Source organism: Aegilops tauschii, chromosome 3 (assembly GCF_002575655.3).
Source record: "Aegilops tauschii subsp. strangulata cultivar AL8/78 chromosome 3, Aet v6.0, whole genome shotgun sequence".
Taxonomy (NCBI): Eukaryota; Viridiplantae; Streptophyta; class Magnoliopsida; order Poales; family Poaceae; genus Aegilops; species Aegilops tauschii.
In genome coordinates this window covers 395,300,559-395,444,737 of record NC_053037.3, presented here as the reverse complement: position 1 = coordinate 395,444,737, position 144,179 = coordinate 395,300,559, and positions in this window count along the sequence as shown.

Genomic DNA, 144,179 nt, shown 5'->3' with positions numbered 1-144,179 from the left:
CCCTTGTCGTCACCATCGCCTGGAGGACCACCTCGCCGGCCTGCTTCCTCCTCCCCGCCGGCCTGCCTCCACTCCATCCGCGTCGTCCCCGACGACCTCCTCGCCCCCCGCTGCCCCGTACCCCTACAACTCCCACCGTGAGCTCCCCCCTCTCCTCCTCCGCTCTCTCTCTCGCACCTGCCCGTGCGACCACGTCGCCGCGCCCCGGCTCCTGGCCGTGCCGAAGCGCGCGCGCGAACCGTGCCTGTGGCGACCCCCATCGCGCCCTTGGGGCACGCTGATGTCGCCTCCCCACTCCGTCGCTCCGGCCATCCTCACCTTCTCGCACCACCACCGCGGCAATCTACGCGCGTGCGCGTCCGGCGCCCGCACTCACGGCGCCCCGCCCGCGCGGCCTTGCGCCTTGCTGCCGCTTGTGCGGTGGCCGCCGGTGCCTACCGCGCTCCCCCGCACCTGCCAAAGGCCGCCACTGCTCGTCTCGCCGGCATGTGTGCCCCGCAGCTCCCCGCACCCGGCGCTGCTCCTGTCGTCGCCGGCCACCGAGGCCCCCAGGCGCGCTCGCCCTCGCCTCTCCTGGCGTCGGGTGCGAGCACCCGCACCAGTTCGCCCGTCGCCCGCTTTCCCCTCGCCCGTTCGGGCGGCGCCCGTTGGCCGACCCGCTATGTCCCCTAGGGCCTATGACAGATGGGCCCCACGCCCAGAACGTTTTTATATAAAATAGTTAAATAAAATAATAATTAAAAAATCAAAAATAATAATAAATAAAATATCAATTAATTAATTAAATAATTAAATAATTAACTTAATTAATTTTTTAATTAACTAATTAAGATTAATTAACCTAATAACTAGTTAACCTAATTAACTACTATTAATTAGCTAAGCAGTCCCTAACAGGTGGGACCCACCTGTCAGGTTGACCAGGTCAACGGTCAACGTTGACTGCTGACATCATGTTGACGTCATAATTACCTTTTTCTAATTAAATTAATTCTGTTAATTCTAGAAAAAGATAAAATCCTTTTTAAATTAATATAAAATGAACCGTAGCTCGGATGGAAAAACTTTGTAAATGAAAGTTGCTCAGAATGACGAGACGAATCCGGATACGCAGCCCGTTCGTCCGCCACACATCCCTAGCATAGCACACACGCAACTTTCCCATTCCGGTTCATCTGTCCAAAAACGCGAAACACCGGGAATACTTTCCCGGATGTTTCCCCCCTTCGCCGGTACCACCTCCTACCGCGTTAGGGCACACCTAGCCCCGCACATTGACATGTCTTCCATTGTCATGCTTATGTTTCCATTATATTTATTGTTTCTTCCCCCTCTTCTCTCGTTAGATACCGAGACCGACGCCGCTGCTACCCAGTACGACTACGGTGTTGACGACCCCTCCTTCTTGCCAAAGCAACCAGGCAAGCCCCCCCTTGATCACCAGATATCGCCTATTCTTCTCTATACTGCTTGCATTAGAGTAGTGTAGCATGTTACTGCTTTCCGTTAATCCTATCCTGATGCATAGCCTGTCATTGTTGCTACAGTTGTTACCCTTACCTGCTATCCTACTGCTTAGTATAGGATGCTAGTGTTCCATCAATGGCCCTACATTCTTGTCCGTCGGCCACGCTATACTACTGGGCCGTGATCACTGCGGGAGGTGATCACGGGTATATACTATATACTTTATACATGATACATGTGGTGACTAAAGTCGGGTCGGCTCGAGGAGTACACGCAAGTGATTCTAATGAGGGGCTGAAAGGACAGGTGGCTCCATCCCGGTAGAGGTGGGCCTGGGTTCCTGACGGCCCCCGACTGTTACCTTGTGGCGGAGCGACAGGGCAGGTTCAGACCACCTAGGAGAGAGGTGGGCCTGGCCCTGGTCGGCGTTCGCGGATACTTAACACGCTTAACGAGATCTTGGTATTTGATCTGAGTCTGGCCATTTGGTCTATACGCACTAACCAACTACGCGGGAACAGTTATGGGCACTCGACGTCGTGGTATCAGCCGAAGCTCTTCTTGACGTCAGCGACGGAGCGGCGCGCACCGGATTGGACTGGAACGCCTGCTAGGCTAGGTCTGCTTCCGGCCGCCCTCGCAATGTGCAGGTGTGCAATGGGCGATGGGCCCAGACCCCTGCGCGCATAGGATTTAGACCGGCGTGCTGACCTCTCTGTTGAGCCTAGGTGGGGCTGCGACGTGTTGATCTTCCGAGGCCGGGCATGACCCAGGAAAGTGTGTCCGGCCAAATGGGATCAAGTGTGTTGGGTTATGTGGTGCACCCCTGCAGGGAAGTTTATCTATTCGAATAGCCGTGTCCCTCGGTAAAAGGACGACCCGGAGTTGTACCTTGACCTTATGACAACTAGAACTTGATACTTAATAAAACACACCCTTCCAAGTGCCAGATATAACCCGGTGATCGCTCTCTAACAGGACGACGAGGAGGGGATCGCCGGGTAGGATTATGCTATACGATGCTACTTGGAGGACTTCAATCTACTCTCTTCTACATGCTGCAAGATGGAGGCTGCCAGAAGCGTAGTCTTCGACAGTATTAGCTATCCCCCTCTTATTCTGGCATTCTGCAGTTCAGTCCACCGATATGGCCCTTTACACATATACCCATGCATATGTAGTGTAGCTCCTTGCTTGCGAGTACTTTGGATGAGTACTCACGGTTGCTTTTCTCCCTCTTTTCCCCTTTCTATACCTAGTTGTCACAACCAGATGCTGGAGTCCAGGAGCTAGAGATCCTGAGGATGATTCTACATGGAGTTCAGCTTCGAGGAGTAGTTAGGAGGTCCCAGGCAGGAGGCCTTGCCTTTTCGATCGTTGCTACTTTTGTGCTAGCCTTCTTAAGGCAATCTTGTCTAACTTATGTCTGTACTCAGATATTGTTGCTTCCGCTGACTCGTCTATGATCGAGCACTTGTATTCGAGCCCTCGAGGCCCCTGGCTTGTATTATGATGCTTGTATGACTTATTTATGTTGTAGAGTTGTGTTATGATATCTTCCCGTGAGTCCCTGATCTTGATCGTAAACATTTGCGTGCATGATTAGTGTACGATTGAATCGGGGGCGTCACATGTTCCATCAGTGGCCCTACACTCTTGTCCGTCTGCCATGCTATACTACTGGGCCGTGGTCACTTCGGGAGGTGATCACGGGTATATTCTATATACTTTATATACATGACACATGTGGTGACTAAAGTCGGGTCAGCTCGTTGAGTACACGCAAGTGGTTCTGATGAGGGGGCTGAAAGGACAGGTGGCTCCATCCCGGTAGAGGTGGGCCTGGGTTCCTGACGGCCCCCGACTGTTACTTTGTGGCGGAGCGACATGGCAGGTTGAGACCACCTAGGAGAGAGGTGGGCCTGGCCCTGGTCGGCGTCCGCGGATACTTAAAAATAACACGCTTAACAAGTTCTTGGTATTTGATCTGAGTCTGGCCATTTGGTCTATACGCACTAACCAACTACGCGGGAACAGTTATGGGCACTCGACGTCGAGGTATCAGCCGAAGCCTTCGTGACGTCAGCGACTGAGCGGCGCGCGCCGCATTGGACCATAAGCTCGCACTTGTATTAAGGGGGCTAGGTCTGCTTCCGGCCGCGTACGCAACGTGCAGGTGTGTAATGGGCGATGGGCCCAGACCCCTGCGCGCATAGGATTTAGACCGGCGTGCTGACCTTCCGCGGCCGGGCATGACCCAGAAAAGTGTGTCCGGCCAAATGGGATCGAGCGTGTTGGGTTATGTGGTGCACCCCTGCAGGGAAGTTTATCTATTCGAATAGCCGTGTCCCTCGGTAAAAGGACGACCCGGAGTTGTACCTTGACCTTATGACAACTAGAACCGGATACTTAATAAAACACACCCTTCCAAGTGCCAGATACAACCCAGTGACCATTCTCTAACAGGGCGACGAGGAGGGGATCGCCGGGTAGGATTATGCTATGCGATGCTACTTGGTGAACTTACCATCTACTCTCTTCCACATGCTGCAAGATGGAGGTGGCCTGAAGCGTAGTCTTCGACAGGATTAGCTATCCCCCTCTTATTCTGGCATCATGCAGTTCAGTCCACCGATATGGCCCTTTACACATATACCCATGCATATGTAGTGTAGCTCCTTGCTTGCGAGTACTTTGGATGAGTACTCATGGTTGCTTTTCTCCTTCTTTTCCCCCTTTCCCTTCTACCTGGTTATCGCAACCAGATGCTGGAGCCCCGGAGCCAGACGCCACTTTCGATCTGTATCCCAGTTTGTGCTAGCCATCTTATGGCAACTTGTTTAACTTATGTCTGTACTCAGATATTGTTGCTTCCGCTGACTCGTCTATGATCGAGCACTTGTATTCGAGCCCTCGAGGCCCCTGGCTTGTATTATGATGCTTGTATGACTTATTTTATTTTTAGAGTTGTGTTGTGATATCTTCCCGTGAGTCCCTGATCTTGATCGTACACGTTTGCGTGTATGATTAGTGTACGATTGAATCGGGGGCGTCACAGATTTCCTGCGATGTAAAAAACATGAAAAAAACAGCAACTGGCATTTGGCACTATGTCAATAGGTTAGTACCAAAAAATGATATAAAATGACTATAAAATGATTATAAAACATCCAAGATTGATAATAAAACAGCATGGAACAATAAAAAATTATAGATACGTTGGAGACGTATCAGTACACACCAAAAGGGAGAATTCCGGCAGCTGGAAATCTGGACCTGGAAAAGCTACGTCAGGCCACCTATTCTGCACAACTCCAAACAAGCTGAAACTTCACGGAGATTTTTATGGAATATTTAAGAATTATTGGAGCAAATACTACCAGAGGGGGCCCACCAGGTGGGCACAACCCACTTGGGCGCGCCAGGGAGCCCAGGCGCGCCCTGGTGGGTTGTGCCCTCCTCGGCCCACCTCCGGTGCCCATCTTCTGGTATATAAGTCATTTTGACCTAGAAAAAAATAAAGAGAAGGCTTTCGTACGGAGCGCCACCGTCTCGAGGCGGAACTTGGGGCAGGAGCACTTTTGCCCTCCGGCGGAGTGATTCAGCCGGGGGAACTTCCCTCCCGGAGGGGGAAATCATCGTCATCATCATCACCAACAATGCTCCTATCTTGGGGTGGGCAATCTCCATCAACATCTTCAACAGCACCATCTCATCTAAAACCCTAGTTCATCTCTTGTATTCAATCTTGTTACCGGAACTATAGATTGGTGCTTGTGGGTGACTAGTAGTGTTGATTACATCTTGTAGTTGATTATATGTTCAGATCGAATATGCTATTTAATACTCCTCTGATCATGAGCATGTTTATCATTTGTGAGTAGGTACTTTTGTTCTTGAGGTCACGGGAGAAATAATGTTGCAAGTAATCATGTGAACTTTATATGTGTTCGACATTTTGATAGTATGTATGTTGTGATTCCCTTAGTGGTGTCATGTGAACATCGACTACATGACACTTCACCATATTTGGGCCTAAGGGAATGCATTGTGGAGTAGCAATTAGATGATGGGTTGCGAGAGTGACAGAAGCTTAAACCCCAGTTTATGCGCTATTCCGCAAGGGACCGATTGGATCCAAAAGTTTAATGCTATGGTTAGAATTTATTCTTAATATTTTTCTCGTAGTTGTAGATGCTTGCGGGAGGGTTAATCATAAGTAGGAGGTTTGTTCAAGTAAGAAAAGCACCTAAGCACCGGTCCACCCACATATCAAATTATCAAAGTAGCGAACACAAATCAAACCAACATGATGAAAGTGACTAGATGAAATTCCCGCGTACCCTCAAGAATGCTTTGCTTATCATAAGAGACCGTTTTGGCCTGTCCTTTGCCTCAAAAGGATTGGGCTACCTTGCTGCACACTTGCTACTATTATCGTTACTTGCTCGTTACAAATTATCTTGCTATCAAACTACCCGCTACTTACAATTTCAGCACTTGCAGACATTACCTTACTGAAAACTACTTGTCATTTCCTTCTGCTCCTTGTTGGGTTCGACACTTACTTATCGAAAAGAGCTACAATTGAGCCCCTATACTTATGGGTCATCAAGGCTATTTTCTGGCGCCATTGCCGAGGAGTGAAGCGCCTTTGGTAAGGAAACATTTATATAGTGTGCTGAATCTTTTTGTCACTTGTTACTATGGAAAACAATCCTTTGAGGGGTTTGTTCAGGGTATCTTCACCTCGTCTGGAACCACAATTAGCTACCCCTCAACCTACTGCACCTACTAAAAATATTGAATATGAAATTCCTTCGGGTATGATAGAACAAATGCTAGCTAATCCTTATGCAGGAGATGGAACAGAACATCCTGATATGCACTTGATATATGTAGAACAAATTTGTGGATTGTTTAAGCTTGCAGGTTTACCCGGAGATGAGGTGATGAAAAATGTTTTCCCTTTATCTTTGAAGGGAAAAGCACTGGCATGGTCTAGTTTTGACATAATAATTTAGATACTCAAGCATATCAACAAGCAACCATGCACTACTGCAGGATGCTGCTAATGCGACACTACGATTAGAGACCCTTCGATGAAACTGTGTGCGATGCCATAATCGCAAACGGTGGTGTAAAAAACCCATCAAAAAGGTGCAAAATGTTTGCGATGGCGGAGCCATCAAACACGGTTCAGATTTTAGTTCCGTGTGCGATGCATGGCATACGGTTCAGTTCAAGTAACTGTTTGTGATGAGGAGGAACAAAAGAAACGGGCAGCCAGATGGAGGTGTGTGCGATATACAGCATACGGTTCACTCGGATGAACTGTTTGTAATTAGGCAACACAAAAGAAACAGTCAGTCAGATGAAGGTGTGTGCGATATACGGCATGCGGTTCACTCGGATGAACTGTTTGCGTTGAGACATGAGAACATAAACGGTTCAACTTAACAAGATGTGTGTGATACGCGGCAAACAGGTCTGTAATCAGAAATGTGTGTGAAGACCGATAATAACATAGACGGTTACGGCTAATAAGACGTGTGTGTTGTGCGATGGGATTGCATACACTACAAAAAAATACACTTCCGTGATGATACGTGTTTGTCACACTAGGTCATGTTTTCTGTCATGCATGTACATCCATGATGATTTTATGACAGAATCAAGATAGTCATACCTGTGCTGTCGTAGAAGTGTTCCATGACATTACCAAAATTATCATCACAGAAGTGTTCACTTCCATGATGATAAATGCCGCGTCATGGAAGTGCTTTCGTCAAGGGTGACCGACACGTGACATCCACCGTAACGGGTCACCGTTAAGCTATCAGGTCTGGTTTTGGATCCGATAACCCGTTAACAGCCCAGACCAATGAGGATTTTCCACGTGTAAAATTCTCATTGGCTGGAGGAAACACGTGTTCGCTCACCGTTGGGACAGATGTCATCCATTCATTGGACAGGAGGCGCCTATGATAGGTCGACACGTGGCACGGCTCAACAAAGGCCCATTCTGGTGAAAAGGCTGGCCTGTTTGACTTGGTCAAAAGGTAACGGCCGGCCCACGGAAAGCCTGTTCCTATATAGCCCATTTATGGCCCGCTAACTCACGACCCGTTATGGCCTATCGGAATTAAGCCCAGTAGCTTCATCTGGGTTATCCAATATGATTCCAGCCAATTGTAACTTCCGGACCATGTATGGCCCATGATGTCTTTCGGCCCATATGAGGCCATTTGTAACTCTTGGCCCATTAACGGCCTGTAGTGAAGCTGGTCCGCAATGAACAGTGTATCACTTCATACCCACTAACGGCCCATTATTTCATTGTGCCGTTTCCAACCCGTGTTATCTTTCGGCCTTCTCAGGGCCCATTTATTCTTGGGCTTATTTCCAGCATTCGGTTACTTACGGCCTGTTACTGGCCTTTTCTGCTTGTGGGCCAAATTCAGCCCGTGGTAACAATCGACCCGTTTGTGGCCCATTAATCCGTTGGGCCGTTTTCATAGCGTCATCAAATACGGCCGATTAACGACGGCCCGTTATTGTCGGCCCATGAACGGCCGATTCCAAATCTAGCCCGTTACGGCCCATAAAGCAGCATGTTATTGGCCCATGTTTGGCCGATCGATCATACGGCCCGTAGAAGGCCCATTGATGCTATGGCCCATAGAAGGCCCATTGTTTCTACGGCCCTTACAAGGCCCATTATTTCTATGGCCCTTACAAGGCCCATTGTTTCTACGGCCCGTAGGAGGCCCATGGTAACTACAGTAAATATGTAGCCATGGTTATTGTGGCCTAGTTTTAAAAAATAGGTTATTGCGGCCAAACCGCAGAAAAAGAACTGCACTGACTACAAGCAAACAAATAAACAAGACAACAAGGAAATAAATAAGCAAGCAACTTATGCTAGGCTATCACGGCTATTACACATATTACATCCACTGGGCATCAAAGTTTGCCACCAGTGCAAATATAGGGAACAAAGCAGCATATCATATACACTCGTTGTCAAAGTTGGCGACCAGTGCAAATAAACGCCGCAGCAAAACAAGTCCAGAACTGAAACCACTTCAGAATATCTCAAAAAACAATATCCTAGGTACCCATAATGCTGGCAAGATGCTTAGCAAGTGATACGTCTCCAACGTATCTATAATTTTTGATTGTTCCATGCTATATTATATTCTGTTTTGGATGTTTAATGGGCTTTATTATACACTTTATATTATTTTTGGGACTAACCTATTAACCGGAGGCCCAGCCCGAATTGCCGTTTTTTTGCCTATTTCAGTGTTTCGAAGGAAAATGATATCAAACAAAGTCCAAACGGAATGAAACATTCAGGAACGTGATTTTCGGAACAAACGTGATCCAGAGGACTTGGAGTCTACGTAAAGCAATCAACGAGGAGAGCACGAGGCAGGGGGCGCGCCTACCCCCCAGGCGCGCCCTCCACCCTCGTGGGGCCCATGTTGCTCCACCGACGTACTTCTTCCTCCTATATATACCCATATACCCTGGAAACATCAGAGAGAGAGAGAGAGAGCTGAAACCCTATTTCCACCGCCGCAACCTTCTGTACCCGTGAGATCCCATCTTGGGGCCTTTTCCGGCGCTCCGCCGGAGGGGGCATTGATCACGGAGGGCTTCTACATCAACACCATAGCCTCTCCGATGATGTGTGAGTAGTTTACCTCAGACCTTTGGGTCCATAGTTATTAGCTAGATGGCTTCTTCTCTCTATTTGGATCTCAATACAAAGTTCTCCTCGATCTCTTGGAGATCTATTCGATGTAATCTTCTTTTGCGGTGTGTTTGTCGAGACCGATGAATTGTGGGTTTATGATCAAGATTATCTATGAACAATATTTGAATCTCCTATGAATTCTTTTATGTATGATTGGTTATCTTTGCAAGTCTCTTCGAATTATCAGTTTGGTTTGGCCTACTAGATTGATCTTTCTTGCAATGGGAGAAGTGCTTAGCTTTGGGTTCAATCCTGCGGTGTCCTTTCCCAGTGACAGCAGGGGCAGCAAGGCACCTATTGTATTGTTGCCATTGAGGATAAAAAGATGGGGTTTATATCATATTGCATGATTTTATCCCTCTACATCATGTCATCTTACTTAAAGCATTACTCTGTTCTTATGAACTTAATACTCTAGATGCATGCTGGATAGCGGTCGATGTGTGGAGTAATAGTAGTAGATGCAGAATCGTTTCGGTCTACTTGTCACGGACGTGATGCCTATATACATGATCATACCTAGATAATCTCATAACTATGCTCAATTCTATCAATTGCTTGCCAGTAATTCGTTTACCCATCGTAATACTTATGCTATCTTGAGAGAAGCCACTAGTGAAACCTATGGCCCCCGGGTCTATTCTCCATCATATTAATATTCCAACACTTTGCTATTTTTATTGCCGTTTATTTTACTTTGCATCTTTATCATAAAAATACAAAAAATATTATCTTATCATATCTATCAGATCTCACTCTCGTAAGTGACCGTGAAGGGATTGAGAACCCCTTTATCGCGTTGGTTGCGAGGTTCTTATTTGTTTGTGTAGGTGCGTGGGACTCGCGCGTGGTCTCCTACTGGATTGATACCTTGGTTCTCAAAACTGAGGGAAATACTTACGCTACTTTACTGCATCACCCTTTCCTCTTCAAGGGAAAACCAACACAGTGCTCAAGAGGTAGCAAGAAGGATTTTTGGCGCCGTTGCCGGGGAGGCTTACACGAAGTCAAGTCAAGATTTGATCTCCCGACAACGAGCCATTTCTGGCACCGTTGCCGGGGAGTCTACGCACAAGTCAAGACATACCAAGTACCCATCACAAACTCTTATCCCTCGCATTACATTATTTGCCATTTGCCTCTCGTTTTCCTCTCCCCCACTTCACCCTTGCCGTTTTATTCGCCCTTCTTCCATTCGATCTTTTGTTCGCTTGTGTTACCATGTGCCTTCTTTTTGCTTGCGTCTTCGCTTGCTAAAAGTTTATGGATCCTCATCCACTGGCTAATCTCTTTAAGAGATCCAATTATGATGAACCTATTGCTAGTGAGTTGAGTGCACTAGATTATCTTTATGAGGTTTTGCTTGAAATTCGTGAATCTAAAAATTGTGATGAAGTACTTTATGAAGCGATTCACGATAGCTCCTTGAATAAAAAGCATGATTGCAATGATTTTACTATGAATTCTCTTGATGTCAATTGTGCTAATAATATGCAAAACCCTAAGCTTGGGGATGCTAAGTTTGCTATGTCTACTACTTGTTGTAATGATCATGATTGGGGTGATTTTTCTTATGATCTTGAAAATTTATTTAAGCCCCATGATGACTATGAGATTGATAATAATGTTTGCAATATTATTGAAAGTGGGTTTGGAAGAGTGTCAGCTTTAGATCCCACATATTTGGATTTTGATCAATCTTATGAAGTTTTTGGTAAAAGTGGGTTTGGAGAGGTCATGACTTTAGCTAATGTTAATCCCACTATTTTGGAAGAGTGTCAACTTTGCATACATGTGGATCGTGTTAAGCATATGTTTTGTGATAGCTATATTGTTGAATTTGCTTATGATCCTACGTGTAATTATTATGAGAGAGGAAAATATGGTTTTAGAAATTTTCATGTTGCTAAATTACCTCTCGTTATGTTGAGATTGCTATTGTTTCTTTCCGCTTCCTTGCATATGCTAGATTTTGCTTGCCTTGATAATTTGTTTGCCTATAAGATGCCTATGCATAGGAAGTATGTTAGACTTAGATGTGTTTGTCACGTGTTTTATGATGCTCTCTTTGCGCTTCAATTCTTGTCTTTCATGTGAGCATCATTAAAATTACCAATGCCTAGCTAAAAGGCTTTAAAAAAGCGCTTTTTGGGAGACAACCCAATATTTTTACTTGCTGTTTAGTAATAAATCTTTGATCTAGCCTCTGATTAGATGTGTTTTTATGTTTGAATTAGTGTTTGTGCCAAGTGAAACCTATAGGATCTTCTTGGATGATAGTTATTTGATCTTGCTGAAAATTCCAGAAACTTTCTGTTCACGAAAACAATTGTTAAAAATCACCAGAACGTGTTAAAATACTGATTCCAATTGCAGTAGATCAATAAACAAATTATCTAGTTCTTCCTATTTTTTTAGATTTTTCTGAGTTCCAAAAGTTTGCGTTAGTTACAGATTACTACAGACTGTTCTGTTTTTGACAGATTCTGTTTTTCGCGTGTTGTTTGCTTATTTTGATGAATCTATGGCTAGTAAAATAGTTTATAAACCATAGAGAAGTTGAAATACAGTAGTTTTAACACCAATATAAATAAAGAATGAGTTCATTACAGTACCTTGAAGTGGTGTTTTGTTTTCTTTCGCTAACGGAGCTCACGAGATTTTCTGTTAAGTTTTGTGTTGTGAAGTTTTCAAGTTTTGGGTAAAAGATTTGATGGATTATGGAACAAGGAGTGGCAAGAGCCTAAGCTTGGGGATGCCCATGGCACCCCAAGATAATCTAAGGACACCAAAAAGCCAAAGCTTGGGGATGCCCCGGAAGGCATCCCCTCTTTCGTCTTCGTCCATCGGTAACTTTACTTGGAGCTATATTTTTATTCACCACATGATATGTGTTTTGCTTGGAGCGTCTTGTATGATTTGAGTCTTTGCTTTTTAGTTTACCACAATAATCCTTGATGTACACACCTTTTGAGAGAGACACACATGATTCGGAATTTATTAGAATACTCTATGTGCTTCACTTATATCTTTTGAGCTATATAGTTGTTGCTCTAGTGCTTCACTTATATCTTTTAGAGCACGGTGGTGGATTTGTTTTATAGAAACTATTGTTCTATCATGCTTCACTTATATTATTTTGAGAGTCCTACAAAACAGCATGGTAATTTGCTTTAATTATGATAGGCATCCGAGATTAGTAAAAACTTTCTTATAAGTGTGTTGAATACTATGAGAAGTTTGATGCTTGATAATTGTTTTGAGATATGAAGATGGTGATATTAGAGTCATGCTAGTTGAGTGGTTATGAATTTGAGAAATACTTGTTTTAAAGTTTGTGATTCCCGTAGCATGCACGTATGGTGAACCGTTATGTGAAGAAGTCGGAGCATGATTTATTTATTGATTGTCTTCCTTATGAGTGGCGGTCGGGGACGAGCGATGGTCTTTTCCTACCAATCTATCCCCCTAGGAGCATGTGCGTAATACTATGCTTTGATAACTTGTAGTATATGAGTTCTTTATGACTAATGTTGAGTCCATGGATTATACACACTCTCATCCTTCCACCATTGCTAGCCTCTCTAATACCGCGCACTTTTCGCCGGTATCATACACCCACCATATACCTTCCTCAAAACAGCCACCATACCTACCTATCATGGCATTTCCATAGCCATTCCGAGATATATTGCCATGCAACTTACCACCGTTCCGTTTACTATGACACGCTTCACCATTGTCATAATTGCTTTGCATGATCATGTAGTTGACATCGTATTTGTGGCAAAGCCACCGTTCATAATTCTTTCATACATGTCACTCTTGATTCATTGCATATCCCGGTACACCGCCGGAGGCATCCACATAGAGTCATATTTTGTTCTAAGTATTGAGTTGTAATTCTTGAGTTGTAAGTAAATAAAAGTGTGATGATCATCGTTATTAGAGCATTGTCCCAAGTGAGGAAAGGATGATGGAGACTATGATTCCCCCACAAGTCGGGATGAGACTCCGGACGAGAAAAAGTCCATAAAAAAGAGAGAAAAGGCCCAAAGAAAAAAAATGAATGAGAGAAAAAGAGAGAAGGGACAATGCTACTATCCTTTTTCCACACTTGTGCTTCAAAGTAGCACCATGATCTTCATGATAGAGAGTCTCCTATGATATCACTTTCATATACTAGTGGGAATTTTTCATTATAGAACTTGGCTTGTATATTCCAATGATGGGATTCCTCAAAATGCCCTAGGTCTTCGTGAGCAAGCGAGTTGGATGCACACCCACTTAGTTTCTTTTGTTGAGCTTTCATATACTTATAGCTCTAGTGCATCCGTTGCATGGCAATCCCTACTCACTCACATTGATATCTATTGATGGGCATCTCCATAGCCCGTTGATACGCCTAGTTGATGTGAGACTATCTTCTCTTTTTTTTGTCTTCTCCACAACCACCATTCTATTCCACATATAGTGCTATGTCCATGGCTCACGCTCATGTATTGCGTGAAGATTGAAAAAGTTTGAGAACACCAAAAGTATGAAACAATTGCTTGGCTTGTCATCGGGGTTGTGCATGATTAAATACTTTGTGTGATGAAGATAGAGCATAGCCAGACTATATGATTTTGTAGAGATAACTTTCTTTGGCCATGTTATTTTGAGGAGACATAATTGCTTAGTTAGTATGCTTGAAGTATTATTATTTTTATGTCAATATTAAACTTTTATCTTGAATCTTTCAGATCTGAATATTCATACCACAAATAAGAGAATTACATTGAAAATTATGCTAAGTAGCATTCCACATCAAAAAATTCTATTTTTATCATTTACCTACTCGAGGATGAGCAGGAATTAAGCTTGGGGATGCTTGATACGTCTCCAACGTATCTATAATTTTTGATTGTTCCATGCTATATTATATTCTGTTTTGGATGTTTAATGGGCTTTATTATACACTTTATATTATTTTTGGGACTAACCTATTAACCGGAGGCCCAACCCGAATTGCCGTTTTTTTTGCCTATTTCAGTGTTTCGAAGGAAAATGATATCAAACAAAGTCCAAACGGAATGAAACATTCAGGAACGTGATTTTCGGAACAAACGTGATCCAGAGGACTTGGAGTCTACGTAAAGCAATCAACGAGGAGAGCACGAGGCAGGGGGCGTGCCTACCCCCCAGGCGCGCCCTCCACCCTCGTGGGGCCCATGTTGCTCCACCGACGTACTTCTTCCTCCTATATATACCCATATACCCTGGAAACATCAGAGAGAGAGAGAGAGCTGAAACCCTATTTCCACCGCCGCAACCTTCTGTACCCGTGAGATCCCATCTTGGGGCCTTTTCCGGCGCTCCGCCGGAGGGGGCATTGATCACGGAGGGCTTCTACATCAACACCATAGCCTCTCCGATGATGTGTGAGTAGTTTACCTCAGACCTTTGGGTCCATAGTTATTAGCTAGATGGCTTCTTCTCTCTATTTGGATCTCAATACAAAGTTCTCCTCGATCTCTTGGAGATCTATTCGATGTAATCTTCTTTTGCAGTGTGTTTGTCGAGACCGATGAATTGTGGGTTTATGATCAAGATTATCTATGAACAATATTTGAATCTCCTATGAATTCTTTTATGTATGATTGGTTATCTTTGCAAGTCTCTTCGAATTATCAGTTTGGTTTGGCCTACTAGATTGATCTTTCTTGCAATGGGAGAAGTGCTTAGCTTTGGGTTCAATCCTGCGGTGTCCTTTCCCAGTGACAGCAGGGGCAGCAAGGCACCTATTGTATTGTTGCCATTGAGGATAAAAAGATGGGGTTTATATCATATTGCATGATTTTATCCCTCTACATCATGTCATCTTACTTAAAGCATTACTCTGTTCTTATGAACTTAATACTCTAGATGCATGCTGGATAGCGGTCGATGTGTGGAGTAATAGTAGTAGATGCAGAATCGTTTCGGTCTACTTGTCACGGACGTGATGCCTATATACATGATCATACCTAGATAATCTCATAACTATGCTCAATTCTATCAATTGCTTGCCAGTAATTCGTTTACCCATCGTAATACTTATGCTATCTTGAGAGAAGCCACTAGTGAAACCTATGGCCCCCGGGTCTATTCTCCATCATATTAATATTCCAACACTTTGCTATTTTTATTGCCGTTTATTTTACTTTGCATCTTTATCATAAAAATACAAAAAATATTATCTTATCATATCTATCAGATCTCACTCTCGTAAGTGACCGTGAAGGGATTGAGAACCCCTTTATCGCGTTGGTTGCGAGGTTCTTATTTGTTTGTGTAGGTGCGTGGGACTCGCGCGTGGTCTCCTACTGGATTGATACCTTGGTTCTCAAAACTGAGGGAAATACTTACGCTACTTTACTGCATCACCCTTTCCTCTTCAAGGGAAAACCAACACAGTGCTCAAGAGGTAGCAAGAAGGATTTTTGGCGCCGTTGCCGGGGAGGCTTACACGAAGTCAAGTCAAGATTTGATCTCCCGACAACGAGCCATTTCTGGCACCGTTGCCGGGGAGTCTACGCACAAGTCAAGACATACCAAGTACCCATCACAAACTCTTATCCCTCGCATTACATTATTTGCCATTTGCCTCTCGTTTTCCTCTCCCCCACTTCACCCTTGCCGTTTTATTCGCCCTTCTTCCATTCGATCTTTTGTTCGCTTGTGTTACCATGTGCCTTCTTTTTGCTTGCGTCTTCGCTTGCTAAAAGTTTATGGATCCTCATCCACTGGCTAATCTCTTTAAGAGATCCAATTATGATGAACCTATTGCTAGTGAGTTGAGTGCACTAGATTATCTTTATGAGGTTTTGCTTGAAATTCGTGAATCTAAAAATTGTGATGAAGTACTTTATGAAGCGATTCACGATAGCTCCTTGAATAAAAAGCATGATTGCAATGATTTTACTATGAATTCTCTTGATGTCAATTGTGCTAATAATATGCAAAACCCTAAGCTTGGGGATGCTAAGTTTGCTATGTCTACTACTTGTTGTAATGATCATGATTGGGGTGATTTTTCTTATGATCTTGAAAATTTATTTAAGCCCCATGATGACTATGAGATTGATAATAATGTTTGCAATATTATTGAAAGTGGGTTTGGAAGAGTGTCAGCTTTAGATCCCACATATTTGGATTTTGATCAATCTTATGAAGTTTTTGGTAAAAGTGGGTTTGGAGAGGTCATGACTTTAGCTAATGTTAATCCCACTATTTTGGAAGAGTGTCAACTTTGCATACATGTGGATCGTGTTAAGCATATGTTTTGTGATAGCTATATTGTTGAATTTGCTTATGATCCTACGTGTAATTATTATGAGAGAGGAAAATATGGTTTTAGAAATTTTCATGTTGCTAAATTACCTCTCGTTATGTTGAGATTGCTATTGTTTCTTTCCGCTTCCTTGCATATGCTAGATTTTGCTTGCCTTGATAATTTGTTTGCCTATAAGATGCCTATGCATAGGAAGTATGTTAGACTTAGATGTGTTTGTCACGTGTTTTATGATGCTCTCTTTGCGCTTCAATTCTTGTCTTTCATGTGAGCATCATTAAAATTACCAATGCCTAGCTAAAAGGCTTTAAAAAAGCGCTTTTTGGGAGACAACCCAATATTTTTACTTGCTGTTTAGTAATAAATCTTTGATCTAGCCTCTGATTAGATGTGTTTTTATGTTTGAATTAGTGTTTGTGCCAAGTGAAACCTATAGGATCTTCTTGGATGATAGTTATTTGATCTTGCTGAAAATTCCAGAAACTTTCTGTTCACGAAAACAATTGTTAAAAATCACCAGAACGTGTTAAAATACTGATTCCAATTGCAGTAGATCAATAAACAAATTATCTAGTTCTTCCTATTTTTTTAGATTTTTCTGAGTTCCAAAAGTTTGCGTTAGTTACAGATTACTACAGACTGTTCTGTTTTTGACAGATTCTGTTTTTCGCGTGTTGTTTGCTTATTTTGATGAATCTATGGCTAGTAAAATAGTTTATAAACCATAGAGAAGTTGAAATACAGTAGTTTTAACACCAATATAAATAAATAATGAGTTCATTACATTACCTTGAAGTGGTGTTTTGTTTTCTTTCGCTAACGGAGCTCACGAGATTTTCTGTTAAGTTTTGTGTTGTGAAGTTTTCAAGTTTTGGGTAAAAGATTTGATGGATTATGGAACAAGGAGTGGCAAGAGCCTAAGCTTGGGGATGCCCATGGCACCCCAAGATAATCTAAGGACACCAAAAAGCCAAAGCTTGGGGATGCCCCGGAAGGCATCCCCTCTTTCGTCTTCGTCCATCGGTAACTTTACTTGGAGCTATATTTTTATTCACCACATGATATGTGTTTTGCTTGGAGCGTCTTGTATGATTTGAGTCTTTGCTTTTTAGTTTACCACAATAATCCTTGATGTACACACCTTTTGAGAGAGACACACATGATTCGGAATTTATTAGAATACTCTATGTGCTTCACTTATATCTTTTGAGCTATATAGTTGTTGCTCTAGTGCTTCACTTATATCTTTTAGAGCACGGTGGTGGATTTGTTTTATAGAAACTATTGTTCTATCATGCTTCACTTATATTATTTTGAGAGTCCTACAAAACAGCATGGTAATTTGCTTTAATTATGATAGGCATCCGAGATTAGTAAAAACTTTCTTATAAGTGTGTTGAATACTATGAGAAGTTTGATGCTTGATAATTGTTTTGAGATATGAAGATGGTGATATTAGAGTCATGCTAGTTGAGTGGTTATGAATTTGAGAAATACTTGTTTTAAAGTTTGTGATTCCCGTAGCATGCACGTATGGTGAACCGTTATGTGAAGAAGTCGGAGCATGATTTATTTATTGATTGTCTTCCTTATGAGTGGCGGTCGGGGACGAGCGATGGTCTTTTCCAACCAATCTATCCCCCTAGGAGCATGTGCGTAATACTATGCTTTGATAACTTGTAGTATATGAGTTCTTTATGACTAATGTTGAGTCCATGGATTATACACACTCTCATCCTTCCACCATTGCTAGCCTCTCTAATACCGCGCACTTTTCGCCGGTATCATACACCCACCATATACCTTCCTCAAAACAGCCACCATACCTACCTATCATGGCATTTCCATAGCCATTCCGAGATATATTGCCATGCAACTTACCACCGTTCCGTTTACTATGACACGCTTCACCATTGTCATAATTGCTTTGCATGATCATGTAGTTGACATCGTATTTGTGGCAAAGCCACCGTTCATAATTCTTTCATACATGTCACTCTTGATTCATTGCATATCCCGGTACACCGCCGGAGGCATCCACATAGAGTCATATTTTGTTCTAAGTATTGAGTTGTAATTCTTGAGTTGTAAGTAAATAAAAGTGTGATGATCATCGTTATTAGAGCATTGTCCCAAGTGAGGAAAGGATGATGGAGACTATGATTCCCCCACAAGTCGGGATGAGACTCCGGACGAGAAAAAGTCCATAAAAAAAGAGAGAAAAGGCCCAAAGAAAAAAAATGAATGAGAGAAAAAGAGAGAAGGGACAATGCTACTATCCTTTTTCCACACTTGTGCTTCAAAGTAGCACCATGATCTTCATGATAGAGAGTCTCCTATGATATCACTTTCATATACTAGTGGGAATTTTTCATTATAGAACTTGGCTTGTATATTCCAATGATGGGATTCCTCAAAATGCCCTAGGTCTTCGTGAGCAAGCGAGTTGGATGCACACCCACTTAGTTTCTTTTGTTGAGCTTTCATATACTTATAGCTCTAGTGCATCCGTTGCATGGCAATCCCTACTCACTCACATTGATATCTATTGATGGGCATCTCCATAGCCCGTTGATACGCCTAGTTGATGTGAGACTACCTTTTTTTTTGTCTTCTCCACAACCACCATTCTATTCCACATATAGTGCTATGTCCATGGCTCACGCTCATGTATTGCGTGAAGATTGAAAAAGTTTGAGAACACCAAAAGTATGAAACAATTGCTTGGCTTGTCATCGGGGTTGTGCATGATTAAATACTTTGTGTGATGAAGATAGAGCATAGCCAGACTATATGATTTTGTAGAGATAACTTTCTTTGGCCATGTTATTTTGAGAAGACATAATTGCTTAGTTAGTATGCTTGAAGTATTATTATTTTATGTCAATATTAAACTTTTATCTTGAATCTTTCAGATCTGAATATTCATACCACAAATAAGAGAATTACATTGAAAATTATGCTAAGTAGCATTCCACATCAAAAAATTCTGCTTTTATCATTTACCTACTCGAGGATGAGCAGGAATTAAGCTTGGGGATGCTTGATACGTCTCCAACGTATCTATAATTTTTGATTGTTCCATGCTATATTATATTCTGTTTTGGATGTTTAATGGGCTTTATTATACACTTTATATTATTTTTGGGACTAACCTATTAACCGGAGGCCCAGCCTGAATTGCCGTTTTTTTGCCTATTTCAGTGTTCCGAAGGAAAATGATATCAAACAAAGTCCAAACGGAATGAAACATTCAGGAACGTGATTTTCGGAACAAACGTGATCCAGAGGACTTGGAGTCTACGTAAAGCAATCAACGAGGAGAGCACGAGGCAGGGGGCGCGCCTACCCCCCAGGCGCGCCCTCCACCCTCGTGGGGCCCATGTTGCTCCACCGACGTACTTCTTCCTCCTATATATACCCATATACCCTGGAAACATCAGAGAGAGAGAGAGAGAGAGCTGAAACCCTATTTCCACCGCCGCAACCTTCTGTACCCGTGAGATCCCATCTTGGGGCCTTTTCCGGCGCTCCGCCGGAGGGGGCATTGATCATGGAGGGCTTCTACATCAACACCATAGCCTCTCCGATGATGTGTGAGTAGTTTACCTCAGACCTTTGGGTCCATAGTTATTAGCTAGATGGCTTCTTCTCTCTATTTGGATCTCAATACAAAGTTCTCCTCGATCTCTTGGAGATCTATTCGATGTAATCTTCTTTTGCGGTGTGTTTGTCGAGACCGATGAATTGTGGGTTTATGATCAAGATTATCTATGAACAATATTTGAATCTCCTATGAATTCTTTTATGTATGATTGGTTATCTTTGCAAGTCTCTTCGAATTATCAGTTTGGTTTGGCCTACTAGATTGATCTTTCTTGCAATGGGAGAAGTGCTTAGCTTTGGGTTCAATCCTGCGGTGTCCTTTCCCAGTGACAGCAGGGGCAGCAAGGCACCTATTGTATTGTTGCCATTGAGGATAAAAAGATGGGGTTTATATCATATTGCATGATTTTATCCCTCTACATCATGTCATCTTACTTAAAGCATTACTCTGTTCTTATGAACTTAATACTCTAGATGCATGCTGGATAGCGGTCGATGTGTGGAGTAATAGTAGTAGATGCAGAATCGTTTCGGTCTACTTGTCACGGACGTGATGCCTATATACATGATCATACCTAGATAATCTCATAACTATGCTCAATTCTATCAATTGCTTGCCAGTAATTCGTTTACCCATCGTAATACTTATGCTATCTTGAGAGAAGCCACTAGTGAAACCTATGGCCCCCGGGTCTATTCTCCATCATATTAATATTCCAACACTTTGCTATTTTTATTGCCGTTTATTTTACTTTGCATCTTTATCATAAAAATACAAAAAATATTATCTTATCATATCTATCAGATCTCACTCTCGTAAGTGACCGTGAAGGGATTGAGAACCCCTTTATCGCGTTGGTTGCGAGGTTCTTATTTGTTTGTGTAGGTGCGTGGGACTCGCGCGTGGTCTCCTACTGGATTGATACCTTGGTTCTCAAAACTGAGGGAAATACTTACGCTACTTTACTGCATCACCCTTTCCTCTTCAAGGGAAAACCAACACAGTGCTCAAGAGGTAGCAAGAAGGATTTTTGGCGCCGTTGCCGGGGAGGCTTACACGAAGTCAAGTCAAGATTTGATCTCCCGACAACGAGCCATTTCTGGCACCGTTGCCGGGGAGTCTACGCACAAGTCAAGACATACCAAGTACCCATCACAAACTCTTATCCCTCGCATTACATTATTTGCCATTTGCCTCTCGTTTTCCTCTCCCCCACTTCACCCTTGCCGTTTTATTCGCCCTTCTTCCATTCGATCTTTTGTTCGCTTGTGTTACCATGTGCCTTCTTTTTGCTTGCGTCTTCGCTTGCTAAAAGTTTATGGATCCTCATCCACTGGCTAATCTCTTTAAGAGATCCAATTATGATGAACCTATTGCTAGTGAGTTGAGTGCACTAGATTATCTTTATGAGGTTTTGCTTGAAATTCGTGAATCTAAAAATTGTGATGAAGTACTTTATGAAGCGATTCACGATAGCTCCTTGAATAAAAAGCATGATTGCAATGATTTTACTATGAATTCTCTTGATGTCAATTGTGCTAATAATATGCAAAACCCTAAGCTTGGGGATGCTAAGTTTGCTATGTCTACTACTTGTTGTAATGATCATGATTGGGGTGATTTTTCTTATGATCTTGAAAATTTATTTAAGCCCCATGATGACTATGAGATTGATAATAATGTTTGCAATATTATTGAAAGTGGGTTTGGAAGAGTGTCAGCTTTAGATCCCACATATTTGGATTTTGATCAATCTTATGAAGTTTTTGGTAAAAGTGGGTTTGGAGAGGTCATGACTTTAGCTAATGTTAATCCCACTATTTTGGAAGAGTGTCAACTTTGCATACATGTGGATCGTGTTAAGCATATGTTTTGTGATAGCTATATTGTTGAATTTGCTTATGATCCTACGTGTAATTATTATGAGAGAGGAAAATATGGTTTTAGAAATTTTCATGTTGCTAAATTACCTCTCGTTATGTTGAGATTGCTATTGTTTCTTTCCGCTTCCTTGCATATGCTAGATTTTGCTTGCCTTGATAATTTGTTTGCCTATAAGATGCCTATGCATAGGAAGTATGTTAGACTTAGATGTGTTTGTCACGTGTTTTATGATGCTCTCTTTGCGCTTCAATTCTTGTCTTTCATGTGAGCATCATTAAAATTACCAATGCCTAGCTAAAAGGCTTTAAAAAAGCGCTTTTTGGGAGACAACCCAATATTTTTACTTGCTGTTTAGTAATAAATCTTTGATCTAGCCTCTGATTAGATGTGTTTTTATGTTTGAATTAGTGTTTGTGCCAAGTGAAACCTATAGGATCTTCTTGGATGATAGTTATTTGATCTTGCTGAAAATTCCAGAAACTTTCTGTTCACGAAAACAATTGTTAAAAATCACCAGAACGTGTTAAAATACTGATTCCAATTGCAGTAGATCAATAAACAAATTATCTAGTTCTTCCTATTTTTTTAGATTTTTCTGAGTTCCAAAAGTTTGCGTTAGTTACAGATTACTACAGACTGTTCTGTTTTTGACAGATTCTGTTTTTCGCGTGTTGTTTGCTTATTTTGATGAATCTATGGCTAGTAAAATAGTTTATAAACCATAGAGAAGTTGAAATACAGTAGTTTTAACACCAATATAAATAAATAATGAGTTCATTACATTACCTTGAAGTGGTGTTTTGTTTTCTTTCGCTAACGGAGCTCACGAGATTTTCTGTTAAGTTTTGTGTTGTGAAGTTTTCAAGTTTTGGGTAAAAGATTTGATGGATTATGGAACAAGGAGTGGCAAGAGCCTAAGCTTGGGGATGCCCATGGCACCCCAAGATAATCTAAGGACACCAAAAAGCCAAAGCTTGGGGATGCCCCGGAAGGCATCCCCTCTTTCGTCTTCGTCCATCGGTAACTTTACTTGGAGCTATATTTTTATTCACCACATGATATGTGTTTTGCTTGGAGCGTCTTGTATGATTTGAGTCTTTGCTTTTTAGTTTACCACAATAATCCTTGATGTACACACCTTTTGAGAGAGACACACATGATTCGGAATTTATTAGAATACTCTATGTGCTTCACTTATATCTTTTGAGCTATATAGTTGTTGCTCTAGTGCTTCACTTATATCTTTTAGAGCACGGTGGTGGATTTGTTTTATAGAAACTATTGTTCTATCATGCTTCACTTATATTATTTTGAGAGTCCTACAAAACAGCATGGTAATTTGCTTTAATTATGATAGGCATCCGAGATTAGTAAAAACTTTCTTATAAGTGTGTTGAATACTATGAGAAGTTTGATGCTTGATAATTGTTTTGAGATATGAAGATGGTGATATTAGAGTCATGCTAGTTGAGTGGTTATGAATTTGAGAAATACTTGTTTTAAAGTTTGTGATTCCCGTAGCATGCACGTATGGTGAACCGTTATGTGAAGAAGTCGGAGCATGATTTATTTATTGATTGTCTTCCTTATGAGTGGCGGTCGGGGACGAGCGATGGTCTTTTCCTACCAATCTATCCCCCTAGGAGCATGTGCGTAATACTATGCTTTGATAACTTGTAGTATATGAGTTCTTTATGACTAATGTTGAGTCCATGGATTATACACACTCTCATCCTTCCACCATTGCTAGCCTCTCTAATACCGCGCACTTTTCGCCGGTATCATACACCCACCATATACCTTCCTCAAAACAGCCACCATACCTACCTATCATGGCATTTCCATAGCCATTCCGAGATATATTGCCATGCAACTTACCACCGTTCCGTTTACTATGACACGCTTCACCATTGTCATAATTGCTTTGCATGATCATGTAGTTGACATCGTATTTGTGGCAAAGCCACCGTTCATAATTCTTTCATACATGTCACTCTTGATTCATTGCATATCCCGGTACACCGCCGGAGGCATCCACATAGAGTCATATTTTGTTCTAAGTATTGAGTTGTAATTCTTGAGTTGTAAGTAAATAAAAGTGTGATGATCATCGTTATTAGAGCATTGTCCCAAGTGAGGAAAGGATGATGGAGACTATGATTCCCCCACAAGTCGGGATGAGACTCCGGACGAGAAAAAGTCCATAAAAAAAGAGAGAAAAGGCCCAAAGAAAAAAAATGAATGAGAGAAAAAGAGAGAAGGGACAATGCTACTATCCTTTTTCCACACTTGTGCTTCAAAGTAGCACCATGATCTTCATGATAGAGAGTCTCCTATGATATCACTTTCATATACTAGTGGGAATTTTTCATTATAGAACTTGGCTTGTATATTCCAATGATGGGATTCCTCAAAATGCCCTAGGTCTTCGTGAGCAAGCGAGTTGGATGCACACCCACTTAGTTTCTTTTGTTGAGCTTTCATATACTTATAGCTCTAGTGCATCCGTTGCATGGCAATCCCTACTCACTCACATTGATATCTATTGATGGGCATCTCCATAGCCCCTTCTCCATACGCCTAGTTGATGTGAGACTATCTTCTCTTTTTTTTGTCTTCTCCATAAACAAACAGGTTTAAAACATACCTGTTGCGCCATTGGAGTTTCAATTCCATCCTTCAAATTTGAAAATAGTTGGTAAGTGTAAATACAGTGATGCAAGAGCAAAGGAGTATGAACCATAGCTACAGAACCTGACCTGAGAACAATTCTTCTTCTCCTTTAAGCGTTGAGTTGGGATTCAGAGTGGTGGTCCTCGTGCTTTGGGCACTGCAGTTCCCTTACTAATTGATCGTGTTTGGGTGCTCTGTGGTGGAGACGGTGCTGTGTCAACTGGAACTGGGTTACTATCTGTTGGGGTTGGGGTTAGAAGGGGTGTAGCTGGTTCTCTGTCCAACTGGGTAAGGGTACAATCTGCGAGAGTCTGGGTTATGTGTGGTGGGGCTGGTTCTTGGGCAAGTACAACCGTGGTTCTATCTGCATCAACTGGCAACACTATCTTTTCTGAAGACCGTGTTGTTACTCCCTTAGATACTGCCATCACCCTCTCCAATTCAAATGGCTGATAAACAAGAAAAGTAATTGAATGTACAGACATTGTATGATAAGACAGGTGCAATGGATAGTGGCGAATAAAAGAGGGCATGAAATAATTCACATTTATGTTGTCTAACCAAATAGGATAGCATGACACAATTTCACATATATGATGGCTAACTAAACAGGATAGCATGACACAATTTCACATTATGATGGCTAACTAAAAAAGATGGAAAGACATAGTTCAAAATATGATGACTATGTAAACAGGATGACATGATATAACTATATAATGTGTTTATTAAATAGGTTGGCATGCCATAATTCACATACATGCCGCCTATGGAAACATGATAGCATGATATAATTCATGGATAGAATGACATAATTCAAAATATGATGACTGTAAACACTAAACATGATGAGATGATATAACTATATGATGTCTTTATTAAATGGGTTGCCATGCCATAATTCAGATAGATGCTGTGTATGTAAACATGATGGCATGATATAATTCAAATATATGATTTATATAGTAAGCAAGTAAGCAAATGGCAATGCAATTATGATGTAAAAACTAAGCAATGCAACACAACATGCATGACATGGGTAATATAACCCTGCCAAGTTTGAGCATAGACCTCAGGGGGGAAATAGGACTGCTCATCAGTCTCTGAATCCTCCTCTAAGGAGCTCTCTGTAACCAGCAAGATGTCTGCTTCAGCAGGTAGCGTTGTCTGCTCTGAATACCTTGTTTTCACTCCAGATACTTCCATCACCGCTTCAAATGGCTGATGCACAGGAAGAGTAGTTGAATATACAAATGTTGTCGACAAATGGAACACGTAATACAAAAAAAATGATAGCATGATATAATTCACATACATGATGAATGGCTAAACAACATGGCATTGGATAATTCACATATATAATGCCTTTGCAACAAGATATCATTGCATAATTCACATATATAATGTCTTGCAACAAGATGGCAATGCATAATTCACATATATGGTAATTAGACACTAAACAGGTGGCATTCACACAAAGCATGTCTAAACTAATCAAATGACATAGGAATGCAAGACACCATACGCACGATATGAGCAACATAACGCTGCCAAGTTAGAGCATACACCTTGGGGGGGAATAGAACTGGTCATCTGTCTCTGAATCCTCCTCTCAGGAGCTATCCGTAACCAGCGAGATATGCGCTTCGTCAGATAGCATAGTCTGCTCTGAAGACCTTGTTTTCACTCCAGAATTTTCCATCACAGTGTCAAATGGCTGATGCACACGAAGAGTAGTTGAATGTACTAACATTGTTGATAAATGTAATACGTAACAAAAAAAAGGATGGCCTAGTATAATTCACATATAAGATGACTGGATAAGCAGGATGGCGTTGCAAAATTCACATATATGATGCCTGGCTAAACAAGATGGCATTGCATAATTCACATAAACGATGAATAAACTAAACAGATGGCATTCACACAAAGCATGTCTAAACTAAGCAGATGACATATTTGATGTATAAAGTAAGCAATGCAAGGCACCATATGCATGATATAACCAACATCAGCATGCCAAGTTATAGCAAAGACCTCATGGGGGTAAATAGGAGTGGTCTTCTCCTTCTGAATCCCCCCCAGAACAAATATCTTCCTCTCGATTACAATCCGAAATGGGTGGAGGGGGGCTGCCTTTGCGCCTACCATGGAGCGACGTCTGCATGAAATTTTATTGCCACGCAAGGCTCGTCTCTTTTGCTCTACATGTTCAGTTCCATTGTGTACAATAACTGACATGCATAGGAATAAAACATAGTGAGATTATGTAAGGAGTGCATGCAGAAATCCAGAGTGATGGTAGCAACCTGTGGATAGACCTAAAACCAATGATAGCAGGCAGATAATGGCTTTAGTTAAAAAATACAGATAATGGCTTCTTTACTGTTTGTTTCCCACCCAACATGAAAATCATAGTAGACACCAGAGATTAACCAGATAGTAGATAGATACTATTGATTGTGGCCTCGATATGTACCCCACAACCATTTAAAAACTCAAGTTTGACCATTAGTTTGGAGCTGACTCAGAGTCTAATCGGTGAACAGGACGATAAAGTAGCATGTAATATTAAGCGATGCATAACATAAGCAGACACGAAAGAGTGCGACCTCTATTGCAGACCCGTGTAGTCCTCGAGGTCATCTGCTTGGTTGATGATGGTAATGCAGTTGTCATGGCTGCCAGTGGCGGGGAAGAAGATCTGGGGCGGCGAAAGACAGTCTGGAGGCCGGATCCCTGCTGTGCTGGACCCTTCTGTCGTTCGAGCAGCTGAGCTGGGGTGGACGATGGCGTAGCAGGAGCGGGACAAACCACACAAGGTTTTCTTTGGCAACTATCTGTAAGAGAAGTAATTCTGTAAGGGCTCGTTTGAATTGGAGGATTCTAACAACGCAGGGATAGGAAATACACAGTAATAGGATAGGAATGCACGTGCAAAACGGAGAATTTAAAAACACATGATTTTTGCCAATCTGGGTGTTTGGTTCACAAGAATTGGAAGATCACAAGATGCAAAGAAGCATGGTCAGATTAAGTCAAACCACAAGAAAATGTATGGTTATAATGCTATTATGCTACTATCTCTTAGTCTTGTGCTACATGAATAGGAATTTGAAAAGGAGGACAAGTGGATATTAAAATTCCTATGGTTTTTCTTTCAAGGAGACACTAAAGGAACAAATCCTACAGTTTTCCTTTGCTCCATTCCTTTGAACCAAATGCATGAATAGTAGTACCATAGGAAACTTTCCAATTCCTATGGTTTTCCTTCACTTTTCCTTTCAAGCACTGGCGATTCTAGCAGGCAGGCTTGAGCAAGGAAAAGCCTACACTCAAAAAAAGTTTTTGTGCTACTTCTACTACTTTGGACCCATGCCACTGCCCTACTAGCTCAACTCCCAGGCCCATCGACAAATGCACAACTCAAACACGCAGAGATAAATAATGATGGCGTTCAAGAGAGTCCATCACGGATAGCTAAGTTGCCTGGTACCTCACTGCTTGTCATATAGTAGGAGAAACTAATCGTATTTCACGTTATTGCGTGTGCTCAGTGGACAATATATATAACATGTAGAGTAAAAAAGAGATGCAACAAGTGTACAACCTCTTTGGCGAAGCCATGTTGATCTCAACGTGATTGGGTTGGTTGGTGAGGATGATCCGGCTGACTTGGCTGTCGGAGGAGGGGAAGATCTTAGGCATCTTGAGATGGAGCCCGGGGTACTGCTCCACTGTGATGGAGGGTTTCGTCGTTGGAGCAGCTCCGGTGAGTTGTACGACGCCGAGGCTGAAGCAGGACAGGAGAGACAACATTAACCTGAGTGGAAGTCTAATAGCATCTCCAATAGATGACGTAAAATACATAACCAAAAAGTGCTAGATGTAAAATACATCAGCCGCTCATCTCTGAACTTAACTGTCAAAACTGAATTTAACTGTCGAAACTGAACTTAACTGTTGAAACTGAATTTTGCCGTCGAAACTGAACGCACTAGTAGCAGAAAAGCAGTAGCAGCAGCGGCGCGTGCGAGAGCCGGGGCAGCTGGTCATGTAGCACCATCGGGTGAGGCTACACGTCAGTCGACTGACTTTTTCATCTCTGGTCAGTCGATTTTCTAGCCGTTGGATACGAAATCAAGGGCCTGTAGTTCATCTTCAACCTCCACCCCCCTGAGCCGCCAGCCACCACCGGCGAAACAGCCGCCCCCCGCCGCCTGCGGCCGGCGGTGCGCCGCTCCGCCCGCCCAGATACCACTCCCCACCGCCGGTTCGCCACCGCCCCGGCCAACCATCTAGCCCCCCGTGCCGAGCTTTTTCTCCGGCGATCCCCACGCCACCGCCCCACCACCGCCAGTGACCACCGCCCCCACCCTAAACCCTAAGATAGATAGTGGGGTACCTCTCCGGCGAGCCCCCCTCCCCGCTGCGGCTAGTTCTTCCTTAACTCCGGCGAGCCCCCCCACCCCCTGAAAATCGACTGACCCGAAAGTCGATCCAGTCGACTGAAGTGTAGCTAAATCGGAGCAGCATCGCAAGCAAGAGCAAGAGCGAGAGTAGCAGCGCGAGCAAGAGCAAGAGCAAGAGCAATAGCAAGAGCAGACCAAGCAGGGAACCGAGAGCAAGGCAGAGCAGCAGCGCGAGCGAGAGCTAAAGCAGCAGCACTCCTTATGATGTGGACGTCGCCGCCAAGGGAGCGACGTCGTGGAGGAAGTGGCCGGCGACGCTGCCATGGATGGAGCCGTGCCGTGTCGGCTCAGGACCGAGCGCCAGCAACACCATGAGATCGAATCAAGAAGAAAATGCGGCGATTAGTGTACAACCTCTTTGGTGGCGCCGATTAGGCCTCAGCTTCATCCGAGGAAATGGTGATGATGATGCTCTTCCAGTGGTGCACGTGAAGACGGTGGTGTGGGAATGGAGGTGCCACAAAAGACGAGGGGAACATCGGGGCAGCTCCTTGGAGGTGGAGGACGGGGTGGCTGAACCGGCGGGACGACGAGATCGACGACGGATCCTCATCTGGTACGGTGGATGAGGGACGTCGAGGTGTTGCTCTGGACGACGTCGTCGGGGAAGAGGCTCCGGCTGGGTGGCGGACGTAGGAGGGTGTGGGGCTTCACGGGTTTTCGCGGCCTCGGTGTACGAATGGGTGGGCGGATGGGATGGGAGTGGGAAACCATGGCTTAGGGACGCGCTTGTCCGAAATGTGGGGTAAGTTACAAAAGTATCCCCACCGATTTGAGCTAGGCGGTTCTTTCGGTTCAGGGGTATCACGGGCATTTTGCGTGTCTGGATTTCACAGGAGGTGGGAGTTTTTGCGCGCGTTGTAATTTTGGAATAGCAAGGCGCGGGTTGAGATGGAGGGAGTTGTCGGAGCACAACGAGACAAAGATATATCTTAAATATTTCGGGAAAACAAGGCGCGGGTTGAAATTTCCGGACAAGCCTAACGTGTACTGTACCAAATCAATTCGCACTTCCGTCGACGAAAAACCAAAAAGAAATCAATTCGCGGCACACAAGAGAGTCTAGTCCCGTGTACTGTACCAAATCAATTCACACTACAAATGTCATTCAAAACTTTGAATTCATGTTATGTTCAATTAAAATATTTCGCTACGTGTATAATGCATGAACGTTTTAGTGCATTCCAAACGTATATACTACCGCTTCAATATGAACTAAATTTGAATTCGTTTCTCTATTTGAATAAGATCTACAATAATGATTGTTGTGAAGTCAAACCATTTCAATTCGTTTCTCTATTTTAATAAGATCTATAATCACCATTATTGTCAAGTTAAACCATCGTTTGTGTATTATCTTCACGGCACACCACATGATTACTCTCGACTTAGATATGAACTATTTGTACTATATGAACTCGAACTCGATTTTTTGAATCCACTTTATGTTGTTTTCAAATCACAGTACATTTCGAGATCTAGCTAGATCTTCATAATCTAAACCATGTCTCATATGTATAATGTGTTTATCACATAATGTATGGTGCCCCGCCCCCTATGCCTAAGTATTTAGATGTGAGTTGCAAACACCACACATTACCACAAATTCAAATAAAATGTGAGATTGTTCGATATATAGTATTGTTTAGATTGTTTGATATTTAGTTGTAAGCTGCAAACGCCACACATTATCACAAATTCAAATAAAACGTGAGATTGTTCGATGTATAGTATGGTTTAGATTGTTCGACATTTAGCTGTGAGTTGCAAACGCCATGCATTATCACATTATGGTATAACATGTGCGAAACCACAGCACGCGTATCACCGCTATATTCATGCATGCATATATGTTTGGGACATTTACATCTATGCCCTTAACTCGAACCCACTACTCAGTTTTGCCCCTAATTTTTAGGTATGCTCATTTTTGCCCTCCGCTGTTAGTTTCACTTATAGAAATGCCTTTCTTTGTCGTTACCGTCCGGTCAAAGGTCTTTGACCGTCCTGAAAAAATAGCAAAAAAATCAAAAAAAATTGAAACTTTGTGGGATCGAAGATACTCATGTCTGCAAGGTGTGTACAAATTTTCATGCCGTTCGGACACCCTGGGAGCTTGTGGCAAAGGAAAACATAAATTTTGTATGCATGTGAACAGTAAATTCAAAAAGAAAAGAAAAAAAATCAAAATAATATAAAATTTTGTGGGACTGAAGATACTCAGGTGCACAAGATGTGTGCACATTTTTGCTGTGTTTGGACATCGTAGGAGCTCGTGGAGAAAAAAAACAAATTTTAGCTCAAAATAACTTTGAAAAAATGCACTATTTTGTTTTTTTCTCTAGAGCGCCTCGTACGTCATTTGATCACCAAAACTTGCAAGCACCTTGTGCACTCAAGCCTCTTTGACGCCAAATAAATTCAATATTTTTTGATTTTTTTTGCTAATTTTTTTGAATTTACTGTTCATAGGCATAAATTATTTTTGTTTTCCTTTGCCACGAGCTCCCAAAGTGTCCAACCAACACAAAAATTTGCACGCGCCTTGCGGACATGACTATCTTTGATCCCACAAAATTTCAGAATTTTTTGATTTTTTTGCTATTTTTTCTAGATGGTCAAAGTACTTTGACCGAACGGTAATGGTGCAAAAGGGCATTTCTATAACTGACACTAACGGCGGAGGGGCAAAACTGAGCATACCTGAAAATTAGGGGCAAAACTGAGTAGTGGGTTCGAGTTAGGGGCAGAACTGGAATTGGCCCTATATGTTTATAACACTATGATCTCCTATTCAAATATATGAATCCACTTTCATATCAAATTATGATCTTTGTTATTCTCTTACACCCACGCAATCCTCTAACCTTTGTAGCTAGCACTAACTTTCTCTCGTGCACGCACACACCCTCCTTGCCCTCCCCCTCCCTCAGCATTCTATCCGTCGCGCACATTCATTTTTTCTTTAGGTTGTTCTCCCACAGTCTCCACAACTCCTTTCCGACACACAATTATCGATAAACCTCTCCAGCAATGTCTGCCTACAACATACACATGCACCTTCCATCTCCTCCTTTCTGTGTCCATGCCTCGTGTCTCTCATACAGTCCCACACACGTGTAAACTCTCGCCCCTCATCTCACAACCGCACACTCCTCCCCCTATCTAGCTAGTAGCTCAGCCTCTCGTACCACCTCCTATAGCTCCATTCTCTCTGTCTATCCGTCTCACTGGGCCTTATTTGCCTCTAACAAATGGATGTACCCCGACCGATCTCCCGCTATACATATAGCTAGCTAGGTCCTTATAACTTGTTTTTTCCCACGCGTTGATCGATCTACCTCATTAGTTATGTCTCTCCCTTCCTCCGACAAACAACAATTGATCTACCGATCTAGTTAGGTTTTCTTACCAAACACATGGTTCCCCTTCATCATCCTCCCGACAGATCTATCACGCACAGGCACACACAGAAACACATCGCCACTCTTATTGATAATATTGCAGTTCTACCCTCAGTTTGTCTAGTAGGCCTCTCCCACCATCTTCGAGAAGCAACTCCATCACCCATCCAGCACTCTACCCCTCTCCCTCCCTCCCTCTCTCTCTCTCTCCTCTCTCCCTCTCTTTGTCCCAACCTATTTCCCATCCTTCAGTTATGTATGGATGTCGACCGCTCTCCCTCAAGACATAGTTGGGTCTCTCCTTCTCAACACATATACGAGTCGTTCTACCTCTCTAGTTAGGCCTTTGCCTCCCCCTCCCCCCACACACACCGATACATCGAGTGCTCTAGTCATGTCTCCCTGCCACACACAAACTTGCCCTGTGCCCTCTGACGTTCCGGTAGGCTAGTCGCCCCATATCTTTGACTTGCACATACACAATTTCGATGGCTCTCTTCATCGATCTCGCACCCACCCACTTGATCCTCTCTTTGACTCTATCGAGATATATGACCCCTCCCTCTCTTCTTGTGGATCGCCCCCTCTATATATGATATGGATAGGCCTCTATTTCACACACATTGCATGCAAAATTTTGTTTGAGATGTCATCAACACATATTCCCACAGATACATTCACGAAATCACCCCCCAAACAAAAAACACTCACGAACGCACACGCCATCTTTCTAGGTTTGTATATCTCACACACACCCACGTAGGTGCGGGACGTGCACGAAGAGAAGAGGTGCACACACGACGCACGTACTCCTGTCTCTTTCCCAACCACACCCGCGCGGGTACGCGGTGGAGCTCATTTCTGTACGAAAAGGCAGCCCACGTGGTAATTTGACACGTGTACTGGTTGTCCACTTGATGGAGGATCGTCTACCACGGGTGGACAAACAAATTGTGACTTGACGCGTTATGTTAAAAAAGAGGCAAACCATGTGGGGCCTACCTTAGAGGCAAGGTTCTATACACTTGAGATGCTCTGTACGTATTACTTTTGATGTGTCCTGTCAACTCGTAGAACGAGGAGAAGCTTGCTTACTACACCATCTCCCCCGCCGACGGGCGCGGTGGCTCGCAGGACGAGGTGAAGCTTGCTTACTACTACTCATTGTATATTGGTTTATTGGTCCCCGTTGTATATTGTGTCAAATTTTGACTATAGATTGAACTAACAAAACGTTCGTGCATGTTACCAAAAATTATATCATTGAAAACTATGTTCAAATACGAATCCAACGATATAATTTTTGTTGACATGCATTAACATTTTGATAGCTAAATATTTGGTAAAAATTTGGCACGAACTACAAAGGTGACCTATAAACCAGGACGGAGGTAGTAGTACTACGCCTTATGCCCGCTCCCTCGCCCACGCGCGCGGTGGCTCGCAAGACGAGGAGAAAATTTTACTACTCCCTCCGTTTACTCCTCGTCCCTACCTTGGTTAGAGAGATAATCATATTGTTTGGAATATATGTCCTTAGATTTCAATATGAACTACTAGTACATACTCCAAACACTTATGCATATAGACGTATTTTAGAGTGTAGATTCACTCATTTTGCTCCGTATGTAGTCCATATTGAAACACACGTAATAGTATGCACTCTCCCTCGCCCCTCGACCCTCGCCCATGTGGTGGACGTGCAGCAATTCATTCGTCTCATATAGCCAGAACGATATTTACTACAGTACTATTATTGCTCGACTTCCCGAAGAGGCGAAGAGCCAATCGCAAGGTTAATATTTTGGAGATGCCAAGCGCAAGGTTTATAGGAGAACGAGTAGTAGGTGCCGCATCATTTATAAATAAAGATTTTTTTCTTCAGTGGCACGTACGTAATATAAATAGGTTCATATGGAGAGAAAAGGAAACCGCTCCACTATATACATAGGCAGGACGAGCCTACACGGTTGCTTGCTGGGGTTGCTCTCTTCACACTCTCTCACACAAAACGACTGTGGCCACATCTCTAACATCCCGGCGGACGTGGTGGATGCTTAATGTAGATGCGGTCGCCGTCGCCGACGGCGAAAACCCACTGTCGGCACGTCCCGATCAGGGGTCCCCGCCGTTCTCTCTCACAAGGCCAGTGAGGTTGCCTTCGTCCCTTGCTCACTGCCACGACGTGGGCAGTTGCTGCCTCCCGCCGCCCTCCTCTAGGTTGAGCTACGCCCTGACATCCCTCAGGTACAACTCCCTTCACAGCCGGCTTGCACCACTGCTCCAGCTGCTCACATCACTCCATGTGGATATTTCTCTACTTCTTTGCCCCGCACATACCTCTACTGGCTTCTACGTACTGTATTTGTGATGAGTTTATGTCTCATCAACTAGCCCCAGTAATCTTATTCTAATCACACTTCTTCAATTTCTTTGCCAGAGGGATGCTCATCTCGATTTTGGTGAAACTGCACAAAATGATCCGATGGTCAAAGGGTTGCAAACTTCATTTCTTCGGGAACTCCAACGTTGCCAACAAAGCCTGGTTAGGGTTTACGGTTCAAGGGCCAGGGACTGCATGGATCGTTTTTTTCTTTAGCTGTCTCTGTTCCAAAATAAGTGTCAACTTTAGTAGTAGTACAACTTTGTACTAAAGTTTGCATAAAGTTGAGACACTTATTTTGGAACGGAGGGAGTACATATTGGCTATGATATGTCAATCATTGATATGCAATAGCATGCATGTTAGTATCCTTTGTATTTGATAAAATGTTGCAACGGGCAACCTTGGATGCAAGATACATGAAACAGAAGCTGGAAGCTTCATAGCATTGTACAAATTTATCTCGCTGATAAATTACAGTACGTACTATACTAGTAGTACTATGTAAAGAGTTAGGTGTCGCACGGTGTCCAGAAAATATGGTGATAATGTGAGGTGGGCCATGTAATCACTGAGCCTGCGTGTTTTCACTGCTCTCGCACTCCTCCGCTGTAAGAATGGACAAAATTGTAATCTAGTAGTACCTCCTTTCGCCGAACGCGTGGGACATCCAGCAGTCCTACCACCTCAGTAATAATGACCAATGAGCCGTCAAATCACATAGACCCAGCAGTAAGTTGGACGGACGAAGCAACCATCACTCTTGAATCCGCTTCTCTCTTCAACGCAAGTGCCAGTGAGAGGTTGTGTCCGCTCTGCCCGGGCATGAATGCGGCACCGATTCTTTGGAGCGGCGCTGACCGTTTCGGGCGGGAAGCGCGCGCGGGCGATGGAGGGGCTTTGGGTGGGCCAGGCTGGTCAGGAGAGGGTGTGGCAGCGGTCCGCCTGTCCCGGCCGGACGCCCGGAAGAGGATGCATCGACTCTCGCGGCTAAATCATACACTACACACCATCTCTCTGTAGGAGTAGGTCGATGTGTCGCTCTCTCTAACACACACATGCTGTTAAACACACACGCACACGCACACACATGTTCATTGAATAGGAATATCGTGCATGTTACTAGTCCAAGTTACTCACCACTATGACCAGCCTAAGCAATGTAACCAAATGCTCCTTACTCTGCCTTGTTATCTCCCCTGGAAACCCAATGCATGGAGTGCAACTACGCGTTGATCAGTCAAGAAATCAAAGTCGGCTTGCATGCAAGTTAATACGTGGCCCTGCATGGTAGCTAAAATAACATCTCTTAGTTGTTGGGATTAATTGTTGCATTTAGAGACAGAAATCAGGGCTTTGATTGGACGAAGGACCGGTCAAGTTTCTCCTTCTCCTCCAATCTGCTTGCACCTTGGTCCCGCTGCACCTTCTAATGTGACTTATTACACCTAGATGGAGGGAGTAGTACGAGATACGATGGCACACTGACTTAGGTCGAATACAAGTGCCCAAAATTGTGTGCATGTTATAATAAGGATTCACTTAAAATAGTACGTGAGCGAACAGAGGGATCAATTGGACAGTGTTCACGAGCAGTAGCGAGATGTGTGAGGTAAGATACACTGCTGGCGCTTTTAATTTTTCTTATTAATTTGTTTGTTTCACCCTCTGACTGGTGGGACCCAACGTACTATGTGGAGAGAGGTAAGGTGACTAAGGCTGCATTATTTCTGTACTAACAACACTGCTTTAAATCCCAAAAGACCTTACCACCAAAGCCACATGACGCGATTATGATTTAAATCCGAATGACTCGCACGCAAAAAAACACGGCATGCTTGTCACACGAATGCAGGAATGTATAAAAGGTTATTTTCCTCTCATTGAACATAACGGGAGGGTGGTGTAGCTGGTTAGCCTGTTCGCTCATCAAACTTGAGGTCTCGGGTTGGATAACTACACTTGAGCATAATTTTGTTTTTGTTTGACTTCTTTCTTCCACCCAATGACAGGTAGGCCCCACATGACAGAGAGAGAAAGTGATCTGGGGCGGTGCCAGGAGGATTCTTTGACTGGTCAAAATGGATGGATACAGAGCTATACGATCTCGTAGTGACCGTATAATCACCTCATCACGTATACGCTGCAGCCTCGGCGCTTGTTTTCTAGGGTTTGCACTCTCCACACTCTCTCTCCAGTATATATATACACGTTGGAGCCTCAACACTTGTAGTTGCTCTCTTCACACTCTCTCACCCTCTCCAGATCTAAACAAGCCTTCGTTGGCCTCTCTCTCTCCCCTCACTGCTGGTCAAAGAGCCGGCAGGATCCGTCCACTGGGAAGGGAAGGAGGCTTAACGTTGTCACCGTCGACGAGGGAGGGAATCCACCACCGGCGCAGTTGTTCTCTTTCACCCAGCGGCGGCGCGGGAGGGCCTCCGACCCCTTCTTCCTCGTCGCCGTATGTAGTGTGGGCCAAATGGCCTCCGGTTGCCCACCGAACCACACCTCAAGAACCTTAAGGTATAATTTACTTATTCCACATGCATTGCTCTAGCTGCATGTGGGCTTTTTCCGCTTCTACACTCAAATCTAGGTGTTGGATCAAACAGGGAAGTAGTGGGGAAAGTTGTATAGCATGAATCTAGGATGTGGTTCAAAGAGGAAAGGAATGGGGGAAAGTGGTGGGGAAAGTTGTATAGCATGAATCTAGGACGTGGTTCAAAAAGGAAAGGAAGGGGGAAAGTAGTGGGTAAAGTTACATAGCATGAATTTAAGACGTGGTTCAAAGAGGAAAGGAATGGGGGAACGTAGTGGGGAAAGTTGTATAGCATGAATCTAGGACGTGGTTCAAAGAGGAAAGGAAGGGGGAAAGTACTAGTACAGACTGGCTATCCAGCACCTACGTTGGTCGAAAAGGGAAAACAATGACGAACGCAGTACGCACATCTGTAATGAACTGATCTTTTTGTTTCGGGGGACAAGGCTGTAGAGTTTGAGCATGACTAGATTTGTTGCGCTCACATAGGGAAAGGAGTCTAAAGATAACAAAACTGGGACCAACACAAATATGCTCCTTGGTTGTTTGTTCTTTGTTGCAACAGACTGTGCATCACCCCTTCATACATCGGTAGATGCACATGGTGCTGGTGCGTCCACTATCCCATGCAACTCTTTAGCTGTTGTTAATCTAAGGCCCTGTTTGGTTAAAAAGTCCCTAGTCCCTACCTGCTTGGTTCCAGGGACTAAACATGGACTAGAGGTTAATAATAACATGCTAAAAGACCATGTTACCCCTAGTAATGAACTAATAGAGACAAGGTGCGATGCGGGGCAGGGGCAACTGTTGGAAAAAGTCCCCAAAAGACTCTCCCTCGGGGTGTTCTTTCTTTAGTCCCAAATGCCCACTTTTAGACCCTAAAAGTCCCTCCTGTTTGGTTTAGATGGGACTGACACGGACTTTTTTTAGTCCCTACACCAAAAAGTCCCTATAAACAGACACCCTCTAATAATGCGGCTGGAAAATTGATGCAATGCCACAGTTAAAAGCAAATTACATGTTTAACGAATTTTATTGTTAATATAATCTCTCTGTTAATATTAAGCAATGCCACCGTTTGAGAAATGCTACCATCTTGCTTTCTTTCCCATTTAGATAAGTTAGGTGCTTCTTTTTGTTGGCTTCTGTGTCATCCACCATTATTGACCACTAGTTGTTTCCTTTGCACCTCTGTGTAAACAGGGTTATCTACTTCACCTGGTTGCTATTGTGACCTTTTGTTGCACTGCACAAAACAATTTTGTTTTAAGAGTGTTTTGTGCAGTTCAACCAAAATGTCACACCGACAATGTTGCTTGATTGCTTGATCTTAGTGGAACTGCACAAGAGGAGATCTTACTTCCTATCCGTGTTGGCAAATTTGGTTCAGATCTTCTTCTTGTGAGTTGTTTGAATTCCGCATCATGAGAGGTCAGTACTAGCTTTCTTTCACATGATTGTGCAGTGTGCTTTCATATGTTGTGCTACTTGTACGGTAATGTTGCTTGATTTTAGTGAACTGCACAAATGGAGACAAGACTTCCAATCTGTATGTGCACCGTAATATCCCATTGAGGTAAGATAAGGATATTTCATAACTGTTGGCCTGTATTTTGCCACTTTCATCAGAAAATTAATGTCGTTGTTTAGTGTTATACTTGTGCTCCCTAATTAACATGCCAAATCTTACATTGAAGGCGAAGCTTGTCTGTTATTGAACCAAGTGATGAAGGGAAGACCAAGTGAAAGAAAAACAAAAATCAACTCCCGGTGCTGTAATGAAGCACTGGAACTGTGATGACACAAGTAATGATATAGTTATGCATCTTAATTTATTGCTATGGCTGGAACGAGCAATTGTTTTGCCACTAATTTGATGCCACTCTTAATGTAATATGTAATTATCTCTACTTGTGCAAACAGGGATCTTCTTTGAAGATACCATATATTTTAGTGGAACTGCACAAGCAGATGTTGGAAACAATAAACTAATCGAGGAGTATATAGTAAGCATGGCAACCACAGTAGATAACAACAAATGGTTCCGGAGAAGTGCTTTATCTGTATGCTCTACACAATAAGCCTCCTGACAAAGGTTGGTACTCGCCCACGGATTTAATCCATATTATTGAGCTTTGTCATCTCTATTGGTGTTGTGCTACTGATGACCCACAAGTGTAGGGGATCTACAATAGTCCTTTCGATAAGTGAGAGTGTCGAACCCAACGAGGAGCAGAAGGAAATGACAAGCGGTTTTCAGTAAGGTATTCTCTGCAAGCACTAAAATTATCGGTAACAGATAGTTTTGTGATAAGGTAATTTGTAACGGGTGACAAGTAAAGAAAGTAAATAAGGTGTAGCAAGATGGCCCAATACTTTTTGTAGCAAAGGACAAGCCTGGACAAACTCTTATATAGAGAAAAGCACTCCCGAGGACACATGGGAATTATCGTCAAGCTAGTTTTCATCACGCTCATATGATTCGCGTTCATTACTTTGATAATTTGATATGTGGGTGGACCGGTGCTTGGGTACTGCCTTCCTTGGAAAAGCATCCCACTTATGATTAACCCCCATTGCAAGCATCCGCAACTACAAAAGAAGTATTAAGGTCAACCTAACCATAGCATGAAACATGTGGATCCAAATCAGCCCCTTACGAAGCAACGCATAAACTAGGGTTTAAGCTTCTGTCACTCTAGCAATCCATCATCTACTAATTACTTCCCAATGACTTCCTCTAGGCCGAAATAATGGTGAAGTGTCATGTAGTCGACGTTCACATAACACCACTAGATGAAATACAAAATACATCTTATCAAAATATCGAACGAATACCAAATTCACATGACTACTTATAGCAAGACTTCTCCCATGTCCTCAGGAACAAACGTAACTACTCACAAATCATATTCATGTTCATAATCAGAGGGGTATTAATATGCATAAAGGATCTGAACATACGATCTTCCACCAAATAACCAACTAGCATCAACTACAAGGAGTAATCAACACTACTAGCAACCCACATGTACCAATCTAAGGTTTGGGGACAAAGATTGGATACAAGAGATGAACTAGGGTTTTAGAGGAGATGGTGCTGGTGAAGATGTTGATGGAGATTGACCCCCTCCCGCCGAGAGGATCGATCGTGATGACGATGGTGATGATTTCCCCCTCCCGGAGGGATGTTTCCTCGGCAGAACAGCTCTGCCGGAGCCCTAGATTGGTTCCGCCAAGGTTCCGCCTCGTGGCGGCGGTGTTTTGTCCCGAAAGCTTACTTCTAATTTTTTCCAGGGTGAAAGACTTCATATAGCAGAAGATGAGCACCGGAGGCCTGCCAGGGGGCCCACGAGGAAGGGGCGCGCATAGGGGGGTAGGGCGCGCCCCACCCTCGTGGCCAGGGTGTGGGCCCCCTCTGGAGTTGTGCAGAATATGTCTCTAATATTTGCTCCTTTTCCAGCCCAGAATTCCAGCTACCGGCATTCTCCCTCTTCATGTAAACCTTGTAAAATGAGAGAGAATAGGCATAAGTATTGTGACATAATGTGTAATAACAGCCCATAATGCAATAAATATCGATATAAAAGCATGATGCAAAATGGACGTATCAACTCCCCCAAGCTTAGACCTCGCTTGTCCTCAAGCGGAAGCCGATAACGAAAAATATGTCCACATGTTTAGAGATGGAGGTGTCGATAAAATAAAATACAGACATGAGGGCATCATGATCATTCTTATAACAGCAACAAACATATAAATATTGTCATATGATTCCTTATGCTCAAGTAATAATCTATTCACAATGTCAAGTATGAATCAGAAACTTCATTGAGAACCAACAAACTATAATCTCAGTCATTGAAGCAATTGCAATTTATCATAACATAGGAAAGAGTCAATATAAGAGCTTTTCAGCAAGTCCACATACTCAACTATCATTTAGTCTTTCACAATTGCTAACACTCACGCAATACTTATGGTTATGGAGTTTTAATCGGACACAGAGAAAGATAGGGGCTTATAGTGTTGCCTCCCAGCCTTTTACCTCAAGGGTAATGTCAACAATAATAGTTCATGCTAACTTACATCCAATTGGATATATATATCAAGATCTTTCCAACACAATGTGCTTACCAAAAGATAAAATGTAAAAAGGAAAGGTGAAGATCACCATGACTCTTGTATAAGGTATAAGACAAAAGTAAAAGATAGGCCCTTCGCAGAGGGAAGCAGAGGTTGTTATGTGTTTTTGTGGTTGGATGCACAAAATCTTAATGCGAAAGAACGTCACTTTATATTGCCACTTGTGATATGGACCTTTATTATGCAGTCCATCACTTTTATTGCTTCCACATCACAAGATCGTATAAATCTTATTTTCTCCACACTAATAAATCATACATATTTAGAGAGCAATTTTTATTGCATGCAACAATGACAACTTACTTGAAGGATCTTACTCAATCCATAGGTAGATATGGTGGACTCTCACAGCAAAACTGGGTTTCAGGATATTCGGAAGCACAAGTAATATCTCTACTTGGGGCAAAGAATTTGGCTAGCATGAGGGGGAAAGGCAAGCTCAACATGTTGGATGATCCATGACAATATACTTTATTTCGGATATAAGAAAACATAACCCATTACGTTGTCTTCCTTGTTCAACATCAACTCTTTAGCATGTCATATTTTAATGAGTGCTCACAATCATAAAAGATGTCCAAGATAGTATATTTATATGTGAAAACCTCTCTTTCTTTATTATTTCCTATTAATTGCAACAATGAGCAAAACTATGTTTGTCAACACTCAACAACTTTTATTCATCATACTCTTTATATGTGAAGTCATTACTCTCTATAAGATCAATATGATCTCTTTAATTCTTTTTATTCTTTCTTTTTCTTTTATTCCCTCACGATCATAGCAAGATAATCAAACCCTTGACTCAAAATTAATCTTTCTTATATAGCTCACGGACTCGATTACATAGAGGGATCATAAAGCAAAACTCAAAACTGAATCATATCAAAACTTTATTCTACTAGATCAAGATATTACTAAAAGGATCGAACTAAGAAAAACGGTAAAGATAGGAGTGTGATGGTGATACGATACCGGGGCACCTCCCCCATGCTTGGCAGTTGCCAAGGGGAGTGCCCATACCCATGTAATTATGTCTCCTTCTTCGGAGGTGGTGATGATGGGGTTGTTGACGATGACAATTGTGCCTTCAGCTTCTTCATATTGTATCTGAGAAGAGCAATTTCCTCCTTTAAATCATCGACCTCCGATTCCAGCTTCAAGATCTTGTCACATAAATCTCCTTTGCTTTTCTGCCGAAAACGAGAAGGAATAGATCGGTTGTTAAATAGTTTACCCCTCTTAGGAAGACTAGACTTCTTGAACTTCATGTGCATATCCCCAGGTTGAGGTAGAGGGACATCCTCCTCCTCCGAACTTGAATCATTGATCCTCATCAAATGAGCATCCTCCTCATCATCCGTAGTTCAACCACAAGGAGATAGATCCCCATAGGTCTTTGGGTCAGCAATGAGATGTGAGACATAGCTCTCTCCGTCGGAATCCTGAGATGACATCTTGCTCCAAACCTGCTATAGAAACAACTCAAAACAAACACATAGGATATTTGCGTGGTACGATGGTCAAAACCTTCGGGAGATTATATAATGAATTTTTACTGACCAAAAGAAGCATCGTGCAAGAAAACGGAGTCCGGAGAGCACACGAGGTGCCCACGAGGCAGGGGGCGCTCGCAGGGGGGTAGGGCGCACCCTCCACCCTCGTGGACGCCTCGTATCCTTCCCGGACTACTTCTTATTTTCCTATTTTCTTAAATATTCCAAAACGGAGAAAATCTGCCATTAGAACTGTTTTGGAGTCGGTTTACTTACCGTACCACGTACCTATTCCTTTCCGGAGCCTCAAACGTTCTGGAAAGTGTCCCTTATGTATTCCTCCGGGGTTACGATTTCAATAACATTAGTTTCAACATTTATAGGATTACCTGAGATATAATATTTGATTCTTTGACCGTTCACCACCTTCGGATTTGTGCCTTCAAAGTTGTTGATTTTTATGGCACCAGAACGATAGACCTCCTTGATAACGTAAGGCCCTTCCCATTTAGAGAGAAGTTTTCCTGCAAAAAATCATAAACGAGAGTTGAATAGCAACACATAATCACCTACATTAAACTCACGCTTTTGTATCCATTTGTCATGCCATCTTTTAACTTTTTCTTTAAACAGTTTGGCATTCTCATAGGCCTGGGTTCTCCATTCATCAAGTGAGATTATGTCAAATAACCTCTTCTCACCGGCATGTTTGAAATCATAATTGAGATCTTTAATGGACCAATATGCCTTATGTTCTAGTTCGAAAGGTAAGTGACAAGCTTTTCCATAAACCATTTTATACGGAGACATACCCATAGGATTTTTATATGCAGTTCTATAGGCCCATAAAGCATCATCGAGTTTCTTGGACCAATTCTTTCTAGATCTATTAAAAGTCTTTTGCAAAATTAATTTGAGCTCTCTATTACTTAGTTCTACTTGACCACTAGACTGCGGGTGATATGGGGATGCAATTATATGATTAACATCATACTTAGCAAGCATTTTACGAAAAGCACCATGAATAAAATGTGAACCACCATCACTCATTAAGTATCTAGGGACTCCAAACTCGAAAAAATAACTTCTTTAAGCATCTTCATAGAGGTGTTATGATCAGCACTACTAGTTCGAATAGCTTCTACCCACTTAGTAACGTAATCAACAGCAACTAAAATATGTGTATACCCATTATAGGAAGGAAACGGTCCCATATAATCAAAGCCCCAAACATCAAATGGTTCAATAACAAGTGAATAGTTCATATGCATTTCTTGACGTCTGCTAATATTACCAATTCTTTGACATTCATCACAAGACAAGACAAACTTACGGGCATCCTTGAAGAGAGTAGGCCAATAAAACCGGATTGCAATACCTTATGCGCAGTTCTATCTCCAGCGTGGTGTCCTCCATAAGCCTCGGAGTGACACTTGCGTAGGATCTGCTCATGTTCATGCTCAGGTACACAATGTCTAATAAGACCATCTACTCCTTCTTTATAAAGGTGTGGGTCATCCCAAAAGTAATGTCTCAAATCATAGAAAAACCTTTTCTTTTGCTGGTATGTGAAGCTAGGTGGTATAAATTTAGCAACAATGTAATTTGCATAATCAGCATACCAAGGAGCAGTACGAGAAGCATTTATGACAGCTAATTGTTCATCAGGAAAGCTATCATCAATAGGTAGTGGTTCATCAAGAACATTCTCTAACCTAGACAAATTGTCTGCAACGGGGTTCTCAGCTCCCTTTCTATCAATAATATGCAAATCAAATTCTTGCAGCAAGAGAACCCATCAAATAAGTCTAGGTTTAGCATCTTTCTTTTCCATAAGATATTTAATAGCAGCATGATCAGTGTGAACAGTTACTTTAGAATCGACAATATAAGGTCTGAACTTATCACAAGCAAATACAACTGCTAAAAATTCTTTTTCAGTACTAGCATAATTTCTCTGGGCACTGTCTAGAGTTTTACTAGCATATTGGATAACATTTAATTTCTTATCAACTATTTGTCCTAGAACAGCACCTACAGCATAATCACTATCATCACACATAATTTCAAAGGGCAAATTCCAATCAGGTGGCTGAACAATAGGTGTAGAAATCAAGGCTTTCTTAATTATTTCAAATGCTTCTACACAATCATCATCAAAAACAAAAGGAACATCTTTTTGTAAGAGATTAGTCAGAGGCCTAGAAATTTGAGAGAAGTCCTTAATGAACCTCCTATAGAAACCGGCATGACCAAGGACACTTCTTATAACTTTAATGTCCTTAGGACACGACATCTTTTCAATAGCATCAACTTTAGCTTTATCAACTTCAATACCTCTTTCAGAAATTTTATGCCCCAAGACAATACCTTCATTAACCATAAAGTGGCACTTCTCCCAGTTCAAGACAAGATTAGTTTCTTCACATCTCTGCAAAACTCGATCAAGGTTGCTCAAGCAATCATCAAAAGAAGTTCCATATACGGAGAAATCATCCATGAAAACCTCAACAATCTTTTCACAAAAATCAGATAATATAGCCATCATGCATCTTTGAAAGGTAGCAGGTGCATTGCATAAACCAAAAGGCATACGTCTATAAGCAAAGGTACCGAAAGGACAAGTAAAATTGGTCTTTTCTTGGTCCTCTTTTGACACAGGTATTTGAGAGAAACCAGAATAACCATCTGGAGAGCAAAAATATGTATGTTTGGATAATCTTTCTAGCATTTGATCAATAAAAGGTAAAGGGTAATGATCCTTTTTAGTAGCTTTATTTAGTTTACGGAAATCAATTACCATTCTATAACCTGTAACAATTCTTTGTGGGATCAATTCATCTTTATCATTAGGAACAACAATAATACATCCCTTCTTAGGGACACAATGGACATGACTTACCCACTGACTATCAGCAACGGGATAAATTATACCTGCCTCCAGAAGCTTTAGTATTTCTTTTCTTACCACTTCTTTCATCTTAGGATTTAACCGTCGTTGGTGATCAACAACCGGTTTAGCGTCTTTCTCCAATTTTATTTTGTGCTGGCATAGAGTGGGACTAATGCCCTTAAGATCAACAAGAGTATATCCAATAGCAGCACGGTGCTTCTTCAGAGTTTTCAATAATTTCTTTTCTTCATGATCTGAAAGGTTAGCACTAATAATAACAGGATATATCTTTTTCTCATCAAGATAAGCATATTTAAGAGTATCAGGTAATGGTTTAAGCTCAAACACGGGATCACCCTTGGGTGGAGGCGGATGTCGGTGTCAAAACCGGCGGATCTCGGGTAGGGGGTCCCGAACTGTGCGTCTAAGGTTGATGGTAACAGGAGACGGGGGACACAATGTTTACCCAGGTTCGGGCCGTCTCTATGGAGGTAATACCCTACTTCCTCCTTGATTGATCTTGATGAATATGAGTATTACAAGAGTTGATCTACCACGAGATCGTAATGGCTAAAACCCTAGGTGTCTAGCCTTTCTGACTATATCTGTCCTTCAGACTAAGCCCTCCGGTTTATATAGACATCGGAGGGGACTAGGGTTGTACAAAGTCAGTTACAGAGAAAGGAATCTTCATATTTGGACGCCAAGCTTGCCTTCCACGCGAAGGAGAGTCCCATCCGGATACGGGAGAGAGTCTTCGGTCTTGTATCTTCACAACCCACTAGTCCGGCCCATGTCCAACAGGCCGGACACCTGAGGACCCCTTAGTCCAGGACTCCCTCAGTAGCCCCTGAACCAGGCTTCAATGACGAGGTGTCCGGCGCATAGATTGTCTTCGGCATTGCAAGGTGGGTTCCCCTTTCCGAATACTCCAGGATAGTCTTCGGACGCAAAAAACGTGTCCGCATCTGCCACACAAGTACCGCACACACAACCGCAGAGAGTATAATATTTCACGAGTCCAATCTGTTGACAACTTTTTGCAATATGAAATCACGTCTGACCGGTCATTTCTTCGAACCATTTTTATCTGCCGTTCCACATTTTGAAATGCGGTTTTCATTGGCACGTCTTGTCAAAGCAGAGATCGGGTCCCCTTATTGCGGGATTCTCATCAATACAGACGTGGGTAATCTAATCATGCCGTTTGGACAGCCCTTGGGAACAGGCGAGTTTTAAGGCGAGTGGGGAGGCACTTGATATTCACGGCCTTTATAAGGGGATAAGGATTCCCTTCTTTCACCCACGCCTTCTCTCTTCCTCTGCCCTTCCATTCTTGAGCTCCAGCACCCAAGTCCTCATCTTTTCCTCCTCAAGCAAGCACTCAACCATGTCTGGATCTGGAGGACAAGGCAAGTGGATGGCCTCCTCCGTCAAGGAGAAGGACATCACCGAGCTTCGGGAGGCCGGGTATCTGGCGAAAGAAATCGCTCACCAGCTTCCGGCCAAGGGGCAAGTCATCCCCACCCCAAAGCCCAACGAGAGGGTGGTGTTCATCCCCCATTCCGTCCGCGGGTTAGGGTTCACACTCCACCCTTTCGTCCGCGGACTGATGTTCTATTACGGGCTAGATTTCCATGATCTAGCCCTGAACTCCTTCCTCAACATCTCGGCATTTATTGTCGTGTGCGAGGCCTTCCTCCGCATTCCTCCCCACTTCGGACTATGGCTCAAGATATTCAACGTGAAGCCGAAGGTGGTGGATGGCCAACACGTGGAGTGTGGGGATGCAATGGTGAGCAAGATGCCCAATGTCACATGTCCCAAAGGAACGTTTGTGGAGACCATCAAGGAGTGGCAGAAACTGTGGTTCTATATCACAGAGCCTCGCGATGCCACTTGGGCCGCGGTCCCCGAATTCAAGTCCGGAGCTCCAATGCGGCTCACCTCCTGGATAGAGAAGGGCCCAAGTTGGTCTTTGTTGGACGAACTGATAGCGCTGCAAACGCGCATCCAAATCATGGTGGATAAAAACATCAAGCTCATGAACGTGATCCAGGTGATGCTAGTTCACCGGATCCTTCCGTGCCAGAGCCAAGCCTGCCCTTTATGGGAATTCGATTCGGAGAAGCACCAGACCTTGGAAAGGCTCTTCGGAACCACTCACGAAGATTTCTGGAAGTTGCTCTTTAAGGGCAATAAGACGCCGCCGGCCATAGACTCGGACCGCGGGCATGATCTTGCCCATCCTGCCAGTGCGGTAAGTCATTCACATCAAGGTGCATCCTCTACTTGCTTGTTCAAGGAAGATATCTAAAACTTCACTATCTATTTTTTCAGGTATGGATAGAGAAAGGGGAGCGGATTCGGTGTCTGGCTCCGCTGCCTAAGGAACTAGTCATCCCGCTCTTGGCGAAGATGCTGGTTCCGGCGCCCTACAAGGCGCCAGAGAAGAAGGCCAAGAAGAAGGCCAAGGGGGCCAAGAGTGGCCCTCGCCGCAAGGGCACTTCGGACAGGACGTCCGAAGACAACGAGGCTCCCTCCTCTGCCGCCGAAGACGAGGAGGAGGAGGAGGGGGAAGAAAGTAGCTCTCCCCCTGAGGGGGGAGGAAGAAGAGGGCAGCCTCCACAAATCTGGAGGCGGAGGCGCCCAAGAGGGGGAAGGGCCCCCTCACGGATAATTCTGCGTGGGACGTCGACAACAGCCCAGAGCAACGCCCTCGAAGCAAGCCCCTGGCCGCATCGTAAGTACTACAAACCTATATACATCCATGTATTCGGCCTCTCCTCTTTATGGTATTAATATGTTTAATTATGCTATTGCAGTCCGGCCCACGACAGCTCCCAGCGATCCTCATCAAGAGGTTTGTTGGATTCAAAGGCGATGGCCAGCGAGTCACCACCGGCCGCTTACTCTCCCACGGCCAAGGGCGACGCCGAGGTGCTGTCCCGAAGGACCTTCCCAGGCCAGGGAGAGTCTCAGGAGGCCGTCAGGGTGGTGCCAGAGGGCGAAACCTTGGCCGCCGGACACATGGGGGAGCAGATCCCCATGGAGATTGGAGATGGGGGCCGTGTTCAGTTCGGCCCCCAACCGGATACGGTTCCGGAGACCTATACGACTCCGGAATCCGGCGTGCAGCCTCCTTCAAGAGAAGAAGGTGTGCCTATCCCGCCGGTCACCTCTCTCCAACCGGAGGCACCGGATAATCTGCTGGAAGCGCTACGAGGCGCTTCCATTGTGAGGAACACCGTATCCTTATGGGTATGGTGATTGAGAGGGTTCAGTCCGTCAAGAGCGAACTGACCGAAGCCTGTGGCAGCCTGCTAACAGGCTTTGAGGTAAGCGACGCAAAAGGAAAAGTCCTAGTATAGATAGTAGCCCCTGAGACACTGTCCGGTGTCCGGAAAGAAAAGCCGGACAGAGGATCAATTTATTTTCACAAGGAACTAACTAAAGATGTCTTATATGCAAAAGCAGGTGCCGTTGCTAGCCGCAACCTCTCATGCTACGGAGGTCTCCGGACTAAAGCAGAGTCTGGAGCGGGCCGAAGAAGAGCTCGGCCTTGTAAAAAGGCAGCTGGAGGACAAGCAAGGTATGTTGCGACTTGCTGTATATTCGGAAAGAATGAATGATGTGTATGGACCGTAGTGCCATAATGTTTGTAGGAGCGGCGACCGAGGTCGAGGTCCTTAAAAAGGCCCAGGCCGAAGCCGAGGAGAAAGCTGCCAAGGAACAAGCCGCTCGTAAGAAGCTCAAGGCCAGGCTTAATTAGGTCCAGCAAGAGCTACAGGATGCCGTGAAAAATGCGAGACCTTGGAGTGCGATGTTTCGGCTCGAGAGACCGAACTCGCCAAGGCTCGCCAAAGCACGAAAGAGGCTCGGGTTGAAGCCCAGGGCGCCCTCCAGGAGATCTAGGAGGCCAAGAAAATCGCGACGGGTAAGGCGTTTAGTATGCAAAGCAAGTATGTGAAGAAGAAGTATTTCTTACTAACCCGGATTTGGAGTTCCCCAGGGGCGTTTGCGGATCTGCCGTGTAGTGTTTCTGATGCTGCGGAATTCTTCCGAGCCGGAGAAGGGGACTCAACGGAGAAGCTGTTCTGGTCGCAATACCTTGCGCCTGAACATCCAGTGCCCTTTAGTGATCAGCTAAAACAGCTGGTCGAGCTGCATAGGGTGGCCGAACTGGCCATGAAGGATTTAATAATTTGGCTGTGGCCTGCCGAAGCTATACCCAGTAGCTAATTCGGCCTCGTGAAGCGGTTGGTGAATGCCTGCCCTCGGCTGGACGTCGTCAAGCGGTCGGTCTGCATCGAGGGCGCGCGCATGGCCTTCGCCTGCGTCAAGGTGTGGTGGGTGAAGATGGACGCCGTCAAGCTTGTGACCGAGGGACCGCCTGAGGGCAAGGAGCACCGCACGCCCCAGTGGTATTTTGAAGACGTCCTGGAGGGGTCTCGTATTGTGGCAACACAATGTGTGCAAGACATTATTTTTGAATGAGTACATTCATGTTGTCTCTGCCTTGTATGAAGAAACAAAGTCGTTATGTAATATGATGTTTTTTTTAAAAATCACCTCCTGTGCGGCCGTGTTGTGTGAAATCTGAGAGTTGGCCAGTCGTCGGCTTCTGCCCCCTCGTAGGTAGTACGGGGGTGTTCGGGATGTAATCTAAACACTCTTGACCCAATTGTTTGGTCCTTGAAGGAGGTGTTTAGCGCAACGAATCAGGCAATCGGACTATGCGGCTTTAGCACCCTCACTTAGCCATAGGAGTTTCACAACAAAAATATAGGCGCAACCCCTAGTATCCGAACTAGGATGCTGTAAACACCTGATCGGGTAAGTACTGATCCCTCGTGTAATGCGGAGAAAATCTCTAAGGATTTGAGACCTCCGAAGAGCTGACCGGCTCTCGCCGCATCATGACAGTCAGTTTTCGGCTTTCTCTACTGAGGTGCTCATCCGGGTAAACCAGGGCACAATCATAGTAGTTCTCCCTTTACTACCCTAGCCGACATAACAGAACGTAAGGTAGCAAGCACAGGAGCCGGGCAGCCCAACTATTGACCAAAGACATGATTCGGAGCCAATGCATATAGTGCTAAATTCGGGGTGCCGAACTATACTGTAAAAAGTGTTCGGACTTTGTTGCCGTATTGCGGGGCGCTATGAAGCCCATGGCAAATTGAAACATACCAAAGTTTACGGGTGCTATTTGATAAAATTATCAAAAAAGAAAAGAAGAAAGAAGGGAGGGTAGTAAGCTAGAGCTGCAGAATTCGGGCCGCAAACTATTTCCATTATAATTTGATTAATACGTCGAAGCGCATTTGTACAAGTAGTGCAATAAGCAAAAGGCTATTTAACATGCCATAACCAAGGGAGAGCTACGTGTGGGTCCTGCAAACAGGTAGAGTGATCGTTAAAGAGACCACCTAAAAATTCCCCTATACGTCCATGCTTACTGCCGTCTTGGTGTATTTATCCTTCCAAAGGACCTGTGATTAGGCCATCAAGGAAGGCCTGTGGAGAAGGAACCTGAAAAGGAGAAAAAGGAAACATTGAAATTATGTGTGTCCGGGGGCGGTCGAGCCGTATTGTGGATCACAAGCTAGTTATGCCTCCGTCTATGCCCATGGTATTGTGAGTGCATAGTTATGTACGCGCGATACGAATGCCGCCAGTTGATCGGGACTGGGACTCTCTTGACAGTGTCCGGGAGCTCGGCCGCCGAATTAAGGTTTTGCTTGAACATGCCGCTCTGTACTTCTACTACTAAGGCAGCGGTGTGCTCCTCAGTGCGGAGGGAGCGTTCCGTGTTTCCATTAACTGTTATGACGCCGCGTGGTCCGGGCATCTTGAGCTTGAGATAAGCATAGTGTGGCACCGCATTGAATCGAGCAAATGCGGTTCGTCCAAGCAGTGCGTGATAGCTGCTGCGAAATGGGACGATATCAAAGATTAACTCTTTGCTTTGGAAGTTGTCCGGAGATCCGAAGAAAACCTCTAGTGTGATTGAGCCCGTACTGCGGGCCTCTACACCTGGTATGACTCCTTTAAAGGTAGTCTTTGTGGGCTTGATCCGTGATTGATTAATGCCCATTTTCCGCACTGTATCCCGATAGAGCAGGTTGAGGCTGCTGCCACCATCCATTAGGAGTCGCGTTAGGTGGAATCCATCGATTATTGGGTCAAGGACCAGTGCGGCTGAACCGCCGTGACGGATACTGGTCGGATGATCCCGACGATCGAAGGTAATCGGGCATGACGACCACGGATTAAATTTTGGGGCGACTGGCTCTATCGCATAGACGTCCCTGAGCGCGCGCTTGCGCTCCCTCTTGGGGATGTGGGTATCGTATATCATGTTCACCGTTTTGACCTGAGGGGGAAACTTCTTCTGTCCCCCTGTGTTCGGTGGCTGGGGCTCCTCGTCATCGTCCTCGCTTTGCGATCCCTTCTCCTTGTTTTCGGAATTTAACTTGCCGGCCTGTTTAAAAACCCAACAATCCCTGTTGGTATGGTTGGCTGGTTTTTCTGGGGTGCCATGGATCTGGCACGAACGATCGAGTATGCGGTCCAAACTGGATGGTCCCGATTTGTTTCTTTTATATGGCTTCTTCCGCTGACCGGACTTGGAGCCACTGAATCCGGCGTTGACTGTAGTGTCATCGGTGTTATCACCATTGATTCGACGTTTGTGCCTGTTGCGTCGGAGCTTGCCGTTGCTGTTTTTGCCCTCGGAGGTGCCCGCTTTGCTTGCTGTGTATTTGCTACGGGCCAGCCAACTATCCTCACGCGCACAAAAGGGGGTCATGAGTGTCGTGAGGGCTGCCATGGACTTTGGCTTTTCTTGGCCGAGGTGGCGGGCGAGCCATTCGTCGCGGATGCTGTGTTTAAAGGCTGCTAGGGCTTCGGCATCCGGACAGTCGACGATCTGGTTCTTTTTAGTTAAGAACCTAGTCCAGAATTTCCTGGCTGACTCTCCGGGCTGTTGAACTATGTGGCTTAAGTCATCGGCATCTGATGGCCGGACATATGTACCTTGGAAGTTGTCGCGGAAGGCGTCTTCCAAATCCTCCCAGCTGCCAATAGAATTTTCAGGCAGACTGTTTAACCAGTGCCGAACTGGCCCTTTGAGTTTTAACGGGAGGTATTTGATGGCGTGGAGGTCATCTGCACGGGCCATATGGATATGGAGAAGAAAATCCTCGATCCACACCGCGGGATCAGTTGTTCCATCGTATGATTCAATATTCACGGGTTTAAACCCTTCTGGGAATTCATGCTCCATTACTTCATCAATGAAGCAAAGAGGGTGTGCGGCGCCTTTATATCGGGCCACATCGCGACGTAGCTCCGATGGAGTCCGTCTGCGGTTTTCGGCCCGGGCGTGACTAGGCTTGTCACGTCCGAATAGATAGCCGTCGTCACGTGTCGGGGCATGTCCTCGCAATCCGTAGATCGATCTGGTATGTCCTGCTCTATTGTCCAGTTCCTGCCGAAGATCATGTGTATAACCACGAGCTGTTTTATCTCTGCCTTTACGATGAAGCGGGGCGGGCTGGTGTTCAGCTTGGGTTGCCGCTTTATCCTGGCCGCGTGGTGGTCGGTCAGCCGCATTGCGCGATGATGGTATGGGCTTCGGTGCCTCATCATTGAACTAAGGTAGCAATTTGCGCTTCGGTAGATTTTGGCTGGGCGCGTGAGGCCGTATTCTTCGGCTGCTAGGACATCAGTCCATCTATCGTTGAGCAATCTTGGTCAGCTTGTAGCCGCTGCTGCTTCTTTTTCAGGCTCCTTGCAGTGGCTATTAGCCGGCGCTTAAAGCGCTCCTGCTTGAGAGGTTCCTCAGGCATGATAAAATCCCCGTTGCCGAGGCTCACCTCATCCTCGGAGAGTGGAAGATAATTACTGTCCTTCAAGTCGTCGTTTATGGCCTGTTCATCAGGGCTAACTTGCCCGTTTTCCCGTTCCTCCTGTTCGGAAGTTATCTCAATGGGGTCTTCATTATCTTTGGCATCGTCCGGAGTATTGTTTTCTTCCATGCCGGTATTGCTGTCATTTCCACGACATGACTTAGAGCGGCGTCGCTAACGCCGGCGCTTTGGTTGTATCTCAGGAGGTTTATCCTCGACTGGATCTTCTTTGTCATCATCGTTAGTTCTTTTAGGTGTATCCACCATGTACACGTTGTAAGAGGAGGTGGTCGTCCATCATCCGATAAACGGCGGGTTTTGGCCCTGCTCCTCATTGGCACCGTCGTCTATACCGTCGATGTCTTCGGAGCCGTAATCGAGCATGTCGGTTAATTCTTCGACAGTGGCTATAAAGTGGGCGGTGGGTGGGAAACGAAATTCTCCGTCATCAGCCTCCAGTTCGAACCAGATATAATTCGGCTGTGAGCCCCCCGCTAAGGATAGTGCCTTTAACGAGTTTAACACGTCGCCCAAAGGCGAGTGCCGAAAAATGTCCGCGGAGCTGAATTCAACGATCGATGACTGATCGAGCTCGACGCACGTGGACGCACATGGTTCGGAGCCTGTAGCCGGAAACGAGTCCGAGGCTCTGGTGACACAGATTCCACTCGAGGTTGGGTCTGTGTGCGGCTCTGACGCTGCTGGGACTGCGGCATCCATGGCGGGGTCGAGCTTCCCGTCTTCGGATGGCGCGATCTGCTCCAGATCTAAGGCTAGAGCAGTTACAGGTGCTATCTCCTGGGTATGATCCGATGACAGATTTAAGTCATGTTCATCGTGGTGAAGGGGAGCGGCTGCCGTGGTGTCGAATCCATCGAATATCAAGTCTCCGTGCATGTCCACGACATAGTTCAAGCTCCCGAATCTGACCTGACGGCCAGGGGCGTAGCTATCGATCTGCTCCAGATGGCCAAGCGAGTTGGCCCGCAGTGCGAAGCCACCGAACACGAAGATCTGTCCGGGGAGGAAGACTTCTCCTTGGACAGCATCGTTGTAGATGACTGAAGGGGCCATCAAACCTTTTGAGGATGGCACAGTGGAACTCTCAATGAAAGCACCAATGTCGGTGTCAAAACCGGCGGATCTCGGGTAGGGGGTCCCGAACTGTGCGTCTAAGGTTGATGGTAACAGGAGACGGAGGACACAATGTTTACCCAGGTTCAGGCCCTCTCTATGGAGGTAATACCCTACTTCCTGCTTGATTGATCTTGATGAATATGAGTATTACAAGAGTTGATCTACCACGAGATCGTAATGGCTAAAACCCTAGGAGACTAGCCTGTCTGACTATATCTGTCCTTCGGACTAAGCCCTCCAGTTTATATAGACAGCGGAGGGGACTAGGGTTGTACAAAGTCGGTTACAGAGAAAGGAATCTTCATATTTGGACGCCAAGCTTGCCTTCCACACGAAGGAGAGTCAAATCCGGACACGGGAGAGAGTCTTCGGTCTTGTATCTTCACAGCCCACTAGTCCAGCCCATGTCCAACAGGCCGGACACCCGAGGACCCCTTAGTCCAGGACTCCCTCAGAGGATCCCCTAGGATTTCAACAGGTAAGTTGTGTTTCAAAATAGGTCCCTGTTTAAAGAATACTTCATCTATTTCCCTTCTTTCATTCATAAACATATCATTTTCATGGTCGAGCAAATATTGTTCTAAAGGATCATTAGGAGGCACGGCAATAGAAGCAAGACCAATAATTTCATCTTTACTAGGCAATACTTCATCATGGGGTTGTCTACGAAATTCAGCGAAATTAAACTCATGAGACATATCCCCCAAACCAATAGTAACAACATCCTTTTTGCAGTCTATCCTAGCATTAACAGTATTCAAGAAGGGTCTACCAAATATAATGGGACAAAAGTTATCTTGTGGGGAACCAAGAACAAGAAAATCAGCAGGATATTTAACTTTCCCACACAAGACTTCAACATCTCTAACAATCCCCACTGGTGAAATAGTGTCTCTATTGGCAAGCTTAATTGTAACATTAATTTCCTCTATCTCAGCAGATGCAATATCATGCATTTCTTTGTATAAGGAATGAGGTATTGCACTTGCACTAGCACCCATATCACATAAGCCATGATAGCAATGATCTCCTATTTTAACAGAAATAACAGGCATGCCTACAATAGGTCTATGTTTATTTTTAGTATCAGGACTAGCAATTCTAGCAGCTTCATCACAGAAGTAAATAACATGCCCATCAATATTATCGGCCAAGAGATCTTTAACCATAGCAATACTAGGATCAACTTTAATTTGCTCAGGGGTGTAGGTGTTCTAGTATTACTCTTATGAACTACAGTTGAAGCTTTAGTATGATCCTTTATTCTAACAGGGAAAGGTGGTTTCTCAATATAAGCAGTAGGAACAACAGGGTCAACATTATAAGTGATAGTCTTTTCTTCAACTTTAATAGGTGCAACTACTTTTACTTCAATGGGAAGATTATATTTAAACCACTTCTCCTTAGGGAGATCAACATGAGTAGCAAAGGATTCACAGAAAGAAGCTACTATCTCAGAGTCAAGTCCATATTTAGTGCTAAATTCACGGAAAACATCGGTATCCATACAAGATTTAACACAATCAAACTTAGGTGTTATACCTGACTCCTTACCTTTGTCGAGATCCCAATCTTCAGAGTTTCATTTAATTCGTTCCAATAAATCCCATTTGAATTCAATAGTCTTCATCATAAAAGAGCCAATACAAGAAGTATCGCGCATGGAGCGATTATTGAGAGAAAGCCGGGCATAAAATTTTTGAATAATAATTTATCTTGTGAGCTCATGATTGGGGCATGAATATAACATTGACTTAAGCCTCCCCCAAGCTTGAGCGATGCTTTCTCCTTCGTGAGGCCAAAAATTATATATATAATTATGATCACGATGAACAAGATGCATAGGATAAAACTTCTGATGAAATTCCAATTTCAATCGGTTGTAGTTCCATGATCCCATATCATCACATAGCCTAAACCATGTCAATGCCTTTCCCTTCAAAGATAAAGGGAAGACCTTCTTCTTGATAACATCCTTGGGCATACCTGCAAGCTTAAATAATCCACAAACTTCATCGACATAGATTAGGTGCAAATCGGGATGTAATGTTCCATCACCCGTGAAAGGATTAGCTAGCAGTTTCTCTATCATACCCAAAAAAATTCAAAGTAAACATTTTCAGTAGGTTCAGTAGGTTGAGGAGCAACTCTTTGCTCTACTGGTCTGGGTGAAGATACCCCAAACAAGCCCCTCAAAGGATTACTTTCCATAGTAACAAGTGACAGTGAATTTCAGCACACTGAATAAATTTTCCTTACCAAATTCCACCTACCAAGGGCGCTTCACTCCTCGGCAACGGCGCCAGAAAAGAGTCTTGATGACCCACAAGTGTAGGGGATCTATCGTAGTCCTTTCGATAAGTGAGAGTGTCAAACACAACGAGGAGCAGAAGGAAATGACAAGCGGTTTTCAGTAAGGTATTCTCTGCAAGCACTGAAATTATCGGTAACAGATAGTTTTGTGATAAGGTAATTTGTAATAGGTGACAAGTAAAGAAAGTAAATAATGTGCAGCAAGATGGCCCAATCCTTTTTGTAGCAAAGGACAATCCTGGACAAACTCTTATATAGAGAAAAGCGCTCCTGAGGACACATGGGAATTATCGTCAAGCTAGTTTTCATCACGCTCATATGATTCACATTCTTTACTTTGATAATTTGATATGTGGGTGGACCGGTGCTTGGGTACTGCCCTTCCTTGGACAAGCATCCCACTTATGATTAACCCCTATTGCAAGCATCCGCAACTACAAAATAAGTATTAAGGTAAACCTAACCATAGCATGAAACATGTGGATCCAAATCAGCCCCTTACGAAGCAATGCATAAACTAGGGTTTAAGCTTCTGTCACTCTAGCCACCCATCATCTACTTATTACTTCCCAACGCCTTCCTCTAGGCTCAAACAATGGTGAAGTGTCATGTAGTCGACGTTCACATAACACCACTAGAGGAAAGACAACATACATCTCATCAAAATATCGAATGAATACCAAATTCACATGACTACTTATAGCAAGACTTCTCCCATGTCCTCAGGAACAAACGTAACTACTCACAAATCATATTCATGTTCATAATCAGAGGGGTATTAATATGCATAAAGGATCTGAACATATGATCTTCCACCAAATAACCAACTAGCATCAACTACAAGGAGTAATCAACACTACTAGCAACCCACAGGTACCAATCCGAGGTTTTGGGAGAAAGATTGGATACAAGAGATGAACTAGGGTTTTAGAGGAGATGGTGCTGGTGAAGACGTTGATGGAGATTGAACCCCTCCCGCTGAGAGGATCGATTGTGATGACGATGGTGATGATTTCCCCCTCCCGGAGGGATGTTTCCCCGGCAGAATAGCTCCGCCGGAGCCCTAGATTGGTTCCGCCAAGGTTCCGCCTCGTGGCGGCGGTGTTTCGTCCCGAAAGCTTCCTTCTGATTTTTTCCAGGGTGAAAGACTTCATATAGCAGAAGATGAGCACCGGAGGCCTGCCAGGGGGCCTACGAGGCAGGGGGCACGCCCAGGGGGGTAGGGCGTGCCCCCCACCCTCGTGGCCAGGGGGTGGGCCCCCTCTGGTTGATTCTTTCTCCAGTGTTTTTTATATATTCCAAAACATGCCTCCGTGAAGTTTCAGGACTTTTGGAGTTGTGCAGAATAGGTCTCTAATATTTGTTCCTTTTCTAGCCCAGAATTTCAGCTGCCGGCATTCTCCCTCTTCATGTAAACCTTGTAAAATGAGAGAGAATAGGCATAAGTATTGTGACATAATGTGTAATGACAGCCCATAATGCAATAAATATCGATATAAAAGCATGATGCAAAATGGACGTATCAGCTACTGTTTAGATACTGTCATGAGAAAGTGGTATTGTCCTTGAGAAGTGCTTCATCTGTGCTGTTTTAAATATTTCCTTTCCTTTTTTCGGAGCAAACAGAGATGCTAGCATTTAGTTGTCCTCTTGTCTTTGCACAACAGGACCATCTTCCTCTGAAGAAGAATACATAGTACGTGAAGTGACTAGTTCCAATTATGCCAGGATGAAGAAGCCCTGTCTATCTTCTCATCAGAAGGAGCAGTTGAAGGATGGTTACATTACTCCCCACAAGACCAAACTAACTTCAGCTCAGAAGGACTGACATATCTCCATCTTTTTGCTGTGATGCGCAACTACAATGTTGTTCTAGGATTCTTTCCGGTGAGTCCCATTTTTTTAAAAGTGTGCTCTACATGGACCATGTAGGTGCATGTTTAAACTGTCAATCCATAGTACAGTTTGATTTATACTAATCACTTTTTTTGTATTTGTGCAAACAGGGGTGCTCAGCTTGATTTCAATGGGAACTGCACAAAATGTTTATGAATACATCAAATCATTCATTTCCACCACAAGAAAGGTGGTGTCGATATGTTCAAGGTGTTGCAACATATAAGGGCGAAATCATACAAGCTACGTGCGAATTTGGTTTATTTTGGTGGAACTGCACAAAAAGAACAGCTGGTTTATTTAGCACGAGGTGCCATGTCAATGTCCGAACTGATGGCAAACCCTGCCCATTCCACAATCGTAGACATTTGATATTTTGGAATGGGAAAACCTTGTCAAAGTTTGCTCATTGATGCACAAAAACAACAAGCATTTGACATTTTGGAATGGGGCAACCTTGTCAAATTTTGCTCATTGATGTTAGCAAGAAGACATGCGTTTGATATTTTCGAATGGGACGCCCTTTCCTGTCAGTAGCGTCGATCTATTTTTCTTTATTCTTTAGTTGTGAAGTAATATTGGCTCTGACATGTGAATCGCTTAGATGCATAATCAGCGATTGTTTTGAATGTTCTCTATGAATTGCCAGGCCTGTGTGTTTGATTGCAATGTGCAGGAACGCTAAAAAGCTGCTCAAACTCTTTGTACTCCGGTCAAAGTAGATATACTTTGACTGCAGACAAAACTTGTATGCAGACTAAAAAGGACCGGAGGGAGTACATGTGAAACTGCTGCAAGCGAGGTGATCACCCTGGGAATAATGCTAGTATGTTTTGTTTTGCATGTTCATCCAATGCCAGTGATACAAGAATTCGAACTAATCGAACTAAATTCATTCATGCTCGGTCAGATTTCATATAAACATGCCGGATTTCATTACATTTCATGCATTCTTCAACTAAAAAGGGGTGCGCTGGAGGTATAATTAATTAACCGAAGCTACCCACCTCTGTCCGGCTGAGCCGAACAGAAGCTTCTTATCCAGCGGACTGAGCTTCAGTGACTTAACTGCAGGTGCAGCTGCAGGTGCAGTTGCGTAACTGACATGTGGCCCAGATGCTTGTTGGGCCCACGTGTCAGTGAGCCAACTGCACAAGTAGAAGCAGCGTCCTTCTCCAACATAGCTCTCCGACTCCACGTCGCCGCCAAGAAGCTAATTGGCCGTCAATGGTCAACCCGCCTAGCTTGCCTTCAACCGGAGGGTAGCAGCGGTGGCCTTACTTGGACCCGAGCGGTGGTGACCTACCATGTTCTACTCGTCCTCGTTCTCTATGTGGCGCGACCTCGTTGGCAGCGGGGCGGCGCCTCGACGGAGCTGGCGCTGTCCTCTGTCTCGTTGTCGGCGGGGCGGCACCTCGGCGGAGCAGGGGAAATCCTCCCCCTCGTTGCCGGCAGGGTGGGGCCTCAGGTGAGCCGGCAATGCCCTCTGGCTCGTTGTTGGCGGGGCGGGGTCTCGATGGAGTAGGGCCTCCGCCTCGGTGCCGGCGGGGCAGGGCCTCGGCGGTGTCCTCTGCCTCGTTGTTGGCGCCGTAGAGCCTCGGCGGAGCAGGGCCTCGTCGACGCCAGCGGAGTGGGGACTCGTCGGAGCCGGCATTGTCCTCTGCCTCGTTGTTGGCGGGGCGGGGTCTCGGCGGAGTAGGGCCTCCGCCTCGGTGCCGGCGGGGCGGGGCCTCGGCGGATCCGGTGGTGTCCTCTGCCCCGTTGTTAGCACCACTGGGCCTCGGCGGAGCAGGGCCTCGTCGACGCCAGGGGAGCGGGGACTCGTCGGAGTCGGCATTGTCCTCTGCCTCATCCTTGGTCTCCCCAAACAGCGCCTTGCCCGCTTCATCGCCCTCTTTGTAGGCGGCCGCAGCCTCCGCCACCCGCATGCGGTACTGCCAGCGCTCGAGGCGGCCCTCGCAGGCGGAGCGGTACGAGTCGAGCAGCGCCTCCTGCTCCGCCCGCTCCGCGGCGATCTGCTCATCCGCCTCCAGGTGCTCCTGGAGGAGGTGGTGGTTGTAGGCGGCATTGGCCTGCGCCTCCCGGAACTGCTCCTCACGCTTTTGCCTCACTGTGTCCATGTATTGGGCACGGGCCTCGCTGATCGTCATGGTGCAATGCACCCGCGAGGATGGCGCGGAGGAGGGGGTTGGCGCCTGATCGTCGACTACCATGTTCTGCATTGGGACGTCGTCATCCTCCGGCTGCCTGCCGGCCAGGCAGTCGGCAACAATGGGTGCCATCTCCGTCGTCCGCCCGTCCCAAAGAGCGCAGGAGCGGGAGGAAGCCATGGTGGGCAGTAGTGGTGTGGACAGGAGAAAGGGAATGGAGGCGGATGACTGCGGCTATGGTCGGCGCAGCAGTTTATATAGCAATGGTGGGCGGCGGAGGGACGGACGTGTGGCATTGGAGTAGCCGCCTCGGCAACCGCGTATCATTAATGTGGGCGGCAGACGGACGGACGGATGGCACTTGTGTCGTTTGAAGGCGGAGCAATCGCCTGCACCGGGAAGCGGGGCGGGCGGCGCTGACCGTTTCGGGCGGAAAGCGCGCGCGGGAGAGGGAGGCGGTCTGGGTGGGCCAGGGCAGTCAGACTCGTGCTTGGCAGTGGGTCGGTCCAGCAGCCGGACATGCTGGCTCGCCAGCGAGCTCGCGGAGCTGAGCAACGAAAATCAGACGATGGACGTAGCTTCCGACCAGGAGCCGGCGCCACTCTCCAAGCCGGTTCATGCCGTGTTCACCATAGAGTAGGTGTGGCCGCACTTCGACGCCCTAATCGCGGAAGAGCTACCAGCGCAGGAGGACCTGTGCTGCAACCTCCGTCTCGTCAACGAGCACCGGTGAACAAGCAAATGACAATGCCGTCGCGGACATGTGGCCCTATGATCTTGGCTTCCCGAATGAGCAGCGGGCGCTGTATCAGACCATCCGTAGGGCCCGCGAGGCCCTCTTCATCGTCCTTCAAGTTGTTGCGCTCACCGTGGCACCGCCGTCTCGCGTTGTCAACATGGTCAATAGACATGAGGAATGAGGAGATGACTTTACTTGGAGTGGATGACAGTGGGGACCCACTAGGGCCATAGCCGCACGCGCGCAAGTGCCTCCTTATTATATACTACAACTGTAATTTTTTTTGCTTCCTCCTGGTTTCCTGACATCACGGTCCCACACCATTGTCAACCTATGTAGTCAATAAACGAGAGAATTTCGCAAGGAGCGGCCGACAACTGGGACCAAGCAGCTCGAGCAGTATTTGTGTTTTTGAGGTGTGAGCACTGCAGAGTTTTTCTTGAGCGATGTTTTCTTTTTTTTGAGACAAGAGCGATGTTTTCATTGTTGTTCAGAGGAGAGCAGTGTATTAACTGGGCGGGCTGTGGCCCGTCTAGTCCAGGCCAGATATCCAGCCCAGATATTAATTTTTTTAAGCTGAAAATGGCTAGCCCAGCTATACTTTTTTTGAGGAATACCCAGGCAAGGTCAACTTGTTATTCTCCACCCCGCTGGGCTGCAAATCTTTCCTTGGAGGGATGCATTAGGCTTAACAAGAAAATGGGCTTTAAGATATAATAAATGGGATGTAATTATAAAAACTGGGCTGTAACTATAAAAAAATGCACCAAACACGTAATTAGTTTATAAAATATTATTTTTGGATTTTGAAAATTTTAATTTCATTAATTTTTGCGCGCGCAATGTTTCGTTGAATTTTTGCGTATAATTTATATTGAAATTGTATTTAATCTGACTAGAAATTTAGGGATAAAAATATTTCGGATCCCATCAAAATGTGGGAAATTTTATTGAATTCTGTTTTGAACGGTTGGTTAAAATTATTAATCGTTGTCCTAGCTAGAAAATGGTCTGTACTTTTAACAAACTGTAAATGGGTTGTAGTAAATTTCATTAGAATTCAAAAACGGGCTGTACATTCTTACAAATCTCAAATGGGCTATAAGTTCTCTGCCACACACTTGTGGGCCTACTAAGTTGACGCGTCCCCTAAAAAAATAAGTTGACGCGTATGCAAGGCTTTATCAACTTATAGTCAACACACGGTTCTAGCAACAGTGGCCGTTGGATGTCCATCCAATGGATTTCGTGCTTCTTCTTCAATCTCGGATATTCTAGCTTCACCCGCCCAAAAAATGATTCCTCCCACTGACATCTGGGGCGCACCGTTTCGGAGGCTGACTTGTGGGCCTACTAAGTTGACGCGTACCAAGGGCTTGTCAACTTAGTCAATATAAACGATTCTAGCTGCAGTGACCGTACGATGTCCATCCAATGGCCGTCGTGCTTCTTCAACCTCTGGTCTTCTTGCTCCAGCCGCCCAAAGCAGCGCCGGTCGTGCCGCCTGCTCCTACCTCCCGTGGCCGGCTGTGCTGCCGCGAAGGCCTCACAGCCCCCTACTACTCCCACCGCTGGCCAGGCACTGCGGCGACAACACCCTCACACTGCAACCGAGCCAGTGAACCCTCGTACTCTCTCCGCGTGGGCATCCACTGCCGCATCTTCCCCGGCTCCGCGTCGTTCCCTTCCTAGGCCTCGCCGTCGTCCACCACCTTGGTGCTCTCGGCGCGGCGTGGTCAATGTGGTCAACGAACGACTTCCATCGGAAGAGTACTGTACGTGGAGAGGCTGACAGCTGGGTCCACGGTCGCAGCAAAGACGTGCCTCCTTATTACGCAGAAAATAATGATTCCTCCACCTGACAGCAGGGACACACCGGACGGGCCACCATATTTCACGAAAAAAAGTTCCCCCCTGACTGCTAGGACCCACCAGCTACATCTTCGCATGCAAGGAAGTGCGTCCATATTATGGGCAAAAAAATGATTCGCCCCCCTGACTGTTGGGACCCACCAGCTACATCTTCGCATGCAAGGAAGTGCCTGACAGTCAGGACCCACCTGGTCGAAGTGTACGTAGCATTGTCATTCTGGTCGCGAATGTGTTCGTACATACGATCGGTCTGTCTGCAGGCTGCAGCGATGAACCGTGGCCGTGTAAGGAAGGGCACGTGTCGTAGTAGAGGCGTGCACGTGTCATAGTAGAGGCGCGCATGTAGCATATACACGTACGTACATCGGACAGGGTGCAAGAAAGTAAATACGACCACGTACGTACATACGGGCGGGGTCTCGAACGCTTACTCGTGCATACATACGGCCAGGGCTCGTGTACATGGCTGGGTTGGAACGGAGAAGCTGCGCCGTCGTCGTGTTCATGGGGAGGCAACCGGCTGGGTCGGAACGGAATGCGTCGTCGTGTTCATCGGGAGCCAGCCGGCTTGGACGGAACAACCGATGGAAACGAGGCCTGGCGTACCGCAGAACGGAGGAAACGACCTTGTGTTCGACCGGCCACGGTCGAAACAGGATCTTGTTCATTGGGAGGGGTCTTGTTCATCGGGAGGGGTCTGGCGTACCGCAAAACGGAGGAAACAGACCTCCTACGATGGAAACGGGGTCCTGTTCATCGAGAGGGGTGTGGCGTACCGCAAAACGGAGGAAACGGACTTGTGTTGGAGCGCTACGGTCGAAACGGGGGTCCTGTTCATCGGGAGGGGTGTGGCGTACCGCAAAACGGGACTCCACGGGATACTTTTCATCTCCCCCGTCGACCTCCTCTAGCCTCCACGGGCTACTGTTCATCCACCGTCGACCTCCTCCAGCCTCCACCTGCGACTGTTCATCCACGGGCTCCTGTTCATCCAGCCTCCACCGCGCGCTCCTCCACCGGCTACTGTTCAACCAGCCCTCTCCACGGGGTCCAGTTCGACTACCCCTCCACGGGCTACTGTTCATCCAGCCCTCCACCGGCTACTGTTCATCCAGCCCTCCACGGGGTCGTCCTGTTCATCCAGCCCTCCACGGGGTCCTGTTCATCCACCGGCTCGATCAATCGGGGTACTATTCATCCAGCGGCAACGACCTCTACTACCACGGGGTCCTGTTCATCCAACCCCCCACCGGTAACTGTTCATCCAAACCCCCTCAACAACCCTCACTATTCATCAAGGGAAGGAGGCAGCAGTGTTCGATGGCTTCAGTTAGCAGCAGTAGCGAAGGAATCACTCGGGTTCAGTTAACAGCAAGGGATCGATCGCTCGGGTTCAGTAACGTAGCTAGTGCAATCGCTCGGGTTCAGTTAGATCCCAACGCCTCGCTCGGGTTCAGTTAGAGCCCAACGCCTCGCACACACACGCGTACGTACGAGAGAAACGCGCATCGCTCGGCCCCGACCACCCACCGTAACCGGGAACTCCCCCGATATTTTCCTCGCCCTCGCTTCTACCATGGTTTTTTCCGTCATGGACGGCCCAAAGAATGTCATGCAGTTGCGTCTCCAGCCCGCCCAGGACAAAAAACCCATTTTCTGTCATGATTTTTTGTCATAGAAGTAGGACCCCACCACATCTATGATGATACCGGGCTTTGTCACAATTATGACAGATTTTTTTTCGTTCGGCCAAAAATGTCACGGATGTCTCTCTTTTTTTGTAGTGATACAGAACAACAACACACACACACACATATATATATATATATACACACACACACACACTTATAAGGACATGCTTGCATAACCAAATTAAACATCCACTTACATAGGTGGCTACTACAACCATGGCATTTGCACACACCAAAGTAAACTATTACATGAATAATTACATAGGTGGCTACTACACACATGACATTTCCACACACCAATAAAGTAAACTATATATCACATGCATGATTAACTAGCATAAACGATCATCTGATCATCATCTACTTCTTGTGACGCTTGCTCTGCTTGTGGCTCAATCCGGGCTCGTCGATTTGGGTAACGAGGCACTTCCTCATGTCAACGATCCGCCTGTGCATCTCGTAGCATGTGTACACTCTCTTGGCCGCGAACCTGAGGTGAGGTTCATCCAGTTGCCGCATCCAGGCCATGTGCCAGGATAGGGGACTTGTTCTCTGGGCATCCTGCTTCATCTTTTCGTAGTAGGGGTCGATGATGGCCGAGGTGAGTTCGACCAGGGAGTCCTTCTTCGTGCTGCCCCAGACCCTGTCGTGGTCACGGATTTCGACAAGGTTCTTGCAGGCCAAGCCCGTAACACTGAGCGCATTTACATCGTCTTTGGTTTCCACCGTGTCGAACTTGTAGTCAGTGCTGTTGCCAAACCTGTTGAAACGGTCGCAAGGCTCTGTGGCCATGCAGTAGTGGTAGATCAAAACATGATGGCGCACGCACAACTGGGCGACGGCAACCTTCTGATCTATGCCGGGACGACCGACGGTGTACTGGAGGTCGATGCCGACCACCTTGTACTTGTCTCGAGCAAGCAACTGCTCAACGCGGTTGATGTAGTCGTCCACCATGGCCGGGTCGATGGTGTACACCACCGAGAGATCCGTCTCCCTCGCGTGGGTCTCCACTCTATGCTCGCCGAACTCCATTGGAGCGCCACTGGACATCCCCTCTCTCTTTGTCGTCGTGGGTGTGCTTGTTGTGTTGTGGGGCGCGATCAAAAGGTTGAAGAGACTAAGGTTATAATTGTTGGGGAACGTAGTAATTTCAAAAAAATTCCTACGCACATGCAAGATCATGGTGATGCATAGCAACAAGAGGGGAGAGTGTTGTCCACGTACCCTCGTAGACCGAAAGCGGAAGCGTTAACACAACGCGGTTGATGTAGTCGTACGTCTTCACGATCCGACCGATCAAGTACCAAACGCACGGCACCTCCGAGTTCAGCACACGTTCAGCTCGATGACGTCCCTCGAACTCCGATCCAGCCGAGTGTTGAGGGAGAGTTTCGTCAGCACAACGGCGTGGTGACGATGATGATGTTCTACCGACGCAGGGTTTCTCCTAAGCACTGCTACGATATTATCGAGGTGTAATATGGTGGAGGGGGGCACGGCACACGGCTAAGAGATCAATGATCAATTGTGTGTCTATGGGGTGCCCCCTGCCCCCGTATATAAAGGAGCAAGGGGGAGGCCGCCGGCCAAGGAGGAGGGCGCGCCAAGGGGGGGGGGTCCTACTCCCACCGGGAGTAGGACTCCTCCTTTCCTTGTTGGAATAGGAAAAGGGAAGGGAGAAGGAGAAAGAAGGAAGGGGGCGCCCCCCCTCCCTAGTCCAATTCGGACTAGTCCATGGGGAGGGGTCCGGCCACCCTTTAGGGCCTTTCTCTCCTTTCCCGTATGGCCCATTAAGGCCCAATACGAATTCCCGTAACTCTCCGGTACTCCGAAAAATACCCGAATCACTCGGAACCTTTCCGAAGTCCGAATATAGTCGTCCAATATATCGATCTTTACGTCTCGGCCATTTCGAGACTCCTTGTCATGTCCCCGATCTCATCCGGGACTCCGAACTCCTTCGGTACATCAAAATACATAAACTCATAATATAACTGTCATCGTAACGTTAAGCGTGCGGACCCTACGGGTTCGAGAACTATGTAGACATGACCGAGACACCTCTCCGGTCAATAACCAATAGCGGAACTTGGATGCTCATATTGGCTCCCACATATTCTGCGAAGATCTTTATCGGTCAGACCGCATAACAACATACGTTGTTCCCTTTGTCATCGGTATGTTACTTGCCTGAGATTCGATCGTCGATATCTCGATACCTAGTTCAATCTCGTTACCGGCAAGTCTCTTTACTCGTTCCGTAATACATCATCCCGCAACTAACTCATTAGTTACAATGCTTGCAAGGCTTATAGTGATGTGTATTACTGAGTGGGCCCAGAGATACCTCTCCGACAATCGGAGTGACAAATCCCAATCTCGAAATACGCCAACCCAACAAGTACCTTCGGAGACACCTGTAGAGCACCTTTATAATCACCCAGTTACGTTGTGACGTTTGGTAGCACACAAAGTGTTCCTCCGGTAAACGGGAGTTGCATAATCTCATAGCCATAGGAACATGTATAAGTCATGAAGAAAGCAATAGCAACATACTAAACGATCGTGTGCTAAGCTAACGGAATGGGTCAAGTCAATCACGTCATTCTCCTAATGAGGTGATCCCGTTAATCAAATGACAACTCATGTCTATGGCTAGGAAACATAACCATCTTTGATTAAGGAGCTAGTCAAGTAGAGGCATACTAGTGACACTCTGTTTGTCTATGTATTCACACATGTATTATGTTTCCGGTTAATACAATTCTAGCATGAATAATAAACATTTATCATGATATAAGGAAATAAATAATACTTTATTATTGCCTCTAGGGCATATTTCCTTCAATAATGGCCGCGGGAATTAAAGGGGAATCCGGACGGCCAGGAATATGGGCAGGCCCTTGATGGCAGTTGTAATTTGCAGCGCGAACTCCATCGTGCCACACGTAACTGCATCGCGTGGCAACGCGCGCGGCGCAAGCACATGCATATGGGGCCCCCGACATGATCGTGCACACGCCCAACCGCTGGCAGAGCGCGCGCAGAGGGACGCGAGCAAAGCGCTCCGCGGTCGCCTCAACGGCGAGCAACCATATATATATATATATATATATATATATATATATATATATATATGTATGCATATAGCAGTTGAACACGCAAGGAAAAGTTGTCCACAAGCCGAGCGCGCCGACGGACGCGAGCACAGCGCACCAACGGACGTGAGCAGAGCGCGCTGCGGCGCCTAACGGCGAGCACAGCGCACTGCGGCGCCTAACGGCGAGCAGAGCTTGCCGAGGGACGCGAGCAGAGGCCGGCATAGTGATACGTGTCAAATAAGACGAATTGTGCGAGCGATGTCGGAGACATGAAGCACGAATCAGATTAGAGTTGCGTGTGCGATACATGGCATACAGTTGATCCATCCGAGCTATTTGTGATGGAATAATCCGTGTGTGTTGCGGGCAAACGCTTGCTGGTATATAACCTTAAATTTAACCAAAAAAGTGTTAATGCATGTTACAAAAATTGTATAGCTGGAAACTATGTTCAAATACGACTCCAACGATATAATCTTTGGTGACATGCATTCGTATTTTATTAGTTAAATCCTACTTATAAACCAGGATGGGGTATAGTAGGTAATTAAATCGCAAACATTTTTTTATTAACCGTATGTGTACGTGTCCTTTCGTCCTCCTCTCGCACGTCTTGTCACCCCGCTGCCGCAGACGGCTTACAGCGCAACCTTGCGCAGCTCGCGGGGGCGTTCTTTTGGCCAAACAGTGGCGCCAATGAATCGTCAGTGATCCCGTTCCCACGCAAGCTTCCCGCCCGACTCGGTGAAATCCCCCCAAAATCCCAATCCTTACCGGCCTGCTATAGTAACCCTCACGGCCGGCGAGTCCTGCGTCGCATTTTCCCCTCCCTCCCTGTAGCTCATCTCGTCTGCTTCTCCCACAATCGCCAATGGCACCGGTCCGTCGTCGTCGCTCAGCCACTCCGCCGTCATCAGAGGACAGCTCCAGCTCAGCGGCTACACCGTGGCGGCGGCGCAGTCCTAATAACCCACTAGTATAGGGGATCAATTGTAGCCTCTTTCGATAAGTAAGAGTGTCGAACCCAACAAGTAGCTAAAGGTAGAACAAATATTCCCTCAAGTTCTATCGACCACCGATACAGCTCTACGCACACTTGACGTTCGCTTTACCGGAAAAAAGTATGAAACTAGAAGTACTTTGTAGGTGTTTTTGGATAGGTTTGCAAGAATATAAAGAGAGCGTAAATAGAAGGTAGTGGCTGTTTAGATAAAGACACAACTAAATTAGTTTTAGTAGAGAGCTTTTTGTTACGAGAAAGTTATTTGTCCCTAGGCAATCGATAACTAGACCGGTTATCATTATTGCAATTTTATTTGAGGGAGAGGCATAAGCTAACATACTTTCTCTACTTGGATCATATGCACTTATGATTGGAACTCTATCAAGCATCCGCAACTACTAAAGATCATTAAGGTAAAACCCAACCATAGCATTAAAGCATCAAGTCCTCTTTATCCCATACGCAAACAACCTACTTACTCGGGTCTGTGCTTCTGTCACTCACGCCACCCACCATAAGCAAATCATGAACATATTGAAAACCCTACAGTGGGAATCCCTCACGCTTGCGCGACACGGAGAGCACCATAGGACAGCACTAATAATAAAACATGCAACTCAAACCAATCTTTATCATCAAATAACCCATAGGACAAAACGGATCTACTCAAACATCATAGGATAGCCATACATCATTGGGAAATAATATATAGCATTGAGCACCATGTTTAAGTAGAGATTACAGCGGGTAAGAGAGAGGTTACACCGCTGCATAGAGGGGGGAAGAGTTGGTGATGATGGCGGTGAAGTTGTTGGTGAAGATTGCGGTGATGATGATGGCCACAGCAGCGTTCCAGCGCCACCGGAAGAGAAGGGGAGAGGGGGCCCCTTCGTCTTCTTCTTCCTTGACCTCCTCCCTAGATGGGAGAAGGGTTTCCCCTCTGGTCCTTGGCCTCCATGGCGTGGGAGGGGCGAAAGCCCCTCCGAGATTGGATCTGTCTCTCTGTCTCTCTCTGTTTCTGCATTCTGTTGTGGTGCCCTTTCACCGTTTCGTATATATATGGAGATCCGTAACTCCGATTGGATTGAAACCTTCGCCGAGATTTTTCCCCGAAAATTAGCTTTCTTGCGGCCAAAGTAGAGCATCAACTGCCTTACGGGTGGCCCACGAGGGAGGCAGGCGCGCCCAGGGGGGCAGGCGCGCCCCCTGCCTCGTGGCCACCTCGGGCACGGTCTCACGTTGATTCTTCTTCCGGAATTTTCCAAACATTCCAAAAATATTCTCCGTCCGTTTTTATCCCGTTTGGATTCCGTTTGATATGGGGTTTCTGCGAAACATAAAACATGCAACAAACAGGAACTGGCACTAGGCACTGGATCAATATGTTAGTCCCAAAAATAATATAAAAAGTTGCCAAAAGTATATGAAAGTTGTAGAATATTGGCATGGAACAATCAAAAATTATAGATACGACAGAGATGTATCAGCATCCCCAAGCTTAATTCCTGCTCGTCCTCGAGTAGGTAAATGATAAAAAAGATAATTTTTGATGTGGAATGCTACCTAGCATAATCTTGATCATATGTCTAATCATGTCATGAATATTAAGACACGAGTGATTCAAAGCAATAGTCTATCATTTGACATAAAAACAATAATACTTCAAGCCTACTAATAAAGCAATCACGTCTTTTCAAAATAACATGGCCAAAGAAAGTTATCCCTACAAAATCATATAGTCTGGCTATGCTCCATCTTCAGCACACAAAATATTCACATCATGCACAACCCCGACGACAAGCCGAGAAATTGGTTCATACTTTTTAACGCGCTTCAACTTTTTCAACCCTCACGCAATACATGAGCGCAAGCCATGGATATAGCAGTATAGGTGGAATAGAATATGATGATGGGGGTTATGTGGAGAACACAAAAAGGGAGAAAGTCTCACATCGACGCGGCTAATCAAAGGGCTATGGAGATGCCCATCAATTGATGTCAATGTGAGGAGTAGGGATTGCCATGCAACAGATGCACTAGAGCTATAAGTATATGAAAGCTCAAACTGAAACTAAGTGGGTGTGCATCCAACTTGCTTGCTCATGAAGACCTAGGGCATTTGAGGAAGCCCATCGTTGGAATATACAAGCCAAGTTCTATAATGAAAATTCCCACTAGTATATGAAAGTGATAACTCAAGAGACTCTCTATATGAAGAACATGGTGCTACTCTAAAGCACAAGTGTGGTAAAAGGATAGTAACATTGCCCCTTCTCTCTTTTTCTCTCTTTTTTGGGCCTTCTCTTTTTTTGCCTTTCTCTTTATTTATTTATTTATTTATTTTTGTCCGGAGTCTCATCCCGACTTGTGGGGGAATCATAGTCTCCATCATCCTTTCCTCACTGGGGCAATGCTCTAATAATGATGATCATCACACTTTTATTTACTTACAACTCAATATTACAACTCGATACCTAGAAAAATATATGACTCTATATGAATGCCTCTGGCGGTGTACCGGGATGTGCAATGATCTAGCGTAGCAATGACATCAAAAAAATGGACAAGCCATGAAAACATCATGATAGCTATCTTACGATCATGCAAAGCAATATGACAATGAATGCTCAAGTCATGTATATGATGATGATGGAAGTTGCATGGCAATATATCTCGGAATGGCTATGGAAATGCCATGATAGGTAGGTATGGTGGCTGTTTTGAGGAAGATATAAGGAGGTTTATGTGTGATAGAGCGTATCGTATCACGGGGTTTGGATGCACTGGCGAAGTTTGCACCAACTCTCCAGGTGAGAAAGGGCAATGCACGGTACCGAAGAGGCTAGCAATGATGGAAGGGTGAGAGTGCGTATAATCCATGGATTCAACATTAGTCATAAAGAACTCATATACTTATTGCAAAAGTTTATTAGCCCTCGAAGCAAAGTACTACTACACATGCCCCTAGGGGGATAGATTGGTAGGAAAAGACCATCGCTCGTCCCCGACCGCCACTCATAAGGAAGACAATCAATAAATACCTCATGCTCCGATTTCGTTACATAACGGTTCACCATACGTGCATGCTACGGGAATCACAAACCTCAACACAATTATTTCTACAATCCACAACTACCCACTAGCATGACTCTCATATCACCATCTTTATATCGCAAAACTATTGCAAGGAATCAAACACATCATATTCAGTGATCTACAAGTTTTATGTAGGATTTTATGACTAACCATGTGAATGACCAATTCCTGTCATCTCTCTAAATAGATATAAGTGAAGCAAGAGAGTTTAATTCTTTCTACAAAAGATATGCCCACGCTCTAACAAGTATAAGTGAAGCAAAAGAGCATTCTACAAATGGCGGTTTTCTATGTAAAGAGAAACAGGCAATCCAAACTTCAAATGATATAAGTGGAGCACATGAAGCATTCTATAAAGCCATACTCAAAAGATATAAGTGAAGTGCAAAGAGCATTCTATAAATCAACCAAGGACTATCTCATACCAGCATGGTGCATCAAAGAAAAATGAAAACTAAATGCAAAAGACGCTCCAAGATTTGCACATATCACATGAATGAAACGAATCCGAAAACATACCGATACTTGTTGAAGAAAGAGGGGATGCCTTCCGGGGCATCCCCAAGCTTAGACGCTTGAGTCTCCTTCAATATTTACTTGGGGTGCCTTGGGCATCCCCAAGATTGATCTCTTGCCTCTCCTGCTTATCCTCATATCTAAACATCCTCGATCTTCGAACACTTCATCCACACAAAACTTCAACAGAAAACTCCTTAAGATCCGTTAGTATAATAAAGCAAATCACTACTCTAAGTACTGTTGCAAACCAATTCATATTTTGTTTTTGCATTGTTTCTACTGTAGTATAACTTTTTTATGGCTTAATCCACTGATATAAATCAATAGTTTCATCAAAACAAGCAAACTATGCATCAAAAACAGAATCTGTCAAAAACAGAACAGTCTGTAATAATATGAACATTCACCATACTTATGACACTTGAAAAATTCTGCCAAAATTAGGAAAAATAAAAAATTTGTGCAGAAAGACATTGCAAAAAGAATCATACCATTTGACGTTCCAGTAAAATTTTTGAAAATCGCGCACTACAGCCAAAGCTTCTGTCCTGCACCTTACAAACCAACAAGCATTGTAAACATCCTAAAGGCAAACCTTAGCACATTATTTTTATAATACAATGGAATTGTACAAGGGGATAATTATTTTTGTTGAAAAGTTGCTGTAATCAAGATTCACAAAGTTTCCGTGAGCATGAACAAAGTTCAAGGCTAGCTCCCACTTCAACAATGCTCGCCTTTATCACTTTCGCTTTTCTTTTTGAAAAGTTTCGGGTTCCCCTCTTTATTTTTTTTGTTTTTAAACTATATAAAAGAAATCAAAAGAAATAAATGACTCTCTAAAACTTCCGGGTTGTCTCCCTGGCAGCGCTTTCTTTAAAGCCATTAAGCTAGGCATATAGTGCTCAAGTAGGGAATCCACCCGGATCCCAAGGTATATCAAAGCCAATTCTAATTAGCAATGATTTGTAATTTAGTAGTGAGCACAAGGTAACATATATCATGCAAATACGAAGTCTAACTCTCTTCCTATGCATCGGCATGTCATAAAAGAACAATTCATGCACATATAGTAAAGGCCAATGCATAGTATAAACAGTTTCTTGCAATTTTATCGTGTGGGAAACATAGAGAGGTGGAGATATAATTCCTCTCTCATAATAATTGCAAGTAGGAGCAGCAAGCACATGCGTATTATATCTATCAAGATCATCATGTGCAACGGTAAAAGGCAACCCATCAATGTAATCCTTAATAAGTGCAAACTTCTCCGATATAGTGTAGTTGGGAGAATTCAAAAAGATAATAGGACTATCATGCGTGGGTGCAATAGCAACAATTTCATTCATAACATAAGGAACTATAGCAAGTTAATCTCCATAAGCATAATTCATATTGGCATCTTGGCCACAAGCATAGCAAGCATCATCAAAAAGGGATATTTCAAGAGAATCAACGGGATCATAATAGTCATCATAGCAATCATCCTTCGGTAAGCACGAAGGGGAATTAAACAATGTATGAGTTGAAGAATTACTCTCATTAGAAGGTGGGCACGGGTGATCAATCCGCTCTTCCTCCTTTTGTTCTTCGCTCTCCTCCTCATCTTTTTCATCCAATGAGCTCACAGTTTCATCAACTTCTTCTTCCATAGATTCCTGCAAAATATTAGTCTCTTCTTGGACAGCGGAGACTTTCTCAATAAGTGCATTAATATCGGAATTGTATTCATAATTCTCATAGCAATATTTGAGGATAGCTAAATTTTCAGGTCGATAAACAGCATCATCAAAATCTTCACACTCTTTAAACATAGATTCAATTTCATAAGCACCCATAAAAGCAACAAATTCTTCTATTTGTTCCACATCATAGTAATCATATATACCGTTAGCATAAGAAGCTAAGGTTTTATTATCATTAAATTTGCATGAAAAGGGAAGGTGTGGAGCCTTCATCCTAGAGCAACAAGTATAATCATAACTCAAGCATACTTGCCGAGCATACCACTTCAATATATAAATTTGATCCCATAATAGTTTCCCTTTTTGTGTCAAGCGATAATCCCTAAAGTATTCACGTTGATCCAACGTTACTCCCATTACCAAATTGAATGGGGTTTTCTCTGGATTATCAAAGTAGTACATAATATCTGTCACATAACGAGCATCGAGGGTTTTAGGAGGTTCCTCATCTCCATGAGTAGCAATTACACCTTTTTTTTGGTATTTCATGTTCCATATCGATAACTAAAGATAGAGAACAACTAAGAACATCAAATAAAAATTACTTAGTGATAAAGCAAACAAGCACACACGAGAATATTCACCCCACGCTATTGCTCCCCGACAACGGCGCCAGAAAAAGGTCTTGATAACCCACAAGTATAGGGGATCAATTGTAGCCTCTTTCGATAAGTAAGAGTGTCGAACCCAACGAGGAGCTAAAGGTAGAACAAATATTCCCTCAAGTTCTATCGACCACCGATACAACTCTACGCACACTTGACGTTCGATTTACCGGAAACAAGTACGAAACTAGAAGTACTTTGTAGGTGTTTTTGGATAGGTTTGCAAGAATATAAAGAGAGCGTAAATAGAAGGTAGTGGCTGTTTAGATAAAGACACAACTAAATTAGTTTTAGTAGAGAGCTTTTTGTTACGAGAAAGTTATTTGTCCCTAGGCAATCGATAACTAGAACGGTAATAATTATTGCAATTTTATTTGAGGGAGAGGCATAAGCTAACATACTTTCTCTACTTGGATCATATGCACTTATGATTGGAACTCTAGCAAGCATCCACAACTACTAAAGATCATTAAGGTAAAACCCAACCATAGCATTAAAGCATCAAGTCCTCTTTATCCCATATGCAAACAACCTACTTACTCGGGTCTGTGCTTCTGTCACTCACGCCACCCACCATAAGCAAATCATGAACATATTGCAAACCCTACAAAGGGAATCCCTCATGCTTGCGCGACACGGAGAGCACCATAGGACAGCACCAATAATAAAACATGCAACTCAAACCAATCTTTATCATCAAATAACCCATAGGACAAAACGGATCTACTCAAACATCATAGGATAGCCATACATCATTGGGAAATAATATATAGTGTTGAGCACCATGTCTAAGTAGAGTTTACAGCGGGTAAGAGAGAGGTTACACCACTGCATAGAGGGGGGAAGAGTTGGTGATGATGGCAGTGAAGTTGTTGCTAAAGATTGCGGTGATGATGATGGCCACGGCAGCGTTCCGGTGCCACCGGAAGAGAAGGGGAGAGGGGGCCCCTTCGTCTTCTTCTTCCTTGACCTCCTCCCTAGATGGGAGAAGGGTTTCCCCTCTGGTCCTTGGCCTCCATGGCGTGGGAGGGGCGAAAGCCCCTCCGAGATTGGATCTGTCTCTCTGTCTCTCTCTGTTTCTGCATTCTGTTGTGGTGCCCTTTCATCGTTTCGTATATATATGGAGATCCGTAATTCCGATTGGATTGAAACCTTCACCGAGATTTTTTTCTTCTGAAAATTAGCTTTCTTGCGGCCAAAGTAGAGCATCAACCACCTTACGGGTGGACCACGAGGGAGGCAGGCGCGCCCAGGGGGGCAGGCGCGCCCCCTGCGTCGTGGCCACCTCGGGCACCGTCTCGCGTTGATTCTTCTTCTGGAATTTTCCAAATATTCCAAAAATATTCTCCGTCCGTTTTTATCCCGTTTGGATTCCGTTTGATATGGGGTTTCTGCGAAACATAAAACATGCAACAAACAGGAACTGGCACTGGGCACTGGATCAATATGTTAGTCCCAAAAATAATATAAAAAGTTGCCAAAAGTATATGAAAGTTGTAGAATATTGGCACGGAACAATCAAAAATTATAGATACGACAGAGATGTATCAGCATCCCCAAGCTTAATTCCTGCTCGTCCTCGAGTAGGTAAATGATAAAAAAGATAATTTTTGATGTGGAATGCTACCTAGCATAATCTTGATCATATGTCTAATCATGTCATGAATATTAAGACACGAGTGATTCAAAGCAATAGTCTATCATTTGACATAAAAACAATAATACTTCAAGCCTACTAATAAAGCAATCACGTCTTTTCAAAATAACATGGCCAAAGAAAGTTATCCCTACAAAATCATATAGTCTGGCTATGCTCCATCTTCAGCACACAAAATATTCACATCATGCACAACCCCGATGACAAGCCGAGCAATTGGTTCATACTTTTTAACGCGCTTCAACTTTTTCAACCCTCACGCAATACATGAGCGCAAGCCATGGATATAGCAGTATAGGTGGAATAGAATATGATGATGGGGGTTATGTGGAGAACACAAAAAGGGAGAAAGTCTCACATCGACGCGGCTAATCAAAGGGCTATGGAGATGCCCATCAATTGATGTCAATGTGAGGAGTAGGGATTGCCATGCAACGGATGCACTAGAGCTATAAGTATATGAAAGCTCAAACGAAACTAAGTGGGTGTGCATCCAACTTGCTTGCTCATGAAGATCTAGGGCATTTGAGGAAGCCCATCGTTGGAATATACAAGCCAAGTTCTATAATGAAAATTCCCACTAGTATATGAAAGTGATAACTCAAGAGACTCTCTATATGAAGAACATGGTGCTACTCTAAAGCACAAGTGTGGTAAAAGGATAGTAACATTGCCCCTTCTCTCTTTTTCTCTCATTTTTTGGGCTTTCTCTTTTTTTGCCTTTCTCTTTATTTATTTATTTATTTATTTATTTTCGTCCGGAATCTCATCCCGACTTGTGGGGGAATCATAGTCTCCATCATCCTTTCCTCACTGGGGCAATGCTCTAATAATGATGATCATCACACTTTTATTTACTTACAACTCAATATTACAACTCGATATCTAGAAAAATATATGACTCTATATGAATACCTCCGGCGGTGTACCGGGATGTGCAATGATCTAGCGTAGCAATGACATCGAAAAAATGGACAAGCCATGAAAACATCATGCTAGCTATCTTACGATCATGCAAAGCAATATGACAATGAATGCTCAAGTCATGTATATGATGATGATGGAAGTTGCATGGCAATATATCTCGGAATGGCTATGGAAATGCCATGATAGGTAGGTATGGTGTCTGTTTTGAGGAAGATATAAGGAGGTTTATGTGTGATAGAGCGTATCGTATCACGGGGTTTGGATGCACTGGCGAAGTTTGCACCAACTCTCGAGGTGAGAAAGGGCAATGCACGGTACCGAAGAGGCTAGCAATGACGGAAGGGTGAGAGTGCGTATAATCCATGGACTCAACATTAGTCATAAAGAACTCATATACTTATTGCAAAAGTTTATTAGCCCTCGAAGCAAAGTACTACTACACATGCCCCTAGGGGGATAGATTGGTAGGAAAAGACCATCGCTCGTCGCCGACCGCCACTCATAAGGAAGACAATCAATAAATACCTCATGCTCTGATTTCGTTACATAACGGTTCACCATACGTGCATGCTACGAGAATCAAAAACCTCAACACAATTATTTCTACAATCCACAACTACCCACTAGCATGACTCTCATATCACCATCTTTATATCGCAAAACTATTGCAAGGAATCAAACACATCATATTCAGTGATCTACAAGTTTTATGTAGGATTTTATGACTAACCATGTGAATGACCAATTCCTGTCATCTCTCTAAATAGATATAAGTGAAGCAAGAGAGTTTAATTCTTTCTACAAAAGATATGCCCACGCTCTAACAAGTATAAGTGAAGCAAAAGAGCATTCTACAAATGGCGGTTTTCTATGTAAAGAGAAACAGGCAATCCAAACTTCAATTGATATAAGTGAAGCACATGATGCATTCTATAAAGCCATACTCAAAAGATATAAGTGAAGTGCAAAGAGCATTCTATAAATCAACCAAGGACTATCTCATACCAGCATGGTGCATAAAAGAAAAATGAAAACTAAATGCAAAAGACGCTCCAAGATTTGCACATATCACATGAATGAAACGAATCCGAAAACATACCGATACTTTTTGAAGAAAGAGGGGATGCCTTCCGGGGCATCCCCAAGCTTAGATGCTTGAGTCTCCTTGAATATTTACTTGGGGTGCCTTGGGCATCCCCAAGCTTGATCTCTTGCCTCTCCTCCTTATCCTCATATCAAAACATCCTCGATCTTCGAACACTTCATCCACACAAAACTTCAATAGAAAACTCGGTAAGATCCGTTAGTATAATAAAGCAAATCACTACTATAAGTACTGTTGCAAACCAATTCATATTTTGTTTTTGCATTGTGTCTACTGTAGTATAACTTTTTTATGGCTTAATCCACTGATATAAATCAATAGTTTCATCAAAACAAGCAAACTGTGCATCAAAAACTATGCATTAAGTAGAGATTACAGCGGGTAAGAGAGAGGTTACACCGCTGCATTGAGGGGGGAAGAGTTGTTGATGATGGCGGTGAAGTTGTTGGTGAAGATTGCGGTGATGATGATGGCCACGGCAGCGTTCCGGCGCCACCGGAATAGATGGGGAGAGGGGGCCCCTTCGTCTTCTTCTTCCTTGACCTCCTCCCTAGATGGGAGAAGGGTTTCCCCTCTGGTCCTTGGCCTCCATGGCGTGGGAGGGGCGAAAGTCCCTCCGAGATTGGATCTGTCTATCTGTCTCTCTCTGTTTTTGCGTTCTGTTGTGCTGCCCTTTCACCGTTTTGTATATATATGGAGATCCGTAACTCCGATTGGATAGAAACCTTCGCCGAGATTTTTTTCTTCCGAAAATTAAGTTTCTTCCGGCCAAAGTAGAGCATCAACCGCCTTACGGGTGGCCCACGAGGGAGGCAGGCGCGCCCCCTACCTCGTGGCCACCTTGGGCACCGTCTCATGTTGATTGTTCTTCCGGAATTTTCCAAATATTCCAAAAATATTCTCCGTCCGCTTTTATCCCGTTTGGATTCCGTTTGATATGGGGTTTCTGCGGAACATAAAACATGCAACAAACAGGAACTGGCACTGGGCACTGGATCAATATGTTAGTCCCAAAAATAATATAAAAATTTGCCAAAAGTATATGAAAGATGTAGAATATTGGCAAGGAACAATCAAAAATTATAGATACGACGGAGACGTATCAAGTCCCCGGCATAGTGTAGTGCGCATGGCGTCCCTGTTGGGTGTGCGCAGAACACCCACCACACGCTCCGCCGCCGCTGCCCGTCGGCAGTTGTTGCCAGCCGCCACACCGCCGTCGAAAGCCAGGGCGATCTCCCACTCCGCCGCCGCGGCCCGAAGGCGAGAGGTGGCCGTCATGGCCGCCACCCCACTGCCGGCCACCGTGGCCATCACCCGCTCCGCCACCGCGCCCCGAAGGCGTGAGGTGGTGGTCGTGGCCGCTACCCCATCGCCGGCCGCCGTCGCCGCCAGCCCACCGTCGACCGCTGGGATCATCACCCGCTCCGCCACCGCTGCCCGAAGGAGGGAGCCGGAGGTGGAGGGTCGCACGTGCGTCAGCGACCTTGCGTGCTACATCGAGTTCCTGCGAAAGGAGGAGGAGCGCCTCGTCGAGCACGCAAAAGAGCCTTACCACAGCCGTGGCCGCAGCACACGCCGACGCAGAGGCGAGGAATCAGGAGATCTATGAGTAGTCCGGCCGCTTCGAGAGGGATCGTCTGGAGGACAGTGGGCGTTCGAGCTGGCGAGCGTCGCTGAACGTGCAGCAGGGGCAGGCACCGTATTGAATTTCTCCAGCTCGTCGGTAGGCTCCTCCTCCTCCTCCGCCTCTTACTGAGCGCGCTCGGCAGAGGAGAGGCTGCCGGAAGTAGCACAAAGCCCCTCCGTGGTAGTAGTAGTATTTAGGGGCTATTTTGTTCAGTTCATCTAATTATAGATGTGTGGTCGAACTGTACAACGTACTTAAAATTAGCTAGTATATATAGTTGTACTAGGTATTTCAGTACGTGGTTGGCAACAATTGGGAAAAAGTTTGGTCGGTTCCGCTGTCGAGTTGAACTGTTTGTATAAATTAAGAACGACTGCTTAATCTATGAAAGAAATCTATGCTTAATTACTGAATTTTAGTTGCAAAAATTAGATAGTGCTAGTGATTTCTAGCTGCATATTTTGACAAATCGCAGTGTTACAAGGATTGACACATGGCAACGTTACTAGATCAACAAATGTAAATCTTTCCAATTTGACAAATGGCAACATACCCAATATGACAGATGCAAATCTTACCAAATTGTTTGTATGTGGTTGCACACGGGTCATCCAAAACAACCGTTTGCGTTGAAGGGATGCACAAATCCTGCGCTACGGATTTTCCCTCGACTTAAGGGGGAAGACCATAGCTCTCACTTTGCCTACGGGTGTTCTATCTAAAACGTTTGCAATCAAGAGCTGCACAAATCCTGCTTGGCACATTTTCCCTTGGCTTCCTGGGGAAGCTGTCGGTTTGCATACGGGTGTTCTAACTAAAACATTTGCGATGAGTGTTTTATATTTAAAAACCGAAATAAACTGTGGCTTGGGCGTCATTAATGGAGAGGATGCGAGCAAGGCGGGCGGCCATGGAAGTCAAAGGGCTCGTTTCCCGGTGAGCCTGCACAGTGTACAGCTCGCACGCTTCCCGTTGAGCCTCCGCATTGGAGTACAGCTCGCACGCCTTCCGTTTAGTCAAGCACTCAAGCACCTGTCTGCACGACACCTCCTAGCCATTAAAAGAGTGAGGCATGGCGTCACGTGAATGGTTAACAGAACGCACACAATTTAAATTATACAAAACGTTTGAGATGTTACAGTGGCAGCTATTTGTTTCAAAATGCCTTTGTTGGCTGTTATTCGAGTGTGCCTTCCTGAAAATGGACACGAACAATACCACATCATGTCGGGTGCCATTCCATTATAGCATGCCAAGTTTCATGAATTTCAGACGAGTTTTGGATTTACTAGAATTTAAAAACAAAGTATCTCAACGTTTTGCCGGCAATCAGCAGTGCCCCGATGTTTGAAATTCATTCCCATTTCTTGCATGGGACCTAAGCATGCCCCGAAGGACACGGATTTGATTTTTCAACCAATTTATATGCACTAGAGCTTGTGCATGTAGTTCAAATTTGAATTATGCACATGAAATGCCTAGAAAACCCAGTTAATGTATAAGAATGTCCAAACGAACCCCGAAAAATTCCAAAAGTAAACACAACACTCCTGTTGTTCTATGTTGACATTAGAAATTTTTTGAAAGCAATAAGAGGCAACGGATATTATTTCGTCGCCAAAGGTGGCACGTTCCCTATCAAAACCATCACGCTTGTTGTAAGAAGCTAAGGTTTGTGAGAAGCTTATACCCAAACCTGCCCCAAATGGGACAATTTTTTTACCACGGCATGTTGATGCTGCTCCATGATAGCATGCCAAGTTTCATGAATTTCAGATGAGTTTTGGACTTACTAGAATTTAAAAGCCATGTATCTCAATGTTTGCGGCCGAGTGGCGGTGGCAGGGTGTTTGAAATTCATTCCCATTTCTTGCATGGGACCTAAGCATGCCCCGAAGGACACAGATTTGATTTTTCAACCAGTTTATATGCACTGGACATGTAGAGCAAATTTGAATTATACGCATAAAATGCCTAGGAAACCCAGTTAATGTATAAAAATGTCCAACCGAACCCCGAAAAATTCCAAAATTGAACACAACACTCATGTTGTTCTATGTTGACACTCGAAAGATTTTGAAAGCAATAAGAGGCAACGGATATCGTTTCGTCCCCAAAGGTGGCACGTTCCCTACCGAAACCATCATGCTTGTTGTGAGAAGCTAAGGTTTGTGAGAAGCTTATACCCAAACCTGCCCCAAATGGGACAAAATTTTACCACAGCATTTTGATGCCGCTCCATGATAGCATGCCAAGTTTCATGAATTTCAGATGAGTTCTGCATTGACTAGAATTTAAAAACCATGTATCTCAATGTTTGCGGCCGAGTGGCGGTGGTAGGGTGTTTGAAATTCATTCCCATTTCTTGCATGGGACCTAAGCATGCAACCAAGGACACATATTTAATTTTTCAACCAGTTTATATGCACTGGAGAATGTGCATGTAGTTCAAATTTGAATTATGCATATAAAATGCCTGGGAAACCCAGTTAATGTATAAAAATGTCCAAACGAACCCTGAAAAACTCCCAAATTGAACACAACACTCCTGTTGTTCTATGTTGACACTCGAAAGATTTTGAAAGCAATAAGAGGCAACAGATATCGTTTCGTCCCCAAAGGTGGCACGTTCCCTACCGAAACCATCACGCTTTTGTGAGAAGCTTATACCCAAACATGCCCCAAATGGGACAAAAAATTTACGACGGCATGTTGATGCGCTCCATGATAGCATGCCAAGTTTCATGAATTTTAGAAGAGTTTTGGATTTACTAGAATTTAAAAACCAGGTATCTCAATGTTTGCGGCCGAGTGACGGTGGCAGGGTGTGTGATATTCATTCCCATTTCTTGCATGGGACCTAAGCATGCAACCAAGGACACATATTTGATTTTTCAACCAGTTTATATGCACTGGAGAGTGTGCATGTAGTTCAAATTTGAATTATGCGCATAAAATGTCTAGAAAAACCAGTTAATGTATAAAAATGTCCAAACGAACCCCGAAAAATTCTAAAATTGAACACAACACTCCCGTTGTTCTATGTTGACACTTGAATTTTTTTGAAAGAAATAAGAGGCAACGAATATCATTTCGTACCCAAAGGTGGCACGTTCCCTAACGAAACCATCACGCTTGTTGTGAGAAGCTGTGGTTTGTGAGAAGCTTCTACCCAAACCTGCCCCAAATGGGACAAAAAATTTACCACGGCATGTTGATGCCGCTCCATGATAGCATGCCAAGTTTCATGAATTTCAGACGAGTTTTGGATTTACCTGAATTTAAAAACCAGGTATCTCAATGTTTGCGGCCGAGTGACGGTGGCAGGGTGTTTGAAATTCATTCCATTTCTTGCATGGGACCTAAGCATGCAACCAAGGACACATATCGATTTTTCAACCAGTTTATATGCACTGGAGAATGTGCATGTAGTTCAAATTTGAATTATGCACCTGCAATGCCTAGAAAACCAAGTTAATGTATAAAAACGTCCAAACCAATCCTGAATAATTCTAATTTTTTGACGACACACCTATAGTTGCATGTTCACTGCAGATAAATTTTCTAACAATTCAAACACCATCCTTTGTAGCTGTGACCACATTACGTAAATCAAATCAAGACGATAAATCAAGTAGATCACACACAGTTTATTATCACCAACCGTGTGAGATGCAGCACAAAATACCTTGGAGCACCGTCGGTTGTATAGTAAGCCTATGGCTTACGCGAGAAGGTGTCGGTGTGGAACGACACCTATGGGATCACAAGAATCCCTACTACGGTTGCCGGGGCGCGGGGTTGCGAGAAGAGCAGGGCTAGTAGACAGCACAAGGATCGTTTACCCAGGTTCGGGCCGCGAGGATGCGTAAAACCCTAGTCCTGCTTTGGTGGGTGTATTTCAGAGAGTTCTTGAGCTCTCGAGCGAGATGTGGTCTGTGCGTGGTTCGAAAGAGCCGAATCCTTCTCCAGTATGCCATGGGCCTCCTTTTATAGTGGAATGGGGCTGCCACAGTGGCACACAGGAGGTGGAAAGGCGTACAGTGCCCTGAGCTTATCGCTCGTATTACAGGACAAGATGCATTTAATGCGTAGCTTAGGTGTCCCCTTGCTTTATTGGGGACGGGGGCGAGGCTCGTCCCATCCGTTGCCGCTCCTCCTCGCCTTGACACACGCCCTGGCCAGTGAGGTGCGTGGTGCCATGTATGCAGGCAGGCAGCTGAGGTGGCGCAGTGGCGGAGCCTTCACGAAGATCTGCATGCCGCCACGCAGGCGCTCGATGAGTTGGCCTAGGAGCTGCATGTTGCCACGCAGGTGCCCGCCTAGCTGGTTGGGCTGGCAGCTGCATATGAACGGCGGTGGAAGCTTGGTTGGCGCGGGCTTGGCGGTGGCCCCGCTGGCGTCCTTGGCGAGGGCCTTGCCGGGTGGCCCGGCAAGGGACTTGCCGCGGCGCGTTGTCGTCCCCATCAAGGACCTTGCCAGGGGTCTGGTGGCCTTCCTCGGCAAGGATCTTGCCGAGGATCGTCGTCTTCTAATCCTCATCTGATCTTGAATATGTCTTCACAACTATCTGCATGCCACCACAGAGGTGCCTTCCCGAGCCCTGGCCCCACGTGGATGATGGCGTTGGGGACCGTGGGCTCAAGGGTGGCTTGCTCTGTTGGTGTGGGGCGAGCTGCCCCGGCAAGGGTCTTGCCGGGGCTGCTGAGGCTGCCCCAGCAAGGGTCTTGCCGGGGGAACCTGCTTCGTCCCTCTGCTCTTTGTGGTCTTGGCCTTGGCGTTGCTCTGATTATCTTGGGCTTCGGTCTTACCTTGGCTCACCTCCCCAGTTCTGCTTGGCATGACCGTAGGCGCGGCTCCGATTGCCCGTGCACAGGTAAAGGGGTACAAAAGCGTGCCCCTCTTTTTGTACACCGACAGGAGCCCTCGGGCCGGGGCCACACATAAGCGCGACACGTTGTTGGGCCAGGCCCAAAACGGTGCGCTGGCAGGTGGGGCGGTTTTTATCGCGGTAAAACTTTCCGCGTGCTGCGCTTCCCACGACCCGCGCGCGTGGCGCGGCATGGAGGGGTGTGCGTGACGTGGGCGGCATGCGTGGGGCGGTTTCCACATGCATGCGTCATATCGCAGTAAAGAGGCGGCTCGTGCCTTCCCCGTAAAAAGAGGGAGGCGTGGAGGCGCGGCTCATTTTACGGGGCTGGGTCGCGGTCTTCAAGGCGTCCACTCCCCACGATCACAGGGTGGGGAGAGGTCGCTTCACCCGTCCCCTCAGTTCTGCACGTCCGCCACGCGTCCTTCATGCGCCTGGGCTGGCAAGCGGTGGAGGCGGGAAACCGGGCCGTCGCTGGTTGGGGCAGCGGGTCGGTCCTGATTCCCTGCGCCTCCGGTGGCTGGATTGGCCGAGCGGGGCGGCCGAGCCTCGACCTCGCCCCTTTATAAAGAGGGGGAAGGGGGGATGGCGTCCCGCATTCTTTTGTCATCTGCCTCCTCTTGCTTCAGCTTCTTCCTTTCACTCGCTATGGAGAAAGGGAATCCGGGTCACTCGACGGTGGCGGCGAGGGTCGCTGCTCGACAGTGCATCCCTCCTCCTCCTGAGCCCGTGGTTTTGGAACCGGCCGCGAGGGGAAGGGGGAGGGGGCGAGGCCGTGGGCGAGGCCGGGGCAGAGGTCGCAGTGCTCGGGGAAGGGGAGGACGGGGCAGCGCGCCGGCTTCGCCCCCGCCAATGGTGCCTTTCCTGATGGAAGGCCATGTCGGAGATCAGCCCCGCGAGTTCTTCATTAGGCTGCGCCGGCCTCCGCATCGCCGTCTCCGTCTTCCCGCCCCGTTTGCTCGGGAGATGGAGCGTGACCAGCCCCAATCCCTCATATTGCACATGAGGGGTTGTGGGAATGGGGGCACGCGGGTCGACGTCGACTTCCCGGCTCCTCAGGTCATGTACCTCCGTCGTGGGTGGAAGACGTTCGCTCGCATCCACAGCCTGACGGCGGGGCTAGTCCTCTACTTCAAATTGATGGAGGACGGCCTGCTCTCCATCAAGGTCTTCGGAGAGTTCGGGACTCGCCTGAAGTGCTGCGTGGAGAGCTCCTCCGATGGAGATTCCGGCGATGGAAGCTCTTCCTCGAGAGAAAGTGACGAGGAGGACAGCGGGGCAGATGACGGGGATGAGTCCGACTAGGCGTCAGACGCTTCGCGCCTGGGGGGGGGGGGTGCGGCAGCAGCAGCATCTGCACCTGGCCGCTCCTCCGGCAGGGTTTTGCCGGGGGTGGGGCCAGCTCCTTGAACTTCTCGGGGCCGTCTCCTTGGGCGGCTGGCGTCGGGAGGCTGCGAAAGAGGAAGAGGGCGGGCGGCAAGGTCGTCAACTCGGAGTACGCGGGCACCGACGCCTTCGTCGTGTACCGCCGGTCCTGCCGCCTCGTCTTCCAGCTCCTTTCCCGGCACCGTCATCACCGGCCTACCCGTGGGCGGCCACCGAGGTGTTCTCTTGGTGCTTTCTGCTGCTCGTAGCTCGCCTAGGCGCCCCTTTTGTCCTCTCGCCTCCTTGACCTGCCTCCTGAGGAGAGGGACAAGAAAGGAATCACAGGCACCTTATCTCTTTTTTAATCTGTAAGCCTTCGGGCCTTGTTAAATTTAAAGCTTGTAATCCCCTTTGTTCACGTTTTTCATTTCATACGAACTGTACCTGTATGGGATGTTTTTAATGAAGGGATGCTTGCCGGGTTTTTCGTTCGTGGGTAAATCCCATGACAAGGAGCGAATCCTTGTTATTGTTGAAGATAAACGTTTTTTGCCCGGCAACAGGCCTTGCCGTCCCCCCACTCTACTCGACCATTCTCGCGCTCTTGGCGGAGGCAGGGATGAAGTGGGCTTTAGGCTCCTCGTTCTACCTCCTTGCTGCCGCGGCTACAACCAAATCTGGACCCAGGAAATAATCCTTAGGTATAGGAAAAAGGGGAGCACGACAGCCTAGAGATAAAAACGAGGTTTCACATGCCCCAGTCCTATTCCGAAATGCATGACAGAGGATAAAAGACTTATCTGGATCTGCAGCCCCCGGCAACCTTGTCTTGCCGCGGTTGGACCCCCGTGCTTGCAGCCCCCGGCAACTCTGGTTTGCCGGGGTCAGGATGCCGGTCCATTTCCCTTCTTCCAAGTAGCTCAGCAAAAGTGCTCATGTGCCCTGCGAACCAAAGGAGGACAGAAAAGAAACAGATTGACACGCACTCGACCTCTAGGCTAGGGGTTAGTCGCCGCTAAGCACTATCAACCCTAACCAAGGAAGAGACTCGATCTAGCATGCATGCTATGACTTAGGGCGCCAGCGCTTCATTTATTTATGCTCAGGGTCTGCGCCTGGCTTTGTACGAAGGGTTACATGCCTTGCCGGCAAAGCTTGTACAAAAGGTGGCTTGCCGGGAGGCCCGGCAAGCCGCGCCTTATGGGTAAAACTTGTGAAGATGCTCGATGTTCCAGGAGTTGCTCACTGGGGACGGCATCTTCAGTCTCCAGGCAAACTGCGCCGGGCCTGGTGACTCGTATTACCCGATAAGGGCCTTCCCACTTCGGCGTCAACTTGTTGGTATTCTTGGCCGACTGTACGCGCCGAAGAACAAGGTCGCCTTCCTCAAAGCTTCGGGCATGAACCTTGCGGCTATGGTAGCGGCGCAAGGCTTGCTGGTAGCGCGCTTCTCTCACAGCCGCCCGAAGACGATCTTCCTCAAGGAGTGTCGCGTCATCTTGGCACAACTGCTCTTGCTCAAGCTCATCATAAGCGAGCACTCGAGGTGACCCGTATATGAGTTCCATGGGGAGAACTGCTTCTGCCCCGTAGACCAGGGCAAAATGTGTCTGGCTGGTGGCTCGATTTGGCGTCGTCCTGATCGACCAAAGAACCGCCGGCAATTCATCAATCCAGCGCCTTCCGCTCTTGCGCAGCTTGTCAAAAGTCTTCGTCCTTAGGCCTCGCAACACTTTGGCATTCGCCCTCTCCGCTTGGCCGTTGCTCCATGATTGTGCCACGGAAGCAAAACAGACCTTGCTGCCGAGGTGTTGAATGTATTGCATGAAGGTGTGGCTCGTGAATTGCGTGCCGTTGTCGGTGATGACTCTGTTTGGCACACCAAAACGGCAGACCAGTCCCTTGAAAAACTTGACAGCTGATTGAGTAGTCACCTTTCTCACTACTTCCACCTCCGGCCACTTTGTGAACTTGTCGATCGCAACGTACAAGTACTCAAAGCCCCCGACAGCGCGGGGGAAAGGGCCCAGTATATCGAGCCCCCAGACCGAGAATGGCCAGGAGAGAGGGATTGTTTGAAGGGCTTGAGCTAGTTGATGAAGCTTCTTTGAATGGAACTAACACGCTTCACACTTGGTTACTAGTGTCGTCGCATCCTGGAGGGCGGTGGGCCAGAAGAAACCTTGCCGGAACGCCTTCCCGGCAAGGGCCCTTGACCCTATGTGGGAGCCACATATGCCCCCATGTATCTCTGCCAACAGCTCCAGTCCTTCCTCCCGAGGGATGCAGATCAATTTCACACCATTTGGCCTTCTCCTGTATAGGATGTCATCGACGAACTGGTACAGGGCGGACTGACGGGCTACTTTTTTCGCTTCTTCCTGCTCCTCGGGAAGTTCCCATGTTTGGAGGAATTGGACGGTATGCTGCGCCCATGCCGGAGCCTGGGGCTCGACGGCAAGGACCAAAGGCATTTCTTCCGCCATGGGAGCGACTGTCTCTACGGCCAGGGCTTGACGCCCTGCCGGAGCCAGTTGCTCTTGGGTAGGCTCAGCATCCGCGGCAGCACCCTTGCCGGCAGCCCCAGGGGGCTCGGTAGGAAAGTACTTGCCGGGACCTGATTTCCTCCGCTTGTTCTGCCCCGCTGATGGTTCGACGGATGGTTGAGTTAACCGGAGCAAAAAGGTACCTGGTTCCACAGGTAGCTTGAATGCGGCACGCTTTGACAGGTAATCGGCGATGTCGTTCTCCGCTCGGGGGACATGCTCCGCTTGGATACCGTCAAAGCATTCCTGCAGCTTCCTCACCTCATCTACGTAAGCTTCCATCAATGGGCTCTGATAATCCTTATTGAACTGTCTGACAACGAGCTGTGAGTCACCCCTGACGATGAGCTGCGAGTCACCCCTGACGATGAGCTTCTTAACCCCGAGGTCTGCCGCGATCCTGAGACCGGCAAGCAATCCCTCGTACTCAGCAGTGTTGTTGGTGGACATCTCCCTAGGTAAGTGCATCTGGATCACGTACTTGAGGTGCTCTCCGGTGGGTGCGGCGAGCAGCACACCGGCACCGGCGCCTTGCAGCGAGAAAGCCCCATCAAAGTACATGATCCAGTCGTGGTTTGCTTCCTTGTCGGGGAGACTGGTCTCCTGGATTTCTTCGTCAGGCGTCGAGGTCCATTCTGCAATGAACTCCGCCAAGACTCTGCTCTGAATTGTCGAGGTACTTTCAAACTTTAAACCAAAGCTTGACAGCTCCAAGGCCCATTCCACAATCCTTCCAGTCGCATCTGGGTTATGCAGTATCCGTTGTAATGGGAGGCGGGTGATGACAGTGATCTCGTGGGCTTGGAAGTAATGACGCAGCTTCCTCGAGGCCATAAGGAGGCCGAAGAGCAATTTCTGCACACCGGAGTACCTCAATCTAGCTCCCTACAAGAGGGAGCTGACAAAGTAAACCGGGTGCTGCATCATCTTCTTCCGCACCACCTCACTTGACTGCGCGGGCACTGCCTCAGCGGCATCAGACTCTGCCGGGGGCCTCGCTTTGCCGGCACCAGGCCCTGCCGGGGGAATTTTGGGCTTGCCATCCGCTGGTTCTGCCGCCGTCACTGCCTCCTCGTTGACCTCCCTCTGTGCCACCAGCGCAGCGCTGACCACTTGATTCATCGCCGCCAGATACAGCAGCAACGACTCTTGTGGTTTAGGCGCAACCAGTATTGCCGTGGAGGAAAGGTATTTCTTCAGATCCTGCAATGCTGCCTCGGCTTCTGGGGTCCACTCTATTGCGCCTGCCTTCTTCAAGATTTTGAAGAAGGGAAGGGCGCACTCGGCAGACTTGGAGATGAATCGGCTCATGGCGGCAATGCAGCGGTGAGCCGACGCACATCCTTGATCCGCTTGGGCACCTCAATCTGCTCAATAGCCTTGATCTTGTCTGGGTTTGCCTCGATCCTGCGCTGCGACACAAAGAACCCGAGAAGCTTGCCGGATGGAACACCGAAGACACACTTCTCAGGGTTTAGCTTGAGGTTGATCTTGCGCAGGTTACCAAATGTCTCTTCCAGATCTTGCACAAGAGTTGGCCCGTCCTTGGTTTTGACCACTATGTCATCCATGTAGGCCTCCATATTTCTATGGAGCTGAGGTTCAAAACCAATTTGGACTGCTCTTGCGAACGTTGAGCCAGCACTCTTCAACCCGAAAGGCATCCGTAGAAAGCAATACATACCATATGGGGCGATGAATGCAGTCTTTTCTTCATCCTCTCTCGTCATGAAGATCTGGTGGTAGCCCGAGTAGGCGTCGAGGAATGATAACAGATCACACCCGGCTATGGAGTCAACAATTTGGTCGATGCGCGGCAACGGGAAGGGGTCCTTAGGACAAGCCTTATTGATATCTGTGTAATCAATACACAGTCTCCACTTCCCATTCGCCTTGCACACCACTACCGGATTGGCCAACCACGTCGGGTGGAGTACTCCTCTCACCAAACCTGCCGCTTCCAATTTCCTGATCTCCTCTGTGATGAACTCCTGCCTCTCCAGAGCCTGCTTTCTGACCTTCTCCTTGACGGGCCGCGCATGGGGGCAGACAGCTAGGTGGTGCTCAATCACCTCCCTGGGAACACCGGGGATGTCGGATGCTTGCCATGCAAACACGTCACCATTCGCCCGCAGGAAGGTGACGAGCGCGCCTTCCTATTTGCTGTCGAGGGTGGAGCCTATGGTGAAGGCCCCTCCCGTGCCATCCTCCCTGGTGGACACCTTCTTGGTTTGTGGTGGCTCGGCTCTGGATCTCTTGCTCTTGTCGGTAGAGCTCTCTGGCACGTCCTCGACGGCAGCACAACACTCCGAAGAGGTGCGCTTGCCGGAGTGGGTGCGAGAGGTCTTGCGGGCTTCTTCCTCCCTTCCGGGGCTTCAGCGGCAGGAGCAGGTGCCTTGGCGGCAGCTGCTGCAACTGCCTCCCGGTAGAGCTGGTCGGCGCAAATCAGCGCGTCCTTCTTGTCGGAGGGGACGGAGATGATGGTCAACGGCCCGGGCATCTTTAGCATGTTGTAGGCGTAGTGTGACACCGCCATGAACTTGGCTAGTGCCGGGCGGCCGAGGATCCCGTTGTAGGGCAAGGGGATCTCGGCCACGTCGAAGACGATCCTCTCCGTCCTATAGTTCAGCTCTCCTCCAAATGTCACGGGCAGTGTGACCTTTCCCTTCGGCTGGCTGCTCCCCAGATTGACCCCTTGAAACATGCCCATTTCCTCGAGGTCTCCATCAGGGATTTGCAACCTTTTGATCACGATAGGCGAGATCAGGTTCAGGCCGGCCCCGCCGTCAACCAACATCTTGTTCACCCTAAGGTTGTGTATCGTTGGTGAGACCAACAATGGCAAACACCCGACCGCGATAGTGCGGTTAGGGTGGTCCTCGGCGTCAAAGATGAGGGGCGTGCTGGACCACCTCAGCGGCTTCTGGGCGTCGAACGACGGCTCTGCTGCTATAATCTCACGCGCCCACTGCTTGAGCTGGCGGTGAGAGGTATGCAGCGAGGCGCCGCCATCGACGCATATGGCCTCCATAGACTTCTGGAACCCTTGCTCACCAGACTCGTCGTCCTCGTCGTGGTCATCGTCTTCTTGTTTCTTGTCGCGGACCCGGGCATGCCTCTCTTGCTGGTTGTCCTTGCCGGGGCGGCCTCCTTGTCCGCCACGCTTCTTGCCAGATCCCTCAGCACCGTCCTGGTCCTTCTCCTTGTCCCGCCTCTCGTACTCAGCCTTTTGCTTCTCAGCAAGCAGCTCGACTTGTCGGCAGTTCTGGAGGTCGTGGCCCTTGGTGCGGTGGATCGTGCAGTATTGCTTGCCGGAGCTTCCTGGCTTGTCGTTAGCCGCCAAGGCCCGGCAGGCGGCGCACCCGGCAATCTCCTTGCCGGGGGCATCTGCCTCGACCTTCTTCCCGGCACCGTGTCATCAGATCCCTCAACGGCAAGCACGGCCTTGCCTTTGCGTTTCTTGTTGTGACGCCGACCCTTCTTCGTCGGGGTAGCGGCGTCTTCATCAGTAGAGTCGGTCTCCGCACCGGCGTCTTCGCTAGGGTACTTCCTTCCCTCTTTAGCCCGGGCGCACCTATCGGCCAGAACGTAGAGCTCGGCCACATCCTTAACTTTGGTCATCGCCAGCTCTTCGCGCATCTTGCGATTGCGCACGTTCTGGTGGAACGCGCTAATCACAGCGGCGGGATGAACGTCGGGGATGTTGTACTGCACCCGGCTGAATCTCTGGATGTACTTGCGCAGGGTCTCCCCTTCCTTTTGGGGAATGATATGCAGATCACTGGCCTGGCCATGAGCTTGGTGGCCTCCTGTGAAGGCGCCAACGAACTCATGGCACAGATCCGACCAAGAAGAAATGGAATCCACCGGCAAGTGCATCAACCAAGACATCACATTGGGCTTGAGCGCCAGCGGGAAAGAGTTGGCAAGCACCTTGTCATCGCGAGCCCCAGCAGCCTGCATCGCGATGGTGTAGATGCTCAGGAACTCGGACGGATGGGTCTTGCTAGTGTACTTCTCGCCGACGTCGGGCTTGAACATGCGGTGGGACGGCCACTGGAACTGCCGCAGCTCACGGGTAAAGGCCGGGCAGCCCACCTCACAAGGTAGGCCGCCGGAGCCCCCCGGTGCCGGGTGGTCCATAGCGGGTCCCGCCCGCTTGTCTGACTGGCGGCTCGTTTCGTGCCGACGCTCGACGGTGGTTCGAGCGTCTTCGTGAGCTCGTTCCCGTAGGACCTGGCGCTGGTCGCGGAGGGTCCGCGGGTCAGACGATGCTATGGAGATGTTATCACAAACGTCGTCACGACGGGCTGACGCCCGCGACGGCTGGCGAGGAGGAGGAGAGTGCATCGTGGCCGCAGCTCCCCCGGTCCTCCCGGCGCCAGCATGTGGTGGCTCGGTGGAGCGCCGACCCGAGGGCCCCGCCGGTCGCGGATCGTCTTTGTTGGCAACGGCGACGAGGCTCCGGATGGTGGCCCTCCACTCGTCGAGCTTCTCCGCAGCAGGAGGGAAGTCGAGGAGCAGCTGCGCGCGCGCCAAAGCTTCCGCTGGCGTGGGCGGCGGCGACAGCTGCGTGGATCGCGGCGCGCTTCGACTTCTAACTATGTTAGAAGGAGCTCCGTTACGACCCAGCGGCTGCGTGCCATTTTCGCCAGCGCTTCGGCGAGCGTGCTGAAGCCCTTCATCTTGCAGATGACGCACAGGGCTCTTCCCACGGCGGTGCCCAGGGTCAACGACATGGTGACGCTGCTCGGCGCGCACACCATGGGAAGAGCGCGCGGTGGTCGCCGGTGTGGGTGTCCTGGAGGTCGCTGCGCCGCCCGGAGGTGGCACAACGACACCCCTGGAGGGCCCCGTGCCGCCTGCGGGGGGCCCAGCTCCGTCTTTGGATCCTGCGGGGGGCACACAGGAGGTGGAAAGGCGTACAGTGCCCTAAGCTTATCGCTCGTATTACAGGACAAGATGCATTTAATGCGTAGCTTAGGTGTCCCCTTGCTTTATTGGGGACGGGGGCGAGGCTCGTCCCATCCGTTGCCGCTCCTCCTCGCCTTGACACACGCCCTGGCCAGTGAGGTGCGTGGTGCCATGTATGCAGGCAGGCAGCTGAGGTGGCACAGTGGCGGAGCCTTCACGAAGATCTGCATGCCGCCACGCAGGCGCTCGATGAGTTGGCCTAGGAGCTGCATGTTGCCACGCAGGTGCCCGCCTAGCTGGTTGGGCTGGCAGCTGCATGTGAACGGCGGTGGAAGCTTGGTTGGCGCGAGCCTGGCGGTGGCCCCGCTGGCGTCCTTGGCGAGGGCCTTGCCGGGTGGCCCGGCAAGGGGCTTGCCGCGGCGCGTTGTCGTCCCCGGCAAGGACCTTGCAGGGGGTCTGGTGGCCTTCCTCGGCAAGGATCTTGCCGAGGGTCGTCTTCTAATCCTCATCTGATCTTGAATATGTCTTCACAAAGATCTGCATGCCACCACAGAGGTGCCTTCCCGAGCCCTGGCCCCACGTGGATGATGGCGTTGGGGACCGTGGGCTCAAGGGTGGCTCGCTCTGTTGGTGTGTGGCGAGCTGCCCCGGCAAGGGTCTTGCCGGGGGAACCTGCTTCGTCCCTCTGCTCTTTGTGGTCTTGGCCTTGGCGTTGCTCTGATTATCTTGGGCTTCGGTCTTACCTTGGTTCACCTCTCCTGTTCTGCTTGGCGTGACCGTAGGCATGGCTCCGACTGCCCGTGCACAGGTAAAGGGGTACAAAAGCATGCCCCTCTTTTTGTACACCGACTGAAGGTGCATCGGCTACAGTCCACAGCCGGCATGTCAAGCACACTAGCTCGCTCCCCAAATATCATTTCACTGTTCATTCGTCGCTGGTGAACGATGGGACGTGGACCCATGTCGTGAGGGCAACTTCGGCGGCCCACTCTAGCGAGAGCGCGGCCGCAGCCGCCAGGCGCGTGCTAACAAGCTTCGTGAGGGCGACCGCAGTCTGCGTCTGGGCAGCCAAGGCAGCCCAAACGGCTGATGTTGCTTCTTAGGCGGCGGCAGCAGCATCTGCCTCGGGGATAGCCACTGGGGAGAGCGGCACAACATCTGTCTGTTCCGCAGCGGCGGCCTTAGCCCTGATGGAGGCCGCCCTCTACCATGTCGAGGCCGTCAACGCCCAGCTCATGGAAGTCACCGCACAAATCGAATGAAGCTTCTCCGATAACGGTCGGCAACCCACGACCGAAGAGCTGGCAATCGCCGAGAGAGTTCGAGCAGCCGTCCATTCCTGCGCGGCATACCTTGCCACGACGGAACCCGCGAGAGCCCAGATCGTGGCCGCCCACGCCCAGCTCGTGGCGGCCTTTTCCAAAGAGATAGCGGACACGGATGGCGAGATGCTTGCCGAGTATGGTGCGATGGATGCCATGGAGCCCCTTCCCCAGGAGACCGTCGGGCGCGATCTGGACATGGAGGCGGCGGCGGATATCGACGAGCACCACCCGTAGTAGTACTCTTTGTTTTTTTAATTAAGAGCGCCGGTCTTTAATTTTTTAGAGTAATGTTTAGGTTAGCTAGCTCTGTTTAATTGTTGAACTTGCTCAATTAAGAAGTTAGTCTCCTTTGTGTACCCAAATTATGCAATGACGTGGATGACCACTGTAACCAGGGAAATTTGAACCAAATTTTTAGACGTTCAAACTCAACACACACACGGGTTAAGCTATCTGAATCGTTTGTGATGTTCACATATCGTACACAGTTCTGAATAAGGGACCGTGTCTGATGACACTTTGTGCGCCAGTTTTTTCGCTGAAGCGATTCCAAATTTTTGGCTTCCGCGGAAATATCTACCTCCCCGCCCCCTCCCACTTACCAAAAGCCACATTTCCCCTGTTTCCGCCTTCCTTTCCAAGTTGAAACCTTCACTCCTTGCTTGCAGCGCCGCCTCCTCGCCGGCGACCCTCCTTCACGCTGCTCGGTCTCGCCTATCCAGGCAAGTAATCCACACCCGACCCCCATCCTCCTCCTCCTTCCACATCCCACATGCCCCGACCGCCGGCGCGAGCGCGACACCTTCCACCCAAGTCACCGACCCCTCCACCAAATAAGCGCTGCCCTAAGCCATGGTGCACGCAGTATAGCCAGGATCTCAAGGAGCATTTGGCAGCAGAGAAGCAAATCGCGGCCGCACGCGCGGATGAGGTCGCGATGGCTGCCATTCGTGCCGACCCCCATATCTTGGAGGAGCACCTTGCCATCGAGGCCACCATTGATGCCTCGCGCGCCAACGCCGCGATGCGGTTGGCTGCTTTAAATGAGAGTTCGTGGCGTTTTCTCGAGGCCATCGTTTGCTAGCTACTGCCTTTCCTTAACAAATTCTAGTGAATTGTGCTATCTACTTTTACCATGCAATCTTCTGCTATAGTGTATATGTTCTATATGTCATGCAATGTGGTGTTTAGTTAACTGCTTGGTTCAATTATGCAAATGTGATGTTCAATTCTTCAGGGTGCAATATTTCCAAGTTGTTAAGCATGCTTGGTTTGGTTAACTGTCTGATCTTCTATTACGAGTATGTTATATTGTGCAATGTGGTGCTTAGTTAACGTTTGGTTCATTTGTTGTGGTGTTTAGTTAACTGCTTGGCTCAGTTTTGCAATGCGATGTTCAATTGTTGTGGCTGCATTCTGTTATTGTATACCATGTGAGAAATAAATCGAATTTGGCTGTACTAAATACATGAGAACCAAATACAATTGCTATATTTCCAAGTTGTTAAGCATGCTTGGTTTGGTTAACTGTCTGATCTTCTATTAGGAGTATGTTATATTGTGCAATGTGGTGCTTAGTTAATGTTTGGTTCATTTGTTGTGGTGTTTAGCTAACTGCTTGGTTCCGTTCTACACTGTGATGTCCAATTGTCGTGGGTATAATTTTGTATTGTTGTGCGTGTGAGGAATAAATCAAATTTGGCTGCACTTAATACATGAAAACCATATACAATCGCTATATTTCCTAGTTCTTAATCATGCTTGGTTTGGATAAATGGGTTTTCCATGTGGCTTGAATTAATCTGATGAATCTGCAATGTGCTTATTTTTCATCAACATATTTTACTGATAGCATGCGAACCCTTACTTAACCTGATGACTAACTACCTTATATGTGTTGCAGGGAAACAATGGGAAGCACGGAGGTTTACAATCGAGGTTAACACGTGCATGGTCCATTGTCTAATAGCACATTATTGTGCAATTGCATGAACCATTCTAATATTTAGGTTTTTAACAATTTGGTCTTCCACATGTAGGTCCTGCTGTCAGAGGTTTTGATCCACTGTTCGACCCTTTTTGCATATGAGGAAATGAGTTGTCCATGAATATCAGTCAAGTCAAGAAACTCAGAAAGATTGTTACAATAAAGAAATTAGCGACAAAAAATAACAAGATCTTTGTCTGCACAATGAAGAAGACATCAGTTCACTACAGGATGGTACTAACTATTATACCTTGCCTTTTTTATTTCTTTACCCCATTTCCAATATAGAGAAGATATTTATGCACATCCTTGTTTTCAGGCCTTTCCAAAGTAGTTCACTGATGATTACCTCTCAAACCACCTGTATGGTCAGGAGGCGAGGAAGGTATTCATACAACACCCACGGTTCAATATTGAAGTGTTCCTGAGGAGGACGAAGGATGGACGGTCAATCATCCACAGGCACTGGCCTAAAGTTACAAAGACCTTCAACATCAATGAAGGCTCAATATTCGCCTTCTGCTTCAGCAGTTTTCCAGATGAGATACATTTGTCTATGTACCGTCTATGATGCTAATTTTGAAAGGTTATAGATGTTGCATGTGAAACTTAGTCCTGGTGTAGTTGTGTAATGGGGTAGCAGAGTGCTGAAGCTATATGATGTTGTACTCTGATGTATTTCAATTATGAAAATGAAATATATTGTGTGCTTAATATGAAATGTCAATTAGATTACTAAATGGATTATCAATAATCGGATAATTAGCCTGCTAATTGGGTTTTTCTATTGCAAACGGTTATTGAGAAACCCCAGTGTGCGATGCATTCAATAACACACACAGTTTCTAGGAATAAACCGTGTTAGATTAAGGAACAATCACATACGACATCCTCTTGAGAATTATTTGCGTTAGGCCACCTGGCACAAACGTTTACCACATAAAAACTGTGTGTGATGGACAGCCTTTGCCACACAGTTTCTTCTACGCATCGTGTGTGATGCATTCAATAACGCAAATGGTAAAATTATTAATATCGTGTGCAATGGCAACGCTATCACAAACGATTTAACGAGACAAGTTGTGTGTGATGTACCTGTGAACGGAAATGTTTTCCTTGGAGCGACTGTGTGGGATGTACATACGAACGGAAACATTTAGTGGGACTGACTATGTGGGATGTACTTGCGACCGGAAACAATTTCACTGTATAATTGTATTTTTTAGCTCTACTGTACGTATTTCCATATTTGAGCACTCGCCGGTCGCACACGACCTCATTTTGCCGAGCGTGTGTGCCAGGAGGGCATATCCCCGACGGTTTCTGGGTCGTGTGGGAAGGAACCCCCTATCGCCCACACTCACTTGGCGACGGTTCCGAAGGCCGTCGCGGAAAGAGATTAAAAACCTTTGTTTAGTAGCTCGTTGTACTAGTGATGTCTTTCAAAATATCATTGCTAAAACAAGTTATCCCTAGCCCAACATGCTCAAACATTGATCCATTCATGAAACACACTCGAATATTAACTACACCCAATACTTGAGCACGATCATATTGCCTCCTAGTTGGTGCTTTTTGTAAGAGAGGACGAGACTCAAAATAAAAATAAAAATTGCATAAAGTAAAAGAAAGGCCCTTCACAGAGGGAAGTAGGGATTTGTAGAGGTGCCAGAGCTCAAAGCGAAAAAGTTAGAGATAAAAAAAATTTGGGATGTGTATCCATACCACCAACGAAAACGACTCAGAGCTACGAACACTTTCCATGCTAGATATGCCATAGGCGGTTCCCAAACAGAAAATAAAGTTTATTCCCTTTTCCACCATTCTTTCACTTTCCATGGCTAGGCGTATCCACGGGTGCCCTCCATAAACACTTTCCAAGGAATTTATTATTTGACAACATAAAGTAAATATTTTTTGCATTTCGGGACTGGGCATCCCTAAAACCTTTGCCTTACTCTCATGCAATGACAAGTGAATAAACACTCATCGTGAGAATAACACATCTAGCATTGAAAATATTAGCCACCCGTTACCGTTCCGCGAGCGAAACAAACACACAAAAGAGAAGTTTATTTTGAAAATTAGAGATGGCACATGCAAATTTTCTTAGAATGGCAAAAGAATACTGCATATAGGTAGATATAGTGGACTCATGTGGCAAAACTGGTTTAAAGGATTTTGGATGCACAAGTAGAGGTCATACTTAGTGCAAAATGAAGGCTAGCAAAAAGATTGAGAAGCGACCAACCAAGAAATGAATAATCTCATAAGCAAGCATTAAGCATATTTAACACCGAATAATGCAGCACAAGTAGGATATAATTTTCATTGCATGATTATTGACTTTCGTGCATGCATAGGGAATCACAAACCTTAACACCAATATTCTTACTAGAGCACAATTACTCATCAACATAACTCAGATATCACATCAATATCTCAAACCTATTACCAAGAATCGAGTTTATTTTGTCCAATGATCTTCATGTCATTTTCTTTTTATTTATCCTTCTTGGATATCTATCACTTTGGGACTAATTTTCATGTGTTGCTTTTCATAAGCTCAAACAAATATAAGTGAAGATCATGAGCATAACAAATTTTCTTTCTCTCAAAATAATTTAAGTGAAGCAAGAGAGAATTTATTCAAATTTTTACTAAATCTCAAATAAATCTAAGTGAAGCAAGAGAGCATTTCTTCAAAAATAACAAAGCACACCGTGCTCAAAAAGATATAAGTGAAGCACTAGAGCAAGTCCTAGCTCATAAAAGATTTAAGTGAAGCATAGAGAGCAATTCTAACAAGTCATGATATAATTTTAGCTCTCTCAAATAGGTGTGTCCAGCAAGGATTGATGACTTAAACACAAAATAAAAAAGCAAAGACTCATATCATACAAGACGCTCCAAGCAAAACACATATCATGTGACGAATAAAAATATAGCCTCGAGTAAAATACCGATAGTTGTTGGAAGAAAGCGGGGATGCCACTCGGGGGCATCCCCAAGCTAAGTTGGTTGCTCATTCTTGGATAATAGCTTGGGATGCCGGGGCATCCCCAAGCTTAGGCTCTTGCATCCTTCCTTCATCCATCGTAAGATAACCCAAAAGTTGAAAACTTCAATCACATAGAACTCAACAAAACCTTTGTGAGATCCGTTAGTATAAGAAAGCAAACCACTACTATAAGTGATGTATCAAACCAATTCATAATTTTTTGTATTATATCTACTGTATTCCAACTTTTCTATGGCAAAAACTCATCAAAGAAAACCATAGAGCCATCAAAATAAGCACACAACACAAAGAAAATAGAATCTGCAAAACAGAACGGTCTGTAGTAATCTGACTTTAGCGAATACTTCTGGAACTCCAAAAATTCAACCAAATTAGGAAGACCAGGGTAATTTGTATATTAATCTTCTGCAAAAAGAATCAGAGCAAAAGTAGAACGCTCTGTAGTAATCTTTTCTGTTATTTATGAAAATTATTTTCATGAGCACAAAGTTTCTGTCTTTTTCAGCAAGATCAAACAACTATCACCCTAGAAGATCCTAAAGGCTTTACTTGGCACAAACACTAATTAAAACACAAAAAGCACAACCATAACAGTAGCATAATTGTGTAAACACTCAAGAACAGAAAGCAAAAATCAAAAATAAATTTTATTCATTAGGTTGCCTCCCAACAAGCACTATAGTTTTACGCCCTTAGCTAGGCGTAAGGCAAGGATCTAAGTTTTGTCATCTTTGTTTCTAGATCCATAAGATTCCCTCATGATTTTTTTAGGGAAAGCCTTCATGGCACACTTTATTGACATTTGAACAAAGTTACATCATTTATTACATCTGAAACAATAAAGCTTGGAGGATTATCAATCCAAAGACACTAGAAACTGTGCTAGCTGCATGTCTAGCTAAATTGTGCACCACCAAATTGGCTTCCCGATTGCAATGATGCAATGAAGTAGGCCCAATGCTTAGAGCTAATTGAAAACACTCTGCAAGTATTGTAACATCCCAAATTTTCAATTAGCAATGTTATACATTAGATCATCATTGCATAGCATATTTTATTGCATTTTGGCAAATCCTCGATAAATCCTAAGCAACTCAAGGACCCTCGGAGAGAGTTGGGGATTTTCCCAGTTTTTCATATTTGATTTTTATCAAATAATAAAACGAGGATTTTTGGTTTTAATTATTTTTCTCTCCGAAAAATATTTCATATTAAAATAAATGAGAGGAGAAAATATGACTTCTCCAAAATAATGGAAATATTGGAGGAAAAATATTAAAATCAAATATTTGATTTTATTCGGATTTTTATTTGCAATTTTAATTGCATTAAAAAAATTGCATGTTTTCAAAACTGCATTTTTGGGCCAAGAAAATGTTCATCTCGCTCTAATTATTTTAATTAGACGGGGAAAATTTGTTTTACCATTTTTGGAATTTTATTTATTTTTCTGTGATTTTTTCTAGATTTGGCGAATATTTCAAAAAAACCCACGCCCGACTGGGCCGAGGCCCAGCCGAGCCAGGCCGGCCCGTCCCCGTGTCGTCTCCCTCCCGCGCACGGCACGCCCGCCGCCGCCCGAGTCCGCCAGGAGCACGCCGCCCCGCCGCCGCCTTGCCCCCTCCTCCACGCCAACCCCTCCCCTCCTTAAATACCCCCCTGCCCCGCCACCTCTCCCCACCCCGCCGCCCAACCCGCACCCGCCGCCGCAGCCGCCGCCCCGCCGGAGCCCGTGCGCCGCCGCCCGCCGCCTCCCGCCGTCGCCCCGACGCCGCCCGAGCCCGCCGCCCCTCGCCCGCCCCGGCGGAGCCCCGCCGGAGCTGGCCGCCGAGGTAGCCGAAGCCGCTGCCGCCGAGTCCGGTTTAAAAAAAACGATTCGGTTTATTTTTTTCTAAACCCAAGTTTTTTTTAAGATCGTTTTATTTTTTTTGGTTTTATTAATTAGTGACGTTCACCGACCCGTTCGTTTTAACGAACGTGTTTGTCGGATTGTCGCTGTTAACGAACGTTCGTTCATTTAACTGTTCGTCCGTTTTTCTTTTTCGTCGGATTTTTCCGCGATTATTCCAGATCGCGATTTCTGATCAGATCTTCGTTTTCGTTTAACTTTTCGCTCGTTTATCGGAATCAGGCGAACGTTTGTTCATTTAACGCCTAGAGTTTCGTCTCGAAATTCTCTTTCCGTTTAACCTACTCAAACAAGTTTTTTGCTACTGTAAAATTTGACCTAGATCCAGATTAGTAAACGAAGCTTGTTTCTTTCGCCGTTTGACTTTCGTTGCTTCGTTCGATTTGATTCTTTTTGCAAACCGGAGTTCTTAAGTTGAACTTTCTGGTTGGATCTTTTATTTGAGTTTTACTTGTGCATTAGATGAGTACTTATTGTTTGCTTGTTTGTTTGCGATAGAGTACCCGGAGTGCGCCGCTTGCTACTTCGAATCTCTAGGTTACGCGGATCATCAGCAAGGCAAGTAACACTTTGATCATACTCTTCCATACCCAGTTTTTATTGCATTAGATCAATCCTAAAACATTGCATGATTAGGATCTAATTAAATTGTGGGTATTGGGAAGTCGATGAGGTAGTACCTATCACCTGTTTTATTATCAAACCCTTGGGAGTTACTTCTACGATGCTTATATTGCCATGCTATGCTTGTAGACGTGGATTTGGGTTTGAGAGATATTCACGACAGATGTGAGATTGTTAACTAATGATTTACTTAAGGTGGCAACTAAAACTCACATCTGGGTGGATTGAGGCACCTGGAGAACCCAGTGTTGCCTGTATTTTTTTGGATATCCCGGAGTACCCGTGTGATCATCCTATGGACCGCCACCCAGGCTCAAAGGGATCATGAGATTATTCATGCTAGAAACTTCCGTGTGCAACCACAAGCTATTATGGGCTCTAGCATAGTTGATTAAGCTGTGTGAGCTCTTGAAGAGGTAGACTAGCAGATGTAGGGGATGTAGGTGGTACGGTCTACCCGGAGTAGAGAGTTGACGCTTCTGAAAGACTGTGTCTCGGTCATCCGTTTCTCAAACATCATGCAGTGCGAGAATGAAGGGAGGCGATCGAGTCTTGTGGGGAAAAGTGCACAAACCTCTGCAGAGTGTATAAACTAATCATGGTTAGCCGTGTCCCCTGTTATGGACAACATGAGTATCTAGTACCTGGATTATCATGTGAATCTCATCACCATGTTACTTTAATTAATTTTGTTGGGTTAATGACGATACTTAATTGGGATTGAGTTGGAGGTACCTTCTCAATGTTTCACAACCACCATGATAGTTAAATAAAATTTATTCCTTTGCAGTAGGGAAAAATTGGCTTTTCGCAAAACTGTAACCATAGAGCCTTCTACCAGCCATATATGCATGTAGTATAGCCTTATTATGTTCATTATTCTCTATGTGTTACATTGCCAGCATATTCCATGTGCTGACCCATTTTCGGGCTGCAACGTTTCATGTTGCAGACTTTTCAGACGACGAGTAAGGTGCCTTAGGTCGTGGTCTTATACTCAGTGATGCCGTTGGAGTTGATGGACTCACTTATCTTCCAAGCCTTCCGCTGTTATCGTTTTTAGATGGCCTTAAGCCATATTTATCATACTTATTCTCTTTTGAGATATTCGTTGTAATAAGTGTGTGATTGCTACTCTGTTATAAATCCTCCATTTGTACTGTGCGTGTCAGCATTACTGATCCAGGGAAGGACGTTTGCGCCAGTCACTGAGCCTATAAAGTTGTCTTTTGAAGCACCAACCTGGAGCTTAGGGAAGAGCATGGCAGCCCACATCTCTGTGGGACGCATTGGAGAAGTCTACCACAGGGAGCTTAAGGATACTATTTATCAGATTTGTGGACGCCGAGACGAGCAATGGGAGATGATTAGCACCAAGAAGGATGGATCAATTGCAGCTTTCATCCAGGAGTAAAACCAACACATTCGTCGCCAGGAGAACCAGATGTGCTCAGACAAGATAGATCTGAAGAAGGCATTGACAAAGATCAAGGAGCTGGAGGAAGAACTCAAGGCTACACGCGAGGATTATTTGGAGGAAATCGTCGCACTAGTACGGAAGAATGACGACCTGGAGAAGAAGATTGGAGTATTCATGGGAAATCCAGTGCCAAAAGCAGAAGATGATGAATGTGCTTGCCCGGATAACTACATCATCATCGACGACACCGACTCGGACCCCAGTGAAGATGACTTTGTGGATCAAGCTGGAGCAGATATCATGGAGTCTTCGACTGATCAAAATTTCTAGTAGACCACCATATCAGTAGTAGTTTTCCCCCATATATAATAGTATAGTTCAAGCACTTCTGTAACGCTAGTTAGACCGATTGTATGCCTTGTTTGAATTGATTGAGTGATATTGATTGTGTTTGTCTCATGAGCATATGGGTAGTGTTTTCTCTCTAGACCTCATTCTATTCTAAACTCTCATCTTTTCTAACCTATCAGATACCTCCGAGACGCGACACCGGATTTGTTTTCCCACCGGAGATCACCCAATTGATTCAGCAACAGAATGCCCTGATGCAAGTGTTAGTACAGAACCAAGGCAACAACAACAGCAACCACAACAACCCACCACCACCTATTGATCACTTAGCCCGTTTCTTGAGGCTAAATCCGCCGGTGTTTTCCAGCAGCACCGAGCCGATAGTTGCAGATGATTGGCTCCGCAAAGTTGGAAGGGAGTTGACCACTGCATGATGCACAGATGCGGAAAGAGTACGTTTTGCCGCACATCAGCTTGATGGACCCGCAGCATCATGGTGGGAGAATTACACAGCCACACATCCTATCGACACTGTCACATGGGACCAGTTTCAGCAAGCTTTCCGTACAGCCCATGTTTCAGCAGGAGCTATGGCCATGAAGAAGCGTGAGTTTCGAAACCTACGCCAAGGAGGACGCACCGTAGGCCAGTATGTGGAGGATTTCAGTAAGTTAGCACGTTATGCACCAGATGACGTTGCCACAGATGCAGCCAAGCAGGAGAAGTTTTTGGAAGGACTGAATGATGAGCTGAGCATGCAGCTAATGGTAGCAACCTTCAACAACTACCAGGAGTTGGTGGATAGAGCACTCATGATTGAAGGGAAGCAACAGCAGATTGAAAACCGTAAGAGGAAGTATGGACAAGGGAAGTATAATTCTGGAGCTCAGCAGAAGCCACGTTTTACCCCGAAATCGGGAGGACAGTTTCAGCATACCCATGGAGGAGGTAGTTCGCACAACCATAATGGACCCAAGAATGGTAATGGGAATGGAGGAAGCAACGGACAGAACCGCACCAACCCTTCAACCCCAGCCAAGAGGGATCTAAGTCACATTACTTGTTTCAAGTGCCAGAAGATTGGACATTATGCAACCGACTGTCCTGAAGCCCAGAATGGGAATGGCAATGGAAGCTCTGGGAAGAAGCCGAACCCTTTCAACAAAGGAAAATTGAACCACGTGAGCGTGGAAGAGGTTGAAGCACAGCCTGATGCAGTAATAGGTAAGTTTATGGTTAAGTCATTTACTGCACTCGTTCTTTTTGATACTGGTGCATCGCATTCATACATATCAAGGGGATTTGTGGATAAGTATAAACTGCCAACCCAAGCCCTTAGGTCACCCATGTTAGTAACCTCGCCAGGAGCAGAGTATATGGCTAGTTTATGGTGTGAACGGTTACCATTAAGGATTGGTAACTACCTGTTTCCCTCAGACCTAATAATATTGGAATCGCAAGGATTGGATGTGATATTAGGCATGGATTGGTTATCAAAGTATGAAGGGAACATTGAGTGCGCCAGTAAGTCGATTTTTCTTACCACCCCAGAAGGAAGAAGGATTAAGTATGTATCCTGGCATGTGCCGAAGAGGACTCAAGTGAATTCTTTATCAGGAGTTGTACAGGAGGAAGTACCAGTGGTGAAGGATTACCCGGATGTATTTCCAGAAGAGTTGCCAGGCATGCCACCGGATAGAGACATTGAGTTCTTGATTGAACTTTTGCCAGGCACAGGACCAATATCTAAGAGACCGTACAGGATGCCCGCAAAAGATTTGGAGGAGATTAAGAAGCAGATTAAAGAGTTATTGGATAAAGGCTATATTCGCCCAAGTTCGTCACCTTGGGGATCACCAGTACTTCTAGTAGAGAAGAAAGATGGATCGTTGAGGATGGTTGTTGATTATCGTGGATTGAATGAAGTGACCATCAAAAACAAGTACCCACTGCCGATGATCAATGATTTGTTTGACCGCTTACAAGGAGATAAAGTATTTTCCAAGATCGATCTATGATCAGGATACCACCAGTTGAAGATTCGAGAGCAGGATATACCTAAGACGGCTTTTACCACCAGGTATGGGCTATATGAGTATACCGTTATGTCATTTGGTCTGACTAACGCACCTGCCTATTTCATGAACCTGATGAACAAAGTGTTTCTGGAGTTTTTGGATAAGTTCGTCGTGGTGTTCATTGACGATATTCTAGTCTGCTCCAAGAATGAAGAAGAGCATAAGGAGCATTTGCGTTTGGTACTTGAGAAAATCAGAGAACACCAGTTATACGCCAAGTTCAGCAAATGTGCATTTTGGCTGAAGAAAGTTGGATTCCTCGGACATGTTATATCCGGAGAAGGAATAGCAGTAGACCCCGCCAAAGTTGACACAGTAACAAGCTGGGAATCACCCACGTCAGTTGGAGAGATCCGGAGTTTTCTTGGACTTGCAGGATACTACCGGAGGTTCATCGAGAATTTCTCGAAGATTGCAAAACCCATGACTGAGCTATTAAAGAAGGACACCAAATTCAATTGGACTGAGGAATGTGAAGCTAGTTTCCAAGAGTTGAAGAAAAGATTGGTTACATCACCAGTGTTGATTCTGCCAGATCAACGCAAGGATTATGAAGTTTATTGCGACGCTTCTCGTCGAGGACTTGGAGCAGTGCTTATGCAGGAAGGAAGAGTTGTGTCTTATGCTTCACGACAACTTAAACCCCATGAGAAGAATTATGCCACGCATGATTTGGAATTAGCAGCCGTAGTGCATGCATTGAAGACATGGAGACATTTTCTCATCGGAAACCATTGTGAGGTGTACACGGATCACAAGAGTTTGAAGTACATTTTCACGCAGAAGGAGTTAAATCTCAGGTAGAGGAGATGGTTGGAGCTTATTAAGGACTATGATATGAGATTGCATTATCACCCAGGGAAGGCTAACGTAGTAGCAGATGCGTTGAGCCGCAAGAGCCATGTCAACACACTCATGACAGGAGAGTTACCCCAGGAGTTAGCCGAGGATCTTCGCGATCTATGTCTGGAGATAGTACCGAGGGGCTATTTAGCAACGTTGGAGATTCAGTCTACCTTGATGGAAAAGATCAGAGAAGCTCAGAAGACAGACAAGGAGATTGACGAGATAAAGGAAAAGTTGAGCAAAGGAAAAGCCAAGGGATTTCGTGAGGATGAGCACGATACCTTATGGTTTGAGGACCGCGTTTACGTGCCCAATGATCCGGAGATCAGGAAGTTGATCTTGCAAGAGGCCCCATGATTCACCGTACTCGATTCACCCAGGAAATACCAAGATGTATTTGGATTTGAAGGATACGTTCTGGTGGACCGGAATGAAGAAGGACATTGCGGAGTATGTAGCAGTTTGTGATGTATGTCAGAGAGTGAAGGCAGAACATCAGAAGCCAGCGGGATTGCTACAACCATTGCCGATACCCAAATGGAAGTGGGATAAACTAGGCATGGATTTTATCACGGGATTACCCAGGACTCGTTCAGGCTATGACTCAATATGGGTTATAGTCGACCGTTTGACGAAAGTAGCTCATTTCATCCTAGTGAAGACCACTTACACCAGCGCTAAGTTGGCAAAGATATACATGACCAGAATCGTATGTTTGCATGGAGTTCCGAGGACCATTGTATCAGACAGAGGAACCCAGTTTACCTCGAAGTTTTGGAATCAGTTACATGAAACTTTGGGAACCAGGCTAGAATTCAGTACAGCCTTTCACCCATAGACAGATGGACAAACCGAGAGAGTCAATCAGATTTTGGAAGACATGTTGAGAGCTTGTGCGCTAGATTATGGATCGAGTTGGGACGACAATTTGCCATATGCAGAGTTTTCTTACAACAATAGTTATCAAACCAGTTTGAAGATGGCCCCTTTCGAAGCTTTGTACGGAAGGAGGTGTAGAACACCATTGTTATGGGACGAAGTTGGAGACCGTCAGTTGTTTGGACCAGATTTGATTAAGGAGTCTGAACAGAAAGTGAGGTTGATTCGCGATAGGCTCAAGGTAGCCCAATCCAGGCAGAAGAGTTATGCGGATTCAAAACGTAAGGAGACAGTTCACGAAGTCGGAGACAGAGTTTATCTTCGAGTATCACCACTTCGAGGAGTGAAGCGCTTTGGAGTTAAGGGAAAGTTAGCGCCTCGATTTGTAGGACCATACAGAGTTTTGGAACGTATGGGAGAAGTTGCCTACAAGCTGGAATTGCCTGAAGGATTGTCAGGAGTTCATGATGTATTTCACGTTTCCCAGTTGAAGAAGTGCCACGCAGAGATGGCTGAGATACCACTGAGAGATACAGTGCCACTGGAAGCGATTCAGCTGGAAAGTGATTTGACCTATGAGGAGAAGCCAGTTAAGATTCTTGAGTATGCCAGCCGAGTCACCCGCAGTAAGGTTATCAAGTTTTGCAAAGTCCAGTGGAGTCACCATACTGAAGATGAAGCCACCTGGGAGCGAGAGGAAGATCTACGGAAGAACCACTCTCACCTATTTTCTAGCCAACCCGAATCTCGAGGGCGAGATTCATCTTAAGGGGGTAGGTTTGTAACATCCCAAATTTTCAATTTGGAATGTTATACATTAGATCATCATTGCATAGCATATTTTATTGCATTTTGGCAAATCCTCGATAAATCCTAAGCAACTCAAGGACCCTCGGAGAGAGTTGGGGATTTTCCCGGTTTTTCATATTTGATTTTTATCAAATAATAAAACGAGGATTTTTGGTTTTAATTATTTTTCTCTCCGAAAAATATTTCATATTAAAATAAATGAGAGGAGAAAATATGACTTCTCCAAAATAATGGAAATATTGGAGGAAAAATATTAAAATCAAATATTTGATTTTATTCGGATTTTTATTTGCAATTTTAATTGCATTAAAAATTTGCATGTTTTCAAAACTGCATTTTTGGGCCAAGAAAATGTTCATCTCGCTCTAATTATTTTAATTAGACGGGGAAAATTTGTTTTACCATTTTTGGATTTTTATTTATTTTTCTGTGATTTTTTTAGATTCGGCGAATATTTTAAAAAAAACACGCCCGACTGGGCCGAGGCCCAGCCGAGCCAGGCCGGCCCGTCCCCGCGTCGTCTCCCTCCCGCGCACGGCACGCCCGCCGCCGCCCGAGTCCGCCAGGAGCACGCCGCCCCGCCGCCGCCTTGCCCCCTCCTCCACGCCACCCCTCCCCCTCCTTAAATACCCCCTGCCCCGCCACCTCTCCCCACCCCGCCGCCCAACCCGCACCCGCCGCCGCCTGCAGCGCCCGCGCCGCCGCCGCAGCCGCCGCCCCGCCGGAGCCCCGACGCCGCCCGAGCCCGCCGCCCCTCGCCCGCCCCGCCGGAGCTGGCCGCCGAGGTAGCCGAAGCCGCCGCCGCCGAGTCCGGTTTTAAAAAAAAACCGATTCGATTTATTTTTTTCTAAACCCTAGTTTTTTTAAGATCGGTTTATTTTTTCGGTTTTATTAATTAGTGAACGTTCACCAACCCGTTCGTTTTAACGAACGTGTTCATCGGATTGTCGCTGTTAACGAACGTTCGTTCGTTTAACTGTTCGTCCGTTTTTCTTTTTCGTCGGATTTTTCCGCGATTATTCCAGATCGCGATTTCTGATCAGATCTTCGTTTTCGTTTAACTTTTCGCTCGTTTATCGGAATTAGGCAATTCAAACGCCTAGAGTTTCGTCTCGAAATTCTCTTTCCGTTTAACCTACTCAAACAAGTTTTTGCTACTGTAAAATTAGACCTAGATCCAGATTAGTAAACGAAGCTTGTTTCTTTCACCGTTTGACTTTCGTTGCTTCGTTCGATTTGATTCTTTTTGCAAACCGGAGTTCTTAAGTTGAAATTTCTGGTTGGATCTTTTATTTGAGTTTTACTTGTGCATTAGATGAGTACTTATTGTTTGCTTTTTTGTTTGCGATAGAGTACCCGGAGTGCGCCGCTTGCTACTTCGAATCTCTAGGTTACGCGGATCATCAGCAAGGCAAGTAACACTTTGATCATACTCTTCCATACCCAGTTTTTATTTCATTAGATCAATCCTCAAACATTGCATGATTAGGATCTAATTAAATTGTGGGTATTGGGAAGTAGATGAGGTAGTACCTATCACCTGTTTTATTATCAAACCCTTGGGAGTTACTTCTACGATGCTTATATTGCCATGCTATGCTTGTAGACGTGGATTGGGTTTGAGAGATATTCACGACAGATGTGAGATTGTTAACTAATGGTTTACTTAAGGTGGCAACTAAAACTCACATCTGGGTGGACTGAGGCACCTGGAGAACCCAGTGCTGCCTGTATTTTTTTGGATATCCCGGAGTACCCGTGTGATCATCCTATGGACCGCCACCCAGGCTCAAAGGGATCATGAGTTTATTCATGCTAGAAACTTCTGTGTGCAACCACAAGCTATTATGGGCTCTAGCATAGTTGATTAAGCTGTGTGAGCTCTTGAAGAGGTAGACTAGCAGATGTAGGGGATGTAGGTGGCACGGTCTACCCGGAGTAGAGAGTTTACGCTTCTGAAAGACTATGTCTCGGTCATCCGTTTCTCAAACATCATGCAGTGCGAGAATCAAGCGGAGGCGATCGAGTCTTGTGGGGAAAAGTGCACAAACCTCTGCAGAGTGTATAAACTAATCATGGTTAGCCGTGTCCCCGGTTATGGACAACTTGAGTATCTAGTACTTGGATTATCATGTGAATCTCATCACCATGTTACTTTAATTAATTTTGTTGGGTTAATGATGATACTTAATTGGGATTGAGTTGGAGGTACCTTCTCAATGTTTCACAACCACCATGATAGTTAAATAAAATTTATTCCTTTGCAGTAGGGAAAAATTGGCTTTTCGCAAAACTGTAACCATAGAGCCTTCTACCAGCCATATATGCATGTAGTATAGCCTTATTATGTTCATTATTCTCTATGTGTTACATTGCCAGCATATTCCATGTGCTGACCCATTTTCGGACTGCAACGTTTCATGTTGCAGACTTTTCAGACGACGAGTAAGGTGCCTTAGGTCGTGGTCTTATACTCAGTGATGCTGTTGGAGTTGATGGACTCACTTATCTTCCAAGCCTTCCGCTGTTATCGTTTTTAGATGGCCTCAAGCCATATTTATCATACTTATTCTCTTTTGAGATATTCGTTGTAATAAGTGTGTGATTGCTACTCTATTATAAATCCTCCATTTGTACTGTGCGTGTCAGCATTACTGATCCAGGGATGACACTGGTGCACAGCAGCACAGACTGTTTGAGGTCTGGTCGCTACAAGTATCGCTGAGTAAGGACTGAAAACTGGAGCAATTCCATTGAGAGCCTGAGCCCTTCCTGTAGGGCCGTTGCTACGAGCTTGAGCCCTTCCTGTAGGGCCGTTGCTTTAGCCGTAGCCACATCTAGCAAGTGATTTAGGGGTGTACACGAGCCAGCAATTGCCTCTCCCTGATCATTACGAATAACAGCTCCTGCCCCTCCCATTCCATCACTGGAGAAAGATGCGTCCACATTCAATTTGTACGTGTTCTTTGGTGGCTTGCTCCATAGTATTTCATTTGTGACAGCTTGAGGACCTACAACACCAAACTCACTTGCAATTGCATGTATTCTGAACGCTGATCGTGCAGGCAGTGCAACGTACGCATCCTTGACAAACTCCCTCCGTTGCCACCAAATATACCAGGATCCAACAACAATTAATTCTTTCAGCCCAACATGACCAAGTATAGGGGACTTGTTGTTTGGTCGCCGCAAGATCTCTTCCAATATAATTGATCCAGACCTATCAATGCGTGTAACCTCCTCAATTATGTCCAAAATGCCCAAGGCTCGCCATACCTGCTTTGCTCGATAGCAAGTAAACATCATATGCTTGACGTCCTCCGCACCCTTTGTACATATCGGGCATTGGCCCGTAGTCGGGATATGCCTGTTTGCCAGTACAGCCAACCCTGGAAGAATCCCATGCAAGGCCTTCCACGCGAATATTTTCACTTTGCTTGGAACCCTCAATTTCCATAGAATCTCCCATACTGGATTTCGACCTGATGTCCCTTGTCCATCCGCTCGCGTCAACCTGTGACGATGAGAGTGATCCCATTCAATATAATACGCAGATCGGACGGAGAACGAATAAGATTTTGTATAATTCCAAGCCACAAAATCTTCCTCTTGGTGTTCGCTTAAAGGAATCCGCAAGATTCTGTCCACATCTATAGGGTAAAAAATATCACGGATTAACCACTCATCCCATTTGCCAGTCGTTGGATCAATGAGCTCATTAACTGTTTGCAATAATATTTGTCCCTTGGGAGTCTGTATCATGCGATTTATGCTTCCTAGAATCCAGTGATTCTCCCAGATGTTGATCATCTCCCCTAAACCCACTCTCCAAATGTGTCCTCTGCAAAAAGTACGTAGACCTGCTACTATGCTTTGCCAGGTAAAAGATGACCCTTTCTTCGGACCCGCCTTCAACAAGTGACAACTTGAGTAATATTTAGCTTAAGAACTCTGGCACACCGAGAATCTAGATTTGAAATCAGTCTCTAAGATTGTTTCGCCAACATAGCTAAATTAAAAGAGTGCAGATCACGAAAGCCCATACCTCCATCTTTCTTTGGGATGCATATTCTCTACCATGCCATCCAATGCATACGTTTTTGGTCCTCTGTATCTCCCCACCAGAATTCAGACATTGCATCAGTCATTTCTTTGCATAATTTCTTTGGTATGTTAAAGACAGACATAGCAAAAACTGGAATGGATTGTATAACCGCCTTCAGTAAAATTTCCTTTCCTCCCATAGACAAAAAATTTTCTTCCGGCTTTTCAGCCGCACTATAATTCTCTTCAAGAGTTGAATAAAACTGTCACTCCTGTCCACACCCACCATAACCGGCATCCCTAAATATTTATCTGATAGAGCTTCAGACATAATATTCAATTTTGTGCATATGTCGGCCTTAGTCTCCACACTCACATTAGGACTAAAGTAAATGCTGCATTTTGCTTCACTAACCAGTTGGCCAGAACTTGCACAATATTGATCTAGGACCTGTCTCAATGAGGTTGCATTATTCATATCACCTTTCATAAGGCTAAGGGAGTCATCAGCAAAAAGTAAATATGAAACTGATGGTGTATTTCTGCAAACCCTGACACCTTCAATGCCACGAACCTCCTCTCTATGAGCCAGAAGACTAGAAAGCCCTTCTGCACAAATCAAAAACAGATATGGAGATAGGGGGTCTCCCTGTCGGCGTCCCCTTCCAGGAATAAAATAATTCGTTTCTTGATTATTGAATCTGACCTTATATTTAACTAACCGGACACATGCCATCAACAGATTTACAAAAGTGTGTCATCATTCTCCTCAAAAAATTCCATTCCACCCTATCATAGGCCTTGTGCATATCCAGTTTAACTACGCAATAGCCCCACTTGCCTTCCTTCTTATTTTTTATTGTATGAATGCTCTCATAAGCCAACAAAATGTTATCTGTAATGAGTCGATCCGGTACAAAGGCACTCTGTATCGGAGAGATGATATCATCTAGAATAGATTTTAACCGAAGAGCTATCATTTTCGAGATTACCTTATATAAGACATTACACAGGCTAATGGGCCTGTACTGTGTAATGAGCTCAGGAGATTCTACCTTTGGTATAAGAACGATTACCGTGTCATTCCATCCCTCCGGAATTACCTTTTGATTTATTGCTTCAAGAACCTCTGAAGTGAGAGAGTCCCCCAAGATATGCCACCATTTCTTGAAGAAAATAGCATGCAACCCATCCGAGCCTGGTGCTTTCATATCTCCGATTGAGAAAAGAGCCCTTTTCACCTCCTCAGATGAATAAGGCTTTAGTAATTGTTCATTCATTTCATGTGAAACTTTAGGCACCACCTTATTTATGAGATCCGGATCCGGTTCATCAATCTCCATTGCAAACAGGCCGGCAAAGTACTGAGAAATATGCGGATTTAAATTAGTACTACCTTCCAGCCAACCACCATTGTCTCCCCTTAATTTTTTTATCATATTTCTCTTCCGCCTTGCTGAAGCAAAATTCTGAAAATAATTAGTGTTCTTGTCACCATATTGTAGCCAGTCAACCCGGCTCCTTTGAGCAAAATGAATTTCCTCTTGTTCCAATAACCATTCTATCTCCTTAGCTAATTCTTTTTCCCTAAGAAGATTTTCATCATTCATTGGCCCACTAACAGCTTTTTCCATCTCTCTCTGAGCTGTACGGATTCTTTTTTTGTATGTTGCAGTACCGAGCGATCCCAGTTGTGCAAATGATCATGGACCAGAGCAGGTTTCCCGGCAAGACTGCTATTTGAATTTTGGGCTCCCGCCCTCACCGAGGCCTCCTGAACCACCTGTCGAAAGTGTACTTCTTTGAGCCACTTCACCTCAAACCTCAACACTGCCGGCCCATGGTCCTCCTGATTATTATTTATATGAAGGTTCATTAGAATGGGTCTGTGATCAGACTTACTGTATTCCAGATTTGTCAAAACAGCATTCTCAAATTTACTATTCCACGCCTCATTTGTTAGGGCCTGATCTAGCCTTTCATGAATTTGACCTCTGTGCCATGTGAACTTCTCCCCAACGTACCCAAAATCTGGCAAGTTACAGTCCTCTAGAGCAGTTTTAAAGGCTTGCATAAACTGTGGTGGTCTCGGGTTCCCACCTTCTTTCTCAAAAGGATACAAAATTTCATTCAGATCTCCCATAACTAACCATGGCATCGTAGCAATAGCATGCAAATCCCTTAGCCGCTGCCAAGTCAAATGCTTGTCCTTCCATCTTGGTTCTTCGTACATTCCAGTAAACCTCCAAACAGTTTCATGTTCACTTCCAATATTCACATCAATAAAATTTGCAGTCTTGTATCTGAGAGAGACATCCACCTCTTTCTTCCACAGGAGTAGTAAACCACCACTCCGTCCATCACTATGAACCACTTCCTTGAAATCCATTTTTACTTTATGCCGTAAACATTCTGCAGGCCACTCATTCAGGTGAGTTTCAAGCAGAAACACCACATCCGGGCAACTCCGCTTAAGAACAGACAGCAGAGCCCGGACTGTCGCAACCCCAATGAGGCCACGACAATTGTAACTTAGGATTTTCATTGTGTCCGGACAGCCTCTGAATCAGAGGCCGCCGATATCAGTTGGCTTGCATCCGTCTCATAATCCATATCCAAAGTATTTTGATTGACCTCTTTATCTCCTTTTTGAGGCTTCTTTATGTTCTTGTTTTTTGTGGCATGCGTTTGTAATTGTTCCTATTAGATGCTTCAGTGGTAATTTGCTCCCCGGATACAAAGTTCAGCCTGGCTGCACTTCCTTTCTCTGATCTAACTTCGGCCGTGTCAACTGAATTTTTATCTGCACACTTTTCACCATCTGTGCATGCAGCAAGAGAAGCATATTCCTCAGATCGGTCAGTAGCTGCACCACGTCCCCTATCTGGGACAAAGCCACGTCCTCCGGTGCCACCGGAGCCTCGGACCCTACCGCCGCGAGAACGAAACCTGCCCCCATGGGTTGTGTGTAAATCACAATACGGCGTTGTGCAATCATCCATCTCGTACCCCACGCTGGGTTTAGTCTCAAAGCCAACATGGCGTTAGGACACCACGTAGATGACACCCTCCGATGCGATCTGACACTACCGTCGCCTTCCTCGCCACCAAAACTCCAAAGCCGGGCGGAGGGCCAGCCGTCCCCTTGTTCAGCCCGAGGGATGGCGCAGGAAGACCTGTGTGGATCATATGTCGGATGGGTAGGGAAAAACTCATCGACGGCAGGGCTGCCATAGTAATGAAAACCCTAGTCGCCAGAGCGACGGGTACGTATGTCCTCATGATTATTCATAAGGTGGCCTGACTTTTGTTCTAGGAAAGTGTTCCATCCCTTTCCTCAAAGGAAATTGGAACTTAATATTGCCTTCTTTCATATCAATCATGGCACCGATAGTGCATAAAAACGGTCTACCAAGAGTAATTGGACAAGACGGATTGCAATCAATATCAAGAACAATGAAATCTATGGGCACATAGTTCCTATTCGCAAGAATAAGAACATCATTAATTCTTCCCATATGCCTATTAATAGTAGAATCCGCCAAGTGCAAATTCAAGGAACATTCTTCAAGATTGGTATGACCAAGCACATCACATAAAGATTTCGGAATTGTAGAAACATTAGCACCCAAGTCACACAAAGCAAAGCACTCATAAGTTTTGATCTTGACTTTGATAGTAGGTTCCCACTCATCATGCAATTTTCTAGGAATTGATACTTCTAATTCCAACTTTTCTTCCAAAGCTTTCATCATAGCATCAACAATATGTTTAGTAAAAGCTTTCATCATAGCATCATACAATATGTTTTGTTCATAAGCATGGGGTGAATTTAGCATGGATTGCAACAAAGAAATACAATCAATCAAAGAGCAACTATCATAATTAAAGTCTTTGTAATCCAAAATAGTGGGTGCATCACTAGCTAAAGTTTTAACCTCTCCAAACCCACTTTTATCAATTTTCTCAACAAGATTTTCAGCCCCCGAAATATTGGGACGCCTTCTAACTAAAGTTGACTCTTCTCCAGTCCCTTTTTCATCATTCTTAACTTTACTAAACAAGGAATCAATAGAAGAAACACCAATCATTTTAAGATCTTCATCATTTTTGCAAGAATAATCACTAGAAAAAGCTTTCTCTAAAAATTCACTTTTAGCTCTAAGCATAGCAGTTCTTTTCTTACTTTCATCCATAGAAACATAAAGAGCTTTAATTAATCCATCTACTTTAGGCACAAAAATTTTCATCTTGAGATTTTCCACATCATGCGCAACTCTATCAGCACTTCTAGACAAATCATCAATCTTATTCAACTTTTCTTCTATGGAAGTGTTGAAAACTTTTTGCGTGTTGAGAAATTCTTTAATATTATTCTCAAGATCAGAGGTGTTCCTATTATTATTGTAAGATTGATTTCCATAGGAATTACCATAATTATTAGAGGAAATACTAGGAAAAGGCCTAGGATTAAAATTTCCTCTATAAGCATTGTTGTTGAAAATATTTCTAGAGATAAAATTCACATCAATGGCATCACTATTTTGCTCAATCAAAGTAGACAAAGACATATCATTAAAATCAACAGGAGCACTTTTACTAGCAACCAATAAGAGCATCAACTTTGTCACTCAAAGAAGAAATTTCTTCAACCGAATTAACCTTTTTACTAGTAGGAGCCCTTTCGGTATGCCATTGTGAGTAATTTGCCATGATATTATCAAGCAATTTAGTGGCATCACCCAAAGTAATTTCCATAAAAGTTCCACCCGCGGCAGAATCTAAAATATTACAAGAAACAAAATTCAACCCCGCATAAAAATTTTGTATGATCATCCAAAGATTTAACCCATGAGTTGGGCAATTCCTTAGCATCATTGTCATCCTTTCCCAAGATTGTGCAACATGCTCATGTTCAAGTTGCTTGAAATTCGTGATCTGGGTTCTAAGGGAAATAATTTTTGCGGGAGGAAAATACTTAGTGATAAAAGCATCTTTCACTTGTTCCAAGAATCAATACTATTGCGAGGCAAAGAAGAGAACCAAATTTTTGCAGAATCACGCAGAGAGAACATAAATAATTTCATCTTGACCACATCATTGTCCACATCTTTTTTCTTTTGCATAACGCATAATTCCACGAAGGTATTAAGATGGGATGCAACATCCTCATTAGGAGTACCGGAAAATTGGTCTTTCATAACAAGATTCAGCAAAGCAGTATTGCTATCACAAGTCTCCGCACTAGTGGCAGGAGGAGCAAGCGGATGCCAATAAAATCATTGTTGTTGGTATTTGAGAAATCACATAACTTGGTGTTCTCTTGAGTCATGATGACCACACAACAATATTGCACTCAAAAACTTATCTGACAAGAAAACAGCGAACGGAAAAAGAGAGGCGAATAAAACGGCAAATTTTTGTGAAGTGGGGGAGAGGAAAATGAGAGGCAAATGGCGAATAATGTAAATTGCAAGGAGATGAGATTTGTGATTAGGAACCTGGTTATGTTGAAGATCCTCCCAGGCAACGGCGCCAGAAATTCTTCCAGGCAACGGCGCCAGGTAAAGCATAGCACACTGAACTATCGAGTAGCCATCAGCTTTAGCTTGCCAGACGTTCATAACATCCGCAGTTGCTCCTGCAGCAGGCCTTGCACCTAGCGGTTATTCCAGGACATAATTCTTTTGTGCAGCAATGAGGATAATCCTCAAGTTACGGACCCAGTCCGTGTAGTTGCTACCATCATCTTTCAACTTAGCTTTCTCTAGGAACACATTAAAATTCAAGGGAATGGTAGCACGGGCCATTGATCTACAACAACATAGATATGCCAAAAGTATCAGGACTAAGTTCATGATAAATTAAAGTTCAATTAATCATATTACTTATGAACTCCCACTTAGATAGACATCCCTCTAGTCATCTAAATGATCACGTGATCCATATCAACTAAACCTTGTCTGATCATCACGTGAGATGGAGTAGTTTTCAATGGTGAACATCTCTATTTGATCATATCTACTATATGATTCATGTTCGACCTTTTGGTCTCAGTGTTCCGAGGCCATATCTGCATATGCTAGGCTCGTCAAGTTTATCCCGAGTATTCTGCACGTGCAAAACTGTCTTGCACCAGTTGTATGTGAAACGTAGAGCTCATCACACCCGATCATCACGTGGTGTCTCGGCACGACGAACGTCGCAACGGTGCATACTCAGGGAGAACACTTATACCTTGAAATTTAATGAGGGATCATCTTATAATGCTACCGCCGTATGCAAAATAAGATGCATAGAAGATAAACATCACATGCAATCAAATATGTGACATGATATGGCCATCATCATCTTGTGCCATTGATCTCCATCTCCAAAGCACCGTCATGATCTCCATCGTCACCGGCTTGACACCTTGATCTCCATCGTAGCGTCGTTGTCGTCTCGCTAACTATTGCTTCTACAACTATCACTACCGCATAGTGATAAAGTAAAGCAATTACATGGCGATTGCATTTCATACAATAAAGTGACAACCATAAGGCTCTTGCCAGTTGCCGATAACTTTTACAAAACACGATCATCTCAGACAATAACTTATATCACATCATGTCGTGACCATATCACATCACAACATGCCCTGCAAAAACAAGTTAGACATCCTCTACTTTGTTGTTGCAAGTTTTACGTGGCTGCTACGGGCTTCTAGCAAGAACCGTTCTTACCTACGCATCAAAACCACAACGATTTTTCGTCAAGTGTGCTATTTTAACCTTCAACAAGGACCAGCCGTAGTCAAATTTGATTCAACTAAAGTTGGAGAAACAGACACCCGCCAGCCACCTTTATGCAAAACAAGTTGCATGTCTGTCGGCGGAACCAGTCTCATGAATGTGGTCATGTAAGGTTGGTCCGGGCCGCTTCATCCAACAATACCGCCGAATCAAAATAAGACGTTGGTGGTAAGCAATATGACTATTATCACCCACAACTCTTTGTATTCTACTCGTGCATATCATCTACGCATAGACCTGGCTCTGATACCACTGTTGGGGAACGTAGCATGCTATTTCAAAAAAATTCCTACGATCGGGCAAGATCTATCTAGGAGATGCACAACAACGAGAGGGGGAGAGTGTGTCCACGTACCCTCGTAGACCGAAAGCGGAAGCGTTAGGTTAACGCAGTTGATGTAGTCAAACATCTTCACGATCCAACCGATCTAGTACCGAACGTACGGCACCTCTGAGTTCAGCACACGTTCAGCTCGATGACGTCCCTCGAACTCTTGATCCAGCAGAGGGTCGAGGGAGAATTTCGTCAGTATGACGGCGTGGTGATGGTGATGTGATCTGCGCAGGGCTTCGCCTAAGCACTACGACGCTATGACCGGAGGAGTAAACTATGGAGGGGGGCACTGCACACGGCTAAGAGAACAACTGTGTTGCTTTGGGGTGCCCCCTGCCCCCGTATATAAAGGAGGGGAGGAGGAGGCTGGCAACCAAGGGGGCGCGCCATGGGGGAGTCCTACTAGGACTCCACTCCTAGTAGGATTCGCCCCCCCCCTTTCCTTTCTCATCGGAGGGGAAAAGGAAGGAGAGGGAGAGGGAGAGGGAAGGGGGGCCGCACCGCCCTCCTCCTTGTCCTATTCGGACTCCCTTGGAGGGGGGCGCGCGCCACCCCTTGCAGGCTCCCCTCTCTCTCCACTAAGGCCCATGTAGGCCCAATACTTCCCCGGGGGGTTCCGGTAACCCCTCGGTAGTCCGAAATATATCCGAACCTTTCCGAAACCATTCCGGTGTCCGAAAATCATCGTCCAATATATCAATATTTACCTATCGACTATTTCGAGACTCCTCATCATGTCCGTGATCTCATCCGGGACTCCGAACAAACTTCGGTCACCAAAACACATAACTCATAATACAAATCGTCATCGAACGATAAGCGTGTGGACCCTACGGGTTCGAGAACTATGTAGACCTGACCGAGACACATCTCCGGTCAATAACCAATAGCGGAACCTGGATGCTCATATTGGTTCCTACATATTCGACGAAGATCTTTATCATTCAAACCGCAATAACAATATACGTTATTCCTTTTGTCATCGGTATGTTACTTGCCCGAGATTCAATTGTCGGTATCCTCATACCTAGTTCAATATCGTCACCGGCAAGTCTCTTTACTCGTTCTGTAATGCATCATCCTGCAACTAACTCATTAGTCACATTGCTTTCAAGGCTTATAGTGATGTGCATTACCGAGAGGGCCCAGAGATACCTCTCCGATACTCGGAGTGAAAAATCCTAATCTTGATCTAGGACAACCCAACAAACGCCTTCGAAGACACCTGTAGAGCATCTTTATAATCAACCAGTTACGTTGTGACGTTTGATAGCACACAAGGTGTTCCTCCGGTATTCGGGAGTTGCATAATCTCATAGTCAAAGGAATATGTATAAGTCATGAAGAAAGCAATAGCAATAAAACTTAACGATCATTATCCTAAGCTAATGGATGGGTCTTGTCCATCACATCATTCTCTAATGATGCGAACCCGTTCATCAAATGACAACACATGTCAATGGTCAAGAAACTTAACCATCTTTGATTAACGAGCTAGTCAAGTAGAGGCATACTAGGGACACTTTGTTTTGTCTATGTATTCACACATGTACTAAGTTTCCAGTTAATACAATTATAGCATGAATAATAAACATTTATCATGATATAAGGAAATATAAATAACAACTTTATTATTGCCTCTAGGGCATATTGCCTTCAGTCTCCCACTTGCACTAGAGTTAATAATCTAGATTACACTGTAATGATTCTAACACCCATGGCGTATTGGTGTTGATCATGTTTTTCTCGTGGAAGAGCCTTAGTAAATAGGTTTGCAACATTTAGATCCATATGTATTTTGCAAATCTCTATGTCTCCCTCCTTGAATTGATCGCGGATGGAGTTGAAGCGTCTCTTGATGTGTTTGGTTCTCTTGTGAAATCTGGATTCCTTCGCTAAAGCAATTTCTCCAGTATTGTCACAAAAGATTTTCATTGGACCCTATGCACTAGGTATTACACCTAGATCGGATATGAAATCCTTCATCCACACTCCTTCATTTGCTGCTTCCAAAGCAGCTATGTACTCCGCTTCACACGTAGATCCCGCCACGACGCTCTGCTTGGAACTGCACCAACTCACAGCTCCAACATTCAATATAGGGACAATTGCATTTTTACCCCTAGTTGGTTCCTACCCACGGGTTTTGCCCTTACTTTTCGAGCTTGCTCAGTTTTGCCCTTACTTTTTCCGTCGTGGTCCCTCGAATGCCCTTTGACCGTTCGACCAAAACTTTGAAAATTCAAAACTAATTCATATGAACTGAGAAAAATGCAAATAATATATCAAAATGTTCAGATGAACATTACCTTTATGTGCATATCATTTGCATTCAGGACAAAAGCACCCTTTAAACGACCTGAGGTAATTAATGGTATTAACATTATTAAAAATAAAAAGGTATAAACAATAAATTTTTTCATGAATAAAAATTACATGCAAATGTAGGTGATGTTTTCTGAACATCCAGATATCTTATTTGCATTTTTCTGAGTATGTATCATCTTGTTATGAATGTTCTAACGACTTGGATCATTATTTGGAAACTTCATAAAAAATGGATACGAACTCAGCAAAATGCAAAAAAGATATCAGGATGTTCAGGAAACATCACCTACATTTGCATGTAATTTTTATTCATGGAAAAAATATTGTTTATACCTTTTTATTTTTAATAATGTTAATAACATTAATTACCTCATGTAGTTTAAAGGGTGCTTTTGTCCTAAATGCAAATGATATGCACATAAAGGTAATGTTTGTCTGAACATTTTGATATCTTATTTGAATTTTTCTGAGTTCATATGAATTAGTTATGAATTTTCAAAGTTTTGGTCAAACGGTCAAAGGGCATTCGAGGGACCTCGATGGAAAAAGTAAGGGCAAAACTGAGCAAGCTCGCAAAGTAAGGGCAAAACCCGTGGGTAGGAACCAACTAGGGGAAAAAATGCAATTGTCCCTTCAATATAAATACGTATCCGGTTGGTGACTTAGAGTCATCCGGATCAGTGACAAAGCTTGCATCGACATAACCATTTACGACAAGCTCTTTGTCACCTCCATAAATGAGAAACATATCCTTAGTCCTTTTCAAGTATTTCAGGATGTTCTTGACCGCTGTCCAGTGATCCACTCCTGGATTACTTTGGTACCTCCCTGCTAAAGTTATAGCAAGGCACACATCAGGTCTGGTACACAGCATTGCATACATGATAGAGGGTATGACTTTCATTTTCTCTCTATCTTCTGAAGTGGTCGGGCATTGAGTCTGACTCAACTTCACACCCTGTAACACATGCAAGAACCCTTTCTTTGACTGATCCATTTTGAACTTCTTCAAAACTTTATCAAGGTATGTGCTTTGTGAAAGTCCAATTAAGCGTCTTGGTCTATCTCTATAGATCTTGATGCCCAATATGTAAGCAGCTTCACCGAGGTCTTTCATTGGAAAATTCTTATTCAAGTATACTTTTATGCTATCAAGAAATTCTGTATTATTTCGAATCAACAATATGTCATCCACATATAATATTAGAAATGTTATAGAGCTCCCACTCACTTCCTTGTAAATACAGGCTTCTCCAAAAGTATGTGTAAAACCATATGATTTGATCACACTATCAAAGCGTATATTCCAACTCTGAGATGCTTGCACCAGTCCATAGATGGATCGCTGGAGCTTGCACACTTTGTTAGTACCTTTATGATCGACAAAACCATCTGGTTGCATCATATACAACTCTTCTTTAAGAAATCCATTAAGGACTGCGGTTTTGACATCCATTTGCCAAATTTTATAATCATAAAAGGCGGCAATTGCTAACATGATTCAGACAGACTTAAGCATCGCTACGGGTGAGAAAGTCTCATCGTAGTCAACTCCTTGAACTTGTCGAAAACCCTTCGCAACAAGTCGAGCTTTGTACACAGTAACATTACCATCAACGTCAGTCTTCTTCTTGAAGATCCATCTATTCTCTATGGCTAGCCGATCATCGGGCAAGTCAACCAAAGTCCACACTTTGTTCTCATACATGGATCCCATCTTAGATTTCATGGCCTCAAGCCATTTCGTGGAATCTAGGCTCATCATCACTTCCTCGTAGTTTGTAGGTTCATCATGGTCTAGTAACATGACTTCCAGAACAGGATTACCGTACCACTCTGGTGTGGACCGTACTCTGGTTGACCTACGAGGTTCGGTAGTAACTTGATCTGAAGTTTCATGATCATCATCATTAACTTCCTCACTGATTGGTGTAGGCATGACTGGAACTGACTTCTGTGATGAACCATTTTCCAGTTCGAGAGAAGGTACAACTACCTCATCAAGTTCTACTTTCCTCCCACTCACTTCTTTCGAGAGAAACTCCTTCTCTAGAAAGGACCCATGCTTAGCAATAAATATCTTGCCTTCGGATCTGTGATAGAAGGTCTACCCAACAGTTTCCTTTGGGTATCCGATGAAGACGCATTTCTCCGATTTGGGTTCGAGCTTATCAGGTTGAAGCTTTTTCACATAAGCATTGCAAGCCCAAACTTTAAGAAACGACGGCTTAGGTTTCTTGCCAAACCACATTTCATACGGTGTCATCTCAACGGATTTAGATGGTGCCCTGTTTAACGTGAATGCAGCCGTCTCTAAAGCATAACCCCAAAACGATAGTGGTAAATTGGTAAGAGACATCATAGATCGCACCATATCTAATAAACTACGGTTACGATGTTCCGACACGTCATTATGTTGTGGTGTTCCAGGTGGCGTGAGTTGCGAAACTATTCCACATTGTTTCAAATGAAGACCAAACTCGTAAATCAAATATTCTCCTCCACAATCAGATCATAGAAACTTTATTTTCTGGTTACGATGATTTCCCACTTCACTCTGAAATTCGTTGAACTTTTCAAATGTTTCAGACTTATGTTTCATTAAGTAGATATACCCATATCTGCTCAAATCATCTGTGAAGGTCAGAAAATAATGATACCCGCCGCGAGCCTCAAAACTCATCGGACCGCATACATCAGTATGTATTATTTCCAATAAGTCGGTGGCTCGCTCCATTGTTCTGGAGAACGGAGTCTTGGTCATCTTGCCCATGAGGTATGGTTCGCAAGAATCAAGTGATTCCAAAAGTCCATCTGCATGGAGTTTCTCCATGCGCTTTACACCAATATGACCAAAACGGCAGTGCCACAAATAAGTTGCACTATCGTTATTAACTTTGCATCTTTTGCCTTCAATATTATGAATATGTGTATCACTACGATCGAGATTCAACAAAAATAGACCACTCATCAAGGGTGCATGACCATAAAAGATATTACTCATATAAATAGAACAACCATTATTCTCTGGTTGAAATGAATAACCGTCCCGCATCAAACAAGATCCAGATACAATGTTCATGCTCAACGCTGGCACCAAATAACAATTATTCAGGTCTAAAACTAATCCCGAAGGTAGATGTAGAGGTAGCATGCCGACGGCGATCACATCGACCTTGGAACCATTTCTGACGCGCATCATCACCTTGTCCTTAGCCATCTTCGTTTAATTTGTAGCCCCTGTTTCAAGTTGCAAATATGAGCAACAGAACGAGTATCAAATACCCAGGAGCTACTATGAGCATTAGTAAGGTACACATCAATAACATGTATATCAAATATACCTTTCACATTGCCATCCTTCTTATCCGCCAAATACTTGGGGCAGTTCCGCTTCCAGTGATCAGTCCCTTTGCAGTAGAAGCACTCGGTTCAGGCTTAGGTCCAGACTTGGGCTTCTTCCCTTGAGCAGCAACTTGCTTGCTATTCTTCTTGAAGTTCCCCTTCTTCCCTTTGCCCTTTTTCTTGAAACTAGTGGTCTTGCAAACCATCAACACTTGATGCTCCTTCTTGATTTCTACCTCCGCAACCTTAAGCATCGCGAAGAGCTCGGGAATTGTCTTTTCCATCCCTTGCATGTTATAGTTCATCACGAAGCCTTTATAGCTTGGTGGCAGTGATTGAAGAACTTTGTCAATGACACTATCATCAGGAAGATTAACTCCCAGCTGAGTCAAGTGGTCATGGTACCCAGACATTCTGAGTATGTGTTCACTGACATAACTATTCTCCTCCATCTTGCAGCTGTAGAACTTGTTGGAGACTTCATATCTCTCAACTCGGGCATTTGCTTGAAATATTAACTTCAACTCCGGGAACATCTCATATGCTCCATGACGTTCAAAACATCTTTGAAGTATCGATTCTAAGCCGTAAAGCATGGCACACTGAACTATCGAGTAGTCATCAGCTTTAGCTTGCCAGACGGTCATAACGTCCGCAGTTGCTCCTGCGGCAGGCCTTGCACCTAGCGGTGCTTCCAGGACGTAATTCTTCTGTGCAGCAATGAGGATAATCCTCAAGTTACGGACCTAGTCCGTGTAGTTGCTACCATCATCTTTCTACTTAGCTTTCTCTAGGAACACATGAAAATTCAAGGGAACGGTAGCACGGGCCATTGATCTACAACAATATAGATATGCAAAAAGTATCAGGACTAAGTTCATGATAAATTAAAGTTCAATTAATCATATTACTTACGAACTCCCACTTAGATAGACATCCCTCTAGTCATCTAAATGATCATGTCATCCATATCAACTAAACCTTGTCCGATCATCACGTGAGATGGAGTAGTTTTCAATGGTGAACATCTCTATATTGATCATATCTACTATATGATTCACGTTCGACCTTTCGGTCTCAGTGTTCCGAGGCCATATCTGCATATGCTAGGCTCGTCAAGTTTATCACGAGTATTCTGCACATGCAAAACTTTCTTGCACCCGTTGTATGTGAACGTAGAGCTTATCACACCCGATCATCACGTGGTGTCTCGGCATGACGAACGTCGCAACGGTGCATGTTGGTGTCAAAACCGGCGGATCTCGGGTAGGGGGTCCCGAACTGTGCGTCTAAGGCGGATGGTAACAAGAGGCAAGGGACACGATGTTTACCCAGGTTCGGGCCCTCTCGATGGAGGTAATACCCTACTTCCTGCTTGGTTGATCTTGATGATATGAGTATTACAAGAGTTGATCTACCACGAGATCGTAGAGGCTAAACCCTAGAAGGTAGCCTATGGTATGATTGTTGTTGTCCTATGGACTAAACCCTCCGGTTTATATAGACACCGGAGGGGGCTAGGGTTACACAGAGTCGGTTACAAGGGAGGAGATCTACATATCCGTATTGCCAAGCTTGCCTTCCACGCCAAGGAGAGTCCCATCCGGACACGGGACGAAGTCTTCAATCTTGTATCTTCATAGTCCAACAGTCCAGCTAAAGTATATTGTCCGGCTGTCCGAGGACCCCCTAATCCAGGACTCCCTCAGTAGCCCCTGAACCAGGCTTCAATGACGATGAGTCCGGCGCGCAGATTGTCTTCGGCATTGCAAGGTGGGTTCCTCCTCCGAATACTCCATAGAAGATTTTGAACACAGGGATAGTGTCCGGATCTGCGAAACAAATTCCACATACCACCGTAGAGAGAACAATATTTCCACAAATCTAATCTGCCGACAGCTTTTCATAACGTGACATCACACCACGGCCTGGTCATTATTCGAACCGTTTCTCCCAGCCTGCCACTGCACCTTTCGCGAGGCGGTTTTATTGGCATGTCTTGTCGAAGCAGAGATCGTGTTCCCCTTATCACGGGATTCTCATCAATACGGGTATGGATAACCCAATCGTGCCTGTTGGTATGACTCCTCGATTTCAGGCAAGTTCCAAACGGCCACGCGGAGGACGCTTGATATTCACCCTCTTTATAAAGGGGCCAAGGCCTGTCCTTTTCTTCTCGCACTCAATCGAATCCTTCCCCCACCTCAAGTTCCAACACCCAAGGCCCAGGCTAAGCGTTTCGGACCTTCAATAATGTCCGGATCCAACCTTCAAGGTTGGTGGATGCCCTCCTCTGTCACAGAGGAGGACATCAAGAAGCTAAGAGAAGCCAGGTATCTGACCGCCGAAATCTCGCACAGGCTGCCTGCTCGAGGGCAGGTCATCCCCACTCCCGAACCCAACGAGAGTGTCGTATTTGTCTCCCACTTCCTTCGAGGGCTAGGCTTTAGTCTTGATCCCTTTGTTAGAGGGCTCATGTTCTATTACGGGCTCGATTTCCATGATCTGGCTCCGGATTCCATCCTTCACATCTCGTCGTTCATCGTCGTGTGTGAGGCCTTCCTCCGCATCACCCCGCACTTTGGCTTATGGCTCAAGACCTTCAATGTGAAACCGAAGATGATCGATGGGCGACACGCAAAATGCGGAGGTGCTATAATAAGCAAAGGCGTCGATGCTTCATGGCCAAAGGGAACCTTCCCGGAGATGCCCAACTTGTGGCAGCGGGAGTGGTTTTACATCACAGCCCCCCGAAGTACTAAGTGGGTAGCTGCCCCCGCCTTCCATTCGCCCCCCCCCCCCCCGCCACAACTGGCGTCATGGGTCAACAAAGGGCTAGACTGGGGGCCGGTTAATGACGTGCCGACATTGCAGAGTCGCATCCGAGATCTCCTTACGAGAGATGTCAGCCTTGTCAAGGTAATGCAAGTCATGCTAGTTCGTCGGGTCCTGCCATGCCAACGTCGACCTCTCCGTATGTGGGAGTTCAACCCGGAAGGACCGCGAACTATTCAGCACTTCTTCGGCGTGACGCTCGAAGAGATGTATAGATTGTTCTTCGGATCACGAATAAAGTGTCTGGACACCACCGAGGATGCGGGTCTAAACCGCAATCGTCCAGACACCCAAGTAAGTAATTCTTCGGCCGAACATGTTGTCTCTTTATTTATCACAACATCATTCTGAAAAGTCGCTCTTTGACCAGGACTGGGTAAAAAAGGCAAAGATGATCAGGTGTTCGGCCCCCCTTCCCGAAGGCTCAACGGATCCAGTACTGGCCAGAATGCTTGAGCTCGCGCCTTATCAAGCGCCATCAGGGGAAGATAAAGGGGGGAATAAAGAAGCCGAAAGCGGGCCTCACTCATTATTCATCCAGACCGGGGGAATTAGTGCCTCCGCGAAGGAGGATAACCGAGGAGAAGAATCTAAAATCCCCTCTCCCCAAGGAAGGAAGAGGACCGCCTCTGAAGACTTGGAAACAATGGTTTCCAAATGAGGGAAGAAATCTTTGTCAGGGGGTCCTACCCCGGAGGGTATCCTTATCGCACAGTGCCCGCAAGGGGATCAGCCCCCCACCGAGCTGTAAGTAAACAAAAGTACTTTATAGTAAACATATCCTACTTTATTTCCGAGGACAATAACCGAGATGTATGTCTTGTAGTTTGGATCGTAGCCCTTCTCGACAGAGTTCGTCTTCGGGGGATCTTCTTCCGATGATGATGGAGAGCGAAACACCTCCCCATGCCTCCCCGCCTCATGAGGCGGACGACCCAGAGGTGTCGTCACAGAGGATTTCTCCTGATCCACCAAGGCCAGAAGGTAATCCTTCGGCCTCCCGAAGTCCAGAGTATTCAGCTCCTAAAGGGAGCAACAGAAAGAGTCCGGGGCTGTCCGGTGCGCGGCCGGACGCATTGATGAGTCTTCTGGAGCAAGCGGCTATCTCGGAGGCGCATCGTACGTTAATGGGTACGGTGGTTGAAAGGATTTCATCTGCCGAAAGCGGGTTGCATGAAGCTTTTAAGAGCCTGCTGAGAGGCTTTGAGGTATGCAAAGTAATATGTATGTTTTTGACGGTACCGCGCACGCTAGGTGTGCCCTATACAGATAGTAGCCCCTGAGACTCTGGTTGCTGTCAAGAAGGGCGGCAAACAGAGGATCATAGTCCCAGGTAATGATCATGCTGCTTTCATGTGCAGGCGGCTGAGGGTCCGGTGGCTAGCCGGACTGGGCAGTTTGCCGAACTGAACCGGCAACTTGATGCGGCGGATGCCGACATCGTGCTTGTAAACAGGCGGCTAGACGAGGCACACGGTATGTATTCTCCGATGGTCAACATATATTAAGAGGGGCATGATGCTAGTATCTATAATATGTTGTGACTGCAGATGGAGCTGCCGCCGTGGAGACCCTTCGGGCGGAACTTGCCCGAGCCAAGGAACAAGCCAGGAGGAGTGATGTGGCCGCCCTAAAGGCGGTCGAAGAATTAAGAGCCAAACAGGCTGCGCATTGCGAGAGCAAAGAGAAAATAGCTAAAATGGCTGTTGAGTTGAAGGGTGCCGCCGACCGTTATGAGCTTCTTGAAAGGGAAAGTCAAACGAAGACGGCGGACCTGGAGAAAGCCATGGTACCAGCCAAGGAAACCCGCTCTAAAATCAGAGCGGCGAAGGAGGAGCTACGTCAAGCCGGAGATATCACGGCTGGGAAGCCCTTTTTGTTGCGGACGAAGTTCGGAGATCCTAAGTATGCCCTTCTGGATCAATTATGGAGTTCTGCAGACGCGTACTTGGATTTGGCAGCGAGTGCCGCTGATGCGACCAAGTTTTTCAAAGATCAAAAAGATCACGAAGTGGAAAAGTTGTTCTGGTCGCAATTCAATGCTCCAGCGCATCCGCTGCTGTTAAATGAGCAAATGGACGAGTGGGCCGAGCTCCATAGGTTGTCCGGACTTGCCATGAGGTCTGTCGTGGATCATCTCTGGCCGAAAGGACCAAGGCCGAATAGTTATTTTGGTCTTGTGCAATGATTCCTTGGTGTTGTGCCGCATATCGACGCTGTAAAGAGGTCGGCGTGCATAGAAGGTGCGCAGATGGCTCTTGCCCGTGTCAAGACATGCTGGGCAGAGATGGAGGCCACCGCTATTGCAACCCAGAATCCGGCCGTAGGCCAGGTTTCATCTGAGCACTATTTTGAAGAAGTCCTGGAAGGTGCTCGTTTAATAGAGGCTCAGTGCTCGAAGAGTGTCATGTTCGAGTGACATGTATCCCGGTTGTAAAAATAATGTTATTTAAATTATAAGGGCTGTGTTTATACTTTTGCCTGAAAGTATTATGATGCCTCCTATGCGGCCCTTTATGTATATATGTATATAACCTGAAAGTTTGTAGTCGTCGGCTTCAGCCCCCACGCATATAATGCGGGGTGTTCGCAAAAGCGCATGTTCACACTTGATCCAACGTCTTGGTCCATTAAGGAGGTGGTAGCGCGGCGAACGAGGCAATCGGACTATATTGCTTTAACACTTCCACCTAACCATAGGAGTTTGACAGTGGGGCTACTATATAGCCCCTGGTACTTCCGCGCTCATCCGAGTCCGGGGCGTGTACGTACATGACCGAGAAAACCGGCCCTTCGTTAATGCGGAGAAATCCCGAAGATTCCGCTAAGTCATCGAGTGGTTGACCAGTCTCGCGCTTTATCATGACAGTCAGTTTTCGGCTTTCTCTACTGAGGTGCTCATCCGGATGAACCAGGGCACAATCGCAGTAGTTCTCTCGGTGCCACCTTAGCCGATAGAGCGGAACGTAAGGTAGCAAAACGCGGGAGCCGGGCAAACCCAACATTTGACCAAAGACATGATTCGGAGCTGATGCATATAAGGCCAAACTCGCGACGCCGAACACTCCCTAAGGTATTCAGTCTTTACAACATATACCGGGCTGAGGAACGCCCTTGATAATGAACCCTGAGTGTCCAGGTACGTGCATCATTCTGACATGGCGAAATGCCAATAACGTCAGCATCCCTCTCGGTTATGCTGAGTATCCGGAGGATGTGAAGCGACAAGAGACAGTAAAAAAGGTTTACACAGGGTCTTGATCTAGCCGTGTCCGCGGTCTTGACGACCGATCATTTATTCTAGTTGGAGAGGCCATTTTAGTGTTCACCTGCTAAAGCCGCCACACGTTCTTCCGCGCGTAAGGAACGTTTAATATTTCCGCTCACTGTGATGATGTCGCGTGGACCGGGCATCTTAAGCTTAAGAGAAGCGTAATGCGGTACTGCATTAAAACGAGCGAAGGCTGTTCCTCCGAGTAGTGCTTGATAGCCGCTTCGGAATGGAGCGATGTCGAAGGTTAACTTTTCACTTCGGAAGTTGTCGGGAGAACCGAATACAACCTCTAGTACTAGAGAGCCCGTACAGCGGGCCTCTGGGCCTGGTATTACCCCTTTAAAGGTAGTATTGCTTTGGCTGATTCTTGTCGGGTCTATCCCCATTTTGCGGACTGTGTCCTGATATATCAGATTAAGACTACTGCCGCCGTCCATGAGGACTTCGGTGAGGTGGTATTCGTCGATAATTGGGTCTAGCACCAAGGCAGCCAATCCTCCGTGCCGGATACTTGTCAGGTGATCCCTGCGATCAAAAGTGATCGGGCAGGCCGACCAAGGGTTGAACTTAGGGGTGACGGGCTCTACGGCGGATATGTCTCGGAGTGCATGTTTGCTCCTTCTTTTTGTTACGTGAATCATGTTCACTGTTTTGACCTCTGGTGGGAATTTTTTCTGTCCCCCAGTGTTTTGCTGGTGAGGCTCATCCTCGTCTTCACTTGGTGTCTCCCTCCCCTTGTGTTAGGCATTTAGCTTGCCGGCCTGCTTGAAGACCCAGCATTCTCTGTGGGTGTGATTTGCAGGTTTATCGGAGGTGCCATGAATCTGACATAATTTGTCTAGAATCTTGTTTAGGCTGGACGGTCCATCTCTGTTGCCTTTGAAAGGCTTTTTCCGCTGACCGGGTCGAGAGCCCCTAAATCCGGCGTTTACCGCCGTGTTGTCTAGGCTGTCTTTGTTATTTCGATGCTTGCTTTTACTGCGTCGTGGTTTTCCATTGCCATCCCTGACTTCAGATGTCCCTGGGTCACTGGTGCTACTACGGGCCAGCCAGCTATCTTCGCCCGCGCAAAAGCGGATCATGAGGCTTGTTAGGGCTGCCATTGTCCTCGGTTTTTCTTGACCGAGGTGTCTGGCGAGCCATTCGTCTCGGACGCTGTGTTTGAAAGCTGCTAAGGCTTCGGCGTCCGGGCAGTCGATGATTTGATTCTTCTTAGTAAGAAATTTGTTCCAAAGCTTTTGGGCTGACTCTCCGGGCTGTTGAATTATATGACTTAAATCGTCTGCATCCGGAGGCCGGACATAGGTCCCTTGAAAGTTAGCCCTAAAAGTATCCTCAAGCTCCTCCCAACTTCCGATTGAATTTTCGGGGAGGCTCTTCAGCCAGTGCTGAGCTGGTCCTTTCAACTTGAGGGGCACGTATTTGATGGCGTGGAGATCGTCTCCGCGAGCCATGTGGATATGGAGGATGAAGTCCTCAATCCAGACCCCAGGGTTTGTCGTTCCGTCGTATGCCTCTATGTTCACGGGTTTGAATCCCTCTAGAAATTCGTGATCCAGCACCTCATCGGTGAAGCATAGGGGGTGCGTGGCACCCCTATATTTGGATGTGTCATGGCGTTCTGGCGGTTGTAGTGTTTGGTTTTGATTCTGCGCTGGAGCGCGCTTCCTAGATCCATAGATGGATATGGTCATGCCGGCTTTTTGATGCAAGTCCTCACGTGAATCGTGTGCTGACTTATGTGCGGCCTCGTTAGCCGCCCTATCGCGGCCACGAGGTGGTCGATCCGACCGGTCGGCCATTTTATTTTTCGGCTATGTAGGCCTCGTCATCGAATTCAGGCAGCAGCTTGCGCTTTGGGTAACTCTTTCTGTGGCGACTGCCACCGTATTTTTCAGTAGTGTCCGGCACTTTGTTCCATCTACTGATGGGTGTATTTTGCGCGGCCTTAAGTCTTTGTTTCTGCCTCTTAAGACTCCTCGCAGTGGCAATAAGCCTTCTGTGGATGTTCTCTCGTTCCAAGTTCCTTTCCGGGATGATGTGTGCATCGTCATCCGGACTATCCTCCTCTCCGGAGACAGGTTGATGATTTCTACCCTCAGCGTCGCCGTGATCGGACAGTGGCTCCGTACTATGTTCGCCGTCCGCTGGCTCGTCCAGCTCTGTTGCTTTGGAGTCGACCGGGGTCTCATTCTTTCTTGTGCTGTTATCGCTCTTTTTGCCGAGGCGGGATTTGGAGCGGCGTCTGCGTCGTCGCTTTGGTTGCTTCTCGAGGGGGTTATCCTTCGCTGCATCATCCCGTTCTTCATCATTGTCTTCTTTGGGTGTATCCACCATATATATATCGTGTGATGAAGTGGCTGTCCAGCGCCCTGTGGGCGGTGGTTCCTGTTCTTCTCCTGCATCGTCGTGCATACCGTTGATGTCTTCGGAGTCGAAATCGAGCATGTCGGTTAATTCATCGACAGTGGCTATTAAGTGGGTGGTGGGTGGGGAACGAATTTTTTCGTCGTCCGCCTCCCACTCGAGTCGGACACAGTTCGGCCAAGGGCCTCCTGACAAGGAGAGAGACTTTAGTGAATTTAGCACATCGCCAAAGGGCGAGTGCTGAAAGATATCCGCGGAGGTAAACTCCATGATCGGCGCCCAATCGGATTCGATAGGCATGGACGCAGGCGGTTCGGGGCCTGTGGCCGGGGACGAATCCAAGGATCCGGCGACACAGGTCTCATAGGAGGTGAAGTCAGTATTCGGCTCTGTCACCACTAAGTGTGTAGCCTCCAAGGTGGGGTCCATCCGCCCGTCCTCGGATGGCGCAATCGACTCCGGATCTAGGGCCGCAGTAGCCACAGGTGTGATCTCCCGAACACCGTCCGACGGCGGAGCTAAGTCGTGCTCGTCGTGACTATGCGGTGCACCTGACATGGGCTTGAATCCGTCAAAGATCAAGTCTCCACGGATGTCGGCAGTGTAGTTTAAATTTCCAAACCTGACCTGACGGCCAGGGGCGTAGCTCTCGATCTGCTCCAGATGGCCAAGCGAGTTGGCCCGCAGTACGAAGCCGCCGAATACGAAGATCTGTCCGGGGAGGAAAACCTCACCCTGGATCGCATCGTTGCTGGTGATCGAAGGAGCCATCAAGCCTTGCGGTGACGGCATAGTGGAACTCTCAATGAAAGCACCAATGTCGGTGTCAAAACCGGCGGATCTCGGGTAGGGGGTCCCGAACTGTGCGTCTAAGGCGGATGGTAACAGGAGGCGGGGGACACGATGTTTACCCAGGTTCGGGCCCTCTCGATGGAGGTAATACCCTACTTCCTGCTTGATTGATCTTGATGATATGAGTATTACAAGAGTTGATCTACCACGAGATTGTAGAGGCTAAACCCTAGAAGCTAGCCTATGGTATGATTGTTGTTGTCCTACGGACTAAACCCTCCGGTTTATATAGACACCGGAGGGGGCTAGGGTTACACAAAGTCGGTTACAAGGGAGGAGATCTACATATCCGTATTGCCAAGCTTGCCTTCCACGCCAAGGAGAGTCCCATCCGGACACGGGACGAAGTCTTCAATCTTGTATCTTCATAGTCCAATAGTCCGGCTAAAGTATATAGTCCGGCTGTTCGAGGACCCCCTAATCTAGGACTCCCTCAGTGCATACTCAGGGAGAACACTTATACCTTGAAATTTAGTGAGGGATCATCTTATAATGCTACCGCCGTACTAAGCAAAATAAGATGCCTAAAAGATAAACATCACATGCAATCAAAATATGTGACATGATATGGCCATCATCATCTTGTGCCTTTGATCTCCATGTCCAAAGCACCGTCATGATCTCCATCGTCACCGGCTTGACACCTTGATCTCCATCGTAGCGTCGTTGTCGTCTCGCTAACTATTGCTTCTACAACTATCGCTACCGCATAGTGATAAAGTAAAGCAATTACATGGCGATTGCATTTCATACAATAAAGTGACAACCATAAGGCTCCTGCCAGTTGCCGATAACTTTTACAAAACACGATCATCTCAGACAATAACTTATATCACATCATGTCTTGACCATATCACATCACAACATGCCCTGCAAAAACAAATTAGACGTCCTCTACTTTGTTTTTGCATGTTTTACATGGCTGCTACGGGCTTCTAGCAAGAACCGTTCTTACCTACGCATCAAAACCACAACGATTTTTCGTCAAGGGTGCTGTTTTAACCTTCAACAAGGACCAGCCGTAGTCAAATTTGATTCAACTAAAGTTGTAACATCCCAAATTTTCAATTTGGAATGTTATACATTAGGTCATCATTGCATATCATATTTTATTGCATTTTGGCTTGATCCTAGAAATTCTACGCAACTCAAGGACCCACGGAGAGAGTTGGGAATTTCGTTATTTTCATATTTGAGTTTTCTCGAATTTTGAAAAGAGGATCATTTGATTTTAATTATTTTCTTTTCGAATATTTCTTTTATAAAAATAAACGAGAGAGGGTAAAATGACTTCCTCAAAATGAACAAATATTGGAGATTTAATATTAAAATCAAATAAGAATTTTATTCGGAGTTTTATCGCTATTTTATTTGAATTAGGAAAAATATGCGTTTTCCAAAATTGCATTAGAGTCCCAAATAAATGTTCACCTTGTCCGCTATATTTTTAGAGGACGGGGAAAATTTACTTCAGGATTTTTAGTGCCTGTTTAGATTTTCTTTTATTTGTTTATCTGCCCGGAATAATTTTAAAAAAGGGATAATCGGTTTTATACCCTTAATTGGGTACCACTCGTCAGGATTGCCCCTACTTTTGGAAAACACGCGGTCTTGCCCAACTCAGTTTGCTTGTCTTGTACTTTTGCCCTTCTGGCACGGCTCCGTCCAGTCAGTGCCGTTTGACCATAAGCGGCGCTAGATTTTGGACATTTTTGCCCCTGTCGGTTCTACACTTAGTACCCTTTCGTCCATAGTGAGCTCGCGCTGAAGAAAACAGAGGAGCGGAGCCGGCGACCCAAGGCCCAACGAGGAAGAAGATGGAGCGGCGCAGCACGGCGAGCTCGGGCTCGTCCAACTACTCGCAGGCGGCCGGTGAGGTAAGTGAACATGAGCTCGTGCGGCTCCTTCACCCCCAATTTGTTCTAGGGTTTCTAGGGTTCGTGAGATTTGGGGGAAATTTTGACCTTCCTTCCCTTCCATTTGGTTTAGGTTGATGGGGTCGGGATTGTGCAACTCGTCTCCGAGTTCTATCTTCCCGATGACACCTACTGTGGATTGGAGTATCGTTCAAAGCATCATTGCCCTGGTCACGGCCTTGTTCCAGCCCGCCGTGTTTCCTGGGGAGGGGCAAGCACTGGCCGCCGGTTTTTAGGGTGTCCTTTAGACGTAAGAGATTGTGAATTTGAGCATGGTTTAGTTCTTGTTTATGAAAAATCTAATTTTTGGTAAATGTGATGTGCAATCAGTTACCACAGGAGTGTGAGTGGGTGGTGTGGGTTGATCCTCCTCCTCCAGTGGGATTAAAACAAGATGGCCTAGATGCAGAGGGCCTAGAAGTTGATGGGTTTTCAAACCTTTGTGCTCTACTTCTCTGTATCACTGTGATTTCCGAGTTGCATGACATAGTTTGTGCATTACTTGCAAACATCACACCTAACTCTGAATCACACTGTACAAGGACCCAACAAAGGTTACTACTATCCCAATATCTCATCTCAACAGCATCAAACAATCCCCATGGATACTTAGCACAAATGGCAGCCCTAAAATCCTGGTATGAAGTAGTGTTGTCCACAAACAATGGAAAAGTGAAGCCACAATCTTTTCCTTTAGTACCCGCAGAAACAAGAACAGTGGTCTCCATTCTAATAGATAGATAGAACGCGGTCGCTGGATTCATCCTACGATAAAAAACATGCCATCTCCCGTGAAAAATGAACAAAACCTAGCCTAAAGCATCGTTGAATCAACCCTACAGCAGTAAACACGAGCAAATCTAGGTCTAATACTTACCCCGCAGGAATTTCCCGTGCATATCCGTTGCCCTTGTCGCCGCTGGCGCCGCCGGCGTCGCCTTGTTCGCGCTCCCGTGTAGATCCGCTGCCCTTGTCGTCGTGGGCGCCGCCAGCGTCGCCTTGTACACGCTCTCGTGCAGATCCGCTGCCCTTGTCGCCGTGGGCGCCGCCGGCGTCGCCTTGTCCGCGCTCCCGTGCAGATCCGCTGCCCTTGTCGCCGTGGGTGCCGCCAGCGTCGCCTCCTACGCTCTCCCGTGCAGATCCGATGCCCTTGTCGCCATTGGCTCCAGCAGCCCCGCCACCTCCACGCTGAAGTGAGGATGTGGTGTCCCTACGGTGGCGGTTGCGTCCGCCGACACTTTCTCCGGTCTCCCCCATCGCCTGCCAATGGATCTAGCGGTGCGGGTTTCGCCGCCGCCGAGCGAGCTAGGGTTGGTGAGAGAGAAAGAGAGACAGTGGGGAACGGGAGTGTGTGAGCTGGTTAGGTCGACCGGGGGGCAAGACTTGTCCAAAATCTAGCACCGCTTACGGTCAAACGGCGCTGACTGGACGGAGCCGTGCCGGAAGGGCGAAAACACAAAGCAAGCTAACTGAGTTGGGCAAGACCGCGTGTTTTACAAAACTAGGGGTATTCCTGTCGAGGGTGACATAACTAAGGGCACAAATACAATTATCCCTTAAAAAAAGTTACCGACCTAACTGGGTCGTGTCCGCCTGGGACACTATACCCGGCCGGCCCTTCAAAGGCCGAAGGCCCGAGCCGCCAGCCCTGCACCCGAAACCCTAGCCCCGCCTCAAAACTCATGCCGCCACCGCCGGACTCACCGTCGCCGCGGCCGCCGTGCGCCGCCGCCGCCGGAACCCGACGCCGCAGCCCCTCGCAGCCATGTCGTCGTCGCCCCGCTGCCCATCGCCGCCGACCACCACCGCCGGACCCGTCGCCGCCCTTGCCGGATTCGTCGAGGTAGCCGCCGCCGCCGCTGCGGTTTTCGTTAGAAAACCGTCAGTTTTAAAAAAACCGCGGTTGTTTTTTATTTAGATCGGCTTTTTTTGTTTTTTCCGGTTTAGTTACTTAGCGAACGCCCGTTCGTTCGTTCTAACGAACGATTTTCACCGTTTAGCCGCAGACAGCGAACGTTTGTTTGTTAGCCTGTTCGTCAGTTTTTATTTTTCTTGGATTTTTCGCGATTATCTTTTATCGCAATTTCTGATCCGATTTTTGTTTTAGTTTATCTTTTCGCTCATTTATCGGAATCAGGCGATTCAAGCGCCTAGAGTTTCATCTTGAAGCCCTCTTTCTGTTTAATCAACATAAACAAGTTTTTGCCACTGTAAAATTTGACTTTAGTCCAGATTAGTAATCGAAGCTTGTTTCTTTCGCAGTTTGAGTTTTGTTGCTTCGCTTGATTTGATTCTTTTTGCAAACTGGAGTTCTTAAGTTGAACTTTCTGGTTAGATCCTCTTATTTGAGTTTTACCCGTGCATCTTTGCTTGATTGCATATTGTGTGCTTGTTTGTTTGCGATAGAGTACCCGAAGTGCGAAGCGTGCTACTACGAGTCTCTAGGTTTCATGGATCATCAGCAAGGCAAGTAACACTTTGATCATACCTCTTTACTACCCAGTTTTATTGCATTAGATCAATCCCCAAACAATTGCATGGTTAGGATCTAATTAAATTGTGGGTTTGGGAAGTAGATGAGGTAGTACCTATTCACCTGTTTATTATCAAACCTATGGGAGTTACTTCTACGTTGCTTATATTGCTATGCTATGCTCGTAGACGTGGTTTGGGTTTGAGTGTATTCATGACAGATGTGAGTATTGTTAATTAATGGTTAACTTAAGGTGGCAACTTTAATACACATTTGGGTGGATTGAGGCACCTGGGGAACCCAGTGTTACCTGTATTTTTGGAAATCCCGGGGTACCGTGTGATTCTCCTATGGACTGCCACCCAGGCTCGAAGGGATCATAAGATTATTCATGCTAGAAACTTCGGTGTGCAGCCACATGCCATTATGGGCTCTAGCAGAGTTGAGTAAGTTGTGGGAAACCTTTCCAGGATGGGCTAGCAGATGTAGGGGATTGTAGGTGTACCGGCCTATCTATCGGTTAAGGGGACCTCTTCGGAAAGACTGTGTCTCGGTCATCCATTTCTCAAACATATTGTAGTGCGAGAAATCCAACGGAGGAGATCGAGTCTTGTGGGGAAAAGTGCACAAGCCTCTGCAGAGTGTACAAACTAATCATGGTTAGCCGTGTCCCCGGTTATGGACATCTTGAGTATCTAGTTCTTGGATTATCATGTGGATCTCATCACTCTTAATATAATTTGATTGGGTTTAATGATGATGCTTAATTGGGATTGAGTTGGGTGAACCTTCTCAATGTTTAACAACCACCATGATAGTTAAATAAAATTTATTCCTTTGTTGTAGGGAAAAATTGGCTTTCCGCAAAACATATTAACCATACAGCCTCCACCAGCCATATATGCATGTAGTGATAGCATTATTTTGTTCATTACTCTTTTGTGCTGCCTTGCCAGCATATTCCATGTGCTGGCCCGTTTCGGGCTGCAACGTATCATGTTGCAGACTTTTCAGACGACGAGTAAGGAGCCATAGGTCGTTGTCTTTCACTTAGTGATGCCGTTGGAGTTGATGGACTCACTTTATCTTCCAAGCCTTCCGTTGTTATCGTATTAGATGGCCTTAAGCCATATTTATTGTAATAAGTTCTCTTTTGAGACATTCAATGTAATAAGTGTCTGATTGCTACTTTGTTATAAATCCTCAAGTACTGTCCGTGTCAGCATTACCGATCTAGGGATGACACTGATGCACAGAGATCAGATTGTTTGAGGTTTGGTTGCTACAAGATGGTATCAGAGCACACGCTGACTGTAGGACACGACCACTAAGCTAAAGCCCTATATCACTACTCTCTTCTCATTTATGACTCCTCTCCATTTTCTACTCTTCAGGGTGGCGGACGCAAGGAACAAGTTTGCACAACCGGATGAAGACACCCCCTTTGGACGACACTTGAAGGAAGTCACTAGATACCTGAACATTGGAATACCAAGCTTCACCGGGACTTACAATGCCACTTTACCAGAAGAGGAGCACTGGATGATTCAAGTTCAAGTTCCAGGAAGGACATTCACGCCAGTCACTGAGCAAATAGAGTTTTCCTTTGATGCACCAACCTGGAGTCTAGGAAAGAGTATGGCAGCCCACATCACCATGGGACACATTGGAGAAGTTTACCACAAGGATCTCAAGGATACTATCTACCAGATTTGTGGGCGCCGAGATGAGCAATGGGAGATGATCAGCACCAGGAAGGATATATCGATTGCAGCTTTCATCCAGGAGTTAAACCAGCACATTCAACGCCAGGAGAACCAGATGTGCGCAGGCATGACAGATTTGAAGAAGGCGATGACAAGGATCACGGAGCTGGAGGAAGAACTCAAGTCTACACGCGATGGATATGAGGAGGAAATCACAACACTATTGGAGGAGAATGATGACCTGATAAAGAAGATCGGAGTATTCATGGGAGATCCCGCGCTAGGAGGAGAAGACGATGATTCCACTTGCCCGGAGAACTACATCGTCATCGACGACACCGACTTGGACCCCGACGATAGCGATGATGACTATGTTGATGAAGCTGGAGCGGATATCATGGAGTCTTCGACCGATCAATTTTTCTAGTCGACCACCATATCAGTAGTAGTATTCCACCATGTATATAGTATAGTCCGAGCACTTTTGTAAGATAGTTCTAGACCGATTGTATGCCCTTGCTTGATTGATTGAGTGATATGATTGTGTTTGTCTCATGTGCATATGGGTAGTGTTTTCCCCCTAGACCTCATTCTACTTTGTTTTCTCATCTTTTCTAAACCCAGCAGATGCCTCCGAGACGCGACAATGGATTTGCTTTCCCACCGGAGCTCACTCAGTTGATCCAGTAGCAGAATGCATTGATGCAGATACTAGTCCAGAATCAGAATCAGGGGAACAACAACAACAACAACCCACCACCACCACCACCTGTTGATCACTTAGCCCGTTTTCTAAGGCTAAATCCGCCGGTGTTCTCCAGTAGCACCGAGCCGATAGTTGCAGATGATTGGCTCCGCAAGATTGAAAGGGAGTTGACCACTGCATGATGCACAGATGTGGAGAGAGTGCATTTGCCGCACATCAGCTTGATGGACCCACAGCATCATGGTGGGAGAATTTCACAGCCACTTACCCCATCGACACTATTACATGGGACCAGTTCCAGCAGGCTTTTCGCACTGCCCATGTATCAACAGGAGCTATGGCCATGAAGAAGCGCGAGTTTCGCAACTTACGCCAAGGAGGATGCATAGTTGGCCAGTATGTGGATGACTTTAGTAAGCTAGCACGTTATGCCCCAGATGACGTCGCTACAGATGCAGCTAAGCAGGAGAAGTTTCTGGAAGGACTGAATGATGAGTTGAGCATGCAGTTGATGGTGGCAAATTTCAATAACTACCAGGAGTTGGTAGATAGAGATCTCATGATTGAAGGGAAGCAGCAGCAGATTGACAACCGCAAGAGGAAGTATGGACAAGGGAAGTATAATTCTGGAGCTGAGCAGAGACCCCGTTTTACCCCGAACTCGGGAGGACCCCTTCAGCATAACCATGGAGGTCACAATCACACTGGAGGAAGTTCGCACAACCATAGTGGCTCCAAGAATGGGAATGGTAATGGAGGAAGTAACGGACAGAACCGTTCAAACCCAGCAACGCCCGCCAAGAAAGATCTAAGCCACGTTACTTGCTACAAGTGCCAGAAGACTGGACATTACGCCAATGAATGTCCTGATGCTAAGAATGGAAACGGCAATGGAAGCTCTGGGAAGAAGCCCAACCCTTTCAACAGGGGACAAGTGAACCACGTTAACGTGGAGGAGGTTGAAGCCCAGCCAGATGCAGTAATAGGTAAGTTTTTGGTTAAGTCATTTACTGCAGTCGTTCTTTTTTATACTGGTGCATCACATTCATACATCTCAAGGGGATTTGTGGATAACTATAAACTGCCCACCAAGGTTCTTAGTACACCTAT